This window comes from Schistocerca serialis, chromosome 6, assembly GCF_023864345.2.
Source record: "Schistocerca serialis cubense isolate TAMUIC-IGC-003099 chromosome 6, iqSchSeri2.2, whole genome shotgun sequence".
NCBI classification, from domain to species: domain Eukaryota; kingdom Metazoa; phylum Arthropoda; class Insecta; order Orthoptera; family Acrididae; genus Schistocerca; species Schistocerca serialis.
The window spans coordinates 213,646,907-213,791,085 of record NC_064643.1 but is presented as its reverse complement, the minus strand read 5'-3'; the positions used below and the strand labels follow the sequence as shown (position 1 = coordinate 213,791,085).

Sequence of the window (144,179 nt, the reverse complement as noted above, 5' to 3'; positions counted from 1 at the left end):
GTAAGCGATCACTGTTTCGGTGCTAGCCACCCCCAGAAGGTGTCACCCATCCACAAAACTCATTCCCCAACTCAAACAAGCGCTGTTAGTCAATCATTATGTGATAACCAACAGCGCCAATGCACGGATGGGATGGAAAAGACACCGCTGATGCACTGTAATAATAAGCATCACAGTTGATAGCGTGAACAATTTCAGCAATTTTACAGTAACTTCAACACCAGCCAGTGATGTGACAGCATGTTTCCCCAATTTCAGTATCATAGCTAAACCACCCCTTCTCTACTTTGCGATCATCATTGCGAATGCAGATAGATGACTGCTCAGTACATCCATTCAGTGTTAATTCTCGAACACACAAATCATCAAAGTATACCAGTATACCAGTATATTTTTAACACCTCGAGCACAGTGCTTAATTTACGATCTATCTTTATGTGTATGAGAGTCACAGAGCATTATTCTCGCTGTCTTAGGGTAAAATTAGAGAGTGAAAGACCCTCATCACACTGTCATTGACCAACCTGCCCTGCAGCCTCCTTACCGAATTAATCTGCAACCGATCAGAAGTAGACCGCTACACTCCACGTCTCGTGAATGGATGCTTTCCGAGTCCTCACCCATCCAAGATTTCACGAGATGCGCCCATGTCGAGGAGGTTAGCACTACTTATCGATATATAGTAACAGATTTCAAAGTGTAGTGATGTAATAGTAGACGGTTAAGAAGACCAAGAAACGAATAATTTTTATGCGCGATGGAGCTCCAGACGGATGGATTTCGACGCATTTTTACGTAAATCAAGCCGGCCGCGGTGGCCGTGTGGTTCTACGCGCTCCAGTGCGGAGCCGCGCTGCTGCTACGGTCGCAGGTTCGAATCCTGCCTCGGGCATGGATGTGTGTGATGTTCTTAGGTTAGTTAGGTTTAAGTAGTTATAAGTTCTAGGGGACTGATGACCACACCAGTTGAGTCCCATAGTGCTCAGAGCCATTTGAACCATTTTTACGTAAATCAAGCAAGCTATCAACTCTAAAGTATTGTTCTAGAGTCTAGGATCGATACCTGGAAGGTATTGGTAACAGAGAACATAAACACACACACTCCTAAGGCTACAACAATCTGCACTTAAACGGGCTATAACGTTAAATCGCTTGCGTTTCCAACCTATCTATGGTATGGACTGTAGCGCTGTTAATATTCCATTGTAAGAAATATATTTCAAGCGCAGAATATACATCCTTCTTCTCGGTTTCTCGACGATAAACTATGTTACCGAAGCGTAAAACGAAAAAACTACTTCCTTAAACATTGGCTCTGTGTGATACAAGTACAATACAGCTTTCCGGAGATGTATAGCGCCCACCTCCGATCACGGTTCGGAAATTATATTATACCTGCATCAGCCCTATATAAAATGATCGTTAGTAAAGGCGAATACCTCTTACAAGGAAACAGATAAACCCATAGCAGCTGCGTCCCACATGTGAAAATAACAAATTATTCCGTCACTGACTCTGTAAACAGCACACCTGTCAGGCAAATGTGTACACGGGGATTTCACTGCCTCACAAGCACCTATAGCTAACCTAGCTATGACGCTGAAGTCTCGATTTTACACCCAAGATGCGACAGGGAGATTGGAGTACATCACATAAATCAAAGTTCGTTTAGAGGAATGTGCCACATTTCATCACACATGAGATGGAAGTTCTCTAATGATCGACAGGTTTACCATTAACGATCGCGAGTAGACAGTGCTTTAAACCACATACAGAACACATGGCTGTATACGAGTAGAACGCAGGCTATGTCACGCAACTGGTGCATCCTGACGGAACAGTGGAAAAACTGACCTCCAGCGACTTCTCCTTCTCTAAAATGCACCATCAGTCAACCATTAAACCGTACCTTGTTACAGCTAGATCTCAATCGATCAGCCCGTCCACTCTCTGTTATCCTTTAATGCAGGTGTAAGTAAGTTTAGAGGCGGATGGTTCTCTTTCTTCCTGAAAAGCATCAAATACAGTAGTCAACTAGCATGCACCTCAACAGACATACAGTATAATGCTGCCTCGACAGAGAAAAATTGACTGAATTTGAAGCCATTTTGACTATCTTTTTTGACCGTGACTGTCTCAAGAAATATGTAAAGGTTTTTTAAAGTACCGCTACCAGTCACAAATTTTGTCAACTGTTGTATTACTTATTTATTTAGCGACATGTTTAGAGGGTTGAACCTCATCTTCAGTCTAAATGGCATTACAAAAACAACTTTACAATAAGGTCACACGGATATTACATAGTCTTTTCGTAAATGATGTGGTCATCCTGTGGAAGAAGAGAAACTTAGTAAGAGGCGATGAAGAGAAACTTAGTAAGAGGCGACGTCACTTTGGAAGCTGGACTGATATTTGCACGAAAATGTTGTGTAACGGTCACTCACTTTGATCTTCTGGCGTGGCAGTCTCGTTGTGATGTGTTGCGGTGTATCCAATTTCGTGGCTCTCTTGGTCACTTTTCACAAATTATCAATAATATAGCAGTCACTCGGAAACATGATCACAAACAGTTCTGTAGTGCAGTGGACATGATGTATTCAATAATATTGTAACATGTGCTCAACTTGTAACGTATGGGGTGATCAAAAAGTCAGTATAAATTTGAAAACTGAATAAATTACGGAATAATGTAGATAGAGAGGTACAAATTGAGACACATGCTTGGAATGACGTGGGCTTTTATTAGAACCAAAAAAATACAAAAGTTCAAAAAATGTCGACAGATGGGGATCTGATCAGAATAGCAATAATTAGCATAACAAAGTAAGACAAAGCAAAGATGATGTTTTTTACAGGAAATGCTCAATATGTCCACCATCATTCATCAACAATAGCTGTAGTCGAGGAATAATGTTGTGAACAGCACTGTAAAGCATGTCCGGAGTTATGGTGAGGCAAATGGTTCAAATGGCTCTGAGCACTATGGGACTGAACTGCTGTGGTCATAAGTCCCCTACAACTTAGAACTACTTAAACCTAACTAACCTAAGGACAGCACACAACACCCAGCCATCACGAGGCAGAGAAAATCCCTGACCCCGCCGGGAATCGAACCCGGGAACCCGGGCGTGGGAAGCGAGAACGCTACCGCACGATATGGTGAGGCAGTAGCGTCGGATGTTGTCTTTCAGAATCCCTAGAGATGTCAGTGGATCACGATACAATTGCGACTTCAGGTAACCCCAAAGCCAATAATCGCACGGACTGAGGTCTGGGGACCTGGGAGGCCAAGCATGACGAAAGTGGCGGCTGAGCACACGATCATCACCAAACGACGAGCGCAAGAGATCTTTCACGCGTCTAGCAATACTTTTTTTGTTGTTGTAATAAAATCCCATGTCATTCCATGCATGGTGTCAATTTATACCTCTCTATCTATATTATTCCGTGGTTTATTAAGTTTTCAAATTTATACTGACTTTTTGATCACCCGGAATTTCGTCAACCTACATCTGTAATACGATAACAAGACGTGCAGACGACATGTAAACATCTGCACCACATAGATCTAGAAATCGATAGTAAAATCGAAACCAGCTGCATTTCGACCACCATCTTGTCCACTAGTTGTGATTAATGGTGCGATGTGCTGTTTAATTCACCTCGCAATGGTAGGCGAACCGTATTTCAATATTTTTGTCAGATTTTCCGTTGGATGGTGTATGTGAAGAGACGTGTTCACGTGAAGTAATTTAGTTGTTTTGTGGTTGAGGAATAAAGCACGCACTAAGGGATAGTAACGTTGCATTGTATTATTACAGTTGTTAGGTGTACGCAAGCACTAAGATATATTTGGGTTAGGATTTATTGTGTGACTTCTGCGTGAGCGTCGCAATATAGTGATCATAAGTTCGTTGCAGCATCCCTGAATATGGAAGTAAATAGGAATATAAAAAAAGGGAGGAACGTTTATCTGTTTAGCAAGAGTAATAGAAGGCAGTTTTCAGACTACCTAACAGATCAAAATGAAAATTTCTGTTCCGACACTGACAATGGAAAAAGTTCAAAGCAACCGTAAAATGCGTTTTAGATAGGTACGTGCCGAGTAAAACTGTGAGGGACGGGAAAAACTCTCCGTGGTTCAACAACAAAGGTAGGAAACTACTGCGAAAGCAAAGAGAGCTTCACTGCAAGTTTAAACGCAGCCAAAACCTCTCAGACAAACAGAAGCTAAACGATGTCAAAGTTAGCGCATGGAGGGTTACGCGTGAAGCGTTCAGTGAATTTGAAAGTAAAATTCTATGTACCGACTTGACAGAAAATCCTACTAAGTTCTGGTCTTACGTTAAATCAGTAAGTGGCTCGAAACAGCATATCCAGACACTCTGGGATCATGATGGCACTGAAACAGAGGATGAAACGCGTAAAGCTGAAATACTAAACACCTTTTTTCCCAAGCTGTTTCACAGAGGAAGACCACACTGTAGTTCCTTCTCTAAATCCTCGCACAAACGAAAAAATGGCTGATATCGAAATAAGTGTCCAAGGAATAGAAAAGCAACTGAAATCACTCAACAGAGGAAATTCCACTGGACCTGACGGGATACCAATTCGATTCTACACAGAGTACGCGAAAGAACTTGCCCCCTTCTAACAGCCGTGTACCGCAAGTCTTTAGAGGAACAGAAGGTTCCAAATGATTGGAAAAGTGCACAGATAGTCCCAGTCTTCAAGAAGGGTCGTGGAGCAGATGCGCAAAACTATAGACCTATATCCCTGACGTCGATCTGTTGTAGAATTTTGAAACATGTTTTTTGCTCGCGTATCATGTCATTTCTGGAAACCCAGAATCTACTATGTAGGAATCAACATGGATTCCGGAAACAGCGATCGTGTGAGACCCAGCTCGCTTTATTTGTTCATGAGATCCAGAAAATATTAGATACAGGCTCCCAGGTAGATGCCATTTTCCTTGACTTCCGGAAGGCGTTTGATACAGTTCCGCACTGTCGCCTGATGAAAGTAAGAGCCTACGGAATATCAGACCAGCTGTGTGGCTTGGTTGAAGAGATTTTAGCAAACAGAACACAACATGTTGTTCTCAATGGAGAGACGTCTACAGACGTTAAAGTAACCTCTGGCGTGCCACAGGGGAGTTTTATGGGACCATTGCTTTTCACAATATATATAAATGACCTAGTAGATAGTGTCGGAAGTTCCATGCGGCTTTTCGCGGATGATGCTGTAGTATACAGAGAAGTTGCAGCATTAGAAAATTGCAGCGAAATGCAGGAAGATCTGCAGCGGATAGGCACTTGGTGCAGGGAGTGGCAACTGACCCTTAACATAGACAAATGTAATGTATTGCGAATACATAGAAAGAAGGATCCTTTATTGTATGATTATATGATAGCAGAACAAACACTGGTAGCAGTTACTTCTGTAAAATATCTGGGAGTATGCGTGCGGAACGATTTGAAGTGGAATGATCATATAAAATTAATTGTTGGTAAGGCGCGTGCCAGGTTGAGATTCATTGGGAGAGTCCTTAGAAAATGTAGTCCATCAACAAAGGAGGTGGCTTACAAAACACTCGGTCTACCTGTACTTGAGTATTGCTCATCAGTATGGGGTCCGTACCAGGTCGGGTTGACAGAGGAGATAGAGAAGATCCAAAGAAGAGCGGCGCGTTTCGTCACAGGGTTATTTGGTAAGCGTGATAGCGTTACGGAGATGTTTGGCAAACTCAAGTGGCACACTCTGCAAGAGAGGCGCTCTGCATCTCGGTGTAGCTTGCTGTCCAGGTTTCGAGAGGGTGCGTTTCTGGATGAAGTATCGAGTATATTGCTTCCCCCTACTTATACATCCCGCGGAGATCACGAATGTAAAATTAGAGAGATTCGAGCGCGCACGGAGGCTTTCCGACAGTCGTTCTTCATGCGAACCGTACGCGACTGGAACAGGAAAGGGAGGTAATGACAGTGGCACATAAAGTGCCCTCCGCCACACACCGTTGGTTGGCTTGCGGAGTATAAATGTAGATGTAGATGTAGATGTATAGTAAATTCTGCAGACCTCGTTAGATACACTGAATGTGTAGTCTATATTAAATATAAAGGTCGTCCTACGCAATGGTTATTATTGCGAAACAATCGGAAGTTTATTGAGAATGTGATAGCTTTTCCATTTGGCCCTAAACAACAAAATCATGAACCATTTAAAAGAGAACACGCTAATTCTCTCTGAAAGAGATCTTGAGTGCTGTTTTTCAAGTGTTAAATATCAGTTGGTCGCGGAAGTCAACGCCTGAAGTGGTTGGGCTCTGTCTGATTGTTTGAGTTCATAAAGCTGAAAAGTTGTTTTTTGTCTGTTTTTTTTTTTTTTTTCATTTCCACTTGGTGGGGTTGTGCATAGATAACGAGCACTTGAAAAATAAAAACGCCGACTTGTACCTGTAGTTGACTTATTTGTAGGAAATAAAGAAAACCATTTTAAACTGAAAAAGTCAGTACCCGAATTGTCTTTTAACCCCAAATTATTACAAGAAACAAATAATCAAAGGCTTATTTGAAAGCATACTAATATCTGGAATATATCTTTCCGGAAAAAAGTAAATCCAAAGGCCAATAAAGTAAGAGACTGGAATATTGGTAAAAAGCAAAGTTCAAAGAATTTAAAGAAAAGAAATAATACTTTCAGTGAACAACTTGTAACGGAAAGAAAGATAATTGATCTTTAGACAGGGAAAGCAAGTTTGCATGCTATAAAAAGGCGATTAATTATAAATGAAAAGTTAGTCCATGTAATTCTGAAGGGTTGAGACTATAATGATGTTGTAGCAAGCGCTACTTATAGAAGTTATCGTCGATTGACAACGAGAAATGAACGGTATAAAATTATATCTTTGCCTTGTGATATAGGTTGCTGTCATTGGTAAAGTAAATATATCATTCCTACTCCCCCTAGACTCTCGCATTTAATATTTTTCTGGTGATTGATACTAGCTTTGGTGGCAGTTTATCTTTCGAACCTAGTGAACGCTGTTAGTCATATGCGTTGTTGTAATTCATATCCATATAGCTATTACTGACTCCATTATACCACGAAAAGTGTTATTGTGTCCGTCCTTTCGTACATAGTGATGTCGTTGTGAGTTGGGGTGTAATTTATAGCGTGAAAAGCTGACTACTGAAAATGTAGAATACTTTTCAAAAATAGCCCAGACTTGTTCGGCAAGGAAGGGTAGAAAGAATAGCAAGAGGTTAGACATAGAGCATGGAACGGAAAAGAGGCTTCAAAGGCTGGGGCCCTGTGTAGCCAAGCACGAACCCACCAGAGTGGCTAGCACCCTGGAGGACCAGCTGGACATGAATCATACATTCCATCACCTTGCAAATATCAGTGGTAAGAGAAATTGGTCAGTATCTAGAAGGAAGCTGTTTTCCCTTACCGGGCATAGTTATGGGTATAACAGTTGCTTCACGGCAGCATCTGAGAAACGTGTCATCAGCACAAGTGCAATTTATGTATGAAGGAGACAGTGCTTGCCTGCAAGTGAAAGGTGCTGCAGAATCTGAATGTGAACAATGTCTGGCCCTGGGGTCAGGAGATCGGGATGAAGTGATAACACAATCAAGATCCCTGATGGTAAAGGTGGCATTCTATCATTCACGATTCTCAAAAGACAAGGATATCACCCAGCCTGCCTCCATTCACTTCCAATGGAGGAAGGCAGGGTGATAGTGGATGGAGACAGCAATGGGGTCCACAACGACATCATCTGCTGTGGTCAGGCCAGATATCGGGGAATGAACCTTGGCCCCAGAGAGTAAATGGAGGTTGCCCCAGATGATGCATGAGGGAGTGAAGTTGTTGAAAGAGGGAAATCCTGTTAGCTCTTTTGCTGTCCCGAAGAATGCAACAAAACTGTGCACGTAACTCTTTGTAAAGAATGCAGTTTGCCATTGTAGGAGGGAGGTTAAAAACGTGAAAAGCACCTCTCCGTGCATGACTCACGTGACGTTGTGTTAGTACAGACGATTATTTCAAGTCACACAGATTACATTGTTGAGTATAGGAAAGATCTTGTCAGGACAACTAACTGTAGTATTACGAGAGGGAGCTACATTGACCGACGTTGCTTTTCACCTATGTATTAGAGCTTGTTCATACAGTATATCTCCTACGATTGAAACACAGTACAAAAAGTTGGTGTTTGTGGTATCTACAGGGTGGCGCAGAAAGTATCATCGCAGTGGTGCTGCTGGATTCGTGCTTTTTTATTAGAAAAGTTACAGTTAGTTGTATCGAAAGTCATCGAGTAAAACAGAAGTGATGTCTGGCGTGGCACAAGAAAGTATTATAGACCCTCTGCTGTTCCTAATCTGTACAAACGATTTAGGAGACAACCTGAAAATCCGGCTTAGACTATTTGCAGATAATGCTGTCATTTAACGTCTAGTAAAGTTATCAGAAGATCAAAATGAACTGCAAAATAACTTAGACGTGTGCATGGCGCGAAAAGTGGAAATCGTCTATAAATAATAAAAAAGTGTGAGATCATCGACATGAATAGTAAAATAAGAAGGTATTGCGATTACGAACAAATTAAATTGGATAGATCCCATAGAAAATGTTGAGAGGAAAGTTAACCAAAGTCTGCGTTTCATTGGCAGAACTCTTAGAAGACGCAACAAATCTACTAAAGAGATTAGCTGCATTACGCTTGTCCGTATTCTTCTACAGTACTGTTGCGCGATGTGAAATCCTTGCCAGATAAGATTGATGCAGGACATCGAAAAAGTTCAATGAAGAGAACACTTAGTGATACGGTTATGATGCGTGGACTGTGGTTGCAATAATTGAAACAAAGGCGTTCCTCGTTGCGGCGAGATCTTTTCACGAAATTTCAATCACTAATTTTCTCTTCTGAATCCTAAAAGATTTTGTTGAACCCTACCTACACAGGGGAAAATGACCGTCGTCTTAAAATAAGAGAAATCAGAGCTCTTTAAATTTTCCACTGGCTGTTCGAGAGTGGACTGGTAGAGAAATAGTCTGGAAGTTGTTCGATGAACCCACTATCAAGCACTTAAGTGTGTATTGCAGAGTTGTTATGCAGCTGTAGACCAAACGAGTTGAAGTATTACAATGTACGCTTTCATGGTTGGTGCTTAATTCAGTTAAAAAGTGTCGGCTGAGAAGCCGTGATAGGTATATAAAACTATTAATTGGCCGTTTGTCTTTTGGAAGAGACATCTTCGGAGATAAATCGGCCACTTCCGCTGATTCAGAGGTATCCATCCAACAGCGTGTAACATTCACTGTTGCCCTGACAACGGGCGACGTGGCATAGCGGCTATGAGGCACAGAAGCCCATGAGGAGCCATTCTAATCCACGTCAGCACAACAGCCACCCACAACTCACGGCGAACAGTGAGGACTGGACCGAGGCACACATATCTCACTCTTCGCCTTCCACATGCGATCAACGGCGCTGAAGTCAGCTGAACGAGAGGGAAGTGCTTCTGACACAATTATCCAGCGATGGTACGGTTCATTGTGACAGTCGTCTATGTCAGCCACCTTTCACGAGATTATTATTTGTAATGATTTACTTTCTTCTCCACATTCAGCAGATATTTGTTTCTCCCCTTTGCATGTTTTACAGTCATGTATGGGAGAAGAACTACGTGGGGAATCAACTTCATTGACTTTTATTTTCTTTTATTGCATGTCAGCGTCCTGTGCTACTCATAATCACGATTAGCTCTGTGATGTATGACTGTGTGGTTAAATGGGTGTGCATATGCGAGTGTAGGATCAGTATAGCTTTATTGGTTTCGATGAAGAAGCTTTGAATGCTTAATTTTTAAAGCTGTCTTGTGGCGTGCCGTGGATAGAGACAACAGTTGTCTCGTTCTTTGCAAAAAGTTTGACTTGCGATTGGTCGGACAGGCCAACGAGCGAGCAGTGGAAAATTTAGCAGACCGTTTGTTCACATTTTGTAAAGAGAACGGGTGGGAGGATTTATCAACGGCCACTGCCATATTTAACGTTCTTCCGATTGCAGAGGGCGCCTGGCGCCGCTTAGTCGTTTCCTTACTATAAAACAAAATCCGTTCATCATAATAATAAACCTGAAGTAAACATTGCACCATGTATTCTTCCGCGTTTGCTGGAAACTCATTGCATTTCCGTTTCACGTGGGACTGCAGCCAAGCTATCTCTAGTACTGTCAAGTACGATAATAAGGGTGCGTTTTGTGCTGTCTGTTATGTGCAGATCAACTTAGCGATAATACGGGACAACAGCTTTACCGGCGCATTTAACCTTGATAGCACTGCCCTGTCAGCCAATACAGCTAGCCTGCAGTGACGCGGCCAGCTGCAGTCCACACGTAACGAGAGACGAGCACAGGAGCAATACAGCTTCGAATGTCATTTAATTTTTAAGCAGAATGAAATAATACTCTGCAAATCTCCCACAATGCGCTCCTTAGACGACTAGACGAAAACCGCAACACGTTATCGTTTTTAGGTAACGTACTATTGTAATTAAAAACAAGAATGATGAAAATCCCTCACTTAACCACAGGGTAATTTTTCTCCGTAAACTGTGTGTAACGTAAGAGGATATTGAAGGATTTTACCGTATAGTTAAATATTAAAGTCATTTAAGTTATTACTTACAGTCAGTCATCTGGTAATTTATTACAAGGGAACCTCCCCATCGCACCCCCCTCAGATTTAGTAATAAGTTGGCACAGTGGATAGACCTTGAAAAACTGAACACAGATCAATCGAGAAAACAGGAAGAAGTTGTGTGAAACTATGAAAAAAATAAGCAAAATATATAACCTGAGTAGTACATGCGCAGGATATGCAACAACAAGGAGAGTGTGTGATGAGGAGTGCCGTGGTCCCGCGGTTAGCGTGAGTAGCTGCGGAACAAGAGGTCCTTGGTTCAGATCTTCCCTAGAGTGAAAATTTTACTTACTTTATTTTCGCAAAGTTATGATCCGTCCGTTAGTTCATTGACGTCTCTGTTCACTGTAATAAGTTTAGTGTCCGTGTTTTGCGACCGCACCGCAAAACCGTGCGATTAGTAGACGAAAGGACGTGCCTCTCCAGTGGGAACCGAAAACATTTGATCGTAAGGTCATAGGTCAACCGATTCCTCCACAGGAAAACACGTCTGATATATTCTATACTACTTTGGTGACGGCACGTGCGTCACATGACAGGAATGTGTTGTCGACCCAGCTAAATTGTACACTTGGCGAATGGGTAAAAAGATTCTACTACCTTGCCCGATTTAGGTTTTCTTGTGGATGTGATAATCACCCCCAAAAAAGTGATGAAAACATAAGAGTTTATCACATAAACTGCAACAAATGAATGCAACAGTTTCACAGCCGCACAGTTTTCCATGTGCTCTGTCAAAACGTATGTTTTTAACGTTTTCAAATTTTTCCGTGTGTAGACTGTCAAATCCTGCACATGTGCAAGCAAATCTGAGCATATCCTGGAATTTTGGAGAGCGAAGTTTATGTGTGAGTGCCTGAACTTTGATAATCGTCTGAAAATAAAAAAAATCAAGCTTTTCACTAGAGGGAAGATTTGAACCAAGGACCTCACGTTCCACAGCTACTCCCGCTAACCACGGGACCACCGCGCTCCTGAGTTCAGACTACCGTGGATGTTGCCTATCCTGCTCATGGACTACTCAGTTTGTATATTTTGCTTATTTTTTTCATAGTTCCACACAACTTCTTCCTGTTTTCTCGATTGATCTGTGTCCCGTTTTTCAAGGCCTATCCACTGTGCCAACTTATAACTAAATCTGAGGGAGGTGCGATGGGGAGGTTCCCTTGTTAGCTCCTTCCTTATCCGAATCCGAGAAATTCATTTCAGTTGATATCGAGCCTATCAACAACAGAATCGACGAAGCCAACCAGGCGGACCATTTTCTCTTCTTCTTTTATGACAAGCCCTTCTATATGCCGCCAGCGTTCGGCAGTGACGTGTGAAAAAGCTGCGTGCGTTAGTTCCAGTACGTCTGGCAGCTTAGCAGTCTTGTTACTTGTCGGGCCCAATCCCGCAGCTTGGCTCCAAATCAGTTCTATTGGGTTCATATTACAATGGTACAGTAGCAAATGTAAAAATGCAGCATTTGTATGATGTGCTCGATGCTTTGAAGTGATTGTTTTTCATGTTTCTATGATACTTACCTGCCTCTGTGGTATAAAACAATGGACATAATCCAAATAAAGAGGATTTGGTTTTTTTATTTTTACATTAAACAATTGAATTGTTATTTTTTCTTGATTTAAACAACTTTTATGAATAGCCTTTTATAAAACATCGGTAATTAAGCATTTGTATTTGAAATGCAAACAGGAACTTCGCGTCCAAATGTAATTAGAGAAAAGAATACGTGCATTATTCATAAAAAATGATGATGAGTTTTATAATTACGAGATGTAGGTATTTCAAATTGATCGAGAAAAGAATGATACTGTGGAGATTTGAACGAACGCACAAGTAATCGCATTTGGTTCATATTCCATTACACTAGCGACTGCGCTACACGTTTCATGTGGTATTATCTGTCAACTGCGGTATATACAACTATGGGAAAACTTCAATGCCGATTATCTCCGTAAATTTATGAAGAACATTAATAACAGCCTATTTCTCGGCACTTCGTAACCGCGTTCCAAGCGCGTGTTTCACCGCGGAACAGAAAGAACCCTCAGCCATTGCATTAACAGCACGACAATCGGAGCACAATGGTGCGGAGGCTGTGACTGTACGCGATTCTTGAAATAAAAACTACGTAGCTAAAGCGTGATTAAGAAAAACATTGATGGCTGTTAATATGTTTGAATATCTTAAAGATTCATTTCACGTAACTTGGTAATAAGATATCTAATACATAAGTAGGACCTACTTCCATGGGCGTACCAACATCAGTGTACGTGTGCTACGGCTTCTGACCAATCATCGCCTTTGTGTTTGTTTACTTCAGGTTTATTCTTATAATGGCTGGAACACCTTGGTATCCCTCAGGGATGAAGCGCTAGGTCACAGAGTATGGAATTGTTAGAAAATTTTCGGGATTCCTGAGTCGAGGGCTGATGCAGTGGTGAGTAACATGTGCTGCTTCCTTGCGCGCTCCGAATGAAACTTTTGGTTGGGCTTTCGACTAGACGTTTCGTTTGATAATGTGGGCAATTTTTACAGTGTTTAAGTTCAACTGTCAAGAAAATTACGTGGCTAAATTTTCCGTGTGTAAACGTTTTTGGATTTTGTACTTTGTCCTTGAAAGCACGATTTGATTTCATTCGTCCACGCATGTTAGGGTCGCTTCATTGTTCTCTGCACATTTTCTGGAGAAATATGAATCGTCAAAAACCAGATTTGACGGGAACTACTTACGATTAGCGAAAATTATTAGGTTTTAGTAGGATTGATGAATAAACTTCTGGTGGTTTCTTTTTCCAAGCAGTAGTGAGTGTTTGAGTTCCAATGTTTATAGCACAGCAACAGTGTCCCTTCCTTCCGATGACACGTCGTTTTGCTGATAGAATAGTGTTAAGAGAGTCTGTTAGGAAGTCAACCCCTTTAAGAAACCATGATGTTAAGATGATTTTGAGCTGTTAAATGAGTACCGAAATTCGAGGAGATGTTATCCAGGTTTAAATAAATGTCCTTTTTTATGGAGAATAATTCGTCAGTCCTCCAGGTACATTTCTTTTCATCTCCTTGAGAAGTGCTTTTTCCTAAATGAGTAATAAAATTCATTCCATGCTCAGACATTCTGAAGTTGCTATAGTCAGATTGCGATGCATGTTGCATTTTCACAAATGCACCAAACTCATTTAAATTCTCTTAAAGGCTTCAGATGTCACTGCATTAAGTGAAACTTGCGAATAGGGTGGCATTGCCTGTTCAAGCACAGTGGCCTCACGAAGTCCCTGGAATACACCAAAAAGGTGGACCCATATTTCAAGAATATCCAGTTTCAGAGTCAGTTAGTAATCAAACAATATGTAGCATCAGTACGCAAAGTAAATATGAAAGGAGAAAAATGAACGGGTATGTTTTGTCTACGACGTTCTGTAGGCGGAAAAACGTACACACTTGATCAGGTTCGTAGTAATAATTCTTTTGTCACAAAATAGTTATGTGGGTGAACGGCCGGATGTCAGCGTACAATGGGCACAATATTTCGGCAAGCGACCACCTTGCCATCATCAGCTGCGCACCTGATATATAAAAGTAAAGTTTAGTTGTGAAAAGGGTAAATAACTTACAGAAAAGTTTAATACAGCACTTAATGCAGTACACTTTCATTATTTTCCCCGACTAAGGCTGTTAGTTTCCGACGTTCCAGCTAGGTGGCATGCGTGAATGAGTTATTCCAACAGTCGTCATGCAGTCATATAACGGCGCAAAGTGTGTGCAGTGTTGTTTATTGTTTCATGAATCCGAATCCACCACTACAGTTCAGAGACAATTCAGGACTAAATATCGCAAGTCATCACATCAAAGACAAATCGTTTTTAATTTAAGAGAAAGTGACAAGGGAAAACGAGCTGAGTTTTGTGTAGAAATGTTTTTCAAAATGCTGACTGAAGATGATTTTCTTAATAAAACTGTGTTCAGTGACGAAGACAGCTTCCATTCCTGCGGTAAAGAGAATCAGCATTGTGGTCGGATATGGAGTGATCAGAGATTTCGTCACGTCATCGAACATGTACCGGGCTGACCTAAGGTAAATGTGTGTATGGGGTTACATTAAAGAGTGTGTTCGTTCCTCCGCTTCTGGAAAATTCGACGAGCTGCGACACTGGAGACACAATTACCCAAACAATTGCCACCGCACATCAGGACTTCCTTCGTAGGATTTGGCAGGAAACTGATTACAGATGGGACATTTGTCTTGTTACAAAAGGTAACTATACTGAACATTAGTAAATAAACTCGAAGGTATGCTGCATTCAATGCTATATCAAACATTCCTTTAAGTTAATTACCTTTCTTAAATTAAAGGTGACCTTTGTATAACTAATTTATGAAGACCCTGTATTGAGCCCCTTGGACTGTGACATCTGGCTGTATACCCGTGAATCAACTGGTGTCCAAAGTTAAAACAACTATGCGAAATTTTGCAAGGTTGCGTTTATTTTGCCGCAAAACAGTATAATCAGGTGATAGTAAAGTAGAAACAATATAAAGAATACAAAAAGTAAACAACTGCAACATGCATAACGGTAGGCAAAAATGTTCTTAGTTTTTCCCAACTTTACAGATTTACGCACACATTCTGACAACCGGTTAATGCGCTCAGTGTGGGATGTGACCACCTCTCGAAGCAATACAGGCCTTAAAAACGACGGGGTACGCTCTGAATGATATGAATCTCGCGTTGAGGCAATAACACCCATTGTTACTGCAGTGTTGCTTGCAAGTCTTGGAGAGTGGTTGGTGGATGCTGTCGTGATGCAATCCGTGTCCTCAGTGCATCCCAGACGTGCTCTTTGGGATTCAAATCGGGAGAGCTACCAGGCCACGTCATGTGTGCAATATCTTCCGGTTCCAAGGAAACATCAATCACGCATGTTCTATGAGGTCTTAAACTATCGTCTAGCAGTGCGAAGTCTGGGTCAACAGCACCTAGCAACAACTGCGCGTGAGGTCCCAAGATCTCGTCACGAAACTGTTATAGCAGTTATACCTTGACAACATAACCGTACAATTTCATGAAGAGGTGTTCGAATGGTCAATATAATCCCTGCCCACACCATTAGGGATCCTCCTCGATATCAGTCTCTTTCCATAATGGTTGGGTCCTGAAATCGTGTTCCACGTTCCCTCCAGATGCGAATTCTTTGAAAATAACTCTCCAGATTAAACCGGCACTCATCTGTGAAAAGAACATTGGTCCACTGTTGGACCGTCTAGGTGGCATGTTGACAGCTCCACTCTAGACGTTCCCTCCTGTGAAGATGTGTCAGAGGTACACATACAACAGGTGTATGAGAATAAAAGTCAACCCGCCGAAGCCTTCTGTACACATTTTGCCTCGCTACAACACGTCCAGTGGATGCTGCGATGTTAGATGCCAGTTGCCGTGCAGCACTAAGACGTTACTGTCGTGCCCTTACAGCCAAATAACTGTTATCTCTTTCTGATGTTACACTTGGTCGGCCCCGCCTTGGTCTTGGGGATAGATTCGATCTTTATATACTGTCGCCACATCCGAAAAACAACAGAGCGATTCACTTTCAGCCATCGGGCCACAACAGTTTGCAACTGTCCTACTTCCATTCTTTCCACGGCCCTCCACAGCAGAGAGCCTGGTAGGTGTTTTCTCTGTACCATGCTGCAGCGTCAGTGTGTTCACAGTGATTGTGTATGTGAGATTACCCGGCAAACAGCACCCAGCTTGATAGGTGCCCTGACATAACCGTTGGCGTGGTTGTCCGTTGACCAGAATGCCACCTTCCGTGCATGAGGCGACCGTACCGACATCTGTTGACGGTTTGTAGGATTATATAGTGAATTAGACACAGGACGGGGAAATAGTAGTTTGTTGCTATAATTTTGGACACCAGTGTATTTAGTTATGGATTACACCGGGAGAAGCTTATGAATCCGAATTACTTTGTTGTTAAAATTAATGGAAGATGTCAAAACCATAATTTTCATCTGTTTACATTACGAGTGACCGATGACAGTAATTCTGAGTCACTCTTACTACCAATTTGCTATACAGTGTTACCGCAGTGTACAGAGCAAGGTAAAGGGTTTTTTTCCTGGTTTTCCGTACAATTACACGTACATCCTATTTGTGTCTACCAGCAGCTGCATCATATCTTAGTATTACTGATTCGTTTGCAGTTACAGAGATCGTTTACTCAAACTGACGTAAAGCTACCTGTAGACTCCCCTTGAAACTCAATCCATTCAAATCTTCGCTACATACACATCAAGACTGTTTGTGTATCACGTACGTCACAAATAATGTTCGCTATGGAATCAGTGGATCTGTCAATGTCCCTCTTAAACAGACTTACGTGTGTACATTTATTACAGTGAGGTTTATCGTCAAGATGAATAGACGTGCAGTTGACAAATTAAGTACATGTCTGATTTTGAACGGTGCGGAATATCTTAAGACAGCTTGTAACATGACTTCAATTAACTTCCAAATTTTGCAAAAGTATTCTGCCGTGTCAGTAACTACGGAGCGAATCAACAATGTTTTGTTAAGTTGTATTAAAATGTGGTTAAGATCTGTTTCAAAGTCCTTTATTAACGGAATAAAAATCACGAGGTTCGAATTCAACGGACGAACGTTAAGGCAATCCCGGCGTCAGAGCTCCGACGCACCGAACGGGTAAAAGCGGTTTACAAAATTTTAATACCCGCGCACGCGGATAAAAGACTTGTTTCTGGCAGCGGCTGATTTCCCTAGACCAAGAAATTTACGCCACATCTTCACACGGGACCAATCGAAAAGACAGGCCTGGCGCGAGTTTCCAATGCTTCCGGTAACCACGATCTCGCTGTCATCTAATGCGGTAATATCTTGCCCATACTGGGATTTCATACATTATACGATGGACAGCCGCACCGACGGTCAACACAAACTCCCAGACATCCCAGTTGCATCACAAGCCGCACTGTTACATTCGCCGTGGCTACAGGCTCTCTCTTTCTCTTTCTCTCTCTCTCTCTCTTTCTTCTCCCCCCCCCCCCCCCTCTTCCCACTCTCTCTTCGACGCAGCAACTTTTTCTATTTCTCAATAGTGTAAATCTGTTGATTCAAAGATCTGGAACAAGGTCCACTTAGCCTTGCGAGGCCAAATTAGAAGCTGATTGTATAAATAATCAGTCATGTGACGCAAGCTGCCAAAATGGTGTCAAGTAAGAACGCTTGCATAGAACCAGTCACTACAGAACACTTATCTGTTATTTCTTTCGCCGGCCGGGGTGGCCGAGCGGTTCTAGGTACTACAGTCTGGAGCCGCGTGACCGCTACGGTCGCAGGTTCGACTCCTGGCTCGGGCATGGATGTGTGTGATGTCCTTAGGTTAGTTAGGTTTAAGTAGCTCTAAGTTCTAGGGGACTGATGACCTCAGAAGTTAAGTCCCATAGTGCTCAGAGCCATTTGAACCATTGTTATTGCTTTTGCGACACATGAACTTAACAAGAGTAGCAATAAGCTACAACCCTGGCCTCTAATCCGCATCAACACGGATTCTTCTTGTTTAATTTTTCAGCTTTCTTTCTCCACCCAGCACTTTTGCAGATATTTTGAGGACTCCTGGTGACAGTGTGTGTCTGGCTGGGTGCAGGACGCCTTTTATGGAAATATGGTGAAGCTGTAAGGCCGAGGGTTTCGAGTGGACGCAGCAGGTACAGCTGAAGCACGTAGTCGAATGTCACATCATCATCACTACCATCATTCATATTTTAGGCCCTACGACCTGTTGCGGGTGGAAGTTTGTGAATGATTTCAGATATCCCTGACTGCGTTATGAGTGCTGCGCAACTTTGGTGGTGGGACTGCTACGTTACTGCTTCCTAAGCAGGGCTTTTCCTTCAGCACGTGTTCCCCTAGGATCGGGCGCACTCTGCACGGTGCGAGCTTTCTTCCTCTTCTGCTTTCGAGACTGATGGTCATCATCAACTGTAGCCCTGGGAGAGGACACTCAGTGTCAGACCGTTCAGCTGGACCAACCTTTTTTAAAAGATATATTCGCTTCTATCATTCTTCCTTCTTCCTGGCACAGCTTGGCTGCCCAAAACATCACGTGCAGAAATATAATAAATTAAATGACACACAGTCTACGTAAATGATAAGGTGACGGATATAAGCCCATTCACGGATGGTTGACTGGTAAATTCAAGATGATATGCTCGAGTGCTTGAGACGAACACAAAGCGAAGTGTGGACGCATCAGTGTGGAACTCAGAAAAACAGGCCAGGTGCAACTAGGACTCGCGCAGCGAGTGTTCCGTACAAACTTAATTAAGAGGTGTGTTCAAAAAATAAGATTACTTTATATTTTTATGAAAAAATATTTATTTATTCATCAATGTTCATGTTGTACAATGCACTTGTGCCAACGCTTCTTCCAATCCTCGAAGTACTTCTCATAAGCACTTTTTGGTACAGCCTTGAGTACTTCCAGCGATGCAGTTTTTATTCCCATAATCATTGAAAATCTTCGTCCTTTCATAGGTCTCTTCAGTTTTGGGAACAGGACAAAGTTGCAGGGGGCCAAACCCGGTGAATATGGTGCCTGCGGCATAATTGTCGTATTGTTTTTGTCTAAAAAATCTCTCACAAGCAACGATAAATGAGCAGGTGCATTGTCGTGATGCAAAAGCTATGAATTGTTGTTCCACATTTGCGGCCTTCTTTTTGCGTATTGCTTCTCGCAAACGGCGCATAGCGTCAAGGTAATACTCCTTATTGACCGTACGACCTTGAGGCAAAAATTCGTGATTCACTACGCCACAGTAATTGAAACAAACGGAGAGCAAAACTTTGACACTTGATCGAACTTGGCGTGCTTTTTTCGGTCGTGGCTCTCCGGAATGTTTCCACTGCGACGATTGGGCTTGTGTTTCGACGTCTTAACCTTAAACTCATGTTTCGTCACCACCTATGACCCTTTTGAGCAAATCATGATCTTCGTTGACGTCATTCAAGAGCTGCTGACGGTCTTCCAATCAAAATTGAGAAGTTTTGCAACAAACTTCGCTGACACAACAAAACATCCGAAAAAATTGAATGGCACGAGCCGACAGATATGCCAACATCTTCAGCAACTTCTCTTAGGGTAATTCGACGATTTCCCAAAACAATTTTCTTCACAGCTTCGACGATATCATCTGTTGCTGATGTGCTGAGGCGACCAGCGCGAGGTTCGTCATTGGCATCTTCTCGGCCATCTTGGAAGAGCTTGTACCACTTGTAAATTTTTTTTTTCTTACAGCAGACTCACCGTATGTCACTGTCAACATTTCAAGTGTTTTGGAGCACTTTATTCCCTTTTTCACACAAAAATTTGATGCAAATTCTTTGCTCCATTTTTTATAATAATCGAAAATCGGCGAGCACATTAAAACATGTCTAACCTTTCTATCTTTCAAAACCCAACGAAGTATGCTGTACACTTGAAACTGTGAACATATGTTCGGGACATGTGTACCAACATAACAAAAAAAGATCGATAATCGAATGTACGTTGCCCGCACAATTTGAAAAGTCGCCTTACTTTTTGAACAGCCCTCGTATGTATATAGACAGTTCATTCATTCCGAGAATCGAGGATATTTACGATTTTTGCACCGATGCTGACAAGATATCGGTCCCAGGTATTCCACGACTTTCGAGAATGTTTTACTTTCAACACAAAACAGTATTTGATTCTTTTATTGCACTACCTGCTTCAGTTACGAATCATCATCTGGTACGAAACTCGAACAAAATCGCCTAACATATTACGAAAATGGAAACAACGGGATGCAGATACTGACACATTCATGGTCAGAAATATGTCAATGAGGATCAAATTGAAATATAATATTACAGGATATTAAAAGCCGACAAGAAGAGCTGTACCAGGTATACGTACAGGCGATGTATAAACTGGTCAACTGCACCGATATGTGCATGTTTTAATTTCAAGTTTGAAGACGGATAACAAATGACAAAAGAAATACTTTTTCGTGTGATATAATTACAAATTAACAATTTTTGGAGTTTTCTTTTGCTTGTGCTGTGAAAGCTTGCTTCTTGCCGAATTTCATGATTCTATGCCAATGGGATGTACCCTACAGGTTTTGATGAGTGAGTTTTCGAGTATCAAAACATGTCACATAAGCGGCCGTGTTTTTCGACTGAAGTGACTTAGAAGCTTAAGATGCTTACAACGCCAAGGGACAAAAGACCTTATTATGAGACATATACTTGAAATTGATATGTCTACTCGTTCCTGAGAAAAAGAGTGCTTAGCAGTAAGACAGACAGACAGACAGACGGGCGGACAACCTATAAGCGTTCCGTTTTCATAGAAGATGGAGGCATGGAATTCTAAAAAAGACTAGAATGGAACTATCCAACAGCAATGAAATTCCTGCAGAGAAGGAGAAGTATGTTTTACAACAAAACCTGAGCAGTTTGATTTTAATTTGGTAGGTGTGCTACGAAGTTATTATCACCACCATTTTTAATAATTTTTCCCCACATCTGCTGATTTATGTTAACACATATGAGGTGTATCCAAAAGTACGGAGCATTTCTGATATTTAAATGTTGGTAGCTCAGAATTAAGTTCACGAATGCAGGGCATCTGTAGATTTTATTGGAAACAACAGAAGTGATAATCTTGGTTCAACAGTAGTTTGACTATGGGTGAAAGCAAACTACAGAGGCTACGAAAACCGTTACTGCAATTCAATTTTTGCCTTTGAAAAGGAATGTTCAGTTGGTCGTACTCATCAGACGTTGTACCTACTTTATAAGGACCTACAGTAATGAGTGAAGGAAAGGCTAGAAAACATTGAAAGTGGCTGTATGACTGTGCATGACAAACAGCGGATCATATCCAGAGCGAGGAATCCGTGCAACAAGCGGACCAGAAAGTGCGGTCTGACAGACGATGCAAGACTGAAACTCTGGCTGATGAGAATTTCTTCATGTTGGGCGCACCACTCATATTTAACATATCGACCTAGGGGTTGGGTAGTCTGGGGAAGGAGACCAGACAGCGAGGTCATCGGTCTCACATATCGACCTAGGAAAATACTTTTAGCACTTAGTTTCGATCACATGAAAATACCCTAAAATCCGGAGCTTCGTTGCTTGAAAACAAAGGCAGTATGTCATGCAAAGAGAGATTCGGTGAAGTAGATGATGAAGGAAAGATAAGCAGTGTTAAATTGTAAGTAGATACACAGAATCAAATGGTTTACCGATACTGAGAAAAGTTAAAACGGTTTACGATAGATCCGGAGTTGCAGACTTTTTTTTGCTGTTTCGCAGTATCAGTTTGTTATGTTAACATTGTAATTGTAACTGGGATAGTAAAACGTCAGATACACTATCAGAGATTTCCAGGTAGTACTGCGCCGTTTTCCTTCTATCAGTCAATAGCAAAGGACATCGCCAGCAACGATATCTCCTCGGCAAGTGAGTCGTAGAATTGTATTTTATAGAATACTTCACTGTCCCGTGTCCTAAGAATGCCCTTCATTTAATAACATTGCAACTTGCTTTGGATCAACTCGAATTCTAGTGTTATGTTTTATACAGAACAATGTTGAAATCAGATGGACTGACAAAGTAAGAAATGAGGATGGTCTCTGCAAAATCGGCGAAGAAAGGAACGTATGGGAAACACTGACAAGAAGAAGATACAAGATGATAGGATATGTGGCAAGACGTCATAGAATAACGTCCATGGCACTCGAGGGAGCTGTAAGAGGGTGGAGACTGCAGAGGAAGACAGGGATTGGAATAAATTCAACAAATAATTAAGGATGTAGGGTACACGTGCTACTCTGTGATGATGAGGTTGGCACAGGAGAGGATATCGTGGCGGATTACATCAAAATAATCAGAAGACCGATTACCCAAACAAGGGCTTAATTATTTCCACTTACTTTTCGTTAGGAGTTCAATCGTACTTTTTTTTATTATAAATGGGCCTTCTTCCTCCCCTATAGCCCTACCTTTTCCTCTCCAAAATTGCCGCCATCCTCGAGTGTCGACGCAGTACGTAAAGCAGGGTGCTGTCAGTAGCAAGACTTATTGCCATAAACCGAAAATAAAAGCGGAGGCATACTCAGCTATGCCTCGGGGGTGACGACACACGACTCAGAAATACACCCTCTGCAGGTGTGAAGCAAGTGATGAGTTTAGAAACTAAAATGGAAGAAATAAATGAAGACAGAAATGAAAGCAAATTAAAAACAGGGACGGCAGCACACACAAATGATAACGAAGCTGGCGAGATAATCCCATCGCCCATACAATTAACGAAGTAATAATCCTCTAAGATAGATTACGTGTTTTCTAATTTTCCAATAATTTTTCATACAAGGTTCACACAATTCCCATGTTACCAATTGCCATATTTTCAGTATCATAGAACAGTCTACTCTAGTGATGCCCAGAAGGCCAATATCAAACCTTGGGTATAGGCAAGTCAAGGGTAGTTTGAAAGTCCGAGTGACAAAGATCCAGGGGTAAACTCAGGCAATTCCTGGACGAGGTGCCTTAGTCAACCCGGAACACCTTTTGATAACCATGAACCATCGAAACTTTCAGAAATCTTGCAAAAGTAGTGGTATATTTCCGGTCAGATTCCGCCAGGCGATGCTGGCTCCACGGGTAGTCCATGAAAGAGACAGCATCGGTGAGGGAAAGGTCATAGATCGTGAAAAGGGTGTGGCCCAAGAGCCACACCATTGCGTTACGTCGAGTTCGGGGGTTGGTCTGAATATCAGGGTAAGGAACCAGTCGATTGACACATTGTCTGGTGTTGTCCCACCGATCAGCGCTAATAGCACACGTGCAAGGTCCCACACTTCTGTGACGTGAGGGCATAAGAGACGATGCTCTCTGGTGTCTACGTCACCACATCGGCCGCAAGTAGCCGAGGGCCGTAGGCGGATGGCCGCCAGGCGATGATTAGTGGGTATTAAATTGTTTACGACACGATACCATAGCGCTGAAACTTCCATGGGAAGGGCTGGGTTGTTGATATTAGCCCAAGCTTGGTGCCAGATGACCGACGGTCGTCTGTCCTCTAATTTATGTGGTGTGGGCTGGCCTCGAAGTGCCTGATAAAGACGCTTCGACGTGCGTGCCTTGACAGTGGCCACTGTTAGGACGTAACTTTGATTAAGGTAATAGTCCTTGACTGTCGTCATCCGGAACGGAATATGTGTCAAACATACTGGTGCACCCGCCGATTGTGGGCGATAACGGTCGAAAAGAACCGCTGTTGTCCCACCTGGGTCAGTTTCACGCAAAGTGGCGATACGGTGAATCAGGAGGGCCGCACATTAGCGGGGAAAGTCAATGAGTCCAAGGCCACCATCGACCTTTGGCAGTGTACAAGTCTGTGCATCAACTTTGAACAGTGCATGCCGCCACAAGAGCCAATATACTGTTTGTGAGATGGCTCTGCCGGTTTGTTTCGGTAGCGTAATACCTCGTAGGGCAATGTCTCGTGTATACTGGTTGAAGTCGGACCGTCAAACAGTGAAATACGCGATAATGCTTATACAGCGGCTGCGGGAGCGTGAACCACATACAGTTCATCAGACTTAACACACCCTGATAGGTTACAAGCAGTAAAATCACAATTCTCAATAATCAGTACAGGTATGATCGTCTGTAATAAACAAGCAACAGTTCCGATAGAATGTAAACCAAGTCCAGATCAAGTACACGGGTAGAAGTCGCCTAGTTGACGGCCTGAATGGTTCAAATGGCTCTGAGCACTATGGGACTTAACTTCTGAGGTCATCAGTTCCCTAGAACTTAGGACTACTTAAACCTAACTAACCTAAGGACATCACACACATCCATACCCAAGGGAGGATTCGAACCTGCGACCGTAGCGGTCGCGCGGTTCCAGACAATGGCGCCTAGAACCGCTCGGCCACTCCGGCCAGCCGGCCTGAATGCAACAGCAAGCTTTCGGTAATAGTAAACAATGGATCAGTTGTCTGCTAGTCAGGTACACTGGCGCAGGAGGCCCCCTGTATCATCCCGCATTACACGACGTGTTACTGAAGGGTGTCTTGGATATCTGAGTCTATTTGGATACAGCATCCCTTCTCCGTTGACCAATCCCAGAAGTGTGCGACCACTGAGCGCAGCTATCTCTATGCTCTGTTACGTCGACACGTGTGCTGACATGCTTCTTGACAGGGGTCATTTCTCTTTACAGCTATGGGGGCGGGCACTTCATTAGCATATTTTAATAGCAAGACAGTGGCATCCTGCTGCAGAACCGAGAATGTCCGGTTTAACAGCATAAACGGTGGGAAACCAAGGATTTATGTTTGTATCGGTCAAAAACAAATTTTCTGCTTACTTGCTCTGTTCCGTGTACACTTGCACAAATATTGCGTTCATCTCTGTCTCTGTTTATTGCAATTTGTAGCGAAATTATAAGTTTATAAAAAATGGCTCTGAGCACTATGTGACTTAACATCTGTGGTCATCAGTCCCCTAGAACTTAGAACTACTTAAACCCAACTAACCTAAGGACATCACACACATCCATGCCCGAGACAGGATTCAAACCTGCGATCGTAGCGGTCACGCGGCTCCAGACTGAAGCGCCTAGAACCGCACGGCCACACCGGCCGGCTATAAGTTTATATTTTATCTCACTGGCTTATGAGTTTTCACGCTCAGCACTACAGCAGACTGCTTCAGCTTACTGTTTCTACCCTTAGTGGTGCTTTTCGACTTCTCTACAAGCATATGCAAGCACGTTGTCAAAAAGACAGCACTTTTTTTTCAAATCAGAACACGACTGCACATGCAATCCTGCTGTGGAATACAGAGGTACACAATATGACATAACGTGCCAGGAAGAGGAGAGCGTTGCGTACTAGTCAATAGGAACATGAACATTCCAGTTAGGGTATGCGCATAATGTGGACGGCTCTTAAAGGGTTCAGGATATGAAAACAAAGCTTTAGGGAAAATATAGTATATAGCTGGGTACTGGTAGTGTTTCATTCCTTGCACGAAACATTTTTATTCATATGTAAGGAGCAGCGTTATTTTACGAGAGAGAAACTTTTTTTAACGACTTTCGACATGTTCATCTATGACCGTGACTGTTGATGAAGATAACGTAACAGGGGAGGTGAGACGATGAAGCTATGCTTAACCCGCAGTCTGAACCGTCAAATTTCGCACATATTCGGACTCTCTTTGCGGAAAAAAGTTACAAATATTAACCATATATATTAGAACACTCCTCCTGCCACAAACTATGACTGTCATGAAAGGGGTGAACGGAAGAGAGAGTCAGAGAAAGAGAGACTACGACAATAAGTATCTGCTGTGGGAATCAATATTCGAGTAATTTTGAAGTCTTTCAGTGGAGTAAAACTACTGTTAATTGCGTAAGAGGGTGTCACAGAGCACTCATCGGTATACCAATGTATAAATAACTGTGATCTGACATACAACTTCTAAATAAACAAGGTAATAAAGTCGATGAAATAGTAATTCAATAATAAAATTTTTAAAGAAAGTTAAAGAATGAGTAATGCGTTGTATATTGGAAGAAAATGAATATAGGACCAGTAAACAATAAAGTTAATCTTGGATTGTTAGATCTGGGGCGGCCAGGAATTCTGAGTGTGAGGGCGGGGAAGAGGGGGTAACTGATTGCCTTGTGTTTATGTAGATAGAAGTGCAGTCACACTGCTTATGATGGGTTCCATATTTCTCAAGAAGGTAGTTCATAAACGAAACAAATTTTCAGTATTATTTATTTTTGGCGAACTGAAGACATAATATAATTCTTATTTGGTACAAACTGTCGTCATATGGACAAATACGGACAATTTTAGATATTTTTGCACGTAGGTTGCTACGTAATCGTGACTTATTTAGTTTCATAATCGAGAAAAGTCCTTTCACACATATTTTGGTCGAAATATTTTACCACGTTTGTAAATTCATTGTGGAGGTGCTTGATGAAAAGAACGTGGTCCTCCCGGACAGTTTGAACGTGAAAGGACTTGTCTTTAAAACGGAAATTACATTGCAGATCAGTCAGTTCACTCTGCACATGCACAGGGACGCATTCAACTAAACCGAAAAACGATCTCGAAAACAGCTCGAAACAAATATAAGACCGACAGTGTTCTCAAAACTTTCAAAAAACAATCTTTGTAATTCTTTCATGGCCGCTATGAACTCGTCAAAACACACGTTTTCTTGAACGCAAGTGAGCTTAATGACTGGATTGTACACTCCTGGAAATGGAAAAAAGAACACATTGACACCGGTGTGTCAGACCCACCATACTTGCTCCGGACACTGCGAGAGGGCTGTACAAGCAATGATCACACGCACGGCACAGCGGACACACCAGGAACCGCGGTGTTGGCCGTCGAATGGCGCTCGCTGCGCAGCATTTGTGCACCGCCGCCGTCAGTGTCAGCCAGTTTGCCGTGGCATACGGAGCTCCATCGCAGTCTTTAACACTGGTAGCATGCCGCGACAGCGTGGACGTGAACCGTATGTGCAGTTGACGGACTTTGAGCGAGGGCGTATAGTGGGCATGCGGGAGGCCGGGTGGACGTACCGCAGAATTGCTCAACACGTGGGGCGTGAGGTCTCCACAGTACATCGATGTTGTCGCCAGTGGTCGGCGGAAGGTGCACGTGCCCGTCGACCTGGGACCGGACCGCAGCGACGCACGGATGCACGCCAAGACCGTAGGATCCTACGCAGTGCCGTAGGGGACCGCACCGCCACTTCCCAGCAAATTAGGGACACTGTTGCTCCCGGGGTATCGGCGAGGACCATTCGCAACCGTCTCCATGAAGCTGGGCTACGGTCCCGCACACCGTTAGGCCGTCTTCCGCTCACGCCCCAACATCGTGCAGCCCGCCTCCAGTGGTGTCGCGACAGGCGTGAATGGAGGGACGAATGGAGACGTGTCGTCTTCAGCGATGAGAGTCGCTTCTGCCTTGGTGCCAATGATGGTCGTATGTGTGTTTGGCGCCGTGCAGGTGAGCGCCACAATCAGGACTGCATACGACCGAGGCACACAGGGCCAACACCCGGCATCATGGTGTGGGGAGCGATCTCCTACACTGGCCGTACACCACTGGTGATGTCGAGGGGACACTGAATAGTGCACGGTACATCCAAACCGTCATCGAACCCATCGTTCTACCATTCCTAGACCGGCAAGGGAACTTGCTGTTCCAACAGGACAATGCACGTCCGCATGTATCCCGTGCCACCCAACGTGCTCTAGAAGGTGTAAGTCAACTACCCTGGCCAGCAAGATCTCCGGATCTGTCCCCCATTGAGCATGTTTGGGACTGGATGAAGCGTCGTCTCACGCGGTCTGCACGTCCAGCACGAACGCTGGTCCAACTGAGGCGCCAGGTGGAAATGGCATGGCAAGCCGTTCCACAGGACTACATCCAGCATCTCTACGATCGTCTCCATGGGAGAATAGCAGCCTGCATTGCTGCGAAAGGTGGATATACACTGTACTAGTGCCGACATTGTGCATGCTCTGTTGCCTGTGTCTATGTGCCTGTGGTTCTGTCAGTGTGATCATGTGATGTATCTGACCCCAGGAATGTGTCAATAAAGTTTCGGCTTCCTGGGACAATGAATTCACGGTGTTCTTATTTCAATTTCCAGGAGTGTATTTTTGTCAGAATTTGTCCCTTCTAAAATCTGATTTTACTTTTAAATACATTCCCATTGAATCAGAAATAAGCTGTTCCTCACCTTGCAGTTTCTTACTGTGGACAGTGTGTAATCAAGCCCACTTAAAATGCAACATCCGCAACACATTCTGGGTGTTGTGATTTTCGTTCTTGCAGTCCTTTGCCTTCCTTAATTCAACAATGACGGGTTTTAAATCAAAAATCGTTCCAGGCATGTCCCTTGTCTTAACCAAGGTACTTTGCAGTAACATATAAAGTCTGTGAGCGTGGGATTGATCTGAGATTTACCCTTTACCATGTGGCTCCTGCAAGATGCAATTTCGACCCCCACACTACTACAGAAGTCAGACAGACGCTCCTAACGTTGTAAAGAGAAATGCCTGAAAAACTTTCAGCAATAAATATCTTCTGGAGTGGTCCGCTGTAAGGAAATGACACAAAAATTCACAAAATTTCTTACGTAACTAGTGGGATACTTGGGTACTGGAGTAGTGCTAGTTAGTGTAGGAAAAAAAATGAAACTAACGAAAATTATTATTTATTTTCCAAAAATTCTGATAAATCACAATGGCACTTTTAATTATGAATTGAACAAGTTACATCCTGGTTCTTTTCGGAATGTGAAGTTACCTCTCAAGGATAGGATTCGCTAATGAAATTTCTATACAATGTTTAAGATTGTTATTGGCGTGGCAGAATGGCTGAGAGCCGCGCCTACTCAACTTTAATGTGTGTGTGTACGCCATCCTCGAGTATTTCAACCACAGTGCGCTTACTTGTTATTTGCATATCGTTTACATGAATTCATGCAACATTGACTTTATCTTATAGAGTTTGGGTTCGAATGAAGCGTCTTGATGTGCGGAATATGTAAGCAGTGAAGGTCAGGAGACCACGACGTCTTACAAGTCTCCACACTCTTCGTTCAGTTCCATCGAAAACTGCGGTAACTGACAGTACAATAAGGCTTCAGAAATTTTATTATTTGTCTCACCATTTTCCTCACGTGCTCCATGCCTGCAGGTTTAGCACAAAGTGCTTCTTGATGTATTGAACATTGTACCTGTCTGTTGATTGCTGTATTCTTTTGCTCTATCATTATCAACTAAATTTTTTAAATTTTTTCTGCATGATGTTGTAATATCGTTTGACAGCAAATTTGCAGTACCCATCGATTATGAGACTGCATAATAGATACTGAGAATTCTAACCGCTCTCTTGTGTCGTTCCCACTCAATTTTAAAGGCTTATGACGATAGATCGCTTGGCAGCCTCTTTTCTCTGATATTCCTTCATAACATGAGCGAATAGCGAAGGATAAACAGCGCTGACACCACGATTCTGCTGAACAGGAGAGTGTATTGCCGACCGATAAACCTCACACCGAAATACTAAATAAAATGTGGACTGTACCAGATACTTTCAAGAAGAACCGAGCAAAGCCAAGACAGGCTGAACTGTGGTCCGCACGCGAGCCGTTTGCCACGCCATGGCGGGCTCTGCATTTGATGGAAGCGAGTGTTCTTTCCTAACTAGGTATTAACTGAGAGTTGTTAAAAAAATCAGAAAGATACTAACATCTTCTGGGTTGTCTATTACAATAACCGCTTTCCAAAAAAATTACCTTCCCTGTAAGTAGAAAGCACAACACATTCTGACAAAATTTGAGGTACTGACATGCGTTGCATATGAAATGATCCTCTCATCTCAGAAGAGAGGAGTGTTCAGAGCGGTGTGGGAAACCACATAGGCAGGCGAGGACCACTTCATTACATCTATTAATCTTAAAGGAGGTGCTACTCAGCCACTGACCATAACTTTTTGTTACTCATTTGCTGCCATTTCCTCCTCAACTTACTCATTGCCTATACATTAACCACGATCCAATATCAAACAGCTGAATACTACCCTCTTTTGTATGAGAAGTATACTGCTGTATGTACTCTGGATGGCCGTGCGGTTCTAGGCGCTACAGTCTGGAGCCGAGCGATCGCTACGGTTGCAGGTTCGAATCCTGCCTCGGGCATGGATGTGTGTGATGTCCTTAGGTTGTTTAGGTTTCATTAGTTCTAAGTTCTAGGCGACTGATGACCTCAGAAGTTAAGTCGCATAATGCTCAGAGCCATTTGAACCACTTTTTTGTACTCTGGACTGTTTTATTCCCTTTGTTTATACTAAGATTTGGTTGTACAGCGTTAAAAGATTGTAACTGAACAATATGACGGGCTGTTTATTTTGTTAATTTCATGTTCCACAGATTATTCGCAAGAATTTATTTGGAGTGACGTGGAATGAGTGAGCTTATAGGCTATATATTCATGATTTATTTTTACATGTGTAGTTTCATGCCAGTCTTTTACAGATCGCGAAATATCTCCATGGTTTAGATTTAATAAAAAGTGATGTAACAAACGACAACAGTCATTTTTCTAGTGTAAGGTAGCTAAATCAAACAACAAAGATATCCTTTTCATTTTCTCTTCTACATGATCTATCAGTTTTTAATGAAAATTTCGTCTATGGATTAGAAGAAAGGTCAATGTTCAATGCGTACTCCGTATTGAACAGAATTCTTAGCCACTACTGACTGCTTCAATTATGAGCAGTGAAGGCTATTTTTACCTTCTGATTGTTTACCTGTGGCCATTGCCATTCTTTTTAAACTGAGCTGGATTTTTATGGAGTCTCCATCTCAAGTACTAAATATTCGGTGTCGTAAAATATTATTACAGTACAATAATTAGACTTCCTGCTAAAAGTCACTCGTGTATGTGTATATAGTGCACACTGGAAGTCTATATAGAGTATATTATTATTTAGATTATAGTTTTTTCGCAGTGTCTTTTTCAGCATCACATTTTTTACAAATTGTTCAATATCGATTGTCTAATTCGTTTCGCCACTGGTATGCGCAACTAAACAGCTGCTCTTACTTTTAGTGAAGTTATGCAGTTTTGGTAGCGGGGACAGGAACTGCAATGTTGAATTCTTTGTCAAATTCGTCGTCGCTGTCTACGTCGATACGATCATTTGCACATAGAACGATCTCAAAATGTCTTCCTGTTATAAGAGTACCCACATCATTTTCATCATCATCATCATCACCATCATCAACAGCAACGTCAACAACAACAACCATTACATCACCATCATCATCACTACAGCAAGTTCATGCACTGGTGTTGTAGGGCAGTGTAATAATATGGAAACTTAGCCCCACATTTCATTAAATATCAGCTTAATTTCAGTTTCCATCGATTCTTGTTTAAAGCACTTTTTACTTTGAAGAATTCTGCATAGCGAAAAAAAGTTTCAGTCGTCTTTGGCGTCAATAAACTCCTTGTAGAAGGCAACATATTCAGTGTATCTAATAAATAGTTGAAGAAATCTTGTTTTACTTCGATTCTGAGTAAATATTTTCTGAGCTATTACTTTAGATAGTGAAATAGTTTTGAATAATGCTTTTATCACACTGTTGTAAAACACCGAACTATATCATACTAATATCGTAACTCTTTCCTTCCAGAAATTTACCCCCTGAATGCGATTGCCCTGAAAAACGATAAAGTGCTACTGAATACTCAGCGGTAAAATTAGCTACTTTCGTAGGCATTGAAGACATGTTTCTCATCATACAGCCTCTAAAACGTAGGTTCACTGCAAATATTTCTTAATGCTGTGCCGTTCCTTTTATTAAAGTTTGAACCAGCCTGATTTCTCAGAAAATGCAGTATCATTTGTTTTGCAAGTTCATCAGCTCTTTCCAGCAATAATGGTTCTTATGTAGAAATATTCTGAGAGGCAGAATGCTCCTATTCTCCACAACTTCATGCTTAGCCATTCTCATGCGTTTGCTCTATGCCACGAACACAGTGAACTCAAGTAGTACACTACTTTCAACTCTGTTTTTACTTATCGTCGACAGTGTAGTGTTAGCGAAGCCAAACTCCTTAGAGATTTCCGTTTTCGACTCAAGCAGCACCATCTTCATTTTAAGCGAAATAGCCGTTTGGTTTCGCCCCATTAAATACAATTCCGTGTAAAAAAATAAATTGGAAGTAACTGTATTTATAAACAAAAAAATGTGAAACGAGTTTTACTCCATATTCATACTTCAGCGCACACTTCAGCGACTTCGACACACCTATCAACACATTATTAAACACTGGCTGAAGTGTTTCCAGTACAGCAGTACCCAAGGAGTCGAGGTACATAGTAAAAGTAGCAAACGTTGTTTGCCTCGTTCGGTCTTACAAAAAATATAATATTAAATCTTGATGAGGTATTAACTGCAGAAAGTACGTAAATTTGTTCTTTCGATCTGCGAATTATTTTATTGTTTAACATTTTTCTTTTGTATTACCTTGTTCGGTCTTACAAAAAATATAATATTAAATCTTGATGAGGTAGCAACTGCAGAAAGTACGTAAATTTGTTCTTCCGATCTGCGAATTATTTTATTGTTTAACATTTTTCTTTTGGATTAGAAGTAACAATTGTGCGAAGTAACTTAGCATTTTTCGTGTTGAACGCTTTCATGTCAAACTTTTCTCACTATAACTGTGAATATAACTTACGCCATAACACATTAATTATTGAAACATGCGAAATAGAGAAGATATTGGACTGTTTGTTTCCAAAACAATAAAGCGAAGAAAGCAGTTGCCGTAGTTCGGGCTTCAGTGACTCGACTCACATCAGGAGCAGCTTTCAAATACTCGTTCTGTCAGTCAAGATTAAGTTTTTCGTGGTTTCTCTTAATCGATGTCTTCAGTAAAAGTCTAGAATAGCGCCAGCAGGAATGTTGTCAACGCTTGCCGTGGAGATATGATGGGAACAGAAGTCAGCTGTTTGTGTTACGCAGTCAATGAGAGAGCAGCAGGCAGATGTGTTTCGAAGTAATATATTCGGAAGAAAGGGTGAAACATTGCTGTAAACGAGGATAAATTTAATTGCTCCTTGTGTGAGTCGCAGCTGTTTAAACTGTGCTAATATGCTCAAACCCAGGGCAGTGTCGCAACCCACGATGTATTCAAAAACCAGTGAAATATTTTTCTGCTCTGTGTTGTTACGCAATTGATCTGCACAGTCGAATGTGGTGGTGAGATGACTCTTAAAGAGTCAGAAGTTTGTGGGGATGGAATCATCTGGAAGCGCAGCAAAAGCATACTGAGAACGTGGATCTATGTTTTTTTAATTAAATCACGAGAGAAGGTAGATCGATCAATGTTTATTGACTTATAGAACGTGCGACTTTATTATTAACAAACATTGATCCACCTACCTCCTGCCGTTATTGAATTTAAAAAAAATAATTGATCCACTTACTCAGTGTGTTAGTTAGTTACGTATTCCATTGATCAAAAGCACGGAAAAACAGTTATGATGTGGAACGTGTCAAATGCACAAGAAATGCGCACAGGAAACAAGGTTTTTTTTACATTATAGTGTTACATCCAAATATTTCTATTATCTATCCCATTCCCTTAAATGGCACAAAATGCATATATTGTATCTCCAGATTTATTTACTCATATTCAAGAACTCATCTATGGTGTAGAAGTAGTTGTCAATGAGGTATGGTTGCAATTTGTTTTTGAAACTGTTACTGCTGTCTTTCAGACATTTTACTTCATCTGGTAATCTATCAAAATTTTTATAGCAGCATGTTTTACACCTTTATGTGCCAAAGATAGGTTAAGTAAAGGATAGTGTAGGTCTTTCTTTTTTCTGGTATTGTAATCATGAATGTCGCTGTTGATTTTAAACTGGTCCATGTTGTTGAGAAAAAATTTCATTACTGAGTAAATGTACTGTGAAGCAGTTGTAAGAATTCCTAACCTTTTAAACAGATGCCTACAAGATGTGCGACTATGAACCCCACACATTATTCTAACTATTTTCTTTTGAGCAGTGAATACCTTTTGCCTAAGTATTGAGTTGCCCAGAATATTATTCCATATGACATCAGAGAGTGGAAGTATGCAAAGTATGTTAGCTTACTAATTTCTACATCTTCAAAATTGGCAGTTGTTCTGATTGCAACAGTTGCTGAACCTAGTCGCTTTAGGAGATCCAAAATATGACTTTTCCAATTAAGATTCTCATCTATATGTGCACCCAAAAACTTAGTATGCTCTACCCTGGCTACTGACTTCTTTTGATGTGTTATGTGTGCTTTTGCTGCACTTCCAGATGATTCCATCCACGCAAACCTTTGACTCTTAGTCGTTTCACCACCACAATTGAAACATTTTCGTATCTGTGCAATTAATCCACGAGGTATGCGCCGTGCAGAACTGAATCACTTAAATCAGTCTACTTTATAGCACTCACTGCCATAATCACAAAATATTTCACTCGAAAGACCTAATACAACGAAAAACAGCAAAAAGGGCAATGGTTTCAATTTCAGTGCTAGAAATACGTTGGCTCTGTCCACGTCACTGCCTGCGCCAGAGAATCATCCCATTGGCCTCGCGAAACTGACGCGTTGCCATCCTATGAGCGGTAAGCGGTACATAAGCACCGCTGTAACTGCTGCTGGCCCTAATCTGACTTACGTAGATGTTTTCGCCATTTGCTGCGATATCCTTGTCCGATCCGAACCTGTTCTCTATCTCTAATGACCTCGTCGCCGACGAGTAGCTAAACCTTAATCCTTATTCCTTTTTTCTCTAGAAGAATCAGTGCAAAACGAAGAAAAAAGGGTACTTCTTGTTGACGTGATGCCTCGCCTGTTCTAGTCCTTTCTTTATCGTCCACGACACGCCGTAACACACTTAAAAGTATGACGGTAGGCGACTCCAAGATCACGATGGGAAACACGTCTGAGCATTCAAGGGTGTTCCCCGGCTTGCAGTCATTAGTAAATGCCACAACGTGACTGTGAACTGCAGTCGAATAGAACGTGACTAAACGGAGTCATTACGGCAGTCCTCTCTAATCTGGTGTTTTCTCTATGAAATTAATAAGTCATCAAATCCCTCTACCCTGTCTGCTGTGAAACGCATTTTCGTATCGAGAATCGGTTATCTGTTTGTTTCGGTGGAACTGTTGGCGCTCGTTAAGGCGGGAACGTCTACAAAAGGCCGCGCCCTTGGCTGGGCATTGCTACTCGGCGTCCATTCCCAAATCCAACATGAGGGCCTGCACTGTGGTTTTGGTGCTAGCAGTGGCTCCCACTGTTCTGGCTGGCTACTTCCAGTACTTCGACAACTTCAAGAACATCAACGACGACGATGTAATCGAGTGTATGGTGAAAGAAAACATAGACAGTTGCAGCGACATACTGCGCGAAATCAAGGGTGAGTCCCACCGCTCTTTCGTTCACCGCCCTATATTTGAACGTTAGTCTAAACTGTGAACGGGATCAAATAGGAGTTGACGCTGTTCTTCGTGAAGCGTGGCACTAAATTTATATACTAAAGAGTTTTCTGTTTCTTACTGCCGTTCCAATAACATTGAGTCTCAGGAGGGGAACACAGCAAGTACCATAACCCTGTTTTCCAGAAACTTCGCTCAATGGAAGAGGGGTCAAAATAAGGGAACACGTGTCTCGGCTTATCCGTAGATACTCGAGCGTTTCTAAATGACGGTCAAAGTTTTCGATGATTTTTCCCGGTACTTACGTGCCTTTCACCGCGCGATATCCGCAGAGAAAATGGTGGCACAGTACTTACTGTCACGGCTTCTTAATATTGCGCCCCGTATTCGAAACCCGATTATTACGTTTACTTTATTTTTCGTTTATATACCCATGTCTGTATAAGATTACTACACGAATGTTTTCCAGTGTGTATTGATATGAAATCGTCCTTATTCGTCTGCTAACTGTATGTCAGATGAATGAATTAAAAAAAAATAGACAATCATTTGAAATTGTTTACGGTGGAACTCCTGCAATATGTCTTGAGTCATAATCAACTGCAAGCGCCAGTTTTCGGAAAAGTGATTCGTTATGTATGGTTTTCCACGAAATTATGGGCAACGCGGGAAATCTTCACCACTGTTAAGGACGTTATTTTCCATGGGAGACTCTTGCGAAGAATTGTAACTGTGACAAAACTGGATTCGCACGATGCTTGTGGTTTTCAAAATATCTGTGTTTCGAATCTTTCTACGATCGGTATCATCCAAAGGAATGTAGCAGATCTTCGTGGAGAATAAACCTATGAGCAAAATATAAGAATTAATGTAAGAATTTATATGAGAATGAAATATCTGTATGTAGGGATTTAAAAAGATTGTAAGCCCTCAACATTCCATACACACACATATATTACATAATAAATGTGTGACACTTATTGTGAAATCCGGTTGAATTTTAATACAACGCCCTTGTATCTCCTAATTTTATGACTCATTCGTGTAATAACCTTCTACGGACATGGTTAGACCAACGAAAACAATAAAAAGAAAATAAATATAGGCTATAATCGGGTTTCGAACAAAGGGTGCAAAATTAATAACCAGTGAGCAACCATCTCGTCTGAAAGTATCGCGAGGTAAAAGAGAAAAGTAGCTGGAAAATACCTCGGAAACTATGACCGTCGTTTTTTCAGAAATGGTCGAGTGTTCACGGATAAGTCGAGACACGTGTTCATTTATATTGGCTACTCTTCCAGTGAGAGAAGTCCCTGGGAAATCGGGTGATGGCACTTGCCATGTCCTCCTCGTCAGCGAGTACAAGGTACTGTAGATGGCAAAGTTGTTATTCAAATTATTTCTCTGGCATTACGTAAGCGTTGTCAACTATAGCCGCATAGAGAGAGAGAGAGAGAGAGAGAGAGAGAGAGAGAGAGAGAGAGAAGATTAACATTTAGCGTCATGTTGACAACCAAGTCATTACAGAAGGAGAATAAACTCGGATTGGAGAAGGATAAGAAAGAAAATCCGCCGTGGCTTTAAAAAGGAACTATTTCAGCATTCGCCTTAAGCTATTTAGGTAAACCAGTGTAGCAGGAATACTACGGGACTCATGGCGCACCCCTCAGCCCTGGCTTTAGTTCTAGACCAATGAGGAACGTTCTGATATGACTTCATTAATGATCTTAAACTTGTCTTGAACCTTGGTGACGTCAGGTGAAGTCAGCGAAATTGAAGAAGTGAAATCATGAAGATGGTGAATAGCGCGCAATGTAAAAAAATCAAAGATGGAAGATGGTAGGAAATTTAAAAATTTAAGATCACGGATGTCAATAAATTTAAAAATTAATAGGTGGCAGTTCGCTGGAAATTTGAACTTTAAAGTTTTAAATAAGATTAAAGTTTTAAAAATTCCACGGTGATGGAACTAGTCCAGTTGTGCTTTGTAAGCCTTCCCACTACTCTCCCAACCCCCCCTCCCTAGCCTTCTTTTGCAGTCGAAATCGAAGCCTAATACATCACAGAGCATTAAAACGAAACATCCAATCAGAAGCGGTAATAATCAAAAGTTTCTGAATGCACTGAATTATTTGTGCGTTAATAAAAACGTTTATCCAAAACGTATAAGGCTACAACTTGCAGATTTTCAATGTACTTTACAGGATGCTGAAAAGTATTCACACGAAGTATTTTGCAGGGTATTCAAAAGTGTCCGAACACACAGAACTTTTTTTTTTGCCCCGTATTCAAAAGTTTTTATTGGAAAAATTACGTTAAGTGTTTAAACTTCAATATTTTAAAGTGCTTCACAGAGTGCTCAAAAGTATTGGAACTATCTAAATATTTTTCCATCATCAAAAGTGTTTATCCAAAGACATTATGTAAAGGGTGTAACTTCCAGAATTTCAAAAGTACTTTTCAGGGTGATGTATTTTTTGTCCCATCTTCATAGGTATTTATCCAAAAATTAAGTAAAACATTTGCGTAACTGCCAAGTTCGATTTCTGTACCATAGATAGTTTAAGGTATCACAGAAACTCAGATTAATTATTTCTCACATTTAAATTGCTGTATGATGCTTGTCAAGTCTCACGAGGCAGGAAGACACACATCAGCAAGACCAAACTCACTGACTTAGCATTTTGCTTGTTCTGACAAGTCGTGTCTTGCTAACACATTCGATATGAATAGAACGAATAACCAGTACAAGTTGCAAATATTTTATTTTTCATTCGATGACCAGTTTTAGGCAGAGACCCATTTTCAAATAACAAAGGCGAAAATGGTATTTCCGAAGGTGTCAGGAAATGTGTAATGTACATTTACAGTGAATACAGATAACTGTTATCTGTATGCACTGTAAATGTGTGCATTTTTAGACTGAATGTGTTTTGGAAAATGATCTCTTGTACTTACCTAGCAGATGTCAGATGTATGAAATCAAATTCAGAAGCGTTTTAGCAGAAAAGGCGACCTGTAGAAAACAAAGGTCTGACTACACGAAACATACAAAAATTTCAAAACGTTTGGTCTAAGGATCGATATTAATAAATTGTCAACTGGAACTCAGCACGGAAAGGTCAAGTCAGTCGGTCCTGATACCTCGATTTTCTTCGAAATACTATGAGAGAGCGGTAGCTCAGAGAGCGTTATGATGAATTTCCAGAAATAACTGACATCTCTCTCGTTGGTGCACTATTACATACTCCAGGGGCTATCTGTCAGCGAAGGTATATAGATAAAAGCTATTTATTACTTGAAATGCATATCTTCTGTGATTAATTTCAAGTGTCACCACAAGCGTATAATGCAACTACTGACATTTGTATTTCTCTTATAGGGCAATAAGTGTAATACACACTCACCATAAATAGTGAAAAATCAACATTAGCTTATGCACTGTAATTAATGAATTAGAAACACACAGTTGTTGTAGATGTGTTTTACTGCAACCACTATTTTGCAAACCTTCAAATCGGAAATAAAATCAACTATTGTTTTATGCTCCTTGTTTTTGTTGTCACTATCAGATGACAGCAATTCTAAACGTTCAACCTTCAATCTATGAAGCATGCTCGATATAAAGTACGACTGACAGAGACATTACTCTTTTTTCACATCAAAAATTTTGTGTGGTGGTTGTCCGCACCTCGTGGTCGTTTGGTAGCGTTCTCGCTTCCCGCGCCCGGGTTCCCAGGTTCGATTCCCGGCGGGGTCACGGATTTTCTTTGCCTCGTGATGACTGGGTGTTGTGTGATGTCCTTAGGTTAGTTAGGTTTAAGTAGTTCTAAGTTCTAGGGGACTGATGACCATAGATGTTGAGTCCCATAGTGCTCAGAGCCATTTGAACCATTTTTTTGTATGGTGGTTGTAAAGTGCCGCAATGTTCTTCCCATATCCAAAAGTTTATAAAAACACGCCAGCATCACAACGAAGCAATGTTTACGTCAAGTGTCGCAAAGTTATTTTCCATATTTTTGTACCACATTTTAGTACACGTCTAAATGGGTAAATGGTTTAGTGACTGAAACGTGAATGAGAAACAGGTGAATGGGTGGATATGTATTGGTTAAATGTGTGAACAAGTAAACAGGTGAATGGGTAAAAAGATAAACAGACAAATAAGGTAATGGATAAATGGGTAAATTGGTAATCAGGTAATGGGTTAATAAATAATGAGTGAACAGGTACAAAGATGAATGGGTGATCGGTAAATGGGTGGCAGGTAATGGTTATGTGGTTTACAGGTAAACAGCTAATGTAAATAAGAAAAGAGGTAAATAGGGTAAAGGGTAAATCAGTAAATAGGTAAATCGATAAACAAGTAAATTGGGAAATTTGAAGGGATTACTCAGTGAACTGGTAATTCTGTAAATCATAGCAAATAAATATGTATACAAGTATTCGCTAATGGGTAAACAGGTATTGATTAAATGTGTAATGGATAAATGGATTACACAGAAATATGCAATGGGCAAATGGGTAATGGATAAATGGGTAAATGTGTAATAAATGGGAAATGGATAAACAAGTTAACAGATAAGTGGTAACAGTAAAAAGGTAAATAGGTAATGGGCAAATGGGTTATGGGTAAATGACTAAGGGATAGAAAGGTAATTGTTGAATGATAAACAGGTCTAATGGAAATAGACAAATGGTAAACAGATAATGGTTAATAGGTAAATGATTATGGATAACAAGTAATGTGAAATGGTTAAATGGGTAAGTGGCAGTGGGTAAACTGGTAAATGGGTAATTGGTGATGGGTGGGGGATAAATGGTAATGGCAAACATATAATGGATAATTGGTAAAAGGTAAAAGAGTAATGGGTAAATGGGTACTAGATAAATGCATAATAGTTAAATATGTAGTAGATAATGAGTAACAGGTACTGGGTAATGGTAAAAGATACTGGGTAAGAAGAAATGAGCTATGTGTTATGGGCAAGAATAATGGGTAGTAGGTAATGTGTAATGGGCAATAGGTATACCACATCATTTGCTGTTTACCAGTTACCTTTTACCTATTTACAATTTAGCCATTTACTATTTACCATTTATCCATTTACCTACTTACTCATCACCTGTTACTCTTTACCCATTCACGCAATATTTCAGCCACTCTTTACACATTTCCTTATTACCCATTAACCTATTACTGAGTTACCTGTCACCCAGTTACCCATTTATACATTTATCCTTTTCCCCTTTACCTGTTACTCAATACCTGGTACCTATTATATGTTTGCACATATCACTTTACTTGTTATCTGTTTAACCATGAATTATTTCCTGTCACTCATTTATGCATTACTTATTAGTTTTTTACCTGTTACCCAGTAATTCATTTAACCATTATTCATTTACTTGTTACCTGTTTACCTATTTACCTAATGTGCATTACCTGCTACTCAGTAACCATTACCCATTACCTGTTACCACTTATCCATTCCCCTTTACCTATTACCCATTTATATGTTTCTACTACCTATTGCCTGTTGACCCATTGTCCTGTTACCTGTTTATCCATTTACACTTTCTCAAATTACCCAATATTTATTTCCATGTTTAACCATTACCTGTTACCTATTTATTGATTTACTCATTATCTGTTTACCTATTTACCAAACTAACTGTTAACCTATTTACTCATTTACATTTACCCACTAACCTGTTGACTTCTTTCCCATTAACCTATTACTGATTTACCTTATACTAATTATCTGTTTAGTGCGAACAGTTAGTAACAATGACAGGTATAGTTCACATACATTACGCTCAGGCCCTGTCTCATGATACGGTTGTCTTGGAGGACGAGGAAGTGGTGTAATACACACGAGTGGAAAACTGTTATGCATTCACACGAACTGAACTTGCAATTGCTGGTATTGGTCACATGGGGAAATTATAAAGTGTACTTTGTCGTGTTGGAAGTCAGATCTGGAAGCTGGATTTATCTGTAGAGATTGAATAAGGGTCCCTAACCGTTCTTTCCACCAACCTGTCGTCTTCTAAAGTTGTGTCCCCAGCGCCGAAGACAGCTCGTCGGTCGTGGGATCTTCTTTGACGGATGATGCTATGCACTCATCTCGAACTTGAACCTGTGTTTGTGATTTCTTTTTTGTGGGATGTCACTTGCCCAGGTTAGTCTCTGTATCTACAGCGGACAAGATCTGTATTACTGACGATGATGGTAGGCGACACCTCTCATTAATGTATCCTTTTTTACACTGTCTTCTACAACACTCGACATAACATTCTTAGTAGTACGGTAACTTTTCCGACAACTTCCGATATAGAGTACGACATGTCCGTCCGAAACAGAGATACAGATCCGGCCCTGAAGAACACCCGAAACAGAGATGCGTGACCGGACCTTCAGAACACCCGAAACAGAGTGACTAGCGCAGCCGAAGTACTTCATTTCCCAGGCGCGCCAAAGCGAAGCTTTTCGGTTTCAATATCGTTACTCTTATGTTTCTAAAAACTAGTGAAATTTAATAAACAAGAACGGTAGACTCGTAGGGTAACCATGAGAGATTGTCATACTGAAATCAGGGTTAAATACACTACTGGCCATTAAAATTGCTACACCAAGAAGAAATGCAGATGATAAACGGGTATTCTTTGGACAAATATGTTATACTAGAACTGACATGTGATTACATTTTCACGCAATTTGGGTGCATAGATCCTGAGAAATCAGTACCCAGAACAACCACCTCTGGCCGTGATAACGGTCTTGATACGCTTGGGAATTGAGTCAAACAGAGCTTGGATGGCGTGTACAGGTACAGCTGCCCATGCAGCTTCAACACGATAAAACAGTTCATCAAGAGTAGTGACTGGCGTCTTGCGACGAGCCCGTTGCTCGGCCACCATTGACCAGACGTTTTCAATTGGTGAGAGATCTGGAGAATGTGCTGGCCAGGGCAGCTGTCGAACATTTTCTGTATCCAGAAAGGCCCGTACAGTACCTGAAACATGCGGTCATGCATTATCCTGCTGAAATGTAGGGTTTCGCAGGGATCGAATGAAGGCTAGAGCCACGGGTCGTAACACATCTGAAATGTAACTTCCACTGTTCAAAGTGCCGTCAGTGCGAACAAGAGGTGACCGAGACGTGTAACCAATGGCACCCCATACCATCACGCGATGACGAATACACGCTTCCAATGTGCGTTCACCGCGATGTCGCCAAACACGGATGCGACCATCATGATGCTGTGAACAGAACCTGGATTCATCCGAAAAAATGACGTTGTGCCATTCGTGCACCCAGGTTCGTCGTTGAGTACACCATCGCAGGCGGTCCTGTCTGTGATGCAGCGTCAGGGGTAACCGCAGCCATGGTCTCCGAGCTGATAGTCCATGCTGCTGGAAACGTTGTCGAACTGTTCGTGCAGATGGTTGTTGTCTTGCAAACGTCCCCATCTGTTGACTCAGGGATCGAGACGTGGCTGCACGATCCGTTACAGCCATGCGGACAAGATGCCTGTCATTTCGACTGCTAGTGATACGAGGCCGTTGGGATCGAGAAATGCGTTCCGTATTACCCTCATGAACCTACCGATTCCATATTCTGCTAACAGTCATTGGATCTCGACCAACGCGAGCAGCAGTGTCGCGATACGATAAACCGCAATCGCGATAGGCTACAATCCGACCTTTATCAAAGTCGGAATCGTGATGGTACGCATTTCTCCTCCTTACACGAGGCATCACAACAACGTTTCTCCAGGCAACGCCGGTCAACTGTTGTTTGTGTATGAGAAATAGGTTGGAAACTTTCGTCATGTCAGCACGTTTTTGGTGTCGCCACCGGCGCCAATCTTGTGTGAATGCTCTGAAAAGCTAATCATTTGCATATCACAGCATTTTCTTCCTCTCGGTTAAATTTCGCGTCTCTAGCACGTCATCTTCGTGGTGTAGCAACTTTAATGGCCAGTAGTGTACAACGAAAAGTATATAAATAATTAATAAGAGAAGTTAGGCGTGTTGGTGCCTAACACCCGAATGTGCCGACCAATTAGAAGCAAGTTCAGTACAATTGGCGGACTCTCCCACCGGAGTAGTACACACTGTACCATCTGCTGCTTGTACGTCACTCCACTTTTGTACCATGTGCTACTTCACGGGTATTAAGCTGCATCAAGGCGAGCTTCCAGCAAAGATAAAACACTGGCGGCCACAGCCAGGAATATCACAAAATCAGCGAGCACATTTCACGATATCGGTTGGCTTGTGTAAAAGTTGTAGCAAGACGGACGATCGTTCTAATTTGGAAAGCCATTTCTGTTATTTCACATATTCTTTTCTGTTTACTTCGGTCCACAGTCCTACAGTATTTCAGAAATAACAACGTATTTCGTCTGGATTCATTTATCTCACTGTCGCGATTTCGGCTTATATGTCATTTTCAAATGATGGCTGAACATGATGTGCGTCAGTGAATATGCTTTAGTGTTAAGAGCACATCGCGCAGGTGAAGTGAAATATATGTATAATGCAGGACTCGAGAATGATGTCCTCTTAAGAGTCAAGAATATGCATCGACGCATTTCATGTTGAGTTATCACTTGAAAATAGTGCTATCGGTAAAATAGCGACTGTGACTTAAATTAATCTAATAACTATCCGGTATGAGGATATTATTGTTTTTAAATTAATTCACGTACTTCATCTTTAGTTTTCTTTGTATCTTCACTGTCTACTGTTACAGCATACATTTGAAGAATGAGTCCATCCCACGTTGCAGATTGTATATCTTTCAGAAGATGATGTTTTCATTGTCTAGATTTATTTACGTTGTCCTATGACTACCAACCGCTAAATTTGTGACGCTTAAATCATTTACTGGTACTGGTTCTTGCGATTACTGGTTTCGAACAATCTTGTATCTTCTGATAGCCTCGATGTCTTAGCAAGACGAATTGCTATTCGCAGTCGCAGGTTTGTAGCACGTTTACTATGGGACATGAAACTCACGTAACCATATATTATCTGGATATTATAATCTTGAAAAAAATTAGAAATAAGTAGGAACTCATATTCCGTTTATTGGAATATACAGAAAGACAAGACCTACTGATCAGAGCATGAACATTTCCTGTCATACAGAATAATATAAACAACATATTTCAGATCAATGTTAAATCGGATGAATAAAATACCATTTGATAAAACACAGATTCTATCAGAAGTCAGTGTTACTAAAACATTAGCCAGGAACTATTGTTAAAATCCTGTGCTCACAGCTTACTCACTGCCTCCTCGTTTCTAACAAGACCTGCTGAAACCACCCTAAAATTCTTTGCCATGCCCTATGTACCAAGTCTTTCTAGTAAAACTGTCAATTTCTGTAAAAGCTCAAACATCGGAATTTGCTTATACACATACAATACAGCCCATTAACAATCCATTCATTACATAGGAAGAACGCCAGTACAAGATGTGTGGAAGAAACAGGTAAAATATTATACCAGTACAAAATTTTATATAAGCAAAACAGGCAGAAACTCTGTCGTGTGTCCTAGGTAAAAATATTTTAAGTCACAGGTGTTATTTAAAGCCTACTTTTTTTAAAAATTAACTTGACACTTACACATTTTTGAAGAATACCCTTAATTAAGCAATATATTTCTCATAATAACTAAGCAAAATCAACTACAAATAAGTGAATCTGCACATTTTTCGTAATTTCACTTATAAAGCGTAAATTTTAATGTCATTCTGTTATGAAGAACGTCTTCGTTGATTTATTATTATTTATGTCCTTAAGAATACACTGGTAAGGTTAAATTAATATAGCTCAAGGCGTTGATATTAGTTTATGCTGCTTAGTTGTGTTGTTAGTACCTATGTCACTATCATATCACTTCATTTCTTAATGTCTGTATTTAACGCCTCACGTAAACTTTGTAGGTCTTCGCTTAGCAGCATCTGTTTGTGCCATCGATTTATACTGAAAAACACCAGGGAACTGTGAGATCATGGTTTCAGTTTCGTGTTGAAATGGTGTCCTGCTCCATATTTTAGACTTAAACATTTTGCGAGTGTGCTTTTGAAAGGAGATGTCACAACGAAGAGGACATAGTATCATATATTGTGATATGTGAAAAACGTAAAATTTTCAGTAAAACAACCATTAAATTTCATTTTAAGTAGACAAGCCATTCATTTCTCATGGCATTTGTTCACTGAGTTTAGATGTCACTTTTCTTTACATTTCCAGTCTTTATGAGTTTTTTCCCCGCAGCGCACCATGCTTCTCAAAAGCTTCCAACATATGATTAGTAATTCTTCCTTAGATGCTGCTGCAACCATCTGAAAATGAACGATTAATCAGAGGTGATTTAAATATATCATTGATTTACGGGTCATAGCATCTGTTTGTGCCATCGATTTATACTGAAAAACACCAGGGAACTGTGAGATCATGGTTTCAGTTTCGTGTTGAAATGGTGTCCTGCTCCATATTTTAGACTTAAACATAACTCATCTTACCATACAGTGGCATTAGTAATTCTTCTTTACATGGTGCAGAAACCATCTGAAGGATGATTGGAAGCGATTTAAATATGTCCTCGATTTAGGCGTCGGTAGCTGTCCCATAACTCATGTAACCATACAGCGCCATTAGTTATTCTTCTTTACATGATTCAGCAACCATCTGAAAATGAACAACTGATTAATAGTGATTTACATGTCATTAACTTAGGGCTCAGTAGCTATTTTATAACTCATCTCACGAAAAAGGGGCATTAGTAATTCTTCTGTGCATGGTGTTGCAATCATCTGAAGATGAATAGTTGATCAGAAGCAATTTAAATACGTTGTCAACTTAGGGGACGATACCTGTTTCATAATCCTCAGCTTGTTATTTATTGACAAATTACTTCGGTGTTAATTTGTTTACTGTGCACGCATCTGCCACAATCAGCCCTACTGTAGATCAGGAGTTTGTTCAAGCCTCTACTGCACACTATTGCGCTGGTGCTCGATTCGTAAGTGTCCAGTTCGAACAGTGGTTATAAGTGAAATTTTTATAATGCGGCAAAAGCGTAGGAGGAGGCAGTTGACATATGCCTCGTGATCACCAAATAGTAATCCAGTTTCCTGGGTTAAATCGCAGTCTTCTCCTTGCTGCCATGTGCAGTTTAGGGCATGTAACATTGCTAACAGTGATCTGTCCATTGGATGGGAACAGAAGCTGTAGCCATTGCCTTCTACGAGCAGAGTTCAGCGAGTAAAGCAACACTTTTTTCTTCAGAAAGTTGGTTGGTTTTATTCAGGATAGCAATACACCATAAGATTCTCTACTCTGTTGGCTATAAAACCCATTTTTTCAACATAATTCCCTTACAATGCGACGGCCTTACGCCACCTTAGTCCAAGGGCCTGGCACCACTCTACTGGTCGACGTCGGAGCTAAAGTCCCGCAGCAACAATAACCTTCGCATCAGCCACGTCCTGCTTCCTGCGGAGTGCATCCTTCATTGGGCCAAACAGGTGGAAGCTGGAAGATGTGATATCCAGGCTGCACGGTGGGTGAGCAAGAACAGTCCAATTACCATTATTCTCGAATCAGAAACATACAAATTTACAGTAGCCATACACATCAATAAATATGTACATATATATACACAAATTGTATTTATATTACATGTGCCCAGTACTTTGCAACCTCCAAGGCGCTTGGAGTGGCTTGCAGGAGATCAATCTTCGTGCAGGATGTAGGGAACAAAAGGCACTGGAGAATGTGGCTTGTGGTTTGTTCTTGTCCACAATCACAGGACGTATCTTCTGTTATGAAGCCCCATCTCTTCAGGTTGTCTCTGGATCGTCCAACTCATGATCGTAATCTGTTTAAAGATTTCCACAGCAGCCAGCTCTCGTTGTGTCCAGGTGGTAGTTCTTCAGCTTCTGGCGTCTGCAGGTGAGGCGTCGACTTCTTCCATAACTCCAGCCTTGCCTTCTCTGGTGAAATGGTGAGCTTCTCGGATGTTCCCAGGAAGCTCTTTCGCTATCTCAGCCGTTGCTGTGGTGGATTATGTCCGTGCAGCGGATGGGCACTGTCCTATTCCACTTTCAGTCTCTCCTTGTTGGCAGCCACTGTTCTGCGTATCCATGGTGGCGCTATTCCAGCCAGGCAGTAGAGCTTATCATTTGGGGAAGGTCTTAAGCAACCTGTGATCAACCTGCAGGTTTCGTTGAGAGCAATGTCTACTTGTCTGGAATGAGATGACCTGTACCTGACTGGAGAAGCATGTTCAGCAGTAGAAAAGCACAGTGCCATTGCAGAACAGCGAATAGTTTGTGGATGTGATCCCCACTGTGTTCCCGCTAGTTTGCTAATTTGGTTGTTTCGAGCTGAGATTTTCATTTTGGTGTTCTTGCAATGAGTTTCGAATGTCAGAGTTCTATCGAGAGTGACTCCCAAGTATTTAGGTGCGTGATGATGCTGGAGTTGGATGCCTGACCATGCAATATGTAGCTCACGATTAGCTTCCCTGTTCCTTAAATGAAAGGCACACACTTGTGTCTTCGAAGGGTTTGGTCTTAGTTGGTTCCGATTGTAGTAGCTCGACGGTGTTCTAAGTGCTGTTGTCAGGTTTCTTTCCACTCTTTCAAAGCATGAGCTCTGCGTAGCAAGTGCTAGGTCATCTGCATATAAGAGTCTCCTTGTGCCTGGGGTCAATGGCTGGTCGTTTGTATAGATCTTGAAGAGAAGTGGAGCCAAGACGCTTCCCTGAGGTAAACCATTTTTCTGCGCTCTCCAGCGACTGCGTTGTCCTTGAAATTCAACAAAAAACCTGCGGTTTTGGAGGAGGGTGCTGAGTAGTCTAACGAGGTGGCCGTTGTTGATCATATTGTATAGTTTTGCATGGAGTAACCGATGATGGACAGTATCGTACGCTGCTGTGAGATCCACGAAGACCACGCCCGTTACTTGACGGGGTTCCAAACCATCCTCTATAAACTGAGTGAGATTCAAAAGTTGCCCTGTGCAGCTTCTGTTTGGTCGAAATCCTGCTTGTTCGGGTATGAGAAGAGGGTCTATTACTGGTAGGATTCTATTCAGAATCATACGTTCGAACAGTTTATAAAGGTGACTCAAAAGGCTAACTGGTCTGAAATTCTTGGGATGATTTGCTTCTTTTCCAGGTTTCAGAAGAGCTATCACCCTGCTCTTTCGCCAGATCTTTGGTATTTGGCACTGGTTCATGCAGTTGTTGAAAACTCCAATGAGATTTTGTGAGCTCCTCCCGGGTGCGCAGATTTACGTGAGACCTAGCGTTGTCGTGGAGAAGTAGATGTTCGTTTGCATTTTTGTAATGACGACAATATAAAACGGTGCAAGCTGTTCGAGATTCTGAAAAAAGTAGGGGTAAGCTATAGGGAGAGACGGGTCATATACAATATGTACAACAACCAACAGGGAATAATAAGAGTGGACGATCAAGAACGAAGTGCTCGTATTAAGAAGGGTGTAAGACAAGGCTGTAGCCTTTCGCCCCTACTCTTCAATCTGTACATCGAGGAAGCAACGATGGAAATAAAAGAAAGGTTCAGGAGTGGAATTAAAATACAAGGTGAAAGGATATCAATGATACGATTCGCTCATGACCTTGCTATCCTGAGTGAAAGTGAAGAAGAATTAAATGATCTGCTGAACGGAATGAACAGTCTAATGAGTACACAGTATGGTTTGAGAGTAAATCGGAGAAAGACGAAGGTAACGAGAAGTAGTAGAAATGAGAACAGTGAGAAACTTAACATCAGGATTGATGGTCACGAAGTCAGTGAAGTTAAGGAATTCTGCTACCTAGGCAGTAAAATAACCAATGACGGACGGAGCAAGGGGGACATCAAAAGCAGACTCGCTATGGCAAAAAAGGCATTTCTGGCCAAGAGAAGTCTACTAATATCAAATACCGGGCTTAATTTGAGGAAGAAATTTCTGATGATGTACATCTGGAGTACAGCATTGTATGGTAGTGAAACATGGACTGTGGGAAAACCGGAACAGAAGAGAATCGAAGCATTTGAGATGTGGTGCTATAGACGAATGTTGAACATTAGATGGACTGATAAGGTAAGGAATGAGGAGGTTCTACGCAGAATCGGAGAGGAAAGGAATATGTGGAAAACACTGATAAGGAGAAGGGACAGGATGATAGGACATCTGCTAAGACATGAGGGAACGACTTCCATGGTACTAGAGGGAGCGGTAGAGGGCAAAAACTGTAGAGGAAGACAGAGATTGGAATACGTGAAGCAAATAATTGAGGACGTAGGTTGCAAGTGCTACTCTGAGATGAAGAGGTTAGCACAGGAAAGGAATTCGGGGCGGGCCGCATCAAACCAGTCAGTAGACTGATGACAAAAAAAAAAAAAAAAAAAAAAAAAAAAAAAAAAAAAAAAAAAAAAAAGAAAAAAGACGAGCACGATGAAGTGTTTGCTCAGTTTCCTGAGTGTAGTACAATAAACTTTAGAGTTGATCGTTGCACCATAAGGAAAGACTTCAAACAGAAAATAACCGCTTCGGGGTCCCAGAAGACCGAGGTCATGGCTTCACCTGCTGAGGGTGCGTCTTTGAACTTTCGCTTCGGAGGAGAGGTAATTTGGAGCCACTCCATGGATGTCATTTTATTTCCGTTTCGAAGTGATGAATCTATATTTCATCTCCTGCAACGATCTTCGACAAAAAAATTGTAACTCTCAGCCTCGTAACACGCAAACAGTTCCATTCATATAGTCTTTCGTTGCTCTTTAACCCACCAGGTTAGCCGAGAGCGCTAATGCGCTGCTTCCTGGATTCGGCTAGGCGTACTAGCCCGGTGGATTACCGTCGTTGATCGGTGTGCCGGCCAGCCTGGATGTGGTTTTTAGGCGGTTTTCCACATCCCACCAGGTGAATAACTGGCTGGTTCCCACGTTCCGCCTCAGTTACACGACTCGCAGACATCTGAACACGCTCGCACTATTACATTTATTACACTCGACACAGACAGCAGGGGTCCACCAATTCCGTCCCGGAGGGTACGGGGTGGCGGCAGGAAGGGCATCCGGCCACCCCTTTCCACTAACCTTGCCAAATCCGTTCCTAACAATGCCGACCCTGCATCAGCGGTGAAAGAAAAAAAAAGTCTTTTGTTGCTCTTTACGGTCTTCTGCTAGGCGGCGAGGATCCTAGTGGGCACACACCTTCGAGTACCCAAACTGGTGGGCGAGTGTGTCAGCACACCAACAAAGAGGATCAGTTGAGAAGCGAGGTGTTGGATAGTGATCCGTTGATGACTTCAAAGGAGACTGTCCACATTTTCCGACATTGCAGGAGTCAGAACCGTGTGTGGACACTTGGCACATGGAAGATCGGCTATGTTTGAGCAACCTTGTTGCGATGATGACAGATGACTCGCCCAACGGCTCAACACGCTTTTGTTCACTGCCAGTTCTCCTTAGGCTTGCCGCTAGCTATCGGAACATCATGAAAGTATAGGAGCTCAAACGCGAATATTCCACGATGTTGTTGTTGTTGTTGTTGTGGTCTTCAGTCCTGAGACTGGTTTGATGCAGCTCTCCATGCTACTCTATCCTGTGCAAGCTTCTTCATCTCCCAGTACCTACTGCAACCTAAATCCTTCTGAATCTGCTTAGTGTATTCATCTCTTGGTCTCCCTCTACGATTTTCACCCTCCATGCTGCCCTCCAATACTAAACTGGTGATCCCTTGATGCCTCAGAACATGTCCTACCAACCAATCCCTTCTTCTAGTCAAGTTGTGCCACAAACTTATCTTCTCCCCAATCCTATTCAATACTTCCTCATTAGGTATGTGATCTACCCATCTAATCTTCAGCATACTTCTGTAGCACCACATTTCGAAAGCTTCTATTCTCTTCTTGTCCAAACTATTTATCGTCCATGTTTCACTTCCATACATGGCTACACCCCATATAAATACTTTCAGAAACGACTTCCTGACAATTAAACCTATACTCGATGTTAACAAATTTCTGTTCTTCAGAAATGCTTTCCTTGCCATTGCCAGTCTACATTTTATATCCTCTCTACTTCGACCATCATCAGTTATTTTGCTCCCCAAATGGCAAAACTCCTTTACTACTTTAAATATCTCATTTCCTAATCTAATTCCCTCAGCATCACCAGATTTAATTCGACTACATTCCATTATCCTTGTTTTGCTTTTGTTGATGTTCATACCTACTCCAAATTTTTCTTTTGTTTCCTTCACTGCTTGCTCAATATAGAGATTGAATAACATTGGGGAGAGGCTACAACCCTGTCTCACTCCCTTCCCTACCACTGCTTCCCTTTCATACCCCGCGACTCTTATAACTGCCATCTGGTTTCTGTACAAATTGTAAATAGCTTTTCGCTCCCTGTATTTTACCCCTGCCACCTTCAGAATTTGAAAGAGAGTATTCCAGTCAACATTGTCAAAAGCTTTCTCTAAGTCTACTAATGCTAGGAATGTAGGTTTGCCTTTCCTTAATCTTTCTTCTAAGATAAGTCGTAGGGTCAGTATAGCCTCACGTGTTCCGATATTTCTACGGAATCCAGACTGATCTTCCCCGAAGTCGGCTTCTACTAGTTTTTCCATTCGTCTGTAAAGAATTCGCGATAGTATTTTGCAGCAGTGACTTATTAAACTGATAGTCAACACCTGCTTTCTTTGGGATTGGAATTATTATATTCTTCTTGAAGTCTGAGGGTATACGGCATGGCTGTGTGCTTCGTGCGGCTGCCTCGAGTCGACTAAGCATGCTGCTGCCTCAGAACAGGATGTACTTCCTGTCCCCCACCACGCGCGCACAGCGCCTGCGCGCCTTATCAGTCCCGATTGCGCAACCCACAGTTTGATTTTCCAGCAACACGGGCCTAGTAAATCTACGGCCCGTGTTGGCCGGCTACCTCGCTCAGCGACTAAGTCCCACTCAAGGTCACCCGCCTTACACAGCAGCATAAGGCTAAGTCACACAGCCATGAAATACATCTTGCTCACCAGATGGTAGAGTTTTGTCAGGACTGGCTCTCCCAAGGCTACCAGTAGTTCTAATGGAATGTTGTCTACTCCTGAAGCTTTGTTTCGACTCAGGTCTTTCAGTGCTCTGTCAAACTCTTCACGCAGTATCATATCTCCCACTTCATCTTCATCTACAGCCTCTTCCATTTCCATAATATTGTCTTCAAGTACATCGCCCTTGTATAGACCCTCTATATACTCCTTCCACCTTTCTGCTTTCCCTTCTTTGCTTAGAACTGGGTTTCCATCTGCGCCCTGGATATTCATACGAGTGGTTCTCTTTTCTCCAAAGGTCTCTTTAATTTTCCTGTAGGCAGTATCTATCTTACCCCTAGTGAGATAAGCCTCTACATCCTTACATTTGTCCTCTAGCCATGCCTGCTTAGCCATTTTGCACTTCCTATCGATCTCATTTTTGAGACGTTTGTATTCCTTTTTGCCTGCTTCATTTACTGCGTTTTTATATTTTCTCCTTTCATCAATTAAATTCAATATTTCTTCTGTTACCCAAGGATTTCTACTAGTCCCCGTCTTTTTACCTAGTTGATCGTCTGCTGCCTTCACCACTTCATCCCTCAAAGCTACCCATTCTTCCTCAACTGTATTTCTTTCCCCCATTCCCGTCAATTGTTCCCTTATGCTCTCCCTGAAACACTGTACAACCTCTGGTTTAGTCAGTTTATCCAGGTCCCATCTCCTTAAATTCCCACCTTTTTACAGTTTCTTCAGTTTTAATCTACACTTCATAGCCTATAGATTGTGGTCAGACTCCACATCTGCCCCTGGAAATATCTTACCCGCATTCCTATTTTCCTATTCATTATTAAACCTACTCCTGCTTTACCCCTATTTGATTTTGTGGTTATAACCCTGTAGTCACTTGATCAGAAGTCTTGTTCCTCCTGCCACCGAACTTCACTAATTCCCACTATATCTAAATTTAACCTATCCATTTCCCTTTTTAAATTTTCTAACCTACCTGCCCGATTAAGGGCTCGGACATTCCACGCTCCAATCCGTAGAACGCCTGTTTTCTTTCTCCTGATAACGACATCCTTTTGAGTAGTCCCCGCCCGGAGATCCGAATAGGGGACTATTTTACCTCCGGAATGTTTTACCCAAGAGGACGCCATCATCATTTGACCATACACTAAAGCTGCATTCCCTTGGGAAAAATTACGGCCGTAGTTTCCCCTTGCTTTCAGCCGTTCGCAGTACCAGCACAGCAAGGCCGTTTTGGTTAGTGTTACAAGGCCAGATCAGTCAATCATCCAGATTGTTGCCCCTGCAACTACTGAAAAGGCTGCTGCCCCTCTTCAGGACCCGCACGCTTGTCTGGCCTCTCAACAGATACCCCTCCATTGTGGTTGGACCTACGGTACGGCTATCTGTATCGCTGAGGCACGCGAGCCTCCCCACCATCGGCAAGGTCCATGGTTCATGGGGGGGGGGGGGGGGTATTCCACGATATCTCACATAAAATTCACCGTTTATTCAGCCTAATTGCCCGACAATAAAAATTGTTACATTGGTTATTGATTTTTACAGGAAATGCTTAATATGTCCACCATCATTCCTCAACAATAGCTGTAGTCGAGGAATAATGTTGTGAACAAACTGTAAAGCATGTCCGGAGTTATGGTGAGGCATTGACGTCGGATGTTGCCTTTCAGCAATCCTAGAGATGCACTTGCGACTTCAGGAGGACTGAGGTCTGGGGACCTGGAAGGCCATGCATGACGAAAGTGGCGGCTGAGCGCACGATCATCACCAAACGACGCGTGCAAGAGATCTTTCGCGCGTCTAGCAATATGTGGTGGAGCGCCATCCTGCATAAACATCGTACGTTCCAGCAGGTGTTTATCAGCCAGGCTGGGGATGATGTGATTCTGTATCATATCGGCGTACCTCTCACCCGTCACGGTAGCAGTTACAAAACCAGAATCACGCATTTCCTCGAAGAAAAAAGGCCTGATATCGGTAGATGTGGTAAATCCAACCCATACCGTGACTTTCTCGTCGTGCAATGGAGTTTCCACGCCAGTTCTAGGATTTTCGGTAGCCCATATTCTGCAGTTGTGGGCGTTGACAGACCCTCGGAGCGTGAAATGAGCTTCGTCGGTCCACAACACGTTACTCAACCAATCATCGTCTTCTGCCATCTTTTGAAACGCCCACACCGCAAATGCCCTCCGCTTCACTAAATCGCCAGGTAACAGTTCATGATGCCGATGGATTTTGTGTGGATAGCATCGGAGGATACGCCTAACTGCCAACCAAACAGTAGCGTATGGAATGCCGGTGGACGTGCGACTGCACGAGCGCTGACTTCCCCGTGCATAGACGAACCTGCTACAGTCTCCATTTCTTCCTGAACTGTCTCAGCAGCATTACGCCTTGTGCTCGGTCAGCCACTACGGGGTCTATCGTATAAACAACACGTGGCTTCGAACTTCGAAATCATTCTCGCCACAGCTGCATTTGTCAACGGACCTTTACCCGTTCGAATCCCCTTCCTATGGTGATAGGATCGTAACGCTGAACTAGCACATTCCCCATTCTGATAATACAGCTTCACCAAAAGCGCCTTTTCAGGTAACGTCAACATGCTGCGACTGCTGGCGCATCTGAGTCTCTCATTACAGATCCTTTTATACACGATTATGATGCGCAGCCCCCCATGAACCATGGACCTTGCCGTTGGTGGGGAGGCTTGCGTGCCTCAGCGATATAGATAGCCGTACCGTAGGTGCAACCACAACGGAGGGGTATCTGTTGAGAGGCCAGACAAACGTGTGGTTCCTGAAGAGGGGCAGCAGCCTTTTCAGTAGTTGCAAGGGCAACAGTCTGGATGATTGACTGATCTGGCCTTGTAACAATAACCAAAACGGCCTTGCTGTGCTGGTACTGCGAACGGCTGAAAGCAAGGGGAAACTACAGCCGTAATTTTTCCTGAGGGCATGCAGCTTTACTGTATGATTACATGATTATGGCGTCCTCTTGGGTAAAATATTCCGGAGGTAAAATAGTCCCCCATTCGGATCTCCGGGCGGGGACTACTCAAGAGGATGTCGTTATCAGGAGAAAGAAAACTGGCGTTCTACGGATCGGAGCGTGGAATGTCAGATCCCTTAATCGGGCAGGTAGGTTAGAAAATTTAAAAAGGGAAATGGATAGGTTGAAGTTAGATATAGTGGGAATTAGTGAAGTTCGGTGGCAGGAGGAACAAGACTTCTGGTCAGGTGACTACAGGGTTATAACCACAAAATCAAATAGGGGTAAAGCAGGAGTAGGTTTAATAATGAATAGGAAAATAGGAATGCGGGTAAGCTACTACAAACAGCATAGTGAACGCATTATTGTGGCCAAGATAGACACGAAGCCCACACCTACTACAGTAGTACAAGTTTATATGCCAACTAGCTCTGCAGATGACGAAGAAATTGAAGAAATGTATGATGAAATAAAAGAAATTATTCAGATTGTGAAGGGAGACGAAAGTTTAATAGTCATGGGTGACTGGAATTCGAGTGTAGGAAAAGGGAGAGAAGGAAACATAGAGGGTGAATATGGATTGGGGGACAGAAATGAAAGAGGAAGCCGCCTGGTAGAATTTTGCACAGAGCACAACATAATCATAACTAACACTTGGTTTAAGAATCATGAAAGAAGGTTGTATACATGGAAGAACCCTGGAGATACTAAAAGGTATCAGATAGATTATATAATGGTAAGACAGAGATTTAGGAACCAGGTTTTAAATTGTAAGACATTTCCAGGGGCAGATGTGGACTCTGACCACAATCTATTGGTTATGACCTGTAGATTAAAACTGAAGAAACTGCAAAAAGGTGGGAATTTAAGGAGATGGGACCTGGATAAACTAAAAGAACCAGAGGTTGTACAGAGATTCAGGGAGAGCATAAGGGAGCAATTGACAGGATTGGGGGAAATAAATACAGTAGAAGAAGAATGGGTAGCTTTGAGGGATGAAATAGTGAAGGCAGCAGAGGATCAAGTAGGTAAAAAGACGAGGGCTAGTAGAAATCCTTGGGTAACAGAAGAAATATTGAATTTAATTGATGAAAGGAGAAAATATAAAAATGCAGTAAGTAAAACAGGCAAAAAGGAATACAAACGTCTCAAAAATGAGATCGACAGGAAGTGCAAAATGGCTAAGCAGGGGTGGCTAGAGGACAAATGTAAGGATGTAGAGGCCTATCTCACTAGGGGTAAGATAGATACCGCCTACAGGAAAATTAAAGAGACCTTTGGAGATAAGAGAACGACTTGTATGAATATCAAGAGCTCAGATGGAAACCCAGTTCTAAGCAAAGAAGGGAAAGCAGAAAGGTGGAAGGAGTATATAAAGGGTCTATACAAGGGCAATTTTATGGAAATGGAAGAGGATGTAGATGAAGATGAAATGAAAGATACGATACTGCGTGAAGAGTTTGACAGAGCACTGAAAGACCTGAGTCGAAACAAGGCCCCCGGAGTAGACAATATTCCTTTGGAACTACTGACGGCCGTGGGAGAGCCAGTCCTGACAAAACTCTACCATCTGGTGAGCAAGATGTATGAAACAGGCGAAATACCCTCAGACTTCAAGAAGAATATAATAATTCCAATCCCAAAGAAAGCAGGTGTTGACAGATGCGAAAATTACCGAACTATCAGCTTAATAAGTCACAGCTGCAAAATACTAACACGAATTCTTTACAGACGATTGGAAAAACTAGAAAAAGCAACCTCGGGGAAGATCAGTTTGGATTCCGTAGAAACACTGGAACACGTGAGGCAATACTGACCTTACGACTTATCTTAGAAGAAAGATTAAGGAAAGGAAAACCTACGTTTCTAGCATTTGTAGACTTAGAGAAAGCTTTTGACAATGTTTACTGGAATACTCTCTTTCAAATTCTAAAGGTGGCAGGGGTAAAATACAGGGAGCGAAAGGCTATTTACAATTTGTACAGAAACCAGATGGCAGTTATACGAGTCGTGGGACATGAAAGGGAAGCAGTGGTTGGGAAGGGAGTAAGACAGGGTTGTAGCCTCTCCCCGATGTTGTTCAATCTGAATATTGAGCAAGTAGTAAAGGAAACAAAAGAAAAATACGGGGTAGGTATTAAAATTCATGGAGAAGAAATAAAAACTTTGAGGTTCGCCGATGACATTGTAATTCTGTCAGAGACAGCAAAGGACTTAGAAGAGCAGTTGAATGGAATGGACAGTGTCTTGAAAGGAGGATATAAGATGAACATCAACAAAAGCAAAACAAGGATAATGGAATGTAGTCTAATTAAGTCGGGTGATGCTGAGGGAATTAGATTAGGAAATGAGGCACTTAAAGTAGTAAAGGAGTTTTGCTATTTGGGGAGCAAAATAACTGATGATGGTCGAAGTAGAGAGGATATAAAATGTAGGCTGGCAATGGCAAGGAAAGCGTTTCTGAAGAAGAGAAATTTGTTAACATCCAGTATTGATTTAAGTGTCAGGAAGTCATTTCTGAAAGTATTTATATGGAGTGTAGCCATGTATGGAAGTGAAACGTGGATGATAAATAGTTTGGACAAGAAGAGAATAGAAGCTTTCGAAATGTGGTGCTACAGAAGAATGCTGAAGATTAGATGGGTAGATCACATAACTAATGAGGAAGTATTGAATAGGATTGGGGAGAAGAGAAGTTTGTGGCACAACTTGACCAGAAGAGGGGATCGGTTGGTAGGACATGTTCTGAGGCATCAAAGGATCACCAATTTAGTATTGGAGGGCAGCGTGGAGGGTAAAAATCGTAGAGGGAGACCAAGAGATGAATACACTAAGCAGATTCAGAAGGATGTAGGTTGCAGTAGGTACTGGGAGATGAAAAAGCTTGCACAGGATAGAGTAGCATGGAGAGCTGCATCAAACCAGTCTCAGGACTGAAGACCACCACAACAACAACAACATGATGCGCAGTCACTGACGTTTTGCTGTCCAGCGCCAACTGTCGGACATTTTGTGAACTTTGTTTCTTTTTTGGTTCTAATAAAACCCCATGTCATTCCAGGCATGTGTGTCAATTTTTACCTCTCTATCTACATTATTCCGTGGTTTATTAAGCTTTCAAATTTATGCTGACTTTTTGATCGTCCGGTATATCTACATGTACATCTACACTGTGAAAGACAAATTACTGTGTGTGGTAGAAGGTACATCTGGTAACACTCGTTCCCTTTTCAATTCACGTGCGGCACATGGGAAGAACCACTTTTCCACATTCTAAAAACCTCCGAATGAGATCTAATTTCTCCTACTTTCTATGGATTTCGTCTGGTTAAAAAAATCCTTATTTAGTTCTATGTGCTAGGAACTCTTGAATGCAATACATCATCTAGTCCTGTGCTCAGTAGTCTCGTCTTTTGTTCTCTGAACGACAGTGCGGAACTGTGTCGAGTGTCTCCCTGATGAAAAATAACACGACATCAACTTGGCTGCCCTGGATTTCATGGACGAATAGATTTAACTCTGTTACGCAAATCCTCTGTTTACTGAAACCGCGTTGAATCTGATAGGTGACATTTTCGTTCTCTAGAAACGTCATAATGTGTGAGCATAGAACATCGTCCATAATTATACCATAGATTGACGACAATGACTTAGGCCTGTAATTATTTGCATCTGCCTGAGGACCCTTCGTCAATTCGGAAATGCCCAGCAGGTGAGGTTAGTATCTCACTTTCTTTCGTTTCCATAACCACCTACAAAGCCACAAGCACGTAGCACATACACTCAAAAAACTGCATTTTAAATGGCGTATTCAACACCTTATACCAGGTTTCCATGTTATTGGTAACGATGATATACTACTAGCGCTGAACACAATGTAATGTATTTTTTCTGTACACAGATAAATTTGATGACATACTGGCAACCAACTGCGAGGAATGTGATGTGGAGGAGAGGGAGGAGTTCATGAAATACGCCGCAGGATTCACGCACCGCCACGCCGATGTGAGCAAGATGATCTTGGACAGATACGACCCCGAAAGGAAGTACGAGAAGAAGTATGGAGAAACGTGGGCCGAGAAGGGCATCGCTCTGCTCTGAGGACTTCCGACCATCACTCTTTCACTTTTGTATAAATCTGCTAATCAATAAAGGTCTCACGTTCCCCTATTTTTGTTCATTGTTGATTATAAGACGCCTCCGCTCAATAGTTAAGTGAATATTCAAGAATTATTGTTCATTTCAAACATGGGTGTGCTTACAGAGTGTGCACGGACGCGTCTGAAGTCGAAGGAACTAGGTAAACAACATCGGGATACCAGACATGTCCAACTTTTGATGAAATTAAATTTTATCGTGAAAAGCGTCTTGAATAAAATAATAATGTTTGTCCTTCATTAAATAGCAACCATATAATTGGCAGCGTCATGCATCAGATCCATAATAAATTTTTCATCTTACCTTATACGTTCACCTTTATGAAACTTTAAATATTAATTGATGATATCAGTGACTTTAGTAATGCTACACAGCCGGCCGGGGTGGCCGAGCGGTTCTAGGCTCTACAGTCTGGAACCGCACGACTGCTACGGTCGCAGGTTCGAATCCTGCCTCGGGCATGGATGTGTGTGATGTCCTTAGGTTAGTTAAGTTTAAGTAGTTCTAAGTGACTGATGACCTCAGAAGTTAAGTCCCATAGCGCTCAGAGCCATTTGAACCATTTGAAGTAATGCTACACGCATATTGAAAATGGTAATTTACGTGGAAGTGTGCTATTAAATATACCTTAAATTCAGCTAATTTTCTATAGAGATACATCCACAAGGAAATATATGGATCAGCCAGAACATTATGACTACCTACCTAATACCAGGTACGTCCACCTTTTGCACGGATAACAGCGGCGATGCATCGTAGCAGGGAAGCTTGGTAGGTCGCTGGACGGAGTTGGCACCACATCTGTACACACAAGTCACCTAATTCCTGTAAATTCTGGGAAGGTGGGCGATGAGTTCTGACGCCACGTTCATTCACATTCCAGTTGCATTCGATCTGGTTCAGACCTGGCGGGTTGAGGAGCGAGCACATCAACTGGAACTCGCCACTGTTTTCCTAGAACCACTTCATCACACTCCGGGTCTTGTGACATGGGGAATTATCTCGTTGAAAAATGCCACTGCCGTCGGGAAACCTGATTGTCATGAAAGGATGTACGTGTTCTGCAACCAGTGTACGATACTCCTTGGCCGTCATGATACCTTGCGCGAGCTCTACTGGACCCATGGATACACGCGGATGTTCCCCACAGCATAATGGAGACGCCGCCGACTTGTCTCAATCACGCAGTGCAGGAGTCAAGGACTGTTCCCATGGAAGATGATGGATTCGCACCCTCCCATCGGCGTGACGAAGAAGGTATCGGGATTCATCAAGCCATGCAACGCTTTGCCCCTGCAACAACGTCCAGTGCCGATGGCCACGTGACCATTTCAGTTGTCATGTCGTGGTGTTAAAATTGGTACATGCATGGGACATCGGCTTCGCAGGCCCGTCGTTATGTGCACTGTACGTTCAGACACACTTTTTCTTCGCCCACCATTAAAGCCTGATGTTAGTTCCTCCACAGTTTGCCGCCTGTCCTGTTTTACCAATCTACCCAGCCTACGAGTCCGATATCTGTAATAAGGGGTGGCCGCGCAACCCCATGACGTCTCTACGTGGTTTCATCTTGGCTACGCCATGTGTTGTAGACACTCACCACAGCGCTCCTCTAACACCGCCGTCCTACGGGCACGGGTTCGATTCCCGGTTGGGTCGGGGATTTTCTCCGCTCAGGCACTTGGTGTTGTGCTACCTTCATCATCATTTCATCCCCATCCGGCGCGCAGGTCGCCCAATGTGGCGTCGAATGTAGTAAGACCTCCACCGAGGCGGCCGGACCTGCCCCGCAAGGGGCCTCCCGGCCAATGACGCCAAACGCTCATTTCCATTTCCTCTAACACCCCAAGTCGTGCAGTTTCCGAAACACTCGTTCCGAGCCGCCGAGCTATCACAACCTACTCTCGGTCAAACTCAGATAGATCGCGTGTTCTACACGCGGGCAGCACGCTCACCCATACTACAAGCACCGCCCGTGTGTCTGACTAGCAGCTGTTCCACGCCAGAAGACGCTGCTATCACCTGGACGGGTGTGCATCGCTACTAGGTCATAACTCTCTGCCTGATCAGTGTACATTGCCCTTACATGATCTTTCATCGAATAGTAAATGCAGTCATTTCAGTTCTTGAAAAGTTTCTTAACTAAGCGACCCTCCACCTGCCAAAAACTTATCTCCGTCAGTTGTTTAAAATGATTTCCCGTAATCCCTCTTCATAAAATCCGTTTCCTAACCGCACTCCAAAAGTAATGTTTCCTCTTAATGTTCATTGTTCGTAATAAATAATATCACGCCTAATCAATAGCCACATAGCAATCTTTACAATCACTGTTTATATCATAATTCACAGAAAAATTTAAAATCACAGTTCTCTTCAAACACACACTGTTCAAGACTCCTTCCTATTCAACTAACCACACTCTAATAATTGTCTTTCAAATTTCTGCAGTTAATTCCACTATCCAATGTTTATTGTCCTAGAACATTTCTTGGTTCACATGGCTCTGAGCACTATGGGACGTAACATCTGAGGTCATCAGTCCCCTAGAACTTAGAACTACTTAAAGCTAACTAACCGAAGGACATCACACACAGCCATGCCCGAGACAGGATTCGAACCTGCGACCGTAGCAGTCGCACGGTTCGGTACTGAAGCGCCTAGAATCTCTCGGCCACCGCGGCCGGCGTACATTTCTTGCCATGTCGATTATACACTGTTGACTGACCATGCCTTCGTTTAGAGATACTAAGTGTAATGTTTATGTAATTGCTCAAATAAAAGCTCCCTCCCATTGTAACTAATCAATGTCTAATAATTGTCTTTTAAAGTCCGTCTGTGGTGTCCACTACGCAATTATCATTGTCCAAGAACATTTCCTGCTGTGCAGATTAAACACCGTTTACTAGTCATTTCCCCAGTTAGGGATGCAAGTACTATAATTGTGAGGGTATGCCAAGTGTAATATTTATGAGGTTCCTAAAAGATGCAAACTGCAATCCGTATGTACTAGATGGTGGGTTTCTGAATGCAACACTTTCCAACAAAATGATATGACAGGTGCAACATAACCGGTAGATCTCCGAATGTAACATCCGCGCCCGCTTCTAAGACGACTGGAGGCAACTCGCTTATCCCCCATCTTGTAACGAGGGCTCATGTCTTCCCGGTTGTTTTTCTCCCTGCCGGCCACAGACTCAAACGTGCGTGCAATAAAAAGTGTATAACGAAATGAGAAAAACTCCAAGCTACTAAACTGAGAGATGTGAAGTAATTGGATGCCACCTGATTTTCTTTTATTCATAGAAGTACAAAATCAAGAAAAAGATTCCGAGAGCCAGTCTCTTACTAATGTTCGTAGCAAAGTCTGGAGTTACCAAACATTATTTCTCCAGCACCGTAAAAACTCATAGGTAATAATTTGCACGATCTTAAGATCAGCACGAGATTACACGTGTTCTTTTTCCGAGACAACTTTTAACAAATTGTTCCGTTTTTTCGTCAATTCGCACTTACACACTGAATCGCGCGTTGCCTCTTCAGAAAATGGTTCAAATAGCTCTGAGCACTATGGGACTTAACAGTTCAGGTCATTAGTCCCCTAGAACTTAGAAATACTTAAACCTAACTAACCTAAGGACATCACACACATTTATGCCCGAGGCAGGATTCAACCTGTGACCGTACAGGTCGCGCGGTTCCAGACTGAAGCTCCTAGAACCGCCTCTTCAGAAACTTATCTTAGACTCATTCACACATTCATAAGATTAACATGAGATTGCAAATGTACGGCATCCGCGGCAATTTCCAAAAAATTATACCCGTTACACGTGATAGCAGTTGGTACATGGATTCACGTGTTATCTCATCGGAAACTCACAGTAAACTCGTTCTGAGCTATCTTGTCAGTTTAGCGCCTGCCTGATCAGGGCGCGCCTTTGACTGGTTTATCTTGTGCACCTACAATTACCAATAATAACTAAAATTTGCAATTAGTTTCTGAGTATCAATTGAGAGTTATTGAAATTATTATTAACAAGTTATCAGCGGAGGTAACGTCAGCAGCATAACTGTAGGTGCATATCAACTTTCAAATAGTAAATCTATATGATGAAAGACGTGGCAGTTGGCGCCATGCCTCGTAGATGAATCCCCACTGCCTCAGTACGCTCCTGTAAGATGCGGCTTCTACTTACCCTATCGTTCTCACGCTGAGACCCTGTGTCTATTCGTGTGACAGGTATGCTTTCAGCGGCGTGGATGTTTCTATGCTGTACGTTAACGGGTGAGAACAAAATTTAATAAGACTAGCGAACCCGGCAATGCTTCCCAATTGCTAAATATGTATAGAAATTGGATGTACGTCGTGATCTCAGCCTTCTCCCCCTCCCTTCTCTCTATCCCTTCCTCCTCCTCCCTCCCTTTGACCATCTCCTCCTCTCCCCCCCCCCCCTATCACTGTCCATAAATTTATCCCCACTATCTGTTCATTTCTTATCTCACACTCTCTCTATCAATCTCCTCCTCTCTCATGTCTCTGTCCATATCCTCCTTCCCCTTCTTTATATCCATTTCCACCCCCCTTCCCCCTGGTCTGTTCATCTCTTCTTCCCTCCTTTTCTTTGGCCGTATTTATTTTGCTACTGTAAACGGAACGTAAGACAACTGCTTTGCCACAGTGGTAACATCGGCTACCCTCAGACCACCGAAGTTCAGCGCTGTCGGGCTTGGCTAGTACTTGGATAGGTGACAGTCCGGTCTGCCGAGCCCCGTTGGCAAGCATGTGCACACACCCCCTGTGAAACAAACTGAGGAGCTCCTTGATTAAGAGTAGCGGCTAAGGTCACGAAAACTGACGACGGTCGGGAGAGCGGTGTGCTGACTACACGCCCCTCCATAACCACATCCGTTGTTGACTATACTCTGACAATGTTACGGTAGTCGGTCACTACCTCTGGGTCTTCCGAGGTCTCTTCGGACAGAGTTTTTTTTTTTAGTTTTTTAGTAAACAGAACCTCGACTGGGAATAGAAATGGGTAAATCGGTTGGGATCATTAGTACACAGGATATGAGAGAGACCTTCCCAGCTACTGGGTCGTTCTGAGCAAAAGCCACACACTTTCTCAGCACAGCTTTGCTAATCTCTCGGCTGCTGAAAATTTGCTCTTCGCTAGGATCAATTACTACCTACTCTTCTGTAAACTACTGTAGTCTAGCAAGCCGCTTTGTCGTCAAGATCTCTTCAAACAGCGTACAACATTACACTTATGCGCGCCCGCTGTGGCAGGGCGGTCCTGGGCGCTTCGGTACGGAGCCACGCTGTTGCTACGGTCGCAGGTTCGAATCCTGCCTCGGGCATGGGTCTGTGTGATGTCCTTAGGACAGTTCTATGTCTAAGGGACTGTTGACCTCGGACGTTGGGTCCCACAGTTCTTGGAGCCATTTGAATACTTTTGCGCTTGATGATTCAACAACATATACTACATAATTTCCGAGTAGTGCTAGGCGAGTCTTCCGGACAGCCGGAGTAGGGACTGATATTTAGGGAAAATAGTAAGTCAGGGCCCCGTTCACGTCGGCCAGCCCGCGCTTACTGAGGCAAAGGCATAGAATCAGGGCAAGAGATAGAACCCGCGAGTAGGATTATAAACACAAGACAGAAAGGCCACACAAAAACCCAACATGTCGAAGCAAACTGAAAGGCCAAGACAGAAATGGAAGCAAAACAAACAAACGGACACGGAACCACCAAACCTCATGACTCAACAGCCGGAAAATCACACGAACGAAAACACCGAAGACCAACACCAACACCCGCACACAAATGATACCATAGGGGAACCATACCAGCACACAAACCAAATTGCGGAAGAGCCGCACCAGCCCCCTCTTACTGAGGAAACGCTGGACCCCAGTCAACCCCTCATCAGCGTAATTATATGGTTCAAATGGCTCTGAGCACTATGGGACTCAACTTCTGAGGTCATTAGTCCTCTAGAACTTAGAACTAGTTAAACCTAACTAACCTAAGGACAACACAAACATCCATGCCCGAGGCAGGATTCGAACCTGCGACCGTAGCGGTCTTGCGGTTCCAGACTGCAGCGCCTTTAACCGCACGGCCACTTCGGCCGGCAGCGTAATTATAAAAGGCAATGAACACGACGGTTACTTCACAAAAGTAAAATCGAGAAGGAAAAGTCATACGAGCGACACCTCGTCGAATGAGAAAGAACCGCCAATCACCCATGCCCAGAAATACGCAGTGAGACTGACAAACCTTGAGAAAGAGGAAACTACAAAGTCTCTGTACACAAAACTAAAGCAAGTCAATCTCGCCGCGGAAATCTTGGACATCAAACTTGAAAGAAGCGGGAGCGCTGTCCTAGTAAGCCGAAATCCAAATCTCGAAGAACTCACAATCAAAAAGCTCAAAACACACTGTAGCCCCGAAATGAGAATACAGTCAATCAAGCTCTCCGAAATAAACCAAAAATCAACATGACCAAAGTCTTTCTCACCAAGCCTAAGTGTCGTAATCACTAAAGTTGACTTCGATGTGACAGAAGGCGACGTAGAAGAGGCGTTCAGAGAAATAAATCTAAAATTCGAAAGAGTGGTCAGAATCCGTTCCAGGGCGACAGGAAACCCAATCGCAAAAATGCGAGTGATCACCCGTGACCAGGCAACGGTGGATTCGCTTCTAGCAAACAACCTCAAAATGCACTGCAAGGTCCACGAGGTAGAGACATCAAATCTCCCCACTCCCCAACCAGCGCAATGCGCCAAGTGCCACAGTTATGAACACCTAACCAGCAACTGCAAAAAACCACCTGTCTGCAGTAAATGCGCCGGTCAGCATTTTAGCAGCAGCTGCACCGCAAAAGACTCCACACCCAAATGTCAAGGCTGCGGAGGAGAACACCTTGCAAACGACGTTAGATGTCCGCTGAGACCAAAGGAACCTGCATCATTTGAAACCACCGCCCCAGTCCGCTGCATCAACACCCCAGCTGAAAAAGAGGCAAATTCCTACGATGAGAAATACGTACAGATTAACGACCTCTTTAGAGCTGTCACCACTGCTCTCATCAACATACTACCTGAGCGAAAGGGCAAAGTTGAAACAGCCATAAACGAAATAGCCAAGAAATTCTTCAACAGAAAAATTGCAGTCACACAGAGCTGGAGCTCTTTGCACATACATATAAGTGACATGCCAACAGAATATCATTCCTCAATCGCGCCACCAAAGTTAACGCCCCAAAGACACGCCCAGTCGCAACCTCGTGAAACGACTCTGAAAAGATACCCCCTGCGCAATCAGACGAAAGTGCAGCACCGGCAGTCGCCCAAACAGGCGGAAAACAGTAGAAAAGCAACACAGTTCCCCCCCCCCCCCAAAAAAAAGACCCCACAGTTTCACCAGGGACAAAATGGCTACCAACGATAGAGAAGACACTACCGAAGGCTCCGTCATTGCCTTCGTTAACTCAAATGGGATAAGAACAAAAAAGAACCTCATTGAACACCTAATTGAAAGTGAAAACATCAGTCTGCTAGGAATAGCAGAAACGAAGGCAACTGACATCCCAATAGACATCAAAAACTTCACCTGCCACAGGTTTGACAACCCGCAAACTGGAAGACACAGGAATGGAGGAGTAGCTGTTCTACACAACAAAGATTTCCCAGCCACTCGGATAGATATCCCAGAAACATTTGAAAACGTACAGGCTGTTATACTCAGAACCCAAACAAAAACCAGGAAAACGGTCTATATAACAACAATGTACACCCCAGCAAAAGCAAACATCAGAGAAGATTTCATCAGATACCTCGCAAGCCTAGGCACAAACATTATCATGGGCGATTTTAACGCACGTTCAACCATGTTCGGGGATACAGATACCAACATAAATGGCAGAACATTGGAAAAACTCTTTGAAACAAGTAACATCAGAAGAGTGGACAATAGGCAACCAACCTTTATCAATCACAGAGGATCCTCCATCCCTGACCATATTCTTTTCACTACCTCAATTGAAAAACAAATAACCACCCATTGGGTTGGAAACAGTATAACAAGCGACCATCTTCCTATTCTAATAAGAACAACCTTATTCAATGCCACAAAGATTCACATAGACACAAAAATAATTTACAACATCAAAAACATAAACAAACTTACCAGGAACTGAACCCATTATCACAGCAGATGAACTAAACGAATATAACAAAATCGTAGTAGCCGCAATAACACAAGCGGAAAGAGACACTGCACCTACAAAAAGGATTAAACCAGGCCTCAGCAGAATCCCAGAACATATACTAGCCACCATCAAATTAAAGAGAAGAACATACAGACAAATGAAACGAACTCAAGGAGACGAACATAGAATAGAATGGAACAGGCTTAACAATCTAGTCAAGAGGCAGCTGGCGGAAATCAGAGCCAAAAAATGGGAAAGAACGTGCCAATTCTTAGACCATAAACAATCAACAAGATTCTGGAACACCTTCAAACGAATTACTGGCGCTAAAACAAGAAACGACCCACCACTTGAAAACGAAGGAAATATAATCACAGGCAGTCAGGAAAAAGCGGAAATTTTCAGAAAAGTCCTTATGGACACACATCAAATACCAGAAGACCTACTCTTCAACTTCTCTCACAAAAATGAAGTCGACAAACAAATAGAAAACATAATAGCGGCCCCAGAGGTACTCGATAAAGAACAGGCCTCACTCCTTCAAGAAATAACAGACGAAGAAATAGAACTAGCGTTAAATAAAGGCAAAAACTCCGCCCCCGGCCTGGACGGGATAACCAGACAACACTTAAGACTGGCACCAAGGAAAGCCCTAGCCACATCACTCCACTGTCTTTTCAATGCTGCATTAAATCTTAGACAAATTCCGACACAATGGAAAACAGCAAAATTAATTATGATCCCTAAACCGGGGAAACCAGTCAACAAACCGACATCCTACAGGCCAATCACCATATTACCCGTAATAGGAAAATGCTTCGAAAGCATCCTACAAAACCGCCTACAACACCATACGGAGAAACAAAATATAATACCGAACATTCAAGCTGGCTTTAGGAAACAACACAACAACACTCTACGATAGATCCAATCCTGAGGCTAGTCAACCATGTAACAAAAGCCATCAATAGATTAGACTGTGCATCAGCCCTCTATCTTGACATCGAAAGGGCATTCGATAGTGTGTGGCATAATGGCCTATTCCACAAGCTAATAGACTTTGGCGTACCCAGACAACTAGTCCAGCTTATCAAGACCATCCTAAACAATAGACCATCAGCAGTTTCAGTAGAAGGCAAATTTTCAAATACTTTCTCACCAGAAGCTGGTGTACCACAGGGGGCCATACTATCACCGCTGCTATACAGCATATACACAGCAGACATACCACGCCCTAACCATTGGAATGAAGGCCTTGCACTATATGCTGATGACACAGTATATTGGTGTCACGAGAGAACAACGGAAGAACTGCAACTCACAAACACCACATACCTACAAAGGCTAGAAGAGTGGCTCAGCCAATGGCTAATTAAACCAAATGCCCTTAAAAGCCAGCTGGTGGTTTTCAGACACCGAAATTACACTCAAAACCGGCAACAAAAACCAGAAGATGTCAGACTACAGTTATGGGGACAAGAAATAAAAGCAACAAAAAACGCAAACTATTTAGGCCTCATTATGGACTCCACCCTCTCATGGAAACCACACATTGATTAGGTGATTAAAAAAGCCAGGAGGAGAGAAGGACTGCTTAAGTTGATCAAAGGCAGATTCAACGGAGCCCCCAACGACACACTAGTATATACATATAAGTCACTCATCAGACCAGTACTAGAATACGCAGCACCAGTATGGATAGCAAACGCATACCAAACCGATAGGATACTAAGTACAGAGAGGCGCATCCTAAGACTAGCCACAAGATCTGGCACCTATACAAGAAACAGTGAAGTCTATGACACAGCAAAAATCACAACGCTAAAAAGTCGACTTATCAAACTGGCAAGCAAGATTGGCCTGAACAGACTGCACTCCAGCACATTGACAACTGAGCTGCTACAAGAAAACATCATCACTTTCGACTTCCCCAAATATCAATATAAATATCCGACACACACTATAATACAATGCATTAGACACACACAAGAAGATTTTGACGAACTTAACTTACAGACAGGACCAGAAGATAATATTGGACACTTACTAGAAGAAGACTAAATTAGAATTAAAGAAGAGATCAAGAAGACAATCTAAACTGAAACCAATAATCCCAGGTGAGGTTTTAGAAGGGTTTCCCTTACCTGTAAGGAAAATGCCGGGATTATAAAACCACCCCCTCAGAGAGACAGAAAGAAAGAGCATATGTAAAGCATATATAACATAAGGAAGTATGAGTCAAATGAATCGATCATCATCTTCTCCCAAATTACAAATAAATGGAGCCCCAACAGCACAAATATCTCACAGCTGAAAAGAGCAAAGCTCTAACTCCAGCCCGCTCTCTCTCATGAGAGAGAATGAAAGATGTAAAAAAAAAAAAAAATGCTATTCGTCTGTCGCATTGCTCTGAGCAGGGCCTAACCGTTTATGACGACGACTCCCTGGTAGAATTTTTATCAAAGAAATAAACCAGAACTGTAATTAACTGAATGATTGTAACACTCGAAATTACCCCGAACTGACATCAGTTCAGTCTTTGCAACACACCAAAGATTTGATCACCACCGATAACACACTGAAATATCAGTATTCACTGCGGAATTTGTTGTTGTTATGAAAACATGTAACAGCAGAAATGTCAAACCGAACGCCACCTTTTTTTATGAAAACGTGGAACAGCAAAACTGTCAAACCGACTGTCACCTTCCTTTCATTGAGATTTTCGTACAAAAATACAATCCAAATTTCAAACTTTTCCTGCGAATTTTCCACAAAATTATCTTTCACACAAAAACTTTCCTGACAATTACGAACACAACAATAAAATCAGCTAAATTGTTCGAGCCTTTCTCAAGTGATGATTTTCATACATGCCACAACTGATTCTTATTTATATACGAGGGTTCACTGAAAAGTAATTCCTCCACCTTCGTAACTCTTCAAAAGTTGGCAGCATTGGTATGCGGCAGGTACTGGCTTGTTCCGTAGCCTCTTGTCTACAGCTCCAGTTGGCGGGAAGCCTTCGCATTGAGCGGTTGTGTTGTTACGGTGTAAAGTGTGGAACCCTGAGTAGACGGTCGGTCAATGCGATTGAAGGAACGTGCAGTCATTGAATTCTTGACAGCAGAAGGTTTCCCCTCAAGGAGATTCATCAGAGAATGCAGGCAGTTTTGGTGATTGCGTTGATGTGAGTACTGTGCGTCGTTGGGCGAGTAAGTTTAAAGATGTTGAGGCTGGAACATCTGACCTACGTGACAAACAAAGAGTTGGACGCCCTGTGACAGCAACCACCGAGTTTCACAAGCAAAATGTTGACAGATTGGTTCAGGACGATCATCATATCACCCAGAGAGAAACTGTAAGCACAATCGGCATTTCACAAGAACGTGTGGGTCACATTATTGCTTTGCTTGGAAAACCACACATTTCACGTGCCACCACAGCAGAACTTCAGAGACAGAAACTCACCACCGTACGGCATCCTCCATACAGTCCAGATTTAGCACCGTCTGACTCCAATCTGTTCCAGATAATGAAAGACGATCTGCGGGAATATCATTATGCTTCTGATGAAGACGTTGAGAGAACTGTGAGACTGTGGTTGCGGAAAGAGAGTGTCGGCTTCTTTCGTGACGGCTTCAGAAAACTTGTTCATCGTTGGCAGAAATATATCCAATTTGCTGGTGATTATGTGGAAAAGTGAATATTGGTAATTAAAGATCACATTCAAAGGATTATTTCTGCGTTTGATTTATTAAAATATTCCCATCCAAACCCAATTAACGAAGGTGGAGACGTAACTTTTCATTCAACCCTCGTAGATGTAGGCAGAGGCGTGGCATAAACACCACAACCTCCAACAACGACTTACCACACGTTGTAACGCTTAAACCGTTAAAAAGCTGAAAGGAAGCACAAATTGACCAGTGTACTTGGCAAAGGATGCTATTAAGATCTACATGAAGGTGTTCAGTGTTGATACAGGTCATCACTGGGACTGAGGTGATTAGTAATCAACAATACGCCCCAATGACTTATTAACAGGGCAGATTGTGAAGTGTGGAGAAATTTACAATCTGTCGTCTGCCTCCTGTACAAGCACTTTTTCTGAGGTAAACTTCCAGTGTACTGCAGTCGATTTGTAACATACATCAAACATACACCGATCAGCCAGAACATTATGACCACCGACCTACCATCGATGTAAAACTGTCCAGGAGACAGCAGCGTCATCTGGCGAGGAATGACTGTTAGTCAGGCCCATGCACGGTGCTTGTAGTATGGTGCTGTGTTGCGTGTTTTCAACATGTGGCGAAACCAAGGTGAAACCGCGTCCAGACGTCATGGGGTTGGGCGACCACCCCTCATTACAGATGTCGAATTCGTAGGCTCGGCAGAATGGTAAAACAGGACAGGCGGCGAACCCTGGCGGATCTAACATCAGACTTTAATGGTGGGCAGAGAAAAGTGTGTCGGAACACACAGTGCACCGAACGAACACTCCTAATGATGGGCTTCTGCAGCTGACGACCCTTGCATGTGCCAATGTTAGCACCACGACATCGACAACTATGGCTGAAATGGACACGTGACCATCGGCACTGGTCGTTGGCGCAGTGGCAGAGCGTTGCATGGCGTGATGAATCCCGATACCTTCTTTCTTGTGCCGATGGGAGGGTGCGAATCCGTCGTCTTCCAGGGGAACGGCCCTTAACGCCTGTACTGCATGACGGAGACAAGCAGGCGGCGGCTCCATTATGCTCTGGGGAACACCCACGAGAGTATCCATGGGTCCAGTGGAGCTCGTGCAGGACACCGTGATGGGCGAGGAGGATCGTACATTGGTTGCGGACCACGTACAGCCCTTCATGACAATCATGTTTCCCGACTGCAGTGACATTTTGCAACAACACAAGGCCCAATGTCACAAGACCAGGAATGTGATGGAGTGGTTCTAGGAACACAGTGGCGAGTTCCAGTGGATGTGCTGCCCCCCCCCCCCCCCCCTCCACGCCAGCGCGCCAGGTCTGAACCCGATCGAATACAACTGGGATGTGAATGAACGTGGCATCAGAGCTCATTACCTCCCTCCCCAGAATTTATGGGCATTAGGTAACTTGTGTGTTAGTGGAGATGTGGTGTCAACCCCCTCTAGCGACCTAGAAAGGCCTCATCCCTTCCACGCCACGACGCGTCGCCGCTATTATCCTTACCAAAGGTGGACATACCGGCTGTTAGGTAGGTGATCATAATGTCCTGGCTGAACGATGTATGTGCTTAAATGAGATTCACTGATCGTTGAGGGATTTTATAAAGTGTGAGTGTATACAGGGCGTCTCTCATACGAATCGTCAGGCACATTTTCACTGGCGTTTCAGCAGATAATTGCAGTTTCGTTTTTGGATGGCGTAGCTGTAATCAGCCCAGCCAGTGCTCATTTCACGCGTCGACCAGTGTCGAGCGAAAGCGTCGGTTTGTTTCCCATTACAAACAAAATGATTTTAAAGCGGATTTTTACTTTCCCATTCGATAGAGCGGTTCCAGATTAGTCTAGACCGGTATTCGTTCTATGAATATGTATTAACAGGAAGAGTAAAACTCGAAGAAAAACATGGTTCCAGCCTGATAGCATTGCCCTGGCCTGCGCTCACTGCTGCCGCCAAGCAAGCAGCGCAACTGATTCACTGCTGGATTCCTGTTTATTCATCGCGTTTTTGTGTCCCTGTTAATGCATATCATAATCATCATCAGTGTTCTGCCTAAAGGCAGGCTTTCACGTGGTAGTTCTCCAGGCAGTCCGGTCTTCTGCCATCCTCTTCAGGTCTGCATAATTTCCTCTTCCCTTTATGTCGTCTATCACCTTGTATCTCCTTCTTCCTCTCAGTCTTCTCCCACAAACCAATCCTTCCAAAAGCATCTACTAGCAAGCACTCCCTTCTCAATGAATGTCCCAACCAGTTCTTCTTCCTTTCTCTTACAACCTTCAGCAGACATGTTCTCTCACCAACCCTTTCCAATACTCTTTCATTACTCACTCTTTCCATCCAGCTTATTCTCTCCATTCTCCTCCACATCCACATCTCAAATGCTTCTAACCTTTTTTCATCCTCTCGTCTCAGTGTCCATGTTTCTGCCCCATATAGTGTCACACTCCAGACAAAACATTTGCCAAGCCTTTTCCTTAGTCCTTTTCTAATTTGCCACATAAGAGTCTCCTCTTTCTGTTGAATGCCTCCTTCGCTATGGCAATTGGAGTTTTCGCCTCCTGTTGACATCTCAAGTCTTCAGTTATTGTGCTTCCGAGATATTTAAATTCACTTACTTGGCTAATGGTAGATTGTCCTATTTTAATATTGGACAGTCTGCGTCTTGTACTGATGACCATACTTTTTGTTTTTGCTGTGTTTATTTGCATCCCATATTCCACACAAGCTTCATTCAGATCTTTGAGCATGTTATTCACTGTCCGCTCACTTTCTGCCACTAATACCATGTCATCAGCAAATCTTATACATTCTATTCTCTTTCCACCAATACATATTCCTCTTTTCCCATCTAAACTTTCCGCAATAATCTCTTCAAGGTATACGTTAAACAACCTTGGGGAAAGGCAACAACCTTGTCTAACACCTCGTCCAATGCTGCCTCCTTCTGACGTTTCATTTCCAATCCTTATCCTTACTTTCTGGTGTAAATATAGATTCTGTATCGGTCGTCTCTCTTTCCAATCTACTCCTTTCCTCTTCAAGATATCCATCAGCTTGTTCCACTGAACTCTGTCAAAAGCCTTTTCTAAATCTATAAAAACAGCAAAGATTTCTCTACCCTTTTCCATATATCATTCCCCTATAGTTCTTAGCAGGCCAATAGCATCTCTTGCTCCTTTTCCTCTTCTAAATCCGAACTGCTCCTCTGCAATTCCTCTATCCAGCTTGCCATATAACCTTCTATTCAACATGCAAGTAGGCTGTTTATGTTTTCTCTATGTAAGTAGGCTGTTTATGTTTTCTCTATGTAAGTAGGCTGTTTATGTTTTCTTATTGGCAACGTTACGTAGCGCTCAATATGAAAATCACTGGCTGTGCTGTGTGCAGTCTGTGGCTGCTTTGCATTGTTGTAATACTCGCCATTGTAGTGTTAGGCAGCTGGGCTGTTAACAGCGCGTAGCGTTGCGCAGTTGGAGGTGAGCCGCCAGCAGTGGTGGATGTGGGGAGAGAGATGGCGGAGGTTTGTAATTTGTCATGAACTGATATATATATTATGACTTGTGATGATATTAAGGTAAATTCATTGTTCGTTCTCTATTAATATCTTTCATTTGCTAACTATCCCTATCAGTAGTTAGTGCCTTCCATAGTTTGAATCTTTTATTTAACTGGCAGTAGTGGCGCTCGCTGTATTGCAGTAGCTTGAGCAGCGAAGATTTTTGTGAGGTAAGTGATTTGTGAAAGGTATAGTTTAATGTTAGTCAGGGCCATTCTTTTGTAGGGAATTTTGAAAGTCAGATTGCGTTGCGCTAAAAATATTGTATGTCAGTTTAAGGACAGTCTTGTATAATTGTTCAAAAGGGGACGTTTCATATGGCGACCCTGCCAGGATACCTCACTAGAATCTTCTGATTTTTCTTGTAGTTTGTGTATTTAGTGTAGCTTTTGTTTATTGCTAGTGCGTAATTGTAGAGAGAATCTCCTTTGTAGTTGTAGCCTTTCATTGTTGTACAGTAAAACAGTTGTGGCATGCATATAGATTTGCACCAAGTATTTCGCAGCTGTAATTAACTAGATATTATTTTCAGTGTTATGTTAATGTGTTCTCTTATTTTTGCTCTTCAAATTGTGTTTTTCTGTCTTGTCGTGTGAAATACTGTGACAATAATGGCGTGTGAAAAACGTAATACTAGGCTCCAAAGTAAACTGAGAAATGACAGTGAAAATGAGAGCAGTGTGTTAGCGCCACCGAGTAATGAATTAACTGATGTTCAAAGTAGTAATTTGGTAACTGTGCATAGGGAAATGGAGCGGGCGGCAAACAATGGCGTGGACAGTGAAACAATTAGTGAAGAGGGAAGCATTATCGATCGATCGGTCGGCAACAGCTCGCCTCAGGAATCCGAAATGACAGGACACAATTTCGCAAATACTGTAGATTCAGGTTTTGGGTCATCACCGTTTTCTCAAATAAGTCAAGACACATTTTCTGCTTGTCAAAATGTGAATGTTGTCGGTGCAAATGCACTGCCGAAAAGCATAGAGAAACAGATTCCAGACACTAATACATTATTATTGCAATTAATGCAACAAATGGAACAAAATCAGAGACAAACACAGCAACAGTTAGACACAGTGGAACAAAATCTCAAAAAGTTAGACACAGTGGAACAAAATCTCAAAAAGTTAGACACAATGGAACAAAATCTTCAAAAGTTAGACACCACACTTGAACAAACACGTGAAGATTTAACTAGTGAGTTACATAACATTGAATCGAAATGTCAAAAAGTCTGTAATGACGTAAAATCACAAATTTGTGAGCATTTCCAACCTATTTTTTCGCGGCATGAAAATGCATTACAGAATCATGAAGCAGCCATAAAAGAACTGAAAACTATTTTTCATGAAAATCACAACACCTTGCAAGCTAAAATTGACTCAGTTGCATCTACCGATTCGGTTACGCAACTTGCAAAAACTCAGGAAAATTTAAAGGTCACAGTAGACACGATTGCAACACAAATGGACACTCTGAAACTTGGTTCAGAAAAACATACAGAGGAAATGATTTCACTATCGGATAAAGTAGCCGAACTTTCAGATCAGTTCACTAACTTATCTACAAAGGTAGATGATGATCTGAATGACACAACACCTGTAGCCTTCACTGACACAGAAGAGTATGAACAAATTAGAAAATTCAAACAAAATCAAAATCAAATCAATACACAGTACAAAAGAGAAATCCGGGAAGTGCAAGATCAGTTGGCACAAGTAGTACAAGAATTACGTATTTCAGAGGACACTCGCGCCCCAATACGGGAAGAGGGACATACAAATACGGAACAGACACAAAATAACAACACAGGGCACTTCGGAAATTGTGAAAGAAGTTGGCAAGGTACACCGAATTTTGAGATGGAACCGCCGAAACGACGTAACTATGACCGAGATGCTACTCGCCGACACGATGATTTTGACTATAAGCTGTTCATTACTACACGTAAATTCAAAACATTTAAGAATTCTGGCAACGACATTCATCCACGAGCATGGCTCCATCAATTCTCGCATTCTTTTCCTCCCAACTGGTCGTTAGAACACAGATTAGAATTTATGTGTGGCTACTTAGAGAATGAACCAGCTGTAAGAATGCGATCGGTAATTCACGATTGCCACAGTAAAGGAGAGTTTTACCATGCCTTCCTCTCAGCATATTGGTCTCAAGCCACACAAGACCGTGTAAAACATAGCATCATAATGATGAAACGTTTCGAACAATCTGAATTTTCCAGTCTTATGAAATATTTTGAAGACATGTTGCATAAGAATCAGTATCTTTCAAACCCATACAGCCCCTCAGAACTCATCCGCATTTGCTTAATCAAACTGCCTGAACATTTACGACATATTATTTTGGCAGGACGTTGCAAAGACGACATTGAAGCATTTCAGGGACTCTTACAAGAATTAGAAATTTACACTGACAATCGCGGAACGCGAAACCAGGAACACAGCAATTACAGGTCACATCCGTCGCAATTCCGCGATGAAAGAAATAATAACTGGACACGACAAGGCTATTCTCACAACACAAATCGTGACCAAAACAGACACCACCCGTATGACAACCACTGGCAGGATAACAGTTACAGACAAAGATCGCATTTCCATAGTAATGAATATGACAGAGACAATCATAGAAACAGACAATTTGGCAACCAGAACTATTATTATCACGGGAGACAGAATACCTTCAGACGCAATGGTCCACCGTGCAGTGATAATTCAGGGAGAAATTCTCCACCACTTAACCGACAAGAAAGAAACTATGGAATCTACCGACATGACGACAGACGATATGATCGTAACGACAGACCTGAATTGCATAAGAACTGGCGGGATTCAAACAGAGCAGGGCCCTCTCGTCACGGTGAATTTGTAGAAGTTAGGTCTCCAAATCCCAATAACGACGCGCGCCAACAAAGAAACAGACAATGACTCGCACCGCAGGCAGCCACCTGCGCCGGCTGGCTCAGAGAAAAATAACATTGACGCTAACCTTGAGCAAAATTCCAGTATTCTTTACGGACGTATACAACATGATAATTGCTTTGAAGTTGAAACTCTGCGTACTAGGAAGAGTAAAGGTTTACACCACATTTCTCATGTAAAACCATTTATTGACAGATAATCTGCCTTTTAACTTTGTCTTTGCCATAAAACGTTTCACTTCACGTTACTAGTATGCTTTAGAAACTGTTACCATGCAACAATGTTTGAAGTTCAATATCCAGTCTAGAACCAAGAGAACTTATTTAAACAGAAATTACGAATGCATTGTTATAGTGAACAGACGACACAGTGTTGTATTTGGACATTCTTGCTTGTTAGTTGCACGATTAGAACATTTACCAGTACTGCTAATGAGATTTTAATGCAACATTTTGGTTTACTTGAAAATACATTCCGGATTTAAAGTACTTTCTGAGAGATACCAGATGACACAGAGGTTAGTTTATGTGACAGCTACACGATTTTTATCACGATGCTACTAATGAGTGACAATTTACAATGTTGCTTTTGCGGTGTATCTGTTTTATATCTGCACAGTTTTCTAAATTCTTCTGGAAAGAAAAACATGTTTTAGTAGTAACTTTTGTGGTATAGCAACAATGAGACAGCCTTTTTCGTGGCACAACATTACGTTACTGTACAGTACTTTCTTCATCACGCCAATAAGCATTATAACTACGATATCTATACGCAAAGCATTTCACTTTTGTTTATCATGAGGTAAGTACATTGGCTTCTGCAGAACTTAGCTTTCGGAGGAAAATAACTACGACACTTCCACAGAGATTATCTTACAACAAGATGCACATTTAGCGCTACAGGACACGCATTTGAGTGATTAATCTTATACTTAAAACACTTATTTTCAAAGATTTTTTAATTACAAAGAAAGTTTTCCGTGATACATTTCATTCCATTGCTGTAATTTGTAACACCTGAGGGTATAATTACATTAATCCTCAGGGGGGTACACGCTTACTTTGTGTACCATGTGTGTGGCAACCACAAGGAACCCTAGCTGATATGGTATTTGCTTATACAACTTTACACATCGGTACCATATTTCTCTAACACAGAATTACACAGCTATCTGATTATTTGACAGAGAAACAAACATTCTTTTTACTACATCAGTGACACATGTTTACGCAATACACAGTTGGGTAACTTCACACTTATGAAACTGTATTTTCTCTGTACTTTGAGAAACGCTCATATTTTTCGGAATCATTGTGATACTATGAGAGCTTTGAATGATGTATTTGGTATGGATTCATGATTTTGAAGTACGTTTGAGGCAGATGACACTTTTGACATGAGCAGAGAATTTTTTTTAATTATTGGAGGAAGCTACGACGATTTTGAGATTTGACTGAGGTGTTATGATGTTATTTTTACGACGACGATGTGTATTATGCTGCTGAGGTATGTTTACGATTAATAGGCTGAGGCTACTATATGAGTTATTTGATTATGCTTCATATTTATAATGACGAAATATTGACGAGTGTCGATGGATACGTATATGTGTAATAAGGTAAGGAGTAATGAATAGTGGGTAGGGACTCTGATTTATGAAAAGGATGTTGGAAACCAAGAAACGTACTTTAAGAGTTATGAAATGTGTGTGTATATTCGTGAATGTATTACAATGCAGACGAAAATTTTTTTTGGACACTGTTATATCAATAGCATTTTGTTTCTACAGATTTGTAACGCAAATTCTTGACCTGTGAAATATTTTTATATGCGACTGTCTCTGTAGCGGAAACTGCTGTCGTAAATATTTCCGTAAGAAAGTTAACGGACCACCTACACATAATGCGTCGTGGGCACCCAGCTGTGTCAGACGCCTGGAGAAAAAGCCATTAGCGCGTGCCTTTCAGAGCACAGGAAAATACCTGGAGAACAAGCCATTAGGGTGTGCCTTTCATCGCTAATGCGACACCCTCGTTACTTGAAAACATATGATTACTCGCACTTTGTGCTAATTGCTGAAATGCTTATGAATTGATGGGAAATATTCGTACATCTGCAAACCTGATAATGACAAGTGTCTTTCTATGAGAGTTGAGAGCTACTGACTTACGAAATGCCACATGACTATTGAATGATGTTTTTATGCTTTGGTTTGCGTAATTGCTTATTTCACTTGATATCTGGTTTCCAGCTGTGTTGCAGCATTGCTTTTATAAAATGAAATGCATTTGCTAATGTGAACACTTTCTGTCAACAGATCTATTAAATAATTATTTTATGATCCACATTCTTTAAAAAAGGAGCACTTGGAAAGGAAAGAACAATAAGAAGGAACTAGTAACTGCATCCATAATTTTCTTTTCAAGTAATTGGTAACTTTTTGGTAGAATAACTTCTTGTGGTGCACCACTTTAATTACATAGACATTAAGATGATACATTTCCCTTATCTGCATTGTTGTTTAGTGTAATATTTTTCCTGCTTGCGCTATGTCATGTTTAGGTATAAGTTGCTGCTGTTTGCCAGGCATAGTGTTATTGAATTTGACTTTTGTTAATTTATACTGTAGCTTGCTTTGCAATTTTCCATTTTTTTCATTGCTGTTTATAATAATTGTTTTGTGCTGCTGCATTGCCTCGTCCCTTAGTTTAGCATCTGAGCTCAGTAGATTTAAGTTAGCTTAAGAGGGGGTAGACTATATGAGAAACTGACTATGGAGAATAGCTAAAGAATGCATTGCGAAGTTATATAAAAAGGATTTGGGCCCAAATGAGTATTGTACAATCAGAAATAATTATTTTGAAAGAAATATGAACAGAATACAGAAAGCATGCTTGGATAAGATTTTTTTGGTGGAAGCAAAGGTTGAAATAAGACGAAAGATCTTTAGAATGAAGTTTTGGGATGGACTGCAGTACCAAATGTTACACTGAAAACGAACCCAGTCCTTTCCTTTTGTGTTATCCCAGTACGTGTGTGTGTACCCTTGTGTAGTTGTTTTCTTCCTGTCTCTGTGTAGTTTCATAGAATTTTTTCTTCTTTTAATATTAAGCTACATTCACTATGATGAGGAATACTGTTATCCTCAAATATAATTGGCATTAATAATATGTTATTTACTTTGTAAAGATGCTAGACATTATTCCGTTCTGTTTAATGCTCATGTGTGAAGTTGATGTTTCGAAAGTTATTCTGATCTTTTATGTATGTACTTATGTCATAATTCCTGTAACACTGACGTATATATCTATTTCTATTCTTTGTAAAGCCTGTACTACAAATGTTACCTGTATTGTTATGTTCTTTAATGATGTATTTTGTACCTTTGTAATTGTATTCTTATGTTATAAAATTGTAATTGTCACCAGTGCATGACATTATTAACTTGTTAGTTACATTTCACTGCACACGTTTCTGTTGGTCATAGTATGTGGACAATATGTGAGAAGTAGGGACTGTTAGTGTTTGCACGTGTGTTAATAACTCAGCAAGGGACTGGATAACAGCATTGCTGGTTCTAAGGACAATTTCAAAAACTTTGTGAGTGGACAAGTGGTGGTTGATGGACTTGCTATATTCTCCGCAAGACTCTTCGATGGTGAATGTGCACCTGCACAATCGCAACAGATGGCTGCTGGCCATCTCTACAAGGACTACAGTGGGTCTGCACCTCTGGTGGCCCACCAATACCACAATCTCTACCAGGACTACAGTGGGTCTGCTCTGTGATGACCTACCTACCAATATTCATCAAAACTTCGACTGACTCTGCTGTGGGTTTGCTCTGTTGTGGACCAATACTTGTCTGCATGTCGAGAGTCAGCACTGTCTTTCCGTTGGAAGGACAACACTATTTCTTCAAGACTGCATGGAAATACACTACTTCTGAGTGCAATTTCTTTTACTAATGAGACTTTATGAAAAAAAAACCTGTAATTACTGTTATGTACGATTAGGACTGTCTTTATGGACTGTGAGCAAATTTAAGCTTTTGACCAACATTGTATCAATAAGTGTGTGCATTTTATATCTTTGTTACTGTAATTGTGAAAAATTTTTGTCAAATCTGTATTGGCCAGTGCCCAACACCATTTGTAAAAATTTTTGTGGGGAGCATGGGGGCTATGCAAGTAGGCTGTTTATGTTTTCTCTATGTAAGTAGGCTGTTTATGTTTTCTCTATGTAAGTAGGCTGTTTATGTTTTCTTATTGGCAACGTTACGTAGCGCTCAATATGAAAATCACTGGCTGTGCTGTGTGCAGTCTGTGGCTGCTTTGCATTGTTGTAATACTCGCCATTGTAGTGTTAGGCAGCTGGGCTGTTAACAGCGCGTAGCGTTGCGCAGTTGGAGGTGAGCCGCCAGCAGTGGTGGATGTGGGGAGAGAGATGGCGGAGGTTTGTAATTTGTCATGAACTGATATATATATTATGACTTGTGATGATATTAAGGTAAATTCATTGTTCGTTCTCTATTAATATCTTTCATTTGCTAACTATCCCTATCAGTAGTTAGTGCCTTCCATAGTTTGAATCTTTTATTTAACTGGCAGTAGTGGCGCTCGCTGTATTGCAGTAGCTTGAGCAGCGAAGATTTTTGTGAGGTAAGTGATTTGTGAAAGGTATAGTTTAATGTTAGTCAGGGCCATTCTTTTGTAGGGAATTTTGAAAGTCAGATTGCGTTGCGCTAAAAATATTGTATGTCAGTTTAAGGACAGTCTTGTATAATTGTTCAAAAGGGGACGTTTCAAACAGCCTCAGCAAGACTTAAGTTGCATGAGAAATTAGACTGATGGTCCAGAGCTCTTTATATTTTTTAGTATTTCTCTTTTTCTCTATTGGTATCATAACTGTTGCAGAGAAGTCCTCAGGCCATTCTCCTTTGTCATACATCTCGTTACAGAGGTAGACTATTTCTTTCCGCCGGCCGCGGTGGCCGTGCGGTTCTGGCGCTGCAGTCCGGAACCGCGAGGCTGCTACGGTCGCAGGTTCGAATCCTGCCTCGGGCATGGGTGTGTGTGATGTCCTTAGGTTAGTTAGGTTTAACTAGTTCTAAGTTCTAGGGGACTTATGACCTAAGATGTTGAGTCCCATAGTGCTCAGAGCCATATTTCTTTCCTTGCCTTGTTTCCCAGACTCTTCAACAGTTCTGTTGGCAAATCATCTATTCCACATGCCCTCCTATTCTTCATCTCCTTCAGCGCCTTTTCTACTTTTGCTTCCAAGATGGTAAATCCCTTTCCATCTTCCGGCACATATTGCTCCTCTTCAACCTTAATTTCGCTTTGCATTTCATCCCCCTTATACAGACATTCAATATATTCTTGCCATCTGTTCAAAACCTCCTGTGGTTCTTCTGCTAGAGTACCATCCGCTCTTTCTATTTCCATGTTATTCCTCTTTCTTTTACGTTCAAAAACTATCTCACTGGCCAGTCTATACATCATTTCATACTTTCCCTCTCTCTCCATTTTCTCTATTTCGTCGCATTTCTGTTTCATCCATTTTTCTCTTGCTTCTTCAATTTCTCTTCTTAATTCATTATTCAGTTTCCTTTACCTCTTTTTGCCTTCTTCAGTTTCCACTTTCTGCGCTCTTCCATCTTTTTCAACATGTTTTCTGTTATCCATTCTTTCCTGGTGCTTTGGGATACTCTAATTCCTAGTACAGAGTCCATGAGTCCTTCCCTCATTTTTATCCACTTGTCATTAACACTTTCATCAACACTACCTCTTTGCCATTTTTCCATAAATATGTTCTCCAAATCTGATGCCTTTCCTACCTCTTTGAGTCTTTCTATGTTTAGTCTTTCCTTTGCTTTACCTCTCCAGACTTTTTTCAACTTCACTTGTATTTCTCCCATCACTAGGTTGTGGTCTGTATTTATATCCGCTCCTGGATAAGCTTTAGCATTCTTCAAACAGTTCCTAAACCTTTTTTGTATCAGGATGTAGTCCAGCTGATATCTTTCCCTATTCAAATTTGATATCCATGTGTAACGTCTCCTTTTGTGGTGTTCAAATAATGTGTTACCAACCGCTAATGAATTTTCTTTACAGAAACTCATTAGTCGTTCACCTCTCTCATTTCTTATTTCTAATCCAAATTTTCCTACTGTATCTTCATCTCTTCCTTCACCCACCACTGCATTGCAGTCCCCCATGATGATAATGCAGGCATTTTTATTTTCTTTCTGGATGAGTTCTTGTATTTTCTCATAATATTCTTCCACTTCCTCATCTCTGTGCTGGCTAGTTGGCATATATACCTGTATGAATACCAAATCTTTTGAACTACCCTTCAGTCGTATCATCATCAGTCTTCCATCAATATATTGTACCTTCATTACCTTATTTTTCAACTTTTGCCCTATCAATATTCCTACTCCGTTTTCACCACTCTTGATTTCCCCTGAGTAAAAGAGTTTATAATCTCCACTTTCTATCTCCCCATTCTCTCCCCATCTCATTTCACACAAACCGAGAGCATCTAATCTGTTCCTTTTCATCTCCTGTTTTGCATTCTCTAGCTTTCCTGCTTGCAGAAGTGTCCTCACATTCCATGTTGCAATCCGTATCTTTCCTCCCTTCACTGTCTCTTTCTTCTTTTCAAATATGTCTACTCTCAATGTGTTCCCCTCCTGGAGATCCCAATGAGGGGGAGTTTTAACTCGGGAATCTTTCACATGGAGAGACATACCATGTACTGCTTGGGAATGTAATGTCATTTCCCGTTACTTTCCACATAGGCAGTAGGATGCCCAGCCTAAAGTCAGCCGCTCACCATGAGTCAGACGCTGTCTGTAGCCGCCCCTCTGAGGTTCAGCCTCTACTTGTACTCTTTTTGTACCCAAAGAGAAAAGGTGCCTCTTCCGCATATCGATAAAACGAATATCGGGCTGGACTAGTTTGGGAACTCTCTATTGATTGGACTCGTAAAATTCCGATTTCAAAATAATTTTGTTTGTAATGAGAAACAAATGGGCGCTTTTTGTTGTCGCTGGGTGTCGCTTGAAACGCGTGACGAGCAGTAATTGGCTGGGCTGACTCTATCTACGCAATGCGAAAAGAAATAGCAAATATCTGCCTGAACACTAGGTGAGACATCCGGTATAAGTTTCTACACTATCGATCTGATGCCGGCATGCGAGGAGAAGGATGGAAGCGGCTCGCGCGCTGAAGAGCGTATGGGCATTTACAACAGCGGCGACGGCAGGGATGCGTTACCGGTGACTGCATGTGATGTGACCGGCTGAAGCAGATCGGAGGGAGTGGCTTCAGTCTGACAACGTTCGTGGCACGCAGAGAGCCGCTTGCGACAGTTGACGTGCGTAGGTGAGCGGAGCGTTTCATCGGTAGCTGACAGGGGTCCAGCCGGTCCATGAGTTTGGAGCACATGGCTTCAATTCCGCGATGGCGCGGGGGCGGCGCCTGAATTTGCAGCGATTTATGTAAATTGTACTTACACTCTTGTCAAAGAAAGGAACTTTTGTCGCAGTTTTAGGAGAAATCATTTGCAACTTTAGGATTCATAATTCTGTGATTAACGTATATTCTAATAGCAAATAAGGCAAGGTAAGTCCATTAATGAGAGTATGGGTGATGAGTTCGCCAGTAAAACAAAAGTCGCTAATAATGATGACATCATTAATGGGCTAATTAATAATAACAATCATAGTTTACTATCGTTGAATCTTTTAATGTAGTATGAGAGAAAACTATTGAGATAAATGTGGAAGAAGATGTTAATGACAGTATAAATCATGCTGGCAGCGTAGCATATGATGACTGTGTTGAAGTAAATGGCGAACAAAATGTTAATTAACTTCTCATGGTTGGGATTCACAGTCATATAATATTTCTTAAAAGACATCATAGTCGCCGTTGACTGTATAAAATATTTATTGTTACTACTGCAATTTCGGCCTTATGGCCATTTTCAAGTAACACTGCAGAGTTACCTAAACACAAAAGTGAAGCACAGGGTGTTTATAAAAAATTTAAGCAACATTTCATTTAGAAAGTAGCTCAATTATAAAAATTGGAGATAAATGTACATTACTTACATTCTGTCAGAATATAAAACTATCTGGTTTTTTTTTTTTTTTTTTTACTTTATTGATTTTCAATCCCCCCTCCCCGAAGTGGTGGGCTGGCAGCAGCTTAGTACGCTGCTCTACAGCCTACAGACTTTTATTTTAAAAAGCGGAAGAGGAAAAGAAACAAGAAAAACAGGCGATAAAATGGTGACGTCAAGTGTAAAATGGCGGAAAAATGCGGAAAGTTAAAACAGAAAGCAAAAGGGGTTGGCAACGTTAATAAAAGACAGAGGAATCAGACAAGTAACATAGTACACACACAATTAAAAAAACACGGCGACAGTCTGGTTTCTGTTCGCAAGAGATAAAAGGCACACCCAGCGACAGTATGATGGCCGTTCGCAACACTTCCCAAAAAACACAACACGGAACACTCACTGTAAAACACTCACTGTAGATCACTCAATGTAGAACATTGCACGAAAGTGGCGGCACAAAGATGACACTCCAGAGCCAAAGGCAGATGGGGGGGGGGGGGGGGAACCTGGAGGAGGGGGAAGAGCAAGGAGGGAGGAAGGAAAAAAACGAAAAAGGGGGGGAACCAAGGAGGGAGAGGACTAATAAAGGGCGAGAAGGGCAGACGCGAGAGGGAATGAGAGGAGGCAGAGGAGGGAAATGTGAAAGGACTCGGGGGAGAGAAGGGGGCAAAGAGAAGGGAGGTGGGGAAGAAAGAGAATGGAAGGGGGGGAGAGGGAGCCCGGGAAAAGGACAGAGGAAAGGAGGGGGAGTGAGGATCAGAGTTGATAGGGGGGATAAATGGAGGGAGAGAGGGCATCATCCGGGAGGGGGAGTTGATGGAAGCCACCTTGGGAAAGGAGATGTAGGGTGTAGAGATGGAGGGTAGGGGAGACACAACAGTATAGACGTGGCAAGGGGTGGGGATGGGAGAGGAGAGGAGCAACCATGGGGTGAGGGGGTTCAAGGCGGCGGGAGGTGTAGAGGATGTGGATATGTTCGAGGAATAGGAGCAGATGGGGGAAAGGAATGGGATCATAGAGAATCCGCGTGGGGGATGGGAGGCGTATATGGAAGGCGAGGCGAAGTGCATGATGCTCAAGGATCTGGAGGGACTTACAGAATTTAGGGGGGCAGATATCCAGGCAGGACTGGCATAACAGAGGATGGGACAGATTAAGGATTTGTAGGTGTGGAGGATGGTAGAGGGGTGCAACCCCCATGTCCGGCCAGAGAGGAGTTTGAGGGTCGGAGGCGGTTGTGGGATTTGGATTGGATGGAGCGGAGATGAGGGATCCATGTGACGTGATGGTCAATGGTGAGGCCAAGGTAGGTGAGGGTGGGGGTGAGGTGGACAGGACGGGCGCAGACAGTAAGGGAGAAATCCAGGAGCCAGAAGGAGTGGTACGACCTACGATGATTGCCTGGGTCTTGGAAGGATTGAGTTTCAGGAGCCACTGGTTACACCATGCAGCAAAAAGGTCAAGGTGATTCTGGAGAAGGCGTTGGGACCGTTGGAGGGTAGGAGCGAGGGCGAGGAAGGCGGTGTCATCAGCATATTGCAAGAGGTGTACTGGAGGGCGGGGGGGGGGGGGGGGTTGGGACATATCTGTCGTGTACAGAAGGTAGAGGAGAGGGGAGAGGACAGAGCCCTGGGGCACGCCTGCAGAGGGGTAGAAGGTGTGGGAATTGGCATTATGGATGGTAACATAGGAGGGGCGGTGGGAGAGGAAGGAGGCCATCAGACAGATGTAGTTGATAGGAAGGGCGTAGGTTTGGAGTTTAAACAGGAGACCTGGATGCCAGACACAGTCGTAGGGCTTTTTGAGGTCAAGGGAGACAAAAATGGTGGAGCGACGGGAGTTAAGCTGGAGGGAGAGGAGATGAGTGAGGCGGAGGAGTTGGTCATCAGCAGAGAAGGAAGGTCGAAAGCCACATTGGGTGTTTGGGAGGAGGTGGTTTTGGCGGAGGTGGTGATGGATGCGCCGGGAAAGGATGGATTCCAAGAGCTTGCTGAACACCGATGTGAGACAGATAGGATGATAGGAAGAGGCATCAGATGGAGGCTTGTTGGGTTTGGAGAACATCAGGATACGGGAGGATTTCCACAGGTCGGGATAGAAGCCAGTGGAAAGGATGACATTGTAGAGGCTGGCAAGGATTGAAAGGAAGGAGGGAGGGCAGTGTTTGAGGTGGCAGTAGGTAATGCAGTCGTGGCCGGAAGCAGTGTTGTGTTTAGTGCAGAGTGTGAGGCTGATGTCCTGTGTAGTGATGGGGGTGTTAAGTTCAGACGGTGGTGTGTGGCCCAAGTACTGGAAGCTAGGAGCAAGGGGAGGAACAGAGGTATTCGTACGGTCCATGACGTCATGAAAGAGGAAATAATCAAAGTGGGGATCATCGGGGATGGAAAAAACATTAGAGAGGTGAGAGGCAAAGTGGTTGGCCTTACTGAGGTTGTCAGGAAAGGGACGGTCATTAAGGAGGAGAGGGTACTGGGGGGTGGGGCGGTTCCCAGTAAGGCGGTGGAAAGCAGACCAATACTTGGAAGAGTTTATGGGGAGCGTGGTGTTGAGTTGTGTACATGTCTGACGCCAGGCACGGCATTTCTTCACAGTAAGCAGGTTGCGGATGTGTCGTTGTAATTGCCGGTGGTGGGTAAGTGTATCCCGGTCACGAGTGCGGAGAAAAGAGCAGTAGAGGCGGCGGGACTCTCCAATGAGAAGGACGGCGTGTGGCGGCAAGGCGAGGCGGTGAGGGTGGATGGCTTTGGTGGGGATATGGTCGGCGACGGCGTCAGACAAGGTCTGGTGCAGGAAGGCAGCAGTGCGAGAGATGTCATCAGGAGATTGGAGGGTAAGGTTGTGGCCGTCAACCTGGGTGTGAATAGAGTCCCAGTAGGCATCCCAGTTGGCAGGGGAGTAATCATGGACAAGTTTAGGAGGAATGTCAGGGCGAGGAGCGTTGCGGGGATGGCGACCATTAGAGATAGTGAGGAGAACAGGAGCATGGTCACTGCCAATGAGGTCAAGGACATCTGCGGTGATGCGCCCAAGGAGGTTGGGAGAGGCAAGGACCACATCAGGAGTGGTGTTGGATTCAGGTCGGGTGTGCTGAGGCAGGGGAACCAGGTCTCCCTGGAGGGTGATGAGAAACTGATGCCACTGCTGGAGGTCGGCAGAATCACGGCTGTGGATATTGAGGTTGGCGCCAATCACGTAGGTGGAGAAGGTGCGATCAATGTGGGCCAGGAAATCGTACGGGATGGGGGTGCAAGGGCAGACATAAATGGTGGCGCAGGTGATGGTAAGGGTGGGGAAGAAGAGGCTGAGGGTGAGATGCTCGGCAGGATTGTTAAGGAGAGGTTGGGGCCGGACAGGGAGGTGCTTGAGGTGGCCTATAGCAACTCCGCCACGCGCCAGAGGGTTCGGGTTATTGGTGTGGTGAAGGGTGTAAGGAGCTATGGAGATGGAGATACGGGGTTGAAGGAAGGTTTTATTTAGGACGAAGGCGGTGCTGACAAAGGATGTGGAGGAAGAGGAGTTTGTGGGTGGCAGGGAGCGAATGTTGTGGTACAGGAGACGGTAGGGTTGTTGTACCATGGGATGGGAGAGTTAGACGAGGGTGGTGAGGGGGGTGAAGGTGAAGTGGGCCTGGTTGTGGGAGTATGTGGCATAGGAGGTAAGATGGAAGATGGAATGGGCAGCGAGGGCGATTTGGGAAAGAGTGTGGGAGTGCTGGAAGGGGTGGATGTTTTGGAGCACAATGGTGATGAAACGGATGATGTCCTCAGCAGTAGGTGGAGGACAGAGCGAGTTGTTGGGGTGGATGGGATCATCGACAGGACGGACAGGGACGGTGAGCTCATGGGTGACTGGTGGAGGTTTCACTTTACACTTTGAGGAGTAGGTAGGATGTGGTTCATTGCAAGTGTTGCAGGAGGGGGGAGAGGCGAGGTTGGGGCAATTCCTGAGGAAGTGTGAAGCTTTGCAGTGGGGACAAGTAGAGGGGTTCTTGCAGGCAGAGGTAACGTGGTCGTCGTATGTGAGACAGCATTGGCAGCTGTAGGATTGGACTGGGGAACGGGAGGGGTCCACCTTATGACGGCGATTGTAGATGAGGGCTCCCTCAGTGAGGAGGTGGTCAATGGAGGAGGAGGATTCCGTGAATATCCGCATGAGAAAAGTCGGCCCAGCATCATCGAAGATGCGACGGGCCGAGCGGATTTCAATGTCGGGCCGGGAGTCGAGTTCCGCCAACACCTCAGCCTCTGTGATCACGGGGCTAAGCTTTGTGATCACAGCGGTGAAGGTCGGCAGACGTCGGGGAGGTTGAGGCTGACGGGGAGAGGATGGGGTGTGGTAGGGGGTGAGGGTTGCACGTTGGCCAAATTGAATACGGGGGATGCGGGAGAGGAGATCGGTGTGGAAGGAAGCATTGGGGGATTTAATGAGGACTGATCCTTGGGAGGAATCAGAAGGGAGATGGGGGCATTGGGATAGTATTTCTGGATGGCGAGAGTGAGGGAGCGGGCATCAAGGAATTGAGGGTCAGGATTGGAGAGGACAAAGGTGTGGGTGGCAGGTGTGGTGGGGATGGGGGTTGGGGTCACATTCACGGGGGTGGGTGGGTCACGGGGATTGGGGGTTTTTTTGGAGGAGATTTCGGGGGAAGGGTCAACATTCGGGCGCTTTGAAGGTTTCGTGGTCACGACTGGGTGGAGAGGGGGCTGGGGGACGGGTTGCAGGGGGAGATGGCGGGGGGCAGGACCACTCTGAGCAGCAGATGATGCAGACGGAGGGGGCGTGGGTGTCACAGAGACTGTGGAACGTCGAGCCTAAATCCGTGCTGGCTTGGAGCCCGTCGAAGGCGGTGCAGGGAGCGGCGGAAAGTCAGTAGCTGTCGATGGGGCGACAGTGATAGGGGAGGAGGAGTTGGGGGTGGTTACAGCCGAAAGTGGCGCAGGGGTGGCGTGGACAGGGAGAGAAGGAAGGGCGGGAAGGGGGGGGTGGAGGATGAGCTCCATGTGATGGTGGTTGGAGCAGGGGAGGGAGAGGTGAAAATGATAGTGGTGGTGGGTTGGGACATGGTGGCGGCGCGCGAGAACGGCGGCAGCGGCGGCGGCGGCGGAGGAGGAGGACCGGACGGCGAGCAGTAGTGACGGCGAGCAGACGGCACGGCAAGGAAACGGTGGGGCTCTTCTACGTCGAAGATACACCCTGTGAGTAGCCCAGGCAGTGCGAGTCCTCGATGAAGAAGTGTGGGAATCCAACCATCGAATGTGAACTATCTGATTTTTTTTTTCTTTATTGATTTTCAATTCCCCCGAAGGGGGCGGGCTGGCAGCAGCTTACTACGCTGCTCTACAGCCTACAAACTTTTTTTAAAAAAAAGGAAGAAGAAAGAAACAAGAAAAAACAGGCGATAAAATGGTGATTTAAAGTGGAAAATGGCGTAAAAATGCGGAAAAAACAGAAAGCAAAAGGGGACAGTACTGTTGATAAAATACACAGGAATCACACAAGGAACATAGTAGACACACAATTTAAAAAAAACGTGGCGACAGTCCGGTTTCTGTTCGCAAGTGGTAAAAAGCACACCCAGCGACAGTATGAGGGCTGTTCGCTACACTTCCCAAAAGACACAACACGGAGCACGCACTGGAAAACACACTGTAAAACACTGCAAGGGAGTTGATGGAAGCCACCTTGGGAAAGGAGATGTAGAGTTTAGAGATGGAGGGTAGGGGGGACACAACGGTGAAGACGTGGCAGGGGGCGGGGATCAGAGAGGAGAGGAGAGGAGAGGAGAGGAGAGGAGAGGAGAGGAGAGGAGAAACCATGGGGTGAGGGGGTTCAAGACGGCGGGAGGTGTAGAGGATGCGGATATGTTCGAGGAATAGGAGCAGATGGGGGAAAGGAATGGGATCATAGAAGATCCGCGTAGGGGACGGGAGGCGAATACGGAAGGCGAGGCGGAGTGCATGACGCTCAAGGATCTGGAGGGACTTATAGAATTTGGGGGGGAACTATCTGACATGAATGCAGCCTTTTGACTGTGAGAGTCCCACAAGGTCCGATGAGTACGACACTTATTACATCGTAATATGTGGTTAAATATACACTGAACTGTCGAAATTACCATCGTTCTAATAATCTATCACACATACAAGTTCAGGTGCACTGACAACATGTGGAGCTAAGTCATTTGGCGCGAAAATACATTTACTAAAGATACTGCCTGTGCGTGTAGCAAAGATAGTGCACACCAAGGATACAACTTATAAGCTTTATGTCGTAAAGTCTTTTCATCTATCGACATCATACAGCTTACTAAATAGTGCTATGATGGTAATGGGCAGTAGGATAGGATGGGAATATTTATTTATAACATAATAGGGGGGAATACATGTGTTATCTGTTAATGCGGAGGCATTGTGATGTTTTGTTAGAATTTGTGGTGCTGCACAGTGAATTGCATTGCTGGTGAGCGTTTCACACCGTAAAAATTATACGCATACAAAGTATTAGATATCAGAGCTCTGCCGCGCCGGAGATCACCGCCATCAGTGTATCGTGTGTGCCGTCATGTTTAGTGTTCAGTTTCGCCGTCACGCTCCATTGTTCACCAGTGCCATCGTCTTCTTCAGTGTTTGTGCGTCGGGTCTCCAGTTCATAGTGTGGATTGTCATCAAGTGTGAACGGCTTCTTGTGCTTTTATGTTCTTGTGTCTCCTGTTTTTTCCCGCCGTTTTTCTAAGTGATGTCTCTTCTTTGTTTATCTCCATGTACTCTCTTCGGCTGAAGAGCGGCGTATTGTGCTGCTGCCAGCCTACCTGGTTGATCAGGTATCAAAATTACAATAAAGTAAAAAAAAAAAAAAAAATAGAGCTCTGTCTTCATCTCATTTACGAGCAATTAAGTCAATATGAGAGCTTATTAACAGCTAACACATGTATTATCCCCTATTATGTTATAAATAAATATTCCCATCCTATCCTACTGCCCATTACAATCATAGCACTATTTAGTAAGCTGTATGATGTCAACAGATGAAGCGACTTTACGATGTAAAGCTTATAAGTTGTATCCTTGGTGTGCACTATCTTTGCTACGTGCACAGGCAGTATCTTTAGTAAATGTATTTTCGCGCCAAATGACTTAGCTCCACATGTTGTCAGTGCATCTAAAGTTGTATGTGTGATAGATTATTAGAACGATGGTAACATCGACAGTTCAGTATATATTTAACATCATATTACGGTGTAATAAGCGTCGTACTCATCAGATCTTGTGGTACTCTCACAATCAAAAGGCTGCATTTTGACGACGACATGCTCCCCCTCCCTGATGATGTCCTCCTCCCCTCCATCTACCCCTCCTATCAACTTTGACCCTGCCCCACCACCCACTTCCGGTGTCCTTTCCTTTAGGCACCCTCCCTCCCTCCCTTCTCTTCCCTTCCCTCCCCTTCTCTTTCCTTTTCCCCCGTCCCCTCCCTCCACCACTCCTCCCCCCCCCGGGCTTCCCCTCCCCCTTCCTCCCTCCCCCCTTTCTCCCCTGCCCGTGGCATCTCTGCTCTCCCCTCTCCCATTCCCCTTCCCCTTCCTCCTCCTCCACCACCTCCTCTCTTGGCAGGTCCCCGGACTCGTACACGCTCAGTGGACATTCGCGCGCCGGAGATCATCGCCGCCAGTGTTTCGTGTGTGTGCCTTCGTTTGTGTGTAGTGTTGTTCGCCGTCACGCCACCACCGTTCACGTGCCGTCGCCATCATCCATGTTATGTGCACCGTGACGCCTCGTGTTAGTGATGTTTCTCGTCCAGCGTGAACGGCTTCATGTTTTTTCGATTTTTAGTGTCTACATTTTTTTTTTGCCCACCGTTTTTACTGTCTACTCTGTGCCACCTTTATGTACTACTTGTTGTCAAATTCAAGGCTGAAGAGCGGCGTATTGTGCTGCTGACAGCCCGCCTTTGTATAAGGTGTTTAAAATCACAATAAAGGAAAAAAAAAAAACTACGACATGTGGTGCTTCAGGTTGGATCCCTGAAAGTGTTATTATTTATATGAGTGCGTTACCGTGTCGTATCGTTATAGTTTTTGCACCGCCTAACAGCGTTGGTATATCTACTATTTCGGCGTTGGTGTCTTAGTAGTTATTACCCCAGGATAGCTGAGAAGTTTTTGGTGTGCGCAGTCCTCTCGTGCCGGGCCCCTGGCCATGTCAGGCGGACCCGCGTCCACTATGGAGAAACTCGCGGAGCAGCCTTCGCGACCCTCCGAGTCTTGCACCGCCGCCCTTCGGGGAGAACCGCGTCGGAAACGCCGCTCGTCCCGGCCTCCCGTCGCGCATAATGCTCTGCCCACCTCGCAACGGGCGAAGGATCGCTTGAATCGCGCCAACCGCCTTAAATCGCCGGTGGTGTCCACCGGCACTGAAACCGATCATCATGAAGACTGTCCACCGTCGCATGTCAGGGTCTGTTCATCCGCGTCGTCGTCGTCGTCGGACGATTCACCTGACCGCCTAGTAATTGATCTTTCTCGAAGTGAGGCGGCGAACACATCGGATCTGTCTGACCACCACCTGGCTGTACCTGCACCTCTTTCTACGCCGTCCCGCCACTGTGCCAAGTCTTCTGGACACCCTGACCCAGTCGGAAAGTCCTCTGGCCGTCGCTCCAGACGCCCCTCCGCCCACGCGGGCTGTGGTGGCAGCGGATCGCGTTCCGATACCCCCCTGCCGGGGGACGCCGCACCGGATGGTCCTGTGGATGAGGAAATGACTCATGCTCCCGACCCTCCTTCTCAACAGATCCCGTCAAGCCCTCTGAAGAAAGAGAGGATACCCCCCATTGTGGTATATAATGTCACTAATTACACGAAACTGAACACTGAGCTCCAGCGGCTCATTGTCGGCCAATTGAGAGCTGTTTACCAAAAAGATGTGAAATACCTGCTTGACAGTAGGGAAGACTATCTTACCATTCTTGATTTCGTAAAATCAAAGGCGATGCCTTACTTTACCCACCAGACGTCGGGTAATCGCCGCACCAAAATCGTCATCAAGGACTTGCCACCAGAGGTTACGGCAAGAGGAGGTCAAGGAGGAACTGCTTCGACTCGATTTCGAAGATCCTTTGGTCCACCAGTGTAGCAAGAGGAATCCTGAGACCAGGGCATTGATCCCCTGCCCTACCCACGTCGTCTCCCTTTCCCGGAGGGAGGACATAGAGCGGATTTACCAAATCCGGTATCTTCTGTACACGAAAGTCCAGATTGAATCATACAAGGGCCGCAACGGGCCAGCCATCTGTCGCAAATGCCAACGTTTACGACATACTGGGAATTACTGCTCCCTGCCGTTGTGGTGTGTTAAGTGTGCTGGCCCACATTTAGTGGAGAACTGCACACTCCCTGCTTTGGAGAAACCTACATGTGCCAGATGTTCGGGAACGACGCACGATCCCCTCCACATGGCATCCTGGAGGGGGTGCCTTGTTTACCAGAAGGCACTGAAGTCTTCTCGTCCGCCCAAAAAGAAACCAAGAACAAATCGACCTCCCCCACCGCTACAGGACATGACCAACTATCCTGTTTTGCGAGGTCAGCCTGGTGCACTGTCCTCAGCAGCCACTCTGGTACCAGCCAGTCAGGCACCAGATGGTCCGGTGACTCCTGTGTCCCTTCCTGCCCAGACTCCCACGACATCCTTTGCTGCTGCAGCCCGGTCTCCTCCTCATTGTCTGTCTTCCTTGACGGCTCCCACTGCTTACCAACTACAGGAGCCAGCTGCAGCTCCCTCCAGTCCATCTGTGGCTCTATCTCAGCCCTCTTTCCCTACCCCCACTCTGCCTACTACTACACCTGCTCCTGCGCGCCGTAGGGGCAAGCAGACCACCCGGGACCCTGCCCCAGTGGTGGAGACTGATGCGTCCTTTCAGGCGGACATGCGTGAAATCCTCCAGGTCATCTCCTTTTTCACGAAACCCCACATCTGGGCTGTTATTCGTGACACTGCACAAAAAATCCGTCAGTCGGAGGACGGGCTCTCCAAGGTCATCGCCCTAGTGGAGGGGCTTAGTCAAATATTGTTGTAATGGCGAATGGACCTCCACACCACCACCAGCCCCCTCGGGATCTTGTCACTTGCATTTTTTATGCCAATGACATAAAACGTATGAAGACAGAATTGAACACCTTCCTCCATGACTATCGCGTGGATGTTTACTGGTCACAGAAACACACCTCAAACCGGCAGACGATTTCCGCCTTCGCAACATGGTGTGTTACCGCTCTGACCGCCTCGACCGCCGTGGTGGAGGCACAGCTGTATTCCTCAACAAAGCTCTTGTCCATACCCAAGAGACTCTCCAGCCAATGGAACACATAGAGGCCACAGCAGTTACCATCTCCACACGCCTTGGTGCCATTACCTTTGCAGCAGCGTATTTGAGCCCAAACAAGCCACTGCTGGAAGCAGACCTCCGCACATTGTCATCGTTTGGCAGGCTCATAATTGGGGCAGATCTCAATGCCAAGCACCCAGCTTGGCATTCTCGCGTGTCTAACCCCAAAGGCCGGCTCCTCCTTGACCTGGAGGATACTTTAGCACTATCAGTCTATGGCCCCCACGAACCTACCCACATCCCAGTCCATACTAACTGCCAGCCAGACGTTCTGGATGTGGCCATCTTCAAAAACATCACCGCTCAGTGTTCTCTGGAAGTTCTCCATGAACTGGCCTCTGACCATGAGCCAGTACTCTTGCATCTCACCAATGCTGCCCTTTCATTTGATGCTCGTTCCACTGCGACCCTCACCAATTGGGACAAGTTTGCCAGGGTACTTAATAAAACCACTCGACACGACCTCGATTTGACAACACCGGCCAATATAGTCCGTGCTGTGGATTACCTTACTGCCAAAATGCAGAAAGCAGTGAAACTCTCCACCTCCACTGCACCTCGAAATTTAACACTCCTGGACGACTTGCCCCCTCTGTTACGAGAGCTGAAGGTGCAAAAGAACCGCTACCGCCGGAGGTGGAAGCAGTTTCGTGACCCTCAGGACAAACGCCAAATGAGACGCCTCCAACGCGAATTCAGCCACCAGCTCGCCGAATGGAGGTCTGAACAGTGGGTGGACAGGATGTCCACTTCCCTACTCCACCAAAAATCTGACTGGGCTGTCATTCGCACCCTGCGGCGTTCTAAGCCAACGACTGCCCATCCTATTCGCACAGCAGCGGGCTTGTCATATGATACCCTGCAAATTGTGGAAACGCTGGCAGATGCGTTCGAGGCCCAAAACCGCCCTCTGGTCCAGGACCTTTCTCCGAACGAACTACAGGAAGAACATGAAGTCCTGACAGCTGTTGCTGCTTTCCGCAACCGCCCACCCCAGTCTGCTCCCCTTCTTACGTCCATGGCAGAAATTCAGCGCATCCTTCGACGGAAACGTGGCCGGTCGGCCCCTGGATTGGACGGAATTTTAAATGAAAATCTTTGCCACCTTCCCCGCACACCACTCATCTTGTTCACCAAGATTTTAAACTGCTGTCTCACATCTGGCCTTTTCCCCCCTCAGTGGAAACAAGCCAAGCTGATTGCGATCCCCAAGAGGTTCAAAGAACCTACAGTCCCCACCAACAACAGGCCCATCAGCCTCCTAAACACTATGGCGAAGGTCCTTGAATCTGTGATCCTTCACCGACTTTCCCAACCTCTTGCAGCAGCTGGGACGATCCGTCCTGAACAGTTTGGATTTACTTCGCACCTCTCTGCTCTCTCACTGAACACATCAGCAAAGGCTTCAACACTGCCAAGTCGACAGCTGCCGTTTTTCTGGACTTGCAAAACGCCTACGACAAGATCTGGCAAGACAACCTCGTACACAAGATGCTGACACAGACCCCTATACCGGATATTTATGTCATGTCAAGATCATGGATGACTTCCTCCGTGGTAGGACTTTCCTAGTGGCTCAACGGGGAACGCGTTCTGGCATTCGCCAGTTGTCGGCAGGCACTCCGCAAGGATCGGTGCTATCTCCCATCCTATTTAATATCTATGTCAATGATATGCCGGTCATCCCCGAGTGCCACCTTGCACTATACGCTGACGACACAGCGCTATACACCACTGGCCGCATTACTGACGCCGTCGCCGCCCGCCTCCAGCGACAGGTGGACGCCACTATCACCTGGTGCCGGACAAACAAAATAGCTCTCAATGCCGCCAAAACTACGGCAGTTTACTTCACGAAACGGCGCCCAGTCCTCCGCCGCAATATCTCGATTGCAGGTGTGCAGGTGCCCTGGTCCCCGACAACCACCTATCTCGGGGTCCAGATGGACCACAAGTTGCTCTTCCACTGTCATGCGGAGTATGTCACCAACAAGGGGCAAAAGCTAACCAGGGCTTTGTACCCGCTCTTTCGCAGTTGGGAACTTAACCTGCATACCAAGCTCCGCATTTACCGAACAGTTATCCTGCCTGCCCTCACGTATGGATCTGCTGCATGGGCCACGATTAGTGTCACCAGGATGCGGACATTGCAGCGCCTGCAGAACAAGGTGCTCAGGTGGAGCCTGCACGCCCCGCCACTCACGAGAATTGTCACTCTCCACGAGGAAGCGGATATCGTCCCACTAAAGACGACCATACGCAACAACGCGCGGCGGCTCTATGAGAAAGTGGATGCCTTGCGGGACACTGTCCATGGGTTACGCCACGTTGGGACCACACTTCCACGCCGCTGGCATCGACATCCGGTTCCCCTAACCATCCTAGAGGAAACGGATTCCGACCATGGCTAACGATAGGTCTGGCACGCCCACCACGGACGCATCCTTTGGCGGGACTAGCCCCCATTCTACGTCCAATACTTTCCAATCATACCTGCCCATGTTAGGTTAAATTTTTCTGCCTGACTCATGTAGTACTGTCACCGTCAGAGGGTAGTAAGGGACTACAAGTCCCACCGCAACACCTCCAAAATGAATTGCAGTGACGCAGTCACTGCCCTGTGGAAATTTACTGCCTCACCAACACAGTTAGACCGCAATAGACCGGTGATGCTGTATTGTAACATATCACAAAAAAAAGACGACATGTACATTTATCTCCAATTTTTATAATTGAGCTACTTTCTTAATGAAATGATTGTTTAATTATGCATTTCTGCGTTTAGGTAACTTTGCAGTGTTACTTGAAAATGGCCATAAGGCCGAAATTGCAATAGCAACAGTAAATATTTTATACAGTCAACGGCGACTATGATGTCTTTAAAAAATGTTAATGGCAGTGTAAGTCATGTTGAATCAACAGAAGCATCAATTAGTGATGATGAAACTGGTACTGGAACACCAGAAACTATTAGTCCTACAGATTTATTATTTGAAATGAGACAGATGCCAAAAGATCATCATCAGTACAGTGAGAATTTGGGTAGGAAAATTGAACAAAACAACACTAAGATTGATAGATCTAATCAGAATTTGGGCAGGAAAATTGAACAAACTAACGAACAGACTAGGGAACATCTATCAAGTAACGCTGATGAACAAATTGATATGCCGACCAAATCTTGTAATCAATTAAGGAAGAAAATTAAAACTGTGATGGCTGAAGTAAACTGAATCGACAAAATGGAAAAGTCTATCAGTGTCTAGGAACTTGAATACTGAGAATGACGAATTAAATACTGAGGACGAATGGTTCAAATGGCTCTGAGCACTATGGGACTTGACTCCTGAGGCATCAGTCCCCTAGAACTACTTAAGCCTAACTAACATAAGGACATCACACTCATCCATGCCCGAGGTAGGATTCGAACCTGCGACCGTAGCGGTCGCGCGGTTCCAGACTGTAGCGCCTAGAATCGCTCGGCCACACCGGCCGGCACGGAGGACGAAACATTAGGAAAGCTTATTGGTTTTGAAATTAAGTACAGGAATATGATGATGAATTGGGAAGAAATGCGGATAAGAATTACGAATCAATGTCACACAGAAATACGGAAAGTAAAAATATGAAAATAGAATTATTTAGATAAGAAACAGGGATGAATTAGGAAAGTGTGTTGGATAAGGTAAACAGAAAAATGGTAATGCTGAAATAAAGGAGAATAATTTTAATTGTTGTGCGGAGGGAGGTAGTAACGAAATAATCGGAAGTACAGATACACAGACGAAGAGTACGTAAATAAACCGATTTTTATGAAATGTTCGCACATGACCGTTACAACCAAAATGTCCCTGTTTGGCAAGACTGACTTGCCAAGTAGATGCACGTTGATTTGACAGTTATCTGCGAACATTTTATAAAGCGTATTTTGTCATTTTGATGTTCGTTATTAAGATCAGGCACTCGTGCAGTCTCAGTATGAGAGGCTTTAGAAGGAACAAGTTGATTCGAAACTAGTCGCCAAACATATGTACCGCAACTGTGATGGATTTGTTAATAAATTCTTCATGAAATATGAATAAAGTTGCTGGGGCTGTGCCAACAAAATATTGAAGCGTAAAAACTAACTTTACTTGGTTGGAGAAAAGTATTAATGATGTAATTAATTATCGGATAGGTCAAATAAGAGGCTCTGATGAATATAAAGCCTTGCTAAAATTATTAAGAAAGCATCAGAAAATATTTTTTGAAAGATACGTTGTTAAGTAGGATTATGCTTGTTGGTTTGAGGTGCAGCAGCGTATCCCTTTCGAATGACGTATTCTGGTCATGACATAGTGAAATGGTAAGATACAGGTAATAGAAGTTAGCTTTTGTTAGATTATTAAAAACGTAAATATTAATAAATGTAATGTTAAGTTCATTTTTGGGTATATTGCTCATGTGGTGTGGCACTGTTTGTATTATTTAAGTTACGTTACATGTATAACAACTTCAGATACGAACAGAAAAATAATACTAGGAACACCTGAACAACACATGTGACCTGTGGATTGACAGATGACTGCACACGTAGACACAAGACACAAATTAATGGTCATGATGAGCCAAGACGTGTTGACAAAAAAATCTGTTATTTTGACATGTTGAAAAAAATTAAGTTTCAATCGAATCTAACCGTTTATTAGAAGAGTCAGTCCTTCATGTGAATACGTATGTATATATGTGATTAACTTTAGATAGGAACAGAAAAATAATACCAGGATCACCTGAATAACACAAGTCACTTGTGGATCGACAGATGTCTCCACATGTAGACATAGGAAACAAATTAATGGTCATGATGAGCCAAGTCGTGTTGACAAAAAAATCTGTTATTTGGACATGTGGAAAAAAGCCAGAAATTAAGTTTACATCGATTGTAACCGTTTATTAGAATACGTATGTATATATGTGATTGTATTCCGACAGTAGGGACGAATACCTTAGAATTAAAGAAACTGTGAATTACGAAAAACAAAATAGTAGGGAAATATCACGTAGCAGTGCTGGTAAGGCCCAGTTGGGCTGGAGTTTATTTTTTTTTTTAATGTTCTAAATTTTGATAGAATCAGATGATCTTAAAAACGTTTGTATTGTGAGATATGTAGAGTTTATGCCACATCTCTGCCCATATGGTATTTATTTCGCTGTCACGCTTCAACGAACAGTATAGAATGATACGCATCGCTGTAGGCTAGCATGATGGTAACCATCGCGTGACGGTCTCGAAGCGTGAGAATGCAGGAATGAGCAGAAGGCGTATCGTACTGGAGACAGCAGGGATTCATTTACGAGGCTTAGCCCCAAGAAGCGTACTTTTCATTATTTAGATTTACTGTTTTAATGTCAGTATACATCCCCACATCGATCCAGGGTTATTGTGCGGTTCGGCGCCCAGTGGACATCTCCCCCCCACCCCCCCACCCCACCCCGGGAACGTCTCACACTATACGAGTGTGCCCCAAATGTTTGCGTGGTAGAGTAGTTATGGTGTACGCGTAGGTGTTCAAAAAATGTGTGTGAATTCCTAAGGGACCAAACTGCATAGGTCAAATGGTTCAAATGGCTCTGAGCACTATGGGACTTAACATCTGTGGTCATCAGTCTCCTAGAACTTAGAACTACTTAAATCTAACTAATCTAAGGACATCACACACATCCATGCCCGGGGCAGGATTCGAACCTGTGACCGTAGCGGTCAGGCGGTTCCAGACTGAAACGCCTAGAACCGCACGGCCACAACGGCCGGCTAACTGCATAGGTCATCGGTCGCAAGATTTGCACACTACTTAAACTAACTTATGCTAAGAACAACACACACACCCGTGCCCGAGGAAGAACTCGAACCTCCGGGGGGAGGGGCCGCGCAATCCGTGCAGGACGCCTCAAACCGCGCTGCCACTCCGCGCGGACCGCGTATGTGGAGACAGTGTTTGCGCAGCAATTGCCGACATAGTGTAACTGAGGCGGAATAAGGGGAACCAGCCAGCATTCGCCGAGACAGATGGAAAACCGCCTTAAAAACCATCCATAGACTGGCCGGCACACCGGACCTCGACACAAATCCGCCAGGCGGATTCGTGCCTGGGACCGGCACGCTTCCCGCTCGGGAAGCAGCACGTTGGACCGCGCGGCTAGCCGGGCAGGCTATTAACAATAATTCCAGTAACTCTCCATTCATAGTCTAAAACCGTTCTGACCATACGAAATTACAATCATCCAGCCATAAGTGTGGTTTCTTTGATTGTTCTGGAAGATGGCTCACTAGAACTATGACATATGAAATAGTAGTTAACTTTAATGCGTGAATCAATAAAAAGATTTACTTCACTTGATGTAAATAAATGTCATGTGACTAGGGCCTCCCGTCGGGTAGACCACTCGCCGGGTGCAAGTCTTTCGATTTGACGCCACTTCGGCGACTTCCGCGTCGATGGGGATGAAATTATGATGATTAGGGCAACACAACACACAGTCCCTGAGCGGAGAAAATCTCCGACATAGCCGGGCCCTTAGGATTAACATTACGTCGCGCTGATCACTCAGCTACTGGGGGCGCACTTTACTTGAGACAATCCTTTGCCACAGGAGTTCCTGACGATTTTCTACTGTCTTTGAGTGTTAAGGCGTCACTTGTTGCACTAACTACCAAACTGTTCTTTTGAAGTACAAAGTTCAACATTTACAAGATCACATTTCCATCCGAGGCTTAAATAACACTTTAGTTCTACTCGATGATGTTGACTGTTTTAGCTGGTCACGAACTGAGCAGAGTACTTCCATGCTCGACTCCATATTGACCTCAGTGTGAGAACACTGCTGTGGCTTGTCTTCTACTGCTTCTCCTATTCGTCGTTGCGGATTGCAGCGTGTCATCGCTCATGTCTGTCGTATGGACGTGCGTTGCCAACTTTTGTGTGGCGGCACGATCTTTCGGTCTACAACAGAAACTAATTGCAAATTTTAGTTATTTTTGACAATCGTTGGTGGACAAGAGAAAAGAATCGCAAGCGCGCCCTGAGCGGTCAGGTGGCAAACTGTAAAGATAGTTCAGTAGGAGTTTACGGCCAGCTTCTGAAGAGAGAACAGGTGAACCCACGTATCAAGTGCTATCTCGTGTAAAAGGGAATGTTTTGTTGAAAATTGCCTGAAGCATCTCCGCAATACTTGCATGCCGGTAGCAAATCTGGCAGCCCATATCTTCAATTCCTACAATGTCTTCCTTTAATCCGACTCGATCGAAATCCCAAAGACTCGAGCAGTACTCGAGATTGGGTCGCACTGGCGTTCTAACTGCCGCCTTCTGTATAGATGAACTACACTTCCCCGAAATTCTCCCAATGAAATCCGCGCATGGTAGCCGTGCAGACTGAGACACCTTGTCGCGGGGTGCATGGCTGCCCCCATCGGATGTTCGAGTCGTCCCTTGGGCATGGGTGTGTGTGTTGTCCTTAGCGTGAGTTAGTTTAAGTTAGATTAAGTAGTGTGTAAGCCTAGGGACCGATGACCTCAGCAGTTTGGTCCCATAGTCCTTACCACAAATTTCCAAATTTTCTCCCAATAAACTGATGTCGAGCATTCGACTTCCGTACAACAAACCTGACGTGCTCTTTCCATTTCATATCACTTTGCAGCGTTATGGCTAGGTATTTAATCAAAGGGACCATGTCAAGCTGCACCCTACTAATGCTGTACGTGAACGTTACATGACAGGTTTTCTACTCATCAGAATTACTTACTTTCTGCTACATTCAGAGCAATATAACACCACCTAGAAATTTTTTTAAAGTCATCTTGTATATTCCTACAGTCACTCACGCTTTTCCAAACACCACGGCGTCATCAGCAAACAGTTGTAAATTGGTGCTCATCCAGTCCTTCAGGCCATTTGTCTAAACACAGAATAAAGGCAGTCCTGTCACACTTCTCTCACTCACTTCTGACGATACCATTGTCTACGATTAACACTCACCATCTAACCCCATACTGGGTTCTATTACTTAAAAAATCGTCGAGTCACTCACATATGCTCGGCCTTCGTCAACAACCTGCAGTGGGGCACCGTGTCAAATGCTTTCTGGATATCTAGGAATATGGAATCTACATGTAGTCCTCCGTCCACGGTTTGCAGCATATCGTGTGAGAAAAGGGAAAACTGAATTTTGGACGAGCGATGCTCTCTACATCCATGCTGATTTATTGACAGAAACTTTCCTGTCTCAAGGAAATTTATTATACCTGAACTCAGACGATGCTCAAGAATTCTGCGGTAAACCAATGTTTAGGATATTAGTCTGTAATTATGAAGGGAAGTTTTCTTACCTTTCTTGTTTATACGAGTCATCTGCGCGTTTTTCCATTCACTTGGAATTTTTCGCTGGGCGAGTCATTTACGATAAATGCAGGCTGAGTAAATGGCCAGTGTCGCAGAGTACTCTCGGCAAAACCGAATTGGGTTTTTACATGGAACTTGTGACCTATTTGTTTTCAATACTCTCAGGTGCTTCTCTGCGCCACGGATGTCACTTTCTACGTCCTCTATGTGGGAATCTGTACGAGAGGCAAACGACGGTATGTTTGCACGGTCCGTTTGCGTGAATGATTTTTTAAATGTGAAATTTCAAACCTCAGTTTTCCTTTTGCTGTCTTCTATTGCCACTGTGGTGTCACCGCCAGACAGCACACTTGCTAGGTGGTAGCCTTTAAATCGGCCGCGGTCCATTAGTATACGCCGGACCCGCGTGTCGCCACTGTCAGTGATAGCAGACCGAGCGCCACCACACGGCAGGTCTAGAAAGACGTACTGGCACTCGCCCCAGTTGTACAGACGACTTTGCCAGAAGGGGATCACTGACAATTACGCTCTCAATTGCTGAGACGATAGTTAGCCTAGCCTTCAGCTACATTTGCTACGACCTAGCAAGGCGCCGTATTCAATTGCTAATTAATATTATGAAGCATGTATCATCAAGAGCGATGTTCTACAATTATGGATTAAAGTTAAGTATTCCAGAAGCTACGTACTTTTCTTTATAGCATTCATTACGTATCCTGTTTCAGACCTCACGCCAGCCTGCGTGAGTTTAAGCGCGCGCCTTTCGGCTTCCTCTCATTGTGTCTAGGCTGTCTTGCCTAGACACAACAGCCACCCCAGAGTGATCGACGAGTAAGTGGATAGAAGCCTTCGAACACCAGAGTGATTTTACGTATGACCAGAATTTTCTCGGGTTCTCGACAAGATATTTCGCTGAGGTTCGACAGCGGGAGTTGTTGTATGCTTCGCACATTGCTGTTCTTTTGGATGCACGAATTTTTACTAAATTTTAACTGTCGTCATTTGCGCGCATTTTTTAAAACCTAGAGTGCAACAATCTCTGATTCCTCAGCATTAAACCACGGAGAGTCCTTTTAATCCTCAGCCCCCTTAATTGGCATAAGCGTCTCCAGAGTCAGTCAATTTAAACTTTGCCCACAATTCCTCTACGTCCGTGGAGTTTAATTATGTTCATTCGTTTTCTAAGTTGGATGCTAGCAACTGCTTATCTTCTTTTTCCAGCATAAACATTCTAGTGTCCTTCTTGACGAATTTATTCACTTTAGTAATCATTGTAGCTATGATGACATAATGATCACTAAACCCTGTTTCTGTACTGACATTGTCGACAAGGTTAGGCCTGTTCGTCTGTGGGTTGCCTAATTATTAGTTGTTTAAGGCAGTTTTCGGAAACTCAGTTACACAAATAATTCACAACGCTCTCTGTCCGTACCGCATGCAGTGAATCCATAGACGTTCCAGTCTATGCTCTGCAGGTTAAAGTCACCCCGAATTAATATTGCATGATCTGGGTATTTCCGTGATACTGACCGTAGACTTTGCTTGAAGGACTGTAAAACTGTCACCGCGGCATCAGATAGCCGGTAAAAATATCCAACAGTTAGCCCAATTTCAACTAGACGTGTTACACATACCCAGATAACTTCACTGTCACACGCAAATTCGACCACAGTAGAGACAATATTCTTGCCAAGTGCAATGAACACTCCCCATCCTTTAGCGTCTAACCTGTCTTTTGGATACACGTTTCATAAATCGCTAAATATCGCAGAGATTTCTACTTCGGGTTACAGCCAGCTCTCGGTCCCGACAGTCGAAGTGCGTCTACTTGGTACACGGTCCGATTTCATTCTTTGTGTATGGACTGGCGAGCGTTCATCAGAGGACTTCAAACTATCGCCTAGCCTAAAAAAGCCTCATCTACACTCCACAAGTATTCTGTTACCCGAGTAACTGCTTCCCTCATGTAGTGCACCACCGACCTATAAAGGGGAGTCCTACATTTCCTCACCACATAACACAGGTCCAGAAATCTGCAGCCAAGACTGTCACAGAGTCACGAAGCTTTTGATTGAGACCCCCCACACGGCTCCAAACCGAAGGACTGCCATCAACTCTGGGAACAATGCTGCAAATTGCGATCTCTTTGTGCACTCCATGTAGGAAGCCACCAGCGTTCAACAGCACCTCCAGCTCAACTGTGAATGGCCTCAGAACATATGCCCATTCCCAGAACCCAGAACGTCCACATCTACATCTACATACACGCCTGGAAATTGAAATAAGAACACCGTGAATTCATTGTCCCAGGAAGGGGACACTTCACTGACACATTCCTGGGGTCAGTTACATCACATGATCACACTGACAGAACTACTGGCACATAGACACAGGCAACAGAGCATGCACAATGTCGGCACTAGTACAGTGTGTATCCACCTTTCGCAGCAATGCAGGCTGCTATTCTCCCATGGAGACGATCGTAGAGATGCTGGATGTAGTCCTGTGGAACGGCTTGCCATGCCATTTCCACCTGGCGCCTCAGTTGGACCAGCGTTCGTGCTGGACGTGCAGACCGCGTGAGACGACGCTTCATCCAGTCCCAAACATGCTCAATGGGGGACAGATCCGGAGATCTTGCTGGCCAGGGTAGTTGACTTACACCTTCTAGAGCACGTTGGGTGGCACGGGATACATGCGGACGTGCATTGTCCTGTTGGAACAGCAAGTTCCCTTGCCGGTCTAGGAATGGTAGAACGATGGGTTCGATGACGGTTTGGATGTACCGTGCACTATTCAGTGTCCCCTCGACGATCACCAGTGGTGTACGGCCAGTGTAGGAGATCGCTCCCCACACCATGATGCCGGGTGTTGGCCCTGTGTGCCTCGGTCGTATGCAGTCCTGATTGTGGCGCTCACCTGCACGGCGCCAAACACGCATACGACCATCATTGGCACCAAGGCAGAAGCGACTCTCATCGCTGAAGACGACACGTCTCCATTCGTCCCTCCATTCACGCCTGTCGCGACACCACTGGAGGCGGGCTGCACGATGTTGGGGCGTGAGCGGAAGACGGCCTAACGGTGTGCGGGACCGTAGCCCAGCTTCATGGAGACAGTTGCGAATGGTCCTCGCCGATACCCCAGGAGCAACAGTGTCCCTAATTTGCTGGGAAGTGGCGGTGCGGTCCCCTACGGCACTGCGTAGGATCCTACGGTCTTGGCGTGCATCCGTGCGTCGCTGCGGTCCAGTCCCAGGTCGACGGGCACGTGCACCTTCCGCCGACCACTGGCGACAACATCGCTGTACTGTGGAGACCTCACGCCGCACGTGTTGAGCAATTCGGCGGTACGTCCACCCGGCCTCCCGCATGCCCACTATACGCCCTCGCTCAAAGTCCGTCAACTGCACATACGGTTCACGTCCACGCTGTCGCGGCATGCTACCAGTGTTAAAGACTGCGATGGAGCTCCGTATGCCACGGCAAACTGGCTGACACTGACGGCGGCGGTGCACAAATGCTGCGCAGCTAGCGCCATTCGACGGCCAACACCGCGGTTCCTGGTGTGTCCGCTGTGCCGTGCGTGCGATCATTGCTTGTACAGCCCTCTCGCAGTGTCCGGAGCAAGTATGGTGGGTCTGACACACCGGTGTCAATGTGTTCTTTTTTCCATTTCCAGGAGTGTATTTGTACGTTACAGAGAATAACTTCCCCTAATATGTGTTGCGGCAAGCACTGTGCTACCTGAGTTGCTTTTTCCTCGGTTAGTATATCTCTGGACTATCAACAACTCTGCACCCTACAACGCAGGTCTAGAAATCTGCAGCCGCACAGGGTAGACGCGCGGTCTTGGCCGTCTTGCCAAGATTCGGGCGGCTCCCCTCGTCGGCGGTTCGAGTCCTCCCTTGGGCAAGGGTGTGTGTTGTCTTAGCGTAAGTTAAAGTTAGATTAAGTAGTGTGAAAACCAAGGGACCGATGACCTCAGCAGTTTGGTCCCATAGAATCTTACCACAAATTTCCAAAATTTCACCGAACGACCTGGCGCAGTGGCTACCACACTGGACTCGCATTCGGCCATCCTGATTTAGGTTTTCCGTGATGTCCGTAAATCGCTCCAGGCAAATGCCCGGATGGTTCCTTTGAAAGGGCACGGCCGATTTCCTTCCCCGTCCTTCCCTAATCCAATGAGACCGACGACCTCGCTGCCTGGTCTCCTACCCCAGACAACCCAACCAAACCCTCCAAAATTTCCAGAAACCTGCAGCCATGTTCGCCACGGAATCAGCGCTTAAGTGCGCACAGAAACGGCACATCATTCTCACCAGCACAGTGTCTCGCCTGTAACTCAACTCTTCCGAAACCCAGTAACTTCTATTCAAAATACAATCTGCCTCATCCTCAAGCAAAGAGACCGGAAAAGCTAGAAGGAACGAACTGGCCAATTAAACAAGACGAATTACGTGTTTTTTGGCACAAATTGTCTCCTTCAATTAGAAAAGGGAGAAACGACGCCTGTTTACTCATACTCAAAATTCTTCATCGGTTCAACACCTGAAATTTGAGACTTTGTACGGGCGCTGATGACCACGCAGTTGGGCGCCCCTCAAATCAAACATCATCATCATCTGAAATTAGAATGAACGCTAGTTGCTCTAAGAGAGTCAATCGCAAGGGTGTCCTTTATGAAATCCCACGCAGATAACGCCCCGATGTGCCACCTGAGTGGCGCTGCAAGGCAGCTTTGAAAACTGAACTCAACTGTTACTCCCGGTCTCTGTGGCAGAGCATACTAGCATGCATTTCCATTTAAACTCACTTTCATTCCATCCAACATTCATCCATGTTGAGGACGGGTAGTTACAGGTACAGGGAGCGCTGAATGACAAATGTAATAAAAATGAGAATAAAACACAATCAATTTCGGTTCCCAGTATGATCTTCCTCCCTGACATGAGGGGACAGACACAGAGAAAAACCACTGCCAAACTCGATAACATCATAGCATTATGCATTGAAGAGCCTAATATCGTGTAGGACCACCACGAGCTCGCAGAAGTGCCGCAACACGGCGTGGCAAGGAATTGACTAATGACTGAAGTAGTGCTGGAGGGAATTGACACAATGAATCCTGCAGGGCTGTCCATAAATCCGTAAGACTACGAGGGGTGGAGATCTCTTCTGAACAGCACGTTGCAAGGCATCCTAAATATGCTAAATAATGTTCACGTCTGGGAAGTTTGGTGGCCGGCGGAAGAGTGTTCCTGGAGCCACTTGTAGCAATTCTGGACATATGGGGTGTCGCATTGTCCTGCTGGAATTGCTCAAGTCCGTCGGAATGCACAATGGACATGAATGGATGCAAGTGATCAGACAAGATGCTTACGTACGTCTCACCTGTCAGAGTCGTATCTGAACGTATCGGGGGTCCCATTACACTCCAACTGCTCACGCCCCACACCATTACAGAGCCTCCACCAGCTTGGACAGTCCCCTGCTGACATGCAGGGTCCATGGAATCATGAGGTCGTCTCCCTACCCGTACACGTCCATCCGCTCGATACAAATTGCAACGAGACTCGTCCGACCAGGAAACATGTTTCCAGTCATCTACAGGCCAATGTTGTCGGTGTTGGCGGGCTCAGGCGAGTCATAAAGCTTTGTGTCGTGCAGTCATCAAGGGCACACGAGTGGGCCTTCGGCTCGGAAAGCCCGTATCGATGATATTTCGTTGATTGGTTCGCACACTGACACTTATTAGTGGCGCAGGAATGAAATCTGCAACAATTTGCTGATGTGTTGCACATCTGTCACTTTGAACGATTTTCTTCAGTCATCGTTGGTCCCGTTCTAGCAGGATATTCTTCCGGCCGCAGTAATGTCGGAGATTTGTTTTCTTTTTTTTTTTTACCGGATTCCTGATATTCACGCTACACTCGCGATATGGTCGTAGGGCTTGTTTTTGCAGTGTTACGAAAGAGCCAAGAGACTTTTTTTTATATTTTCTGTCTTCCTTGTACGGTACCATCTAATTCTTAGCGCAGAGACCACAGGAGGGAACACTAAACTCCAGTGATCAACAGGAATGATTTCTCAATGCAATGCTATCAAAAATGTAATTTTACTCAAGTAACAATATGATTTTAATTGAATTTACAAAAAGACACGCATTTCTCCAAAATCAAGAGCATCCCTCGCAGGCGCACACACAGAATTCACAATGTTTCTAAATATAGGAGTGTGTCACTACTAGGCAAAACACAGTTGTCACAAAATGATGTCACTGAAAAAACATAAAATACAAGGACGGTACTAACGAGATACATCGAATATCGACAAAGATACACAATACTCCAATGTGTAGGAAGTGGAAGTGTGTCTATTACAAGAGAAATGAATGTCACAAAATAGCGTCACTCAACAATGATGAAATACAAGCTCACTGATAAATTGGTATAAGATGGTCCTCATTCGGATGAAATCCGATAAAATAAATGTCTGCTTTTGTGAAAAGAAATAACATAATGTGAAATGTGGTTCTGATTTTTACGAATGTAAGAAAAGACAGTTCCTATACAATTTTTATGTCCTACAAAAAAAAAAAAAATACCCAAAAATTAAATGTTCACACATGAGGCACGACTCAGTGCACAGCTTAAATACTTTGCTTATTATTATTATTTTTGCACACAAAAACACAGTTTTTGGTTGGGGAGGAGGTAACCAGATTCTGCCAAGACTGCCCGTCTCTTCTCACAGTGCCATTCTCCAGACTAGGACGTGGTGATGCGAAATATGAGGAGAGGGTGTCTACACCATCTGACCCTTGCAGTGTGCTCACATCCACCAAAAACTGTGTTGCTGTGGCCTCCAAAGTTTGTAGACAAGCATTACCAGTTACCAAACCCATTTTTCTGTCGTGGACCCCGATTCCTCAAGTTTTCTCCAAAGGCGCTTTTGAAACATCAATTGGTACTGCGCAATTCCCTGCCTTTTCTAAAAATTATCTTTCGCGGGGGCCTTCACACTGCTGCTACATTTTACAAACAGGCCAATGATTTCTACAGGTAATATCAAGTGCTAAGCAGGCCACCATTCATTACCATTGCTCACAGTCTAACAGTCCTTAGTGTCGAGGCTCTGTTTTATCTCGTCTTTTACTGAATGGAGAACATGATGCGAAAATGCTGACAGTAAATTCAGCCCTACGGACTATGAATTACTGAGTGGGCACAACTGCATCTCATTACAAACAGTCATTAGTCTCTGACCCACTAACCATATACTCGCTGCCAGCGCACAGGATGATGAAGAAAGGTTACTCAGCCGCCGGCCGGAGTGGCCGAGCGGTTCTAGGCTTTCTGATGACCTCAGAAGTTAAGTCCCATAGTGCTCAGAGTCATTTGAGCCATTTTTTTTGTTACTCAGCCTTGTTGACAAGTTGGGTCCAGGCTTCGGAGTGGGAGGGGAGGGGGGGGGGGGGGTCTGCGCCATACTCAGACCCTACCATCAGCTCTTAAAAACTGACATAGGGACTGATCTGACCAGGCCACGAAAACAGGAGAGGCGCAGCAGACGATGCCGTGGCCGTGCTGTTAGCAAAGGCACTCGAGTCGGTTGTCTACTGCCATACCTCATTAACGCCAAATTTCGATACATTGTCCCAACGGATAGCTTCATCGTAGGTCGCACTTTGATTTCTGTGGTTATTTCACGCAGTGTCGATTGTCTGTTAGCACTAACAAATGTTCGGAAACGCCGCTGCTCGCGGTAGCTAACTGAAGGCCGTCGGCCACTACGTTGCCCGTGGTGAGAGGTAATGCCTGAAATTTGGTATTCTCGGCACACTCTTGACTCTTTAAATCTTGAAATATTGAATTCCCTAACGCTTTCCGAAATGGAATGCCCTATGCGTCTAGCCCCAACGACCATTCCGCGTTCAGCTTTTAATTCTCACTTGTTCAGTCTTCAATCTGGACGAGGCTGTCTGTTGTAGAACTGGCCGCATCTGCAGGAGAACGCCGTAGGACTTACCCCTGAGTTCGCGCAGCACGTCACTGCACCTGTCTAGCTATACAGGCGATGACATCGCCGTCAAGCCGTGAACATGATGAAACAGGCGTTAGTGGGGTTCTTCGTGACGTATATCACACAGCTTCCGTAGCAAAGATGTTATTGTTTCTTACACGCGTTCCAATATCTGTCCATGACATAATTTTCATGACTTACTTGAATGTCCCAAAAAGAAACCACAAATGACTACATGTCGAACTTCATTGATTTATCTGCTCTTGCAGATAACACAGGTCTAGAAATCTGCAGCAAAGACCGTCACAGAGTGGACGAAGCCTTTGATTGAGACCCCCCACTCGGCTCCAAACCGAAGGACTGCCATCAACTCTGGGAACAATGCTGCAAACAGCGAGCTCTGCTTGCACTCCACGCAGGAAGCCAGTAGCGTTTAACACCTCCTCCAGCTGAACTGTAAGTGGCTTCAGAACATATGCCCATTCCCAGAACCCAGAACGTCCACATCTGCATCTACGTATTTGTACGTTACCGCACAGTCATTCAGGAAATTTTATTTCATTTATTAACAGGCTTCAGAGACAGCCTTACATCTGGATTATAAAATACTGAATATCACTGATTGGTCATTTTCTTTCAAATTTCTGCAGTTAATTCCAATATGCAATGTTTATTGTCCTAGAGCATTTCTTGATTTTGTAATTCTTTTCCTTGATTTTGTAATTCTACGAACGTTAGAGTCTGTGACCGGCAGGGGAAAAAAAAACCGGGAAGACGCTGCGACAATGTATCGAAATTTGGCGTTAATGAGGTATGTCACGACTCTGAGCCCTCTTTACAAGACAGGGGATAAGCGAGTTGCGACGGATGAACTGAGTTTGGCAAAGATGCACGGGACACGACTATCATGTGCATCTTAAACTTCAACCAAGCCTTTGAAACTTTAGCAGTCTACATTTCACGCCAAGTGCAATGTTACGGTATCGCTCATATCTGATGTCTCGCCTGCAATGCGTCATGTCCGGCAGCAAAAGGACAATGTAAACCATGCCATGTCGATTACACACTGTTTACTGACCGACGTGAAATATGCTTCTTTTTAAATAAAAAAAATTGTGTAAGGGCTATTAATTACCTAGTTCGCAATCAGACAACATTTAGAAAAACTAACCATCCTCATTTCTGAAAAGAATAAAAAAAAAGCACTCCGTCTTCAGGCCACGAGTGGCCTACCGGGACCATCCAACCGCCGCGTCATCCTCCGTGGAGGATGCGGAAAGGAGGGGTGTGGGGTCAGCACACCGCTCTCCCGGTCGTTACGATGGTTTTCTTGACCGAAGCCGCTACTATTCGGTCGAGTAGCTCCTCAATTGGCATCACGAGGCTGTGTGCACCCCGAAAAATGGAAACACCGCATGGAGGCCTGGATGGTCACCCATCCAAGTGCCGACCACGCCCGACAGCGCTTAACTTCGGTGATCGCACGGGAACCGGTGTATCCACTGCGGTAAGGCCCTTGTAGGAGGAAAAGAAAAAGCAATCAGAATATTGCTGCAGCAGTTCTTGTCAGATGATTGATATTTCAAGCGAATCAAGCTATCTAATTATAGTTATCCAGTTGCGATACAAACAGTTGAAAGTTTTTAAATAATTTAAAAAAAAATTTATATAGAAAAAATATATGCCTACATCATGTTTTGTTGGACTTCAGCCATTCTGTTTTTGTAAGCCATATACAGCAAGGAAAGACATTCTGTACTCTATTAGTTATGTGGTCAGTCTCTTTGGAAAGGAGACCAATGGATATCTGTAAAAAATTGCCCTCTCGTGTAAATACGGAATCCATAGAAAGTAACGATCTTGAGCGTGCATTGCAAATCATGCATTACAGAAGAAGAGTGGAATTCACAATATACAGGTTAAATCAAAATGTTTATAGCGAATACAAACCCCGATAACTATTTAATGCATTGCGATATATCGATAAGAATTATAGAAGAGGAAGTTCAAAATTTCGATCGTTCGCAAGCGCAGTGAGTCGGTAGCAGGTACATTTGCGGTGATACTTAAGCGAAAATTTCCGGCCATAAGCTGAAAATGACGAATCCCATGCAGACTGCATCCTGCGTGTTAGAATTTAAAAATTGTCGTTCTGTCTTTCCAGTTCAGAGAAGATTTCGTCAACGATACAATAAATCACTTTAAAATGCTATTGCATTCGCCGATTGTATCGGCAGTTGGAAGTAACAGAATGTTTGTGTAAAGGATAAGTGACCGACCTGTCACGTGTATCAACACAAAACGTTGAAAGAAAAAAAAAATCGTTTAACATAGTCCACGGAATCGACGTATGAAATCAGTAGGGAGATGCAGTTGCCACAAACAATCATTTAGCGTGTCCTCAAAAGCAAACAGGAAACTAAACCGTACGTAAATCAAATTTAATAGCAACTGAAACAGGAAGACTGCGTCAAACGTAGGAACTATACTACGACTGTGCTGTAAGCCATGGATGAAGAAACATTTGCTGCGCGCCTTATTTTTAGCAATGAGTCAACTTTCCATGTTAGTGGCAATATTGCGAAAAAGCCTTCGTGTGTAACTGAATATCAGCATGTCTCACCGAAAGTTAATGTGTCCTGTCCGATGCCGGTAAAAACATTGTACGGTCAATTTTTCTTCTCTGAGCTATGTGTTTCAACAAACATTTACCTGAACATTCTTGAGCTATTGCTAATATCACAGTTTTATATGGATTGTATGGGTTTAATCTGCCAGCGTGATTGAGCATTCACATTGGAGTATGGGGGTTACCACACTTTTAAATCAACGAATGATGACAGTGTGACCGATTAAATGGAATATAATTACAAAAACTGGACTGTGGCTGCTCGTTTTAATTAAAATCGTCGACTTCTCGCAGTACTCGTCTCCTCTGACATCGCCCACCGTACTAAACTACGTCCTGCTCATCTACTGTGGGCTCCATTAATGTCAAGTCGACGCTTGTCCAGAGATCCGGGTGCTGTTGTGAACTGATTTGTCCGCGGTATTACTGTGTAACAGCAGCTATTGGCTCTACCAAACTGCTATTCAACTGGTCGCCAGCTTTATTTCATTTCCAAAACTGCTGCTTGCACGTTCCTTACGATCGTCAGCTTTTAGCTACAAGAAATCCGATGTTATTGACATTCTACATCTTTATTCTTCATGTCTACGTATTATCGAATTCTCCCGCTAGAGGGCTCAGAATTGCCGCGTGTAATATGGCGGCGTGTAACGTAACTACATCGTTGCGTGAGAAACAGTGTGCTGTAATCGAGTTTCGAATTCGAAGAGTTCGTCCACACATGAAGCACCCTCTACTTCAGCATAACAGTGCCAGATTACACATGAGTACTGCAATCTCTGCAACAAACTGACGCCTTGGGTTCACTGTCGTCGATCACCCTACATACAGCTCGACTTGGGCCCCATTCAATTTTCATCTGTTTCAAAACATTAAAGAACACGAAACGGTGCAAGCAAAGATGAGGTAGTGGTTTCGTCAACAAAGTCAAACGTTCTACAGTGAAGGTTTCAAAAAACTGGTCTGTCGTTATGAGAAATGTGTTCGTCGCCACGGTGACTATGTTGGGAAATAAATATATAGATATGAAGGATGTGAACAACGTTTGTTTTATTTAAAACACTCTAAGAGTTTTCAATAAAAGTTTCGGAGGCCATACTTTTCAGCACGCCCTTGTATTTTGCTAAGGATTGTTGCAGATTTGTAATCATTCGTCTGCTTTAAAATTATTCTACAAACTCATTAAGAAATCTCGTTCCATTATCTTTTAACTTCGCGTTAAGTACATCGTCAAATTTTTTTTCATGAACGGCGGCTACCAATTCTTCCAGCAAGTAGTTTCTGCCCCTTCTTTCCTGTATGCAAGATTTTTAAGTCGTTTCCTATTTCCTTAAGGGAAAAGTAAATATGTTCGAAAGATAGGGAGTATATTGGACACTTATGACGATCTTTTTCAATCACATGCAAGGAACACAAAGATGCGTTCAGGTTCAGTAACAATGACATGTCAGCTGTTCCGAAGCATGTGTTCCCTTTCAGGGATGTGGATTTACAGTCCGATGTGTGTTTATTATGTTTCATTTTATTGATGCCGTAGTTGTGTTATTAGACTTTTTAGTGTTTTAACCTCATGAACTAAGTTCTTCAACCTGGTGATGAGTGCATTGTCTCTGGAAACGTGTTGTTGAACTGTATGTAGGACAGAAAAGGATTGAATGATACTACATTATAATGTTCTTGAATGAATTCTATGTGCCCGCCGGTATGGGGTAAGAACAGTACATCCAATTTTATAATCTGTACGACCAGGGTACCAAATATCATATTCTAGCAGTATAATTCAACACCACACACCGCAGTTCACACCACAAACGTCTTTCTTGAGAACTGACTTGGCCAGTCGTCTGATCTGTCGTCCATCGAGAATCTGTGGGTACCGACAGGAAGACGTACGCTTACACACCGGCTTTCAGCGAGAAAACTTACATTGCATGTGTCTCGGGCATGTCAAGAAAACCCTGAAGGTGATATTGCGAGGCTGTTTGATTCCATTCCACAATGAATATGAGAGTAAATCTGTGTCCAAGTGGTCACTCCTTAAACTGATGTTGGTGATAGTTATCAGTACTGAATGGAATGAAAATTCAGTCATTTGACACCTGTTACGTGCACCGGTTCGATATTTATCAACCATGGAGATGTTCATCACATAACAGTTGTTCCATGATTACAACTTAATTCCATTCGAAACTGATGTATATAACAGACAGATCGAGAGAAATACCAAGGTAAAGAGATAGCAAAGAAAACAGGAGAAGAAAACTAAAATTTAATGTAATTTTTTATATGATTTAAAATTGTAAGAGTGTAATATGGCAATACAGTGCAATGTATGTATACGCACGGTAGATAGAAATTTAACAGGCAGCTGCTCCGATCGGACTCATATCGACACTTCTTTCATTTTTTTATGTAAATGAAATAATGCTGAGTATATATGATATTTTACTTGATTGCTTCTTTATGTGGTCAAATGAAGCACATTAAATAGTTTTATTTCTTTAGTAATAATAATGCTTAAGGGGAGATTTACTATCTTTTGGTTCAAAAAATCGATTTTTTAATTGCATTTTTGGATCCATAAAAGCGTTTAGAATCCACCCCTGAAACCGTTTTTCCGAATACGGAACTGAAATGTTTGTTATTCGCGGTTGAACAAAAAAATGCACCTGCCTGAAATCGGCCTTTTTCAGGCACCAGTTTTTTTTCTTTCAGAGGACGAGTTATTGTACCGGTGCTTGGGAGGAAACACACAAAATTCAAATGAAAGTTTGAACGCGTGTGTTTGGAAGTTAGCCCCCAAGGATTTGCATTCTGGTGCGAAGACTGTGGAGATTGAGACTTTCCTGGCAGTGAGCAGCTTCAGCGAAGGGTATTCAGCAAATTCTGAAGGCCATGACAACGATGGACGTCACCCTGGGACTCTATTCGACGCAGTTCGCCAAGCATTCGGACGACCACCGCATTAAAGCGGCCGAAAACCGATTGTCACTGGCCGTACGAGCGGCTCTGGAGCAGCGCGGGATGGCCCAGATCGAGCAGAACGTCCTCTATGAGGAAGAGGAAGGACTAGTTTATGGACCCGGAGTAGCAGATTGAACGTAAGTTGCATAATATTCCATTTAGGTATTCAAAACTACAAACGCTTTTTTCTCGAAATGACTTTTTTTTATCGCGCAGTATGGTAACTTCAAATCTACTGAACCGATTGCCATGATTCTTTGTTTCCGACGAAGCTAACAAAATTTTCTAGGAATTGTACCACTTTTATTCCGACCCATCAACTATAAATACTTTTACTTGGCCGACGAAGTCGCAAAATCGATGAAAAAACCCTTTTTTTCAAATGGCCGCCAATTTGTTTCCTATGGTCCAAACAACTTAAGCGAGGTACAACTGAAACGTCCCCTTTGAACAATTATACATGACTGTGCTTAAACTGACACACAACATTTTGTTAGCGAAACGCAATCTGACTTTCAAAATTCCCTACAAAAGAATGGCCCTGACTAACATTAAACTATACCTTTCACAAATCACTTACCTCACAAAAATCTTCGCTGCTCAAGCTACTGCAATACAGCGAGCGCCACTACTGCCAGCTAAATAAAAGATTCAAACTATGGAAGGCACTAACTACTGATAGGGATAGTTAGCAAATGAAAGATATTAATAGAGAACAAACAATGTATTTACCTTGATATCATCATATATAAATATAGCAGTTAATGACAAATTTCAACACTCCGCCATCTCTCTCCCCACATCCACCACTGCTGGCGGCTCACCTCCAACTGCCCAACGCTACGCGTTGTTCACAGCCAGCTGCCTAACACTACAATGGCGAGTATTACAACAATACAAAGCAGCCACAGACTGCACACAGCACAGCCAGTGATTTTCATATTGAGCGCTACGTAACGTTGCCAATAAGAAAACATAAACAGCCTACTTACATAGAGAAAACATAAACAGCCTACTTACATAGCCCCCATGCTCCCCACAAAAAATTTTGCAAATTTTTTTGGGCACTGGCCAATACATATTTGTTAAAATTTTTTCACAATTACAATAACAAAGAAATCAAAGGCACACACTTATTGATACAATGTTGGTCAAAAGCTAAAATTTTCTCACAGTCCATAAAGACAGTCCTGATTGTTCATTACGGTAAAATAGTAGTGTTTTTCTCAAAGTCTGAGCAGTAGAAGAAAATGCACACGGAAGTAGTGGATTTCCATGCAGTCTTGAAGAAGTAGTGTTGTCCTTCCAACGGAAAGACAGTACTGACTCTTGACATGCAGACAAGTAATGGGTCACAACAGAGCAAACCCACAGGAGAGTCATTCGAAGTTTTGAAGAATATTGGTAGGTAGGTCATCACAGAGCAGACCCACTGTAGTCCTGGTAGAGATTACGGTATTGGTGGGCCACCAGAGGTGCAGACCCACTGCAGTCCTCGTAGAAATAATGGTATTGGTGAGTCATCAAAGGTGTAGACCCACTGTAGTCCTTGTAGAGAAAGCTAGCAGCCATCTGTTGCGACTGTGCAGGTGCACAATCACCATCGAAGAGTCGTGCAGAAAATATAGCAAGTCCATAAACCACCACTTGTGCACTCACAAAGTTAGTTTCTAATTGTCCTTAGAACCAGCAATGCTGTTATCCAGTCCCTTGCTGAATGATTAACACACATGCAAACACTATCAGTCCCTACTGCTCACATATTGTCCATATACTATGACCAACAGAAACGTGTGCAGTGAAATGTAACTTACAAGTTACTTAATTTGATGAACTGGTGTCAATTACAATTTTATAACATGAGAATACAATTACAAAGATACAGAAACCATCATTGAAACATAATAATACAGATAACATTTGTAGATAATAGGGACTTTACAAAAGAATAGAAATAAACATATACATCAATGTTACCGGAATTATGACATGAGTACATACATAAAAGATCGGAATAACTTTCGAAACATCAACTTCACACATGAGCGTTAAACAGAACGGAATTAATAATGTCTAACATCTTTACAATGTAAATAACATATTATTAATGCCAATTATATTTGAGGATAACAGTATTCCTCATCATAGTGAATGTAGCTTAGTATTAGAAGAAGAAAAAATCCTATGAAACTACACAGAGACAGGAAGAAAACAAATACACAAGGGTTCACAAACACATAGTGGGATAACACCAATAGGAAAGGACAGGGTTCGTTTTCAGTGTAACATGTGGTACTGCAGTCCAACCCAAAACTTCATATATCTTTCCTCTTATTTCATCCTTTGTTTCCACCAAAAAAATTCTATCTAAGCATGCTTTCTGTATTTATATGTTCACATATTTCTTACCTCAACATTTATTTCCAAGAAAATTCTACCTAAACCTGTTTTCTGTACTTTTTTTGTATAACTTCTGAATGCATTTCTTCCTCTTCATCGCAACTCATTCTCTTAGAGGCTACCCCCTCTTAAGCTAACTTAAATCTACTGAGCTCAGATGCTAAACTAAGGGACAAGGCAATGCAGCAGCACAAAACAATTAACACAAACAGCAATGATCAAAAAAATGGAAAATTGCAAAGCAAGCTACAGTAAATCTAAATTACCAAGCAATGCAACATTGCAACTAATATGAGCCAATGTGTAGCAACAATAAAAATAAATGAGTAGTAAAACTGGCTTAGCAGAGTAACACAAAGTCAAATTCAGTAACACTATGCCTGGCAAACCGCAGCTTATATCTAAACATGACATAGCTCAAGCAGAAAAAATATTACAGTAAAAACAACAATGCAGATAAGGGAAATGTATATTCACATCTTAATATCTATGTAATTAAAGTGGTGCACCACAACAACTTATTGTAAAAAAAATATTACCATGTACTTGAAAAGAAAATTATGTGTTACTGTTACTAGTTCCTTCTTATTGTTCTTTCCTTTCCAAGTGCTCCTTTTTTAAAGAATCTGGATCATAAAATAATTATTTAATAGATCTGTTGACAGAAAGTGTTCACATTAGCAAATGCATTTCATTTTATAAAAGCAATGCTGCAACACAGCTGGAAACCAGACATCAAATGAAATAAGCAACTATGAAAAGCAAAGCATAAAAATATCATTCAATAGTCATGTGGCATTTCGTAAGTCAGTAGCACTCAACTCTCGGAGAGAGACACTTGTCATAATCAGGTGTGCAGATGTAAGAATATTTCCGAGGATAATGGCCTCCCCTTTTTTTTTGTTCTACCTGTGCCGCTGAAAAGGGCTCGCAATAATGGCTTTTTCTCCAGGCGTCTGACACAGCTGGGTGCCCGCGACGCATTACGTGCAGGTGGTCACTTAACTTTCGTACGGAAATATCTACGACAGCAGTTTCTGCTACCGTGGCAGTCTCATATAAAAATATTTCACAGGTCAAGAATTAGTGTTGCAAATCTGTAGAAACAAAATCCTATAAATATAAGTGTCCAAAAAAAATATTCGTCAGCATTGTGATACAGTCACACATTTCATAACTCTTAAAGTACGTTTCTTGGTTTCCAACATCCTGTTTCACAAGTCAAGAGTCCCTACCCACTATTCATTACTCCTTACCTTATTACACATATACGTATCCATCAACACTCGTCAATATTTCGTCATTATAAATATGAAGCATAATCAAATAACTCATATAGCCTCAGCCTATTAATCATAAACATACCTCAGCAGCATAATACACATCGTCGTCGTAAAAATAACATCACAACACCTCAGTCAAATCTCAAAATCGTCGTAGCTTCCTCCAATAATTAAAAAAATTCTCTGCTCATGTCAAAAGTGTCATCTGCCTCAAACGTACTTTAAAAATCATGAATCCATACCAAATACATCATTCAAAGCTCTCATAGTATCACAATGGTTCCAAAAAAATATGAACAGATCACACAGTACAGACAAAATACAATTTCGTAAGTGTGAAGTAATCCAACTCTGTAATTGCGTAAACATATGTCACTGATGTAATAAAAAAAGTTTATCTCTCAGTTAAATGATCAGATAGCTGTGTAATTCTGTGTTAGAGAAATATGGTACCGATGTGTAAAGTTGTATAAGCAAATACCATATTAGCTAGGGTTCCTTGTGGTTGCCACACACATGGTACACAAAGTAAGCGTGTACCCCCCTGAGGATAAATGTAATTATACTCCCAGGTGTTACAAATTACAGCAATGGAATGAAATGTATCACGGAAAACTTTCTTTGTAATTAAAAAAATATTTAAAAATAAGTGTTTTAAGTATAAGATTAATCACTCAAATGCGTGTACTGTAGCGCTAAATATGCGTCTTGTTGCAACATAATCTCTGTGGAAGTGTCGTAGTTATCGTCCTCTGAAAGCTAAGTTCTGCAGAAGTCAATGTACTTACCACATGATAAACCTAGTTAATATGCTTATTGGCGTGATGAAGAAAGTACTGTACAGTAACGTATTGTTATGCCACGAAAAAGGCTGTCTCATTGTTGCTATACCACAAAAGTTACTACTAAAACATGTTTTTCTTCCTAGAAGAATTCAGAAAGCTGTGCAGATATAAAACAGATACACTGCAAAAGCAACATTGTAAATTGTCACTCATTAGTAGCGTCGTGATAACATCGTGTAGCTGTCACATAAACTAACCACTGTGTCCTCTGGTATCTCACAGAAAGTACTTTAAACCCAGAATGTATTTTCAAGTAAACCAAAATGTTGCATTAAAATCTCATTAGCAGTACCAGTATGTGTCCTAAGTATGTAAGCCTGATAGTCGTTACGTAATCGTGCAACTAACAAGCAAGAATGTACAACTAACAACACTGTGTCGTCTGTTCATTATAACAATGCATTCGTAATTTCTGTTTAAATAAGTTCTCTTGGTTCTTGACTGGATATTTCGCTTCAAACATTGTTACATGTTAACAGATTCTAAGTCTGACAAGCATACTAGAAATGTGAAGTGAAAAGTTATATGGCAAAGACAAAGGTAAAAAGCAGATTATCTCTCAATAAACGGTTTTACATGTGAAATGTGGTGTAAACCTTTACTCTTCATAGTACTCAGAGTTTGAACTTGAATGCAATTGTCAGGCGGTATACGTCGGTAAAGAATACTGGAGTTTTTCTCAAGGTTAGCGTCTATGTTATTTTTCTCTGAGCCACCTGGCGCACGCGGTTGCCTGCTGTGCGAGTCATTGTCTGTCTCTTTGTTGGCGCGCATCGTTATTGGGATTAGGAGACCTAACTTCTACAAATTCGCCTTGCCGAGAGGGCCCTGCTCTGTTTGAATCCCGCCAGTTCTGATGCAATTGACGTCTGTCGTTATGATCATATCGTCTGTCGTCATTTCGGTAGATTCCGTAGTTTCTTCCTTGTCAGTCACGTGGTGGAGAATTTCTCCCTGAATCGTAACTCCGCGCTGAACTGTTGCGTCTGAAGTTATTCTGTCTCCCCTGGTAATAATTGATTTGGTTCCCATATTGTCTGTTTCTGTGGTTATCTCTGTCATATTCATTACTACGGAAATGCGATCTTTCTCTGTAACTATTATTACTCTGCCAGTGGTTGTCATATGGGTGGTGTCTGTTTTGGTCACGATTTGCGTTGTAAGAATAGCCTTGTCGTGTCCAGTTATGCCTGCTGTGCGACTCATTGTCTGTCTCTTTGTTAGCGCGCATCGTTATTGGGATTAGGAGACCTAACTTCTACAAATTCGCCTTGCCGAGAGGGCCCTGCTCTGTTTGAATCCCGCCAGTTCTGATGCAATTGACGTCTGTCGTTATGATCATATCGTCTGTCGTCATTTCGGTAGATTCCGTAGTTTCTTCCTTGTCAGTCACGTGGTGGAGAATTTCTCCCTGAATCGTAACTCCGCGCTGAACTGTTGCGTCTGAAGTTATTCTGTCTCCCCTGGTAATAATTGATTTGGTTCCCATATTGTCTGTTTCTGTGGTTATCTGTGTCATATTCATTACTACGGAAATGCGATCTTTCTCTGTAACTATTATTACTCTGCCAGTGGTTGTCATATGGGTGGTGTCTGTTTTGGTCACGATTTGCGTTGTAAGAATAGCCTTGTCGTGTCCAGTTATTGTTTCTGTCGTCACGGAATTGTGACGTATGTGACCTGTAGTGATTGTTTTCCTGTTTTCGCATCCGGCGACTGTCAGTGTCAATTTCTAATTCTTGTAAGAGTCCCTGAAATGCTTCAATGTCGTCTTTGCAACGTCCTGCCAAAATAATATGTCGTAAATGTTCAGGCAGTTTGAGTAAGCAAATGCGGATGAGTTCTGAGGGCCTGTATGGGTTTGAAAGATACTGATTCTTATGCAACATGTCTTCAAAATATTTCACAAGACTGGAAAATTCAGATTGTTCGAAACGTTTCATCATTATGATGAAACACGGTCTTGTGTGGCTTGAGACCAATATGCTGAGAGGAAGGCATGGTAAAACTCTCCTTCACTGTGGCAATCGTGAATTACCGATCCCATTCTTACAGCTGTTTCATTCTCCAAGTAGCCACACATAAATTCTAATCTGTGTTATAACGACCAGTTGGGAGGAAAACAATGAGAGAATTGATGGAGCCATGCTTGTGGATGAATGTCGTTGCCAGAATTCTTAAATGTTTTGAATTTACGTGTAGTAATGAACAGCTTATAGTCAAAATCATCATGTCGGCGAGTCGCATATCGGTCATTGTTAGGTCGTGTCGGCCGTTCCATCTCAAAATTCGGTGCACATTGCCAATTTCTTTCATAACTTCCGAAATGCCCTGTGTTATTATTTTGCGGCTTTTCCGTGTTTCTAAGTCCCTCTTCCCGTGTTGGAGCGCCAGTGTCCTCTGAAATACGTAATTCTTGTATTACCTGTGTCAGCTGATCTTGTACTTCCCGGATTTCTCTTTTGTACTGTGTATTGATTTGATTTTGATTCTGTTTGAATTTTCTAATTTGTTCATACTCTTCTGTGTCAGTGAAGGCTACAGGTCTTGTGTCATTCAGATCATCATCTACCTTTGTAGATAAGTTAGTGACCTGATCCGAAAGTTCGGCTACTTTCTCCGATAGTGTACTTATTTCTTCAGTGTGTTTTTCTGAACCAAGTTTCAGAGTATCTACTGTGTCCTTAAAGTTTTCCTGAGTTTTTGCAAGTTGCGTAACCGAATCGGTAGATGCAACTGAGTCAAATTTGGCCCACAAGGTCTCATGATTTTCATGAACAATGGTTTGCAGTTCTTTTATGGCTGCTTCGTGATTCTGTAATGCATTTTCATGCCCCGAAAAAATAGGTTGAAAATGCTCACAAATTTGTGTTTTTACGTCATTACAGACTTTTTGACATTTCAATTCAATGTTATGTAACTCAGTAGTTAAATCTTCACGTGTTTGTTCAAGTGTGGTGTCTAACTTTTGAAGATTTTGTTCCATTGTGTCTAACTGTTGCTGTGTTAGTCTCTGGTGTTGTTCCATTGTGTCTAACTTTTTAAGATTTTGTTCCACTGTGTCTAACTTTTGAAGCTTTTGCTGTGTTTGTCCCATTTGTTGTATTAATTGTAATAACAATGCATTGGTGTCTGAAACATGTTCCTCAGTGCTTTTCGGCAGTGAATTTACACCGGAAACATTCACATTTTGACAAGCAGAAAATGTGTCTTGACTTATTTGAGAAAACGGTGAGGATCCAAAACCTGAATCTACAGTATTTGCGAGATCGTGTCGTGTCATTTCGGCTTCCTGAGGCGAGCTATTGCCGACCGATCGATCGATAATGCTTCCCTCTTCATTAATTGTTTCACTGTCCACGCCATTGTTTGACGCCCGCTCCATTTCCCTGTGCACAGTTACCAAATTACTACTTTGAACATTAGTAAATTCATTACTCTGCGGCGCTGATAAGCTACGCTCGTCGTCACTATTATTTCTCAGTTTAGTTTGGAGCCTAGTGTTACGTTTTTTACACGCCATTATTGTCACAGTATTTCACACGACAACACAGAAAAACACAATTTGAAGATCAAAAATAAGAGAACACATTAACATAGCACTGAAAATAATATCTAGTTAATTGCAGCTGCGAAATACTTGGTGCAAATCTACATGCATGCCACAACTGTTTTACTGTACAACAATGAAAGGCTACAACTACAAAGGAGATTCTCTCTACAATTACGCGCTAGCAATAAACAAAAGCTACACTAAATACACAAACTACAAGAAAAAATCAGAAGATTCCAGTGAGGTATCCTGGCAGGGTGTCGACATATGAAACGTCCCCTTTGAACAATTATACATGACTGTGCTTAAACTGACACACAATATTTTGTTAGCGAAACGCAATCTGACTTTCAAAATTCCCTACAAAAGAATGGCCCTGACTAACATTAAACTATACCTTTCACAAATCACTTACCTCACAAAAATCTTCGCTGCTCAAGCTACTGCAATACAGCGAGCGCCACTACTGCCAGCTAAATAAAAGATTCAAACTATGAAAGGCACTAACTACTGATAGGGATAGTTAGCAAATGAAAGATATTAATAGAGAACAAACAATGTATTTACCTTGATATCATCATATATAAATATAGCAGTTAATGACAAATTTCAACACTCCGCCATCTCTCTCCCCACATCCACCACTGCTGGCGGCTCACCTCCAACTGCCCAACGCTACGCGTTGTTCACAGCCAGCTGCCTAACACTACAATGGCGAGTATTACAACAATGCAAAGCAGCCACAGACTGCACACAGCACAGCCAGTGATTTTCATATTGAGCGCTACGTAACGTTGCCAATAAGAAAACATATACAGCCTACTTACATAGAGAAAACATAAACAGCCTACTTACACAACTCCTAAAGAATCTTATATACTTGGCTAACGTCAACTCAGTTTTGATTTCAGAGGAGCCGGCTGACCTGTGACATACCGCGCGTGGAGGTCTACATCGAAATTTTGTTTCGTTCCGACGGCACTTCCGCCTTTGTTCTTCGACATTTCCGGTTGAAAAAGTTCCAGTTTGTAGAGGAAATATCAATAAACATTTTGACCAAATTTGACATTGATATCTATAACATACACTCCTGGAAATGGAAAAAAGAACACATTGACACCGGTGTGTCAGACCCACCATACTTGCTCCGGACACTGCGAGAGGGCTGTACAAGCAATGATCACACGCACGGCACAGCGGACACACCAGGAACCGCGGTGTTGGCCGTCGAATGGCGCTAGCTGCGCAGCATTTGTGCACCGCCGCCGTCAGTGTCAGCCAGCTTGCCGTGGCATACGGAGCTCCATCGCAGTCTTTAACACTGGTAGCATGCCGCGACAGCGTGGACGTGAACCGTATGTGCAGTTGACGGACTTTGAGCGAGGGCGTATAGTGGGCATGCGGGAGGCCGAGTGGACGTACGGCCGAATTGCTCAACACGTGGGGCGTGAGGTCTCCACAGTACATCGATGTTGTCGCCAGTGGTCGGCAGAAGGTGCACGTGCCCGTCGACCTGGGACCGGACCGCAGCGACGCACGGATGCACGCCAAGACCGTAGGATCCTACGCAGTGCCGTAGGGTACCGCACCGCCACTTCCCAGCAAATTAGGGACACTGTTGCTCCTGGGGTATCGGCGAGGACCATTCGCAACCGTCTCCATGAAGCTGGGCTACGGTCCCGCACACCGTTAGGCCGTCTTCCGCTCACGCCCCAACATCGTGCAGCCCGCCTCCAGTGGTGTCGCGACAGGCGTGAATGGAGGGACGAATGGAGACGTGTCGTCTTCAGCGATGAGAGTCGCTTCTGCCTTGGTGCCAATGATGGTCGTATGCGTGTTTGGCGCCGTGCAGGTGAGCGCCACAATCAGGACTGCATACGACTGAGGCACACAGGGCCAACACCCGGCATCATGGTGTGGGGAGCGATCTCCTACACTGGCCGTACACCACTGGTGATCGTCGAGGGGACATTGAATAGTGCACGGTACATCCAAACCGTCATCGAACCCATCGTTCTACCATTCCTAGACCGGCAAGGGAACTTGCTGTTCCAACAGGACAATGCACGTCCGCATGTATCCCGTGCCACCCAACGTGCTCTAGAAGGTGTAAGTCAACTACCCTGGCCAGCAAGATCTCCGGATCTGTCCCCCATTGAGCATGTTTGGGACTGGATGAAGCGTCGTCTCACGCGGTCTGCACGTCCAGCACGAACGCTGGTCCAACTGAGGCGCCAGGTGGAAATGGCATGGCAAGCCGTTCCACAGGACTACATCCAGCATCTCTACGATCGTCTCCATGGGAGAATAGCAGCCTGCATTGCTGCGAAAGGTGGATATACACTGTACTAGTGCCGACATTGTGCATGCTCTGTTGCCTGTGTCTATGTGCCTGTGGTTCTGTCAGTGAGATCATGTGATGTATCTGACCCCAGGAATGTGTCAATAAAGTTTCCCCTTCCTGGGATAATGAATTCACGGTGTTCTTATTTCAATTTCCAGGAGTGTATACCGAGAAAAAATTCTCAAAGAACATGCTTTTTTCGGGCCAAAATTAGTAAACCTCCCCTTACCTTTTGGACGGTTTCCTAAAAAACAGCAATTGCTGTAAATATTTAGGAGACAACTTATTTCTATTCTGAGTCATAGTTGCTCCAGCTCTTTAAAATAAACTCGCTCTACAATACACTCACAAGGCATAGATGTAACGACTATAAGACATTGTTGAGCATATTTGTACAAACATGGAAACATTACTTTCATGTTCCCATTCTGCAAGTGCGTTGCTTTTAAAGATGTTGCGGGATTCGACGAATAAAGAGACACTGTGTCACTTTGGTGTGTTCCCCTTTCCTTTTTGCGGCCGTGCGCCAGCTCTTAATGTTGTTTCCAATAGCAGTATGCCTCCGTTACAGTGGACGAAGCAGCATCTTCCTCCGACTCGCTTGGGCTACTTTGTCATTCATAAATCATGCTTTTTAGTTCTTTGTAGGGGTCGCGCACATGCTACTGGATTTTGAAAATGCAGTTTTTTAAACCTCGGACCCAACAGAGCACCAATGGCTGCATGGTCATCTAATTCAGTTAATCCATACTATTTCATCAGCTTTCTCAATAAAACTTCCTTGCATTCTGTGATAGTCGGTGTGACTGGTATGATACTACTAAGTACAGTTGATAAAAAATTAATCATTGGTAGAATTTTGGATATTGTAACGCAGTATTGTCCTGACTCTACTCTTGTAACCAAAAGGCTTTAACAAAGCTGTGGTTGGTACAGTATTTCCATCTCTTCAGCAGCACAAGCTGTCATTCACTCACCAGTCGGATATGCGCGTAAAATAAATACCATACAAGTACTTTTCTTCCGGCACTGAATAAGTTTCGAAAGAATTATTCGATTCTAAGAGTAGTCGGTATCGAAACAAAATTGTCGAATACTTCCGTGTATTTACTTGCGTCGGAACATCCCTACACTGGGGTGACAGCAATGTCGCCAACTTTGGTTCTCTGTTACCCTATGTGGTTAACGTGTTGATGTTCCTCAGTGTATTTATCGCGCTGATCATAAACAGTTGTAGATTTTAGCTCTGGCACTTTCGAAAATAAGTAATGTTATAATTAGTCGGGCTGGAAGCGCTGTATAATAACAAGACTTTTCAAATTAGCAGAACGTTGTACAATTGGCTTTGTCGTCTCTCATATTTGCGTATGTCTACAGTTTATAATAATTATCAGATGAACGTGAATACCATATTAAATCCCACGATCAGCAGGTGATTGCGGGAATGTAAATTCCCTCCAAGTATCCCCACACCCAGCCTACTGGGATACTGGCTGAAAAGTTTCTCGTCACATATGTTACGCAAGTTAATAAAGAACGACGATGTTACTTTTAACATATTTACAAAAATATGCTTGTACTCTCCAACATGGTCAGCCGCTTAGGAGACAGAGATGTGAGACCTTCTTTGGGAATCACAGTACTAGAGAGAACCGGCATTTGAAGCTGACTGCCGAACGATTGTATTGCCGCTAATATGCATTGCGCTTAAGGACCACGAAGATGCGAGAAATTAGGGCTCATACGGAGGTATATACACAATCTTTTTCCCTTGCTCTTTCTGTGAGTGGAACAGAAAAGGAATTGACAAGTGATGGTACAGGGCCCTTCCGGATTATGTAAGTAGCTGTAGATGTACATGATCCGCAATTTCTTTCGTAGGAGGCTTAAAATTTATTTTTTTAAATTTTATCCATATTTTGCAGCTTAAAACGTGACTGTATTCAAAATATTGAGGTTATGAATTAAACAACACCTTTAGTCACAACTTTTTCGTGTTTTATTAACTACACGATGCATTTCGGACCCTGTGGGTCCATCGTCTGGTGTAATTTGTCTTAATACATGTTTTATTTCTTCTCTTGAATGAGGTGAAATGCATATTCCTGTCACGAAAAAGTTTCATGTTAGGTTATGAATTTCGTAAGTCGAACGCGGAAAATATGTGCAAAATAGTGGCAAATGAACAGCGTAAACTTACCACATATTCTAAGGAAAGTATTTTTCACGTTTTGGCACCGGCAAAAATTCTTTCCTCCGTCGTTTTAGTACATGTCACTTCGTTCAAGATGTACATTTGCACATTCCTGTTTGTAAACAGTTCACAGATGTTTTTGTGCATGGCGATGTCAAAGATGAATTAATACGCAGTGCTAAAGGTATAACTATTAAACAATTGACATATGCAAGAAATAACTTTAGAATAGGTCTTTAAAATTAGTGAAATAATTATGGCTTGCGAAATCTGTTCATTTAACATAGATTCTGGTTTTTTGGATTTTGTGGAGGTATATCTCCAGTTGTTCTAACAGACTTAGAGTCTTACCATTGGCTTCGTTATGTAGTATTACCAAATTGTTTTCTAGACTGTTGATGATATGTTTCGTTTCCAACATATGTTGTGCAATGACTGATTTTTCGAACTTCTTGAGCCAGAAAGCATTTACATGTTCTTGAAAAAAGGTCTTGAAGTTTCTGCCTGTTTTCCCTATATAATAGGCAGGACAACTGGGGCACGATACTTTGTACACTCCGCTGTTGTTGTATGTTTGTGTTTGATTTTACGTTATGGATGAATAGATTTCCTAACTTATTATTGGCTGAGAATGCAACTGTTACATTTGTTTTTCTGAAAAGGTTGGCGATTTTTTGTGATATGGGCCCAGGTATGGGATACTGGCGAATACTTTCTCTTGTTTCACAGTGTGTCCATTCGTTGTCTTGCTTTTATGTATTGTCTGCTTAAATTGTCAATTGTTTTGGCTGGGTAGCCATTGCTTATGGCAATGCTCTTTATTGTATCTATCTCATTCTTGACAGTGTTTTCTTCTAAATGCAGGTACTGTACTCTGTGTAGCATGGACCTAAATGCAGCATGTTTCTGTGTGGTACTATGGCATGTTATGTCTGTGTATGTGCGTTTTCTGTGTATGCTGAGCTTGTGTTTTTGTTGGTGGTTGGTGATTTTAAGATCCAGGAAGTTAATGCTTTTGTTGCCTCATGTTCTATTGTGAGTTTTATGTTTTTGTGGAAAGAATTGTATTTTGCCAGTAGTTCTTCGAGCTCATCTTTTGTTCCATCAAATAGCAGCAAGGTGTCATCAATATATCTCCAGTAATATACTATTTTACTTTTGCTTTCCAGATGATTGAGAAATATGTCTGCGAGAAAACTTGAAATGATACTACCCATGGCAAGACCCTCATTCTGTTGGTAAACTTTACCATTAAATGTAAAGTAATTGTGAGACAATATTAGTTGTAACATGTCCTTGACTTCTGATATTTCATCAATTGACGATTTTTTATGTTTTATTACGTTTTCAAAGATTATGTCTATTGTTTCTTCAGTTGGTACATTTGTAAATAGGTTAGTTACTTCAAAAGAGCAAACCTGGCACCTGCAGGAATATTTATCTCCTTAATTTTAGTTGCTACATCATTTGTGTTCTTAACTGAGTATGATTTATCAAGTATAGTACTGTTTCAGAATTTCATTTAGTAATTGGGAGACTTTGGAGGCAGGTGTGTTTCTAGAATTAACAATGAGTCTTAATGGACCACAGGGTTTATGGCTCTTAGGTTGAGCTCTTAGTCTTGGGGCTGTGGGTTTCATTAAAATGGATGTTTTTGCTTGTTTTTCTGTGAAGAGAAAATTGCATTTATTGACCATTTTTATGATTTTGTTTTGGAATTTTATCGTTGGATCTTGTTTGAACTCTGTTATGTTGTTTTCAGAAAAGAAAGTCACTAAACAGACTGCCTTAGCACACAACATAAATAAAATTATTCATGGAAGCATAAGTAGCCATAATGAAACCTCCAAAGCAGTTTATCAAGAGAGAAAGCTAGTAAAGAGCACAGACAAGAAACTCAATAATAACAATGCCATGATTCTGAAAGCTGTCAAAAGCAATTCTGTAGTAATTATGAACAAAGATGAATACATCACTAAAACACTGACTTTCTTTTCTGAAAGCAACATAACAGACAGGAATATATAGACAGCTGATTCATCCTGGGAATCGAGAATCTAAACGGTTTTTGCCTGTTATCGACATTGGTACTGGCAAGATAACAGTACTGGGAATTCCAAGACTTTCGAGAATGTTTTAATTTTATCTTTGAAATCGTATAACAAATGATAAAATAAATAATATTTTACATTATTATTATTACAAATTAACCATTTCCTGATTTTTTTCCTTTACTTGTACTGCGAAACCCTGCTTCTTCACAAATTTCGTGATTATAGGTCAATGGGAAGTACACTATAAGTTTTGATGAGTTTGCGAGAAGCAAAGTATGTGACATAAATGGCCGTATCTTTTGATTACATTGACTGAGACGCTCACATTTATTACACCGTCAAGGGACAATGAACCTTAGTATGTGACATAACTTGATTCGTCCCATGTTACTGAGAATAAGGGATCTCAACGCACGAAAGAACAGACAGACAGTCGGATAAAAAACAATAACAAAAATTCGCGTGTGATATAACTGTAAATTAACAATTCTCAATTTTTTCCCCCTCAGTTTTACTATGAAACCTTGTTTCGTACCAAATTTAATGTTTCCAGGTCAGTGGGAAGTACTCTATAAGTTTTGATGAGTGGGTCTGCGAGTATCAAAATTTGTAACATAAATGGCCGTATCTTTTGATTGCATTGACTAAGAAGCTTCAATTTTTAACCCCGCCGAGGAAATGTAGACCATAGTGTACGACATAAATTTCAGCTTGATATGTCTACTCCTCTTTGAGAAAAAGGGTTCCTCACGATCGGACAGACAGACTGACAGACAAAAGGACAACAAAGTGATCCTCTAAGGGTTCCGCTTTTACCGAATGAGTTACGTAATTTTAATAGTGACACATGTCAGTGGATAGAGCGTCTGTAAAAGTGTGGATTCGTAATACACGACGCGGCGTATTTTAACCAGGCAGCAGACGTCTCAGAACGTGTAGACAAATCATCCGCGCAGTATTGTCGCATCGAATTAGTTTGCAGCTGCAAATAGCCAACCCAATTAACAGATTTTAAAAACGAGCTGCTGTCGTTGCGACTTCCCGGGTAATTCGTGTCAGCGACCTCGGCACTTACTGACGTTTACCACGTCACAAACAGTACCCATACTGAGCAGCTGTAATGTGAGTTAAAAATTCAGAGAGATTTTTCATCCACTCCTATTAGTCTATTTTCTGTATGTGTTGTAGTTTCTCAGCAGTCTTCTGAAATCCTGGAGGTACTTATCAATAATCCCTTATTACAAGGCCCATTCGTAAGGTACGGTCCGATAGGTCCCAAAATGGAAACGACAGTGAAAAACCGATGGAGCTTTGCACAGATGCATTGGGTAGCGTCTCTGGTATGCTTGTCAGTCGCGTCACAGAGGTCTTTCCAGTTCTGAGCACACAGTAAGGACATAAAGATGGCTACAACAATAGTGTCTCCCGCCATGTATGGGTGCCCTCTGAGAGGTTTCGGCTGATTTCATGCAACGCCACATAACATACCTGTCACATTCACTACTGGTCATTAAAATTGTTACACCACGAAGATGACGTGCTACCGACGCGAAATTTAACTGACAGGAAGAAGCTGTGATATGCAAATGATTAGCTTTTCAGAGCATTCACACAAGGTTGGCGCCGGTGGCGACACCTACAACGTGCTGACATGAGGAAAGTTTCCAACTGATTTCTCACACACAAACAGCAGTTGACTTGCATCGCCTGGTGAAACGTTGTTGTGATGCCTCGTGTAAGGAGGAGAAATGCGTACCATCACGTTTCCGACTTTGATAAAGGTCGGATTGTAGCTTATCGCGATTGCCGTTTATCGTATCGCGACATTGCTGCTCGCGTTGCTCGAGATCCAATGACTGTTAGCAGAATATGGAATCGGTGGGTTCAGAAGGGTAATATGGAACGCCGTGCTGGATCCCAACGACCTCGTATCACTAGCAGTCGAGATGACAGCCATCTTATCCGCATGGCTGTAACGGATCGTGCAGCCACGTCTCGATACCTGAGTCAACAGATGGGGACGTTTGCAAGACGACAACCACCTGCACGAACAGTTCGACGACGTTTCCAGCATCATGGACTATCAGCTCGGAGACCATGGCTGCGGTTACCCTTGACGCTGCAACACAGACAGGAGCGCCTGCGATGGTGTACCAAACGACGAACCTGGGTGCACGAATGGCAAAACGTCATTTTTTCGGATGAATCCAGGTTCTGTTTACAGCATCATGATGGTCGCATCCGTGTTTGGCGACATCGCGGTGAACACACATTGGAAGCGTGTATTCGTCATTGCCATACTGGCGAATCACCCGGTGTGATGGTATGGGATGCCATTGGTTACACGTCTCGGTGACCTCTTGTTCGCATTGACGGCACTTTGAACAGTGGACGTTACATTTCAAGTGTGTTACGACCCGTGGCTCTACCCTTCACTCGATCGCTGCAAAACCCTACATTTCAGCAGGATAATGCACGACCGCATGTTACAGGTCCTGCACGGGCCTTTCTGGATACAGAAAATTTTCGACTGCTGCCCTGGCCAGCATATTCTCCAGATCTCTCACCAATTGAAAACGTCTGGCCAATGGTGGCCGACCAACTGCCTCATCACAATACGTCTGTCACTACTCTTGATGAACTGTGGTATCGTGTTGAAGCTACATGGGCAGCTGTACCTGTTCACACCATCCAAGCTCTGTTTGACTCAATGCCCAGGCGTATCAAGGCCGTTATTACGGCCAGAGGTTGTTGTTCTGGGTACTGATTTCTCAGGATCTATGCATCCAAATTGCGTGAAAATGTAATCACATGTCAGTTCTAGTGTAATATATTTGTCCAATGAATAACCGTTTATCATCTGCATGTTTTCTTGGTGTAGCAATATGGATGCCCCTGCAGTGTTTTAGATGGGAAGTGTTTGATCACCAACCATACAGCCCAGCATTGGCTCCCGCTGATGTTCATGTCTGCTTACGTGAACCGCTGGCTATGAAGGCAACATTTTGGCACAGACAACGAACTGCAGACCAGTGTAGAGAAATGACATAAAGCACAGGTTGGTGGCTCCCTTCTATGAGGAGGGTGTTTGAAAGCTGGTGCAATGCTACTACAAATGTCTTACTCGGAATATCTGGAAGGTGTAACGAACTGTTGCAAATGAAACATTTTCGATTTTCTCTATGGTTTCCATTTCGCGACCGATCGGACCTTACCTTCCTAAATAGTCCTCATATAGTCCTAAGATGGCTGATGAACTCTTAGAATGAGCCAGAAGGAGGTGAAGAACGCGTTGTAGCTGTCAGTTGCCACAAATTTCGGAAGTATGGAAGCAGCTTGGGCTGTCCACAAATAAAACGTATTTCTCAAAACCTGGTGACCGTCATATAGTAGTAAGCGTATTCCGTAATATACCTGTTGCTGAAATTGCCAAAAAAAGGCCTCGTTTCGCCAGATGTCATGATGATAACAACTAACTTAATACAAAATCTGTTGGGTCATAAAAAGGACAAACTTTCAACTACGATGCATATTTCAGAGTTATACACACACGCAAAAATGTGGGAATAGAGGCATGAATGTTTTAAGAATATTTTTGGAAATTTGTTCGGATGTGATTGTAGGAATAACGCTAAGTTCTAAGGACCAGCTGTACAAACGTCGTTGACTGGAAGTCAATTTTGAGTTTATTTCACAAGTTTAATCCAGTACAGGTATCCACTCTATTTTACAACATTAAACTTGCATCAACTGAACGAGTTTCTGTATTGATGTAAATTAGCAAAAACAATACTTGGCAACGCCGCTAAAATCAGCTAATATTACTGCGCTTCGACCACAGAAATTAACCTATACCGTGTGGTGTCACCGCCAGACACCACACTTGCTAGGTGGTAGCCTTTAAATCGGCAGCGGTCCGTTAGTATACGTCGGACCCGCGTGTCGCCACTATCAGTGATTGCAGACTGAGCGCCACCACACGGCAGGTCTAGAGAGACTTCCTAGCACTCGCCCCAGTTGTACAACCGACTTTGCTAGCGATGGTTCACTGACAAAATACGCTCTCATTTGCCGAGACGATAGTTTAGCATAGCCTTCAGCTACGTCATTTGCTACGACCTAGCAAGGCGCCATTATCAGTTACTATTGATATTCTGAATCATGTACCGTCCAGACCGACGTTCACCATTAATGGATTAAAGTTAAGTATTCCGCCAGCTACGTCCTTTTTTCTAAATTCTAATTTCCTTGTCCTGTTCCAAACCTCACACCAGCCCGCGTGAGCTAAAACGCGTGCCCTTCGGCCTCCTCTAGTAACACGGTGTTGGCTCTCCTGCCAACGAAAATATATCTTACATACTCGCTATTTATTATCGAAGTTGTCTTTTTGTACAGCTGTAGGATAGTAAGCAAAAACAGGTGATGCCTTCAGACTTCTCCCCAGCGGAAAAACGTTTATTGCTGGAAACCATATTGGGTCATAATGAAGATACAGAGAAAAAAACTGATTGAGCTACTACGGCCGACAAAGGAAAGTTCTGGAAAGAAGCTGCTGTTGACCGTATTCCACAGAAAATGAGGATAAAACGGAATCGGGAAAGTTGAAAATGAATTACATCAATATTAACTAAAAGACCAAGAAAAGATTCACGTACATCAATGTATAATTTTAAGAAGAACTTTGTAGTTATTACATTTCATCTTTACGCAATTACATGTTCTGTGCACACTGGAACAAAAACAGTGCCAAAACTTCTCAAGGTTGAAACGTATAAAACTGGAGATGGTAATTCCGCCAGGCGAACTGTTGAGAAAAGAGGACACAAGTTAACTGCAGCCCTGAAGTCACAAGTTAAATCTGTGTACAGTGTTTTGCATACATTTTAATAAGATACGTAAATTTTGTAAACTAATTTGTTGTGTAAAAGGTAGGTTATAATATTATTCCTTAAGGTCTTGCTCATTTCTTTTTTCTGGTTCAGATTTAAATAATAATGAACGCTGTAGTCCATTCGCAATGTCAGTAAATCAGTAGACGCTTGTACTTTCAAAACTAGATCTTATTGCCCTAGTTAATGACAATAAAAATGAGATGAAGGAAAAAACTGTTTACATTGAGCTGGTAAAAATGGCAGTGTAAGTTAACTGTGACAACAATACATCGCGTCTTTTGAACTAAAAATAACTACTAATTACGTGCAAATGTGCAACACGCAAGCCAGGATTCTGTTATAGAACCTACAATGCCAAAATCGCTTCCCAGAAAAAAAAATTTCGATGTGAAGTAGCAATTTTAGAAAACTGAATTAGGGTACTAAGAACTCGATCACGCAGAACATAAAACACGAATGGTAACACTGAAATCAGACAGGGAAATTAAATGACTGGAACTGAAAGAAATGAAAAGAAAATTGGGCTTTCAAACCGACACTCTGTAAATTTATTCCAGTTATGTACTTGTTTTATGTAAATAAATTGTTGGTAAATGCCACTCTCATTGCATTGTGACTTCTGTTAGCTTCATTTTCTTTTGGGACTGGTATTTCTTCTTACAAATAGTATCATCCGTTTCAGGCTCCTAATACACACACATACACACATGTATGAGTGAGTGTGTGTGTGTGTGTGTGTGTTTTTCTGCAGGGCGACGACGACCAAAGACCAACTCTTCCACTGTGGATGCACACTACGCCTGATCTCTTGCAGGAATTCGAAATGGCGATTAAGGGGTTCATGGTGTAGCTGTCAGAGCCAAATGTAGACGTTGACATGCGATGGAGGAATGTAGGATGTGGATGTAAACAGTCAGGATGCGCCGTATTAAAACTCGGTCGTGATCTTCAAGTGTTTTATTATTGCCGGCTACAATGCCGCGTTCCTCTTTAGGTCACAGGGTCCTGCGATGCCGAGGACGCCACTTCGCTGTCTGCAAAACAGCTTGGCGCAGAAGGGCTACCTCAGCGACCTGTGCAACATACTGCGGCGTGCCGGCCGTGTACAGCCACGGAGTTTCGACGACGTCAGGATGCACTGGCAGCCGACTCAGCAGCCATCATCCCCGTTGCTTCAGCGCCGCTCTGCTGGGAGCCACAGGGTGGCCCACTGCGTGCTTCTTTGCCGTCGTGGTTAAGACAGCGGGCGACACAAGCGCCTGCGATACGACAGCCAAATCTGCGGCCCTCGCCCCGAGATGCCTCCGGCGTGTGTTGGGAGCCAAGACTGCCCACGGTAGCGAGCCGTCGAGTGGCCCGCCGCTGGCTGGCTACGGACCCTCAGAGGGTCGAACCAGCGACCTGTCATGGACTGGAATACTGGCGCCCCATCTGCTGCTGCTTGTAGGCGGTGGTGTAACAGGCCCCGCCGTCCAGGAGAGCTGCGACACTTCAATTTCCTTCGTTACAAAACCGGCACCTATTTATACACGACTGTACGCCTCTGTTTTGCTAACTTTCTGCTCCAAGTCATGTACTCATAACATCTAGGTTGGCCAGTGGGGCCCTTCTGCTTGTAACTTGCGCCGTGCAAACCGCTGTGTTTACTCTTTTCAGTGGTTCTACGGCCCTGTAGCCTCCATTCCACTTCGCAGCAGCTGGTAAGCACAACTTACTGTCAATAGGCCCGCACCTGACTGTAGCTTGTGCGCTCAGAAATATTGCACCGAATCCAAGTTCTTCCTATCTTAAGCGGTGACGATACCCTAGTAGTGTGTAACAGGTCTGGAATTTGTGTCGGATTGGAAGCATGCCAGGATGGCCGAGGTGGCTAAGGAACCGCTCACATTTAGTGGGAGATCCGGTTTCAAGTTCTGGTCCAGCCCAAATCTTCACATGTTAGTAATGATTCATTTCAATGCCCAAACGCAGCTAATGTCATTGAAAATCTTTAAACGATTCAAGGGAGAGCCTTGTGACAGAAAACCATTGCACAAGATAGAACCAACAGGTCCAATTCAAAGATTGTGATGATTTTGCTAAGATCGAATCAGGGCTGTGGTCAATAAATAAAAACAAATTGTATAATTATTTGGTAAACGATGCAAACACGAGGAAACACAAACTGTGTGGTACACCTTTGAACAAGGCTTGTGACACATTCATAATCAGAGACTGAAGCTTTATTGATTTGCTTGGGAATGGCTGAAGGCTTGCAACTGCCCAGTAAAATTCATACTACGCTTTCTATATCTAAGCGCCGCCATGTATAACAACTGAACGTTGAATCATATACAGCCCAATAAGATGTGGAGGAAATTCAGCATTTCCTGTTTATGCTTCTACAATTTCCATGAAATCTAGATGGGACAGTCGCGACTTCAAGACCCAAGTCTGAATTCCAATATTGATCATATCAACAAAAAATATACGATAGTGAAATTTTATTTGAAAAAGATAATTTCCGTTTTGCTAGAGCGCAGCAGAAGATGCTTGAGAATAAAAGAACTAACTTTATCAGGTTCAAAAATGGTTCAAATGGCTCTGAGCACTATGCGACTTAACTTCTTAGGTCATCAGTTGCCTAGAACTTAGAACTAATTAAACCTAACTAACCTAAGGACATCACACACATCCATGCCCGAGGCAGGATTCGAACCTGCGACCCTAGCGGTCGCTCGGCTCCAGACTGTAGCGCCTAGAACCGCACGCCCTTAATCAGGTGAATGAAGACATAACTGTGGTGTTCAAAACAGTCCCACAATTCACACGATACTCATTTTAACTGTTTTTCTTTAACCGATGACGTGCAGAAATAAAGACTGTCGGTAGTTCTCGTATAAGCCTGAGATTCATTAATTTTACACAAAATACTACGGTTTATTATGCTAATAGACTTTGGCAGTTAAGTCCTATCTGCATTACCTATACATTAGGTGTGTTGCATACCCTCTAGGACGGTTAGCGCATTTCGATCACTTTGTTTACATGTGCGATCAGTGTCATATTAGATTCCCCTAGAACGTGGAAGCATAGATCTGTCTACAAGCTGAGTGAGGATATATAACGAAGAGCTAAAGGAACTAATACACCTGTCTAATATCGCACCGTGTCCCTGCGAGCATGCAGAAGTGCCGCAACAGGACGTTGATGTTTGTTTTGTGGGGCGCTCAACTGCACGGTCAACAGTGCCCATGCAAAGAAAAAAAATGGTTCAAATGGCTCTGAGCACTATGGGACTCAACTGCTGAGGTCATTAGTCCCCTAGAACTTAGAACTAGTTAAACCTAACTAACCTAAGGACATCACAAACATCCATGCCCGAGGCAGGATTCGAACCTGCGACCGTAGCGGTCTTGCGGTTCCAGACTGCAGCGCCTTTAACCGCACGGCCACTTCGGCCGGCCCCATGCAAAGACCAAATTTTTACGCAGTCTAGCTTTTTTTTCACAGTCTAATCTAGCCATTGTCACGGATGTTGATGATGATGAAATGATGAGGATAACACAAACACCCATTCCCCGGGTAGAGAAAATTCCCAAACCGGGCGGGGGCAACACGACACGGCATGGACTCGATTAATGTCTGAAGTAGTGCTGGAGGGAATTGACACCATGAATCCAGCAGGACTGTCCATAAATCCGTAAGAGTACGAGGAGGGTGGAGATCTCTTCTGAGCAGCATGTTCCAAGGCATCCCAGATGTGCTCAATAATGTTCTCGTCTGGGGAGTTTGATAGTCAGCGGAAGTGTTTAAACTCATAAGAGTGCTCCTGGAGTCAATCTGTAGCAATTCTGGGCCTGTGGGGTATCGCTTTGTTCTGATGGAATTGGCCAAGTCTGTTGGATTACACAGTGGACATGAATGGATGCAGGTGATCACACAGGATGCGTAAGTACGTGTCACCTGTCAGAGTTGTATCTAGACGTGTCAGGGGTCCCATACCACTTCAACTGCACACACCCCACACCATTGCAGGGCCTCCAACAGCTTAATAGTGACATGTAGGGCCCATGGATTCATGACGTTGTCGCCATACCCTTGCACGTCCATCCACTCGCTGAAACGAGATTCGTCCGTCCATGCAAATTTTCACTCATCAACAGTCCAATGTCGGTGTTGACGGCCCCAGACGAGTCGTAAAGCTTTGTGTCGTGAAATCATGAAGGGTACACGAGTGGGCGTTCGGCTCCGAAAGCTCATATCGATGGTGTTTCCTTGATACATGTTGATGCCCCAATATTGAAATCTGCAGCAATTTTCGGAAGGGTTGCGCTTCTGTCACGTTGAACGACTATATTCAGTCGTCGTCGTTCCCGTTCTAGCAGGATATTATTCCGGCCGCAGCGCATATTTGGTATTCACGGTACACTCGTGAAATGGTAATACGGGAAAATCCCCATTTCATCGCTACCTCGGAGATGCTGTCACACATCGGTCGTGCGTCGACTATGACACAACGTTCGAACTCACTTAAATATTGATAAGCTGCCATTGTAGAAGCAGTAACCGATCTAAAAACTGCGTCAAAAAATGGTTCAAATGGCTCTGGGCACTATGGGACTTAACATCTGTGGTCATCAGTCGCCTAGAACTTAGAACGATTTAAACCTAACTAACCTAAGGACATCTCACACATTCATGCCCGAGGCAAGATTCCAACCTGCGACCGTAGTAGTCGCGCGCTTCCCTACTGAAGTGCCTAGAACCGCTCGGTCACAGCGGCCGGTAACTGCGTCAGACACTTGTTATCTTATGTAGGCGTTGCAGATCACAGCCCGGTATTCTGCCTGTTTACGTACCTCTGCGTTTGAATATGCATGCCTGTACCAGTTTCTTCGGCGCTTCAGCGTATAAAGGGTGGCTGAACCCACGGACGATTAGCATGCCACCAGTGCTCTTCTGCAAGCGTTATCGTTCGGAACTGTTAGAATTTTACAATACAAGAACCATTGAAAACAAGACAGGAGCTACATGTAATTACTGCGGCACCATATATCATTATGCAGTGGCTACTGTTCTACGAGATCACCTTCAGAAGTGTAGGCCCTATCACCCACTCATTCTATACTGTGGCTCACAAAACTTTACAGACATCAGGAAAATTTTCGAGAACCCCTTCTGAAACAACTAATAAAACATCGAAGTCTACTATGACTGCGACCTCACCTGATGAGAAACCTAGTCTCTCGAATGCCACATCATCAGTTTTATCGGTCACTCCTACAACAATTTTTGGTAGACATAGAAGGTAGTCGTCGCTAGAGATGTTTATGCTTCAAGAGCCTCATCATCAATCTCCAATACCGGAAGAAAGCTTTTAATTTAATCTATCCTGGTTACGAGTCACCTAACCACCATGCCATGCATACGACGTGGCTCAACGCTGAATATCACATGTGTTCACGCTGTTATCACAGTTAAAATTAAACGATCAAATGCTCTCGCTTTAATTTCTGAGGGATGGACAGCTGTGTCCGGACACAAATTAATTTCTTTGTCACGACACCAGAACCAATTTTCTTCAAGAGTATTTGTCCTTGTGAGTCAAAGAAACAGGAGACATTCCAGTTCAGTAAGAAAA

At 43.2% G+C, this 144,179-nt stretch overlaps 1 long non-coding RNA gene across 1 annotated transcript; it reads right to left on the bottom strand.

The window, feature by feature from the left end:
• Positions 1–45,599: 45,599 nt before the first annotated feature.
• LOC126484621 (uncharacterized) lies at positions 45,600–131,734 on the bottom strand. Its single transcript, XR_007587891.1, has 3 exons — positions 131,617–131,734; positions 46,362–46,527; positions 45,600–46,181 (listed from the first exon to the last, which is right to left on the bottom strand). It is a non-coding gene; the product is annotated as an uncharacterized LOC126484621 (long non-coding RNA).
• Positions 131,735–144,179: the final 12,445 nt, after the last annotated feature.